Source organism: Amblyomma americanum, chromosome 9, assembly GCF_052857255.1.
Source record: "Amblyomma americanum isolate KBUSLIRL-KWMA chromosome 9, ASM5285725v1, whole genome shotgun sequence".
Classification (NCBI taxonomy): Eukaryota; Metazoa; Arthropoda; class Arachnida; order Ixodida; family Ixodidae; genus Amblyomma; species Amblyomma americanum.
The window spans coordinates 83,812,737-83,956,915 of NC_135505.1; the positions used below are offsets into that span (position 1 = coordinate 83,812,737).

The window sequence follows — 144,179 nt, forward strand, 5'->3', positions numbered from 1 at the left end:
TTCAATGTGAAACAGAAGTGTCTTAAGCATAAGATAGGAGCACCGTTTAGCGAGAAACTACTGCGAGGGCCTTTAATTGGGCTAGTTGGTTTGGGAGTCAACGCAGAGCTAGGAACAGAACAGGAGGGAAACAACAAGGCACACGCTACTGCCCATGGCCGTGTCCGACCAAAGGCGCCAGTTCGCGAGGTTTGAATATCATTCATGAGCTATGCCGTTCTGCCGCCCCCCCCCCCGCCCCTGGTCACGCGGTGTGCGTTGCCTTCGCAGGCCCGCGTAGGCAGCAGAGCGTCTGCGTCAGTCTTATGCAAATGGCTTGAGCACTGTGTGCCAACCTATGAAAACAGAAATCGGACAGCTGCCTCCGGTTTCTGGGTAAAGTGATAGCTCCGATTTTATTTTATGTCTGCGCGGCTGTTTTTCCGCTCACATGTTAGTGAAACTAGCAGCTGCGGCTAGGTGACACTTTATTTCGAGCACGATGCGCTTGCTCGAGCGCTTTACACAATTGTGACGATGACTGTGTGGTCTTTACTTAGCTTAGTTGCTGAATGCTTGCAACATTATCGACGATCGAGGACGAAAATGCCTGCTTACAACCAGCGTTCATGAACGCCTTAATCGCTGTTTGTATTAATGCATCCCTAAAGCGGCTATTCCGCAGAAAGGGTCTCGGCCAGAAGCACATGATTACTGTGGAGAGCTCAGAAAGCGGTTTGAGAGGTTCTGCTTTAAAGGTGCAGACATGCAGAACGGAATGTTTGGAGAAATAAACGCCACTTTTGTCTGGCTTTGGTTTGGCTGTAAAATGGCAAGTACACTTGCAGTAAAGCTCGGATACAACGAACGCAATAAACACGACTCTCGTGTTCGTTATAACGGGGCTTGAGTGTATCGTTGCTGGTGGGGAATTCGCAAAAAAAGTAATGCGCTATTATAAATTGAGAGCTCAAACATTTATTTCAATGTGCAGTGTTCGTTTATTAATTTGTATTCACAAAATCTCAGCTCAGGAAAGCACAACTGATAAAGAGGCCGCGCGCATATATTTGTGAACCGTAGCTTAGACAACATTGAGATTGAAGAACTCCCGCGCCTCACACTGCACGGAAAAGCCACGAGAAAGCATCACAAAAATTGGCAGTGCCTTAGCTCGGCTATGCCAGAATATACATAGCGAAACCTGAAGCATAGCTTGGTTAGCCTTGGTTAATCTTTTATACAGCGCCGCAAAAGCTGCTATCTGCCCGGCTGCCCACACCGACCCTGCGGCGCGCGGCTTTTCCTCTGACGTAACGCCAGATGGAGAGGAGCTGGCGCCGTGGCTGGTGATGTGGTTCGTCACGCGGTTGGCCACGTGACAAGTCACGTGATTGGTCACGTGGTACGGTTCGAGCACGGGGGGACTGCGAGCACCACCAAGCAGCGAGTTCGTGGCCAGTGTAGCTTTCGCTACAAAAAAAAAAAAAATCGTAAGACCCCCGACGGATCCTACAAGTTCAAGATTGCACACAGATCATAGCGAAATGCTGTTCGGAGCTAGGGGATATCACAAGCACAATAGCATATACCTTGGCTACGTGACATCCAACGAAGAAGTTGTTGACGACCCTCACCTGTACACTAAATCCATCTTTGCAAAATTAACGGATTCTTTTGAAAGCAACAGTGATGCTACGTTTGCGTATTTTCCAATTATGGGAGAAACAGTAGTGGAGCCTGAGAAGTCCTAATCTTTCGTCTTTACCCCAATTTAATTTGTCTGAGAGGGCTGTACTTAGAAGGAGACTGCTGACCAGTGAAAATATGCTTGCATTGTAATGTGATCCTGACCGTATTGGATACGTTGACTATGTGGGCTAGTCAATGGGACTTCTTGTAGCGCAAGCGGGCACTAGAGCGTCGTGGCGGTTATATCCTCTGGCGGCAAGTCAGCTGATTCAGCTGACCTGTCAGCTGAGCTACCATTCCCACAATTAGTCATACTTATTAGAGCAATGGTGTAATGAAACAGCTCTTTACACGCCAGATGAGGTAACAAATCATTGGATGCGCCCGCGGAGCCTGCTCCGTGGTGGCGAGCGATATGTGTCGTCTGCTCCAGCACGCGAAGTATTCACCTACGGTCGAAAAAAAAAAAGAAATTTGTACAATAAACGCTTTGAAAGGTTCTGACTGCTCCGAGCAATGTGCTTAATACCGGGAAACGGTATATTCACAATTGACGCCATTACATTTAATTGAGGTCGCAAATATTTAAGGCCATGCGAAGCTGCTTCTAAGGAACGCCAGAGAAATTGTTGGAGAGTAAATCCCGCTGAACATATGCTGCCCCTAGTGGCGGCACTGTCTCTCTGTCACACTAAGTGGACACCCTCTCGCCACAGCGAGGGTGCACGGTTGGAGCCTCTATGCACTTACACAGCGTCTATCAACGGGGTGCTCTATATAACCAGAAGGCCCCGAGAAAGTAAATAATTTTTATCGTACAATCATCCTAATTTCTCTGCAGAAATATTCAGAAAATGTGAGACGATCAATTGTAGGATGGTGGCTGGTAGGTGCGTATAGGCGCCCCCTTTTTTATCACATAGCTTATTGATAACTATGCTGCACATTCAGGTTTGAAAGTACTGCCTAGTAAGATAAACATGTCTTCAAAGTTTGTGCGCAAACTTCATATAGTATATACTTCGTAGCGGACTAAAACAAGAACAGCAGACGTCAAGGCAAGACTAGCGCTAACTTAGAAAAACTACGGATTAAGTACACGTTGAAAATGATGAAAATCGACCATGCTCACAAAATGCTGTCTAATAGCGGAATTTTACTGTCCTGTAGTGTGATAGAAGGCGTACTAACGCAAGTAGCGCCAGCCTTTTTTTATGACATACTTTTACTATCTGTCTAAGAGTTTGACTAGTTTCTCTGTTGCTGACCCGAAGGATGAGTGCCCGATCCCGGCCGCGGAGGTCTCATTTCGATGGAGGCAAAATGCCACAGGCCCGTTTACTGTGTGTTGTCCATGTACGTTATAAATGCCCAGGTGATTGAAATTATCCCTAGCTCTACACTTCGGCGCCCCTGATAGCCTGAGTTGCTTTGGGACGTTAAACCACATAAACTAGCAAACGAGTTTGATTAATTTGTAGGAAGATAGCTTGACTATCTTCGGTTATGGGTTCGGATTTGTGTTCTTAACAATGTAAGTCAAGGTTGGAAGACAGCACTACAAGGTTCAGACTTCTGTTGCGCTCGCTGATGCGTAGATTTAGAAAACGCCCTGATTGTAATAACTGCTGCGGCAGGAGAGCAGAATCTTATACGCTGTTTTTTTTAACATGCCGCAAAGAGAGATGGATAGTTTATAGTGCAGGCGTCATTATGTGGTTTGCTTCTTTCTCTCGTGGCATCTAAAAAGTAATTTATAAGATTTTTCTCAAGTGAAGTCAAATTCAGAAAGATTCGAGCAATTTTACATCAGTCGACGTGAGGTCGCGAAGGGCCTGGAACTTCCGGTCACTTCCGGCTCGGACTGTTGCACTTCATGCGGGCTACTACAAGCCAATTCCCTCCGATATCAGCCTCCTACGTCATCCTCGCCGAAAGAAGCGCCTATAGTTACCCTTGCCTAGTGCACCAAATGCCTCTTAAGGGTGTCTAAAACAATTGCCCAGAATGGAAAGCATTGCCTTCCTTTGAAGAGCGCTGATAAGGTTACGTTTTTATCATTCATATATTCAGTTAGATCGCTTGAGTGCAAATGGTTGGTCGAAAATGAATACTGCGCTACTTTCACTCAAAGCAGTTTTGTAAACTGGTGTGAAATAACTTATGTGCAGTAATTGTTGGCCCCTTGTCGGTGGTTTCCTCAACCGATTTCGTTATTAGTATTTATTTTAGGAGCCCCAAAATATTTAAAATAAACTGATGTTTATTTGAAAGCCGGGAATATCATGCTCGCCCATTCTTGGAATTCTTTCCTGGACAAATGAGCACACTATGTTGGGCATACTAGAGCCTGAATTGCCGCTGCGCCGTTAACCACAATTACTACGACTGGTACTACTACTACTACTATTACTACTACTAATACTACTACGTCTACAATTACTGTGAGCACCACTACTACTACTGTTACAACAAATACTACTAGTCCTCGTCCTCCTCCTACGGCGACTACCACTGCTACTACTACTACTACTACTAGTTTTACTATTACTACTACTACTACTACTACTACTACCACTACTGCTACGTGTTACTTTGTGTTAATGTTTTTTTTTCTGCACCGGTTTGGTATATAAATGGGGTTTATGAATGCAGAAATACGTTTTTTTTTACTTGAACAATGAGACGCTTAGCATAGTTCACAAAAGAAAATGGACATGTAGGAAAATATTAGTTGACGACGCGTCGATTATTTCTCTTACAAACCTGCAATGCGACTCGAAATCTGATAGTAAATTATTCCCTCACAGTAATCCCCTTGGTGGTTTCTCTGAAGTCTGTGTACCTAAGGCAGCGCTTACGCACTGAAGCTGTCGCTTACAGAGCCGTCATAATTGCCGCACATAACAAATATTAGACGAACAATCACAATGCGAACCCTTGTCGGCCGTTGGCAGCTGTCTTCCTTATAAAAACAATGAACGGCAGTGACTGTTTTCAGCACTCCATTGTCACAATGTTTATAAAAACTGGTATCAAAAATACTTGCTGAAAAGCGTAGAATGAGCAGGTCTCTATACTGCTATGGTCTCCAGAGGACCCAGAGTTGCCCTATGGCCCCCAGGCCTCCGCTATTCGTTGGCGACTTTGTTGAAAGCACCTTTCTACATGAGCCACATTTGAAGCGTGAAGCCACTGTTAGTCTCTTTACGCGCTCTTCTGACGTTTTCAGCTTAATGTTTTGCTTTATAACTAGCATTTAATAAACCGTCTTTGAAGTATTGTAAATAATATTTTGAGATCACGTCTACTGTATGCGCCGCTTTTGTTGCTTGTTGTTTCGTTGTAATCAGTGAACTTTATGTCACTGTTTCTCATTTGGCAAATATAATAAAAATATAATAAAATGCATCGCCGTGTCATTTACCGGTTTTTTCGCGCCATCATGAAAGCGGATTTCAAGGGCTCGGCTAAGCCGGCTGTGACTTCGATGTGGTTGTCAGCGAGTCGTTTTCAGAGTAACCGTGATATTTGGAAACGAGTGCGCATTGAAAAGCTGTTGCAATTTTCAATCAGAATGTTTGAGCAAGAACGAATAAATTGCTGGAAAAGAAACATTAAGATACCCACGAACAGCTAAACAATGGGTTTTTGGTAACACCATGTTTTACATGGAGTTGTCAGTGTCAGTTTGAAAAGGCAGGAAACGCACGGCTGCTTTCTGCATACCATGAAAATCACTCTGCATGTGAACCACACAGAATAGCAAAGAATAATTTTGTGGTATGACTGTGTAATAGTTTCGCTGAGATATTGTCATGCACTTAAGCGTCCGCAAGTCTATTATTGTGTAAATAAAAATTACATTTTTTAGCTTGAGGTGTAGTGTGCGCTATTTTCTCTTTCGGCAACGGCAGAGCCCGCCGCGAGACACCGAGCACCAGTGGATGCCCCAAAAGCATGGTATCCTCTCCTGTAGACGCATGTAGGACTGGCGACAAGGGAAACCAAAACCCACTGAAGAGACGGCTATGGTCAACTAGCGATGGCATCCTTTCAAGCCTCCATCGAGCCTGTCTAGGGGAGTCCATGGCCGTCATGAAAGTGACACCTGGGTTCTTCTTCGTGGCAAATTCCATCACAGCCCACTAGTAGCAGCGAGCACTGCTCCTGGCTCTGCGCAGGCCGGAGACAATATGACACTGTCCAAGCACTGTTTGCACCAAAGGGCACAGAATTGCCATTACAGGAGGTCGTTTATGACACATTAAGTTCCGCACCCACCCGAACTCTACTCTCGCTGCAAATTCAGGAGACCGGACTAACAACCAGCGAGTCCATTGCTGCTGACGTTGCTTCTAGCGAAAGCTCGCCGCGTTGTGTCACTTGGTCGTCGGGGCGCCGCCCCTAGCGAAGGCGACGTCTGCCTCCCGAAACCCCGCGCCCCTCCTGGATATCATTTTAAGAGACTATCAAACTAGCGGAATCCGTAACTGGCTAATTCAAGAGTGCCAAGCATCTGTTGGCCGTAAGAGAGCTTACGGTACGGAAGACGTTCGACTTCACTAAAAGGGATGAAAGCGCTGTCCTGCATAAACAGAGCATCAAGCAAAAAATGGGAAATGTAGAATTGCCCAAGACAAGCCACAGGAAGGCGGTACAAAGGGAGAGCTACACATTACGCATAAAGCACACTGCTACAGATGCGACGGCGTTGAGTGCAAGCTCTGGGTGAATGCAAGCTCTGGAATTCTCCATGTAACTTTTTCAACATGATCATATCTAATGGGAGACCGAACTTAATGAGATAAAGAAAAAAAACGGACAACTGCGATGAACCGAATCGAGCCATAATACAAGCATGGCACAGTCGCCAAAAAGGTCCGCACGAGACCTGGACCCGATAAAAGCCCTGCAAGCATGCGCAAACTTTATCGTGCCACTACACATAAATAACAAGATCCTGGAGTTTGCGGGTCACGCCAGAGCATCACGTTAGCTAATCAGGAGAGGAGAACAAGAAGCGGAGTCGACCTACAAAACCTTCACCGCAAGCACTATCGCCTTAGGACTGTACTGTTCCACTGCATATTATTATTATTATTTCAAAATACTTCAGGCCAATATATTGGCCCATGCAGGAGTGGGTATACAATGCATTTAACATGGCAAATACCAAAGGGATGCAGGAGCTTACAGTCAATAAGCATAACAACAAAATACAAGGCTCATTCACTCATGACTATGCTTCTCGAGAGCTTTGCTGAAATTGGAGGACTGGAAAATGGCCTTGGGAAGAGAGTTTCAGTCGGAAACAGTCCAAGGAAAAAAAGCTCTGCTTGCAAGAGTCAGTGCATGACCCCGTGCGACTGGGGGCCGATTCACACGACGGTCCGTTCGCCCGCGGCCCGCGCATCACGTGTTCATGCACCACTAAAAAGTGGCCTGCGATCCGTTGACGTCACGCGGATGCGACGGACCAAAAGAGGAGACGACGCGCTGGGTGTAGCACTGTTGCCAAATTACTATTATGTATTTGGCAACGCTGGTCAAACTGGTTTTTGCTCCCGCCCCATGACTGCGATTGAATGGTGCAGGTGCGGCCCTTTGTCCAATTACTCAGTGGCCTGGGCCGTCTTGCTAGCCCAGTCGATCGCTTTGTCATTGTAGCGAACGCAGTGCAGCTTGTCAAAACAGCGCGCCAGGTCAACGCCACTCAGCGAAATGCGGCAGCCGAAATATTGGTAAGAGCAATGGTTTCGAGAGCTAGCACGCGCATCTTAGCGGGCCGCCGCTAATTCCAGCGAGGGTAGAGGCACTCGAATGTCGTTGGTGGCCCAGTACGCGGGCCGACAGCACGGCTCTCAATTTGGCGACGCGAACACGTGATCTACGGGCTGCGGGCGAATGGTCCATCGTGTGAACCACAGGTTGCGACTCCCCAAAGTGGCTACACATGTTCACGCGTGAGCCGCCAAAACCAGATCAAGTTCCCATACGAGGACCACAGGGAAAGGCTCATTTACAGGAATGCAAAAAACATAATGCACAGAGAAAATTGCATAGCAATGGCTGAGAGAATGAAAAAAGGAAAAACAGGAGACACGAATACGAAGGATACACGCGCAAATATGTCGCTGTTGTAGCATCTTTGAGCAGAAGATATGCGGGAAAGCATTGAAGCCCACAAAAGTACAGCACCAGAGTGTTCTAAATTCTCCCAAGAAAGGAATACCATTCCTGCAAACAGTGCTTACCAACGACGTAGCAATAATAGGATAAATACAAAAATACAAGCGAAATCCTATAAGGGCACAAATAAGTGCAAGTACAACACGAGTTTGAATAAAAAGGGTAAAAACAAGTTTTAGCTGAGCTGCAGCGATCAGCAAAGACAGAACAATAATAATAGGATGAATACACATGAGAAACGAGCGTCAATGAGGTAGACGGCGTTTAACAAGAAGAATTTCAGTACCTCAACACGAGATAAACTATTAGCATAGAAAAATGGGTTATAAAACAATCACCATAGTAGATTTAAGAAACAACCGTTTGGTTGCAAAATAGTTCCCGAGCAAAAAAATCAATAAAAAGCAAACACAGAATAAAAACATCGTGAGAAGAGTTAGCCGGAAAGGCAGGACCAGCTTGCGAGCGCTCTCATTAATGCCAGTAAACAAAGTATTAGGTATGATTCACAGGCTTCCCTGTCGTATTGTGTCTGGAAGCCAGATTGCTATGGCGGCCTTGCAGCTTCCAAATGGACGAGCTTTTGTGGTTATGCGTCTTTAAAGAGGCAGATCTGGCAGTGATTGTATGTATGCTCTGGTTTATTTATTTTCAATCCCAAAGGAGCTTTAGTTTGCCCGATACACCGCACGGTACACACCGCACTCGAGAAGGTAGACAACGTTGGTGGCGTCACAGTCTATGTTTTCTAGAATTTTTAATGAGAAAGACGACACTGCGCTACGAACTTGTGTGACCGCTCTGATCATTGGACAGAGCTTACAACGCGGTTTATTACAAGGGTTGCACTCTGAGACTTCAGCGTTGTCTAGTTTTGAGGAGGTTACAGTATCCTTTATGCTTACAGCATCTCTGATACTGTAGTGGCACTTTGTCAATAAAAATCTTAATAATTTCCCTGTGTCAAGATCAAAAGATGTCGTCATGCCAAAATTGCTGTATAAAACCTATGGTCTCTTTGTTTAGACATCGGCAATATAAACTGCAAACGGGCACATTGCGAGTATTGTGTAAACCAGTTCAACTAACAATAGTTTTTAAATTTATTTCGTGGTTTGAAAGGCTACTGTTTCTCAGTATCATTTTGAAATGCCTAGAAAAATTATAGCTGGCGCCGCTTTATTAAAAAAGAGAATAACAAAACAATTTTATGCAAAACACTGCGCTCCTTTATGTTACTTGAACACCATGATCGACAAGTTTCCATCAAGACTAGCTGTTTTAAACAGAGAGTAAGGTGTTTTTTTGTGTGCAGTCGAGGAACTCTAAGCACCCCACAACCTTCAAACGAAAAGTATGCAATTGATGAAACACACCATAAGATGGAGCATAAGCGCATTGTGCGTACATGTATATAGCTTCTAAGCATTCTGGTATATTACTGCTCCTGACATATTGACTGAGCACGGACAAAATACAATCGCAATGTCTGTCTTTTGCAAACTGAGTCATGCAACTGCAGCGCATGAGCCCCTGCACATTATTAATATTAAGAAGTAATTTTTTAAAAAACTTTTTAAGAGTTTGGAGTACTATCATCCTTTTTCAAATATCGTATCCTGCTGTATAGCCCACATTTTGACACATGCGTTCTCAAAACAGGGAGTCAATAGAGCACCACGAAGAAAATTATAAAAAATATGCATTCTATCTCGTGGTCGAGAGCCGGGTAAGGACGAAGACCTTTGTAGCGTCGACGCAACACATTTTGCACACCGAAAAAATATGCACTCCCTCTTGTGGTCCAGAGTCCGGTAAGCATCAAGTGCTTTGTAGTGCCGGCGTAAAAAACATTTTGTAGACGGAACCTTTTGCAAGGCAAGGTCCTTCCACGGCCAGACACAACCGAGCGTCCGCTGGGCCGCTTAGGCGGGACAGTGAAACGACTTTGCGGTGCCATGGCGCCTTCTTTCGGCGCGGCGCGGATCCCGCTGTCAATTTTCACCGCGGTAGAAGGTATTTCCCGCGGGCGCGTGGTTTGCACAAGCGGCGCGGCGCTCTCGCAACGATCGCTAGTCCGCGGGGTATGCGCTTGCGCTGCTCAGACGCCTGGAGCGCAGGCAAGGACGACAAAACTTCCATTTTACATACCATTCTAATAGCTTCAGACGCTTTAGGGAATCAACGAAAACACGTCTATTACGTGCGCAGAATACTGGGAATAGGCACTGAGTATAATGTGCTTCATTTTGTGTAGGCCACAGCGTAAAGTCCACGTTCTCCGCAAAAGCCGGCCTATGCATTGTGTCCGATCGTCGGCGTTCCTCATCATCATCACCATCATCAAAACTTTTATTTACACCGAAATGAAACTCCTTTTTGGACCGCCCGGCACGCAGGCCTAACGGTGCCCTAATCAGGAGCGGTACATAGTTGACATCGCGTAGAATCGGCGCATCTAGCCAATTGGCCCTGCTTTCTACGGCCTGCTCAATAGTTTATTTTAAATAATTTTGCCCAAAAGTGTGTTTGGTGACCATTCGTTATAATTATAACCACACAATTTGTTTCTGGCAATAGATGGCGACGACCGCTGATGGCTGCCTAAAGCATCGCTCGGCAGTCCGGGTTACATCAGCGCTTCCCGTTCATTGCATGCTCGTCCTGCGGCGGAATAAACAGTCAATGTCAAGTGCACTCCTTGGTCATTTTCATTGACTAAAACCAGTGAATTCGCTCTCCACCATCGCTTAAATTGAACTCGCGAACCCTGGGGACATGCTGGGCTTACACTTTGCGGAAGGTGGTCGTCACCGATTAAATGATAAGAATATAGCAAGCGTTTGCTGCTCGCGACTGTTCAAGGATGCGCATGTGAAATGCAGCCGCTAGCTTCTCTTATTTTTAACGCTAAGAACGCGCAGAGAAGGGCAGATATATTCACGACCTCGCCTAATATGCATGAAGTTTTCGCTAAGCCTCCGACCGGCCGACGACATAAAAGGCGACTGTCCGCCTGCCTGATTTGTGGGTGTCGTTTGCATGAAAAACATTTCACACTATAATGATATACAACTTTTGGTCGCTCTGTTGCTCTTGTCGGTCTAGTGCGACCGCTTTCACCACCGACGTTTTCGTCGCTTTGTTGTACATGCTTAAAGTGAGCAAACGGGCAAAAGTGATACTCGATTGCGGCAAAGCTCTAGAATGCGTTTAGAAATTGTCGTGTAACACTGCGCATGTCGATTGTATTGCAAAACATTTATTTCGTCAGAAGGCAAAATGCACATGATACGTGCTTGGTGGCTATCAGCTCATGGGTGACAGCGGCCTCAGAAGCCAATTCAATGGCTAGGTTTGAACGCCCAGGTGTCAGCTGACCAACACGGCTTACCATTGCTGGGCAGTAGGAACTTGTATTAGAGATTCCGGTGGCGGCTCCTCTTTACAGTTCTACATTATGTGATCGTAAGCACCTATTTCGCCACATAGTGTACATTACGAGTCGTAATCAGCGGGATAGACTTTTATAGCAAGTAAGGAGTCATTAAGCACAGCGTCTGGAGTCACCATCAGGTGGTCTCCTCCTCCTTATCTAAGGTTTCGTCTGAAGAAGGGAAGTCCTAGTTTTTAGTTTAAAATGATTACTTATGTTGTCATATGATGCTAGGCCGTCCTTTGAGGAAATCTAACTAGCGCGTCCCCTTGCTGGGCTGACGAATACTCGAGCTTTGAAGTCTGCCACTTCGTTACCAGTATTCCCCTAGTGAGCAGGGGCCCATATCAACTAAATGATTCTAATTGTATTGTTTGACCCAATATGCTCATTGCTGCTTGACAAATTGTGCCCCTCACATAATTGAGTATGTCGAACTTAGAGTCGCCTAGTATTGCCACAACTCATTGTAGCGTTTGTTTGTTCCATCTTGAAAGCTTCCGCCACGCTGATTTATCACATTGTCTGTGGACGCAAGACGCGACCATATTTATCTCGATTTATCACATCCAGGCGGAGTCCATTCTACCTTCTTCTCAGCTGTTCTAGTAGCTTTGCACGCTTTACCGTGAAAGTTCGCTATTAGCTTTAAATTGAGCATGGCTGAGAGCGGCGGGCATTTTACGTTCGACGAATGCCGAGCACGCTTGTTGCTACGCCTCCGCCGAATGATGATTCAGTCCATGTTGGTGCAAGTCAGCCCAATAAAGAGTTTTGTTTAGAAGCCATGTTCCTGTCTTTCTGCCCTCCGGATTGCAGTCGCCACTTCATGACACTTTAATATCAGCGTTGGTGTTAATGATGGCAAGGGCGACAGCCTCCTGCTTTGCTGTTTCTGAGCATCTCGTTTTAGTAGTGCCGGAGACTATCAGTCTGGGAGGGGGGGGGGGGGGGGAGGGGGCTTGCGTGTCCACCGCTGCTAGTGCGTGCGTTTGTTTTTGTTAGTATTCTGCGGCATGTACATATACCGCTTGTTCTTGTTGGCTGTACATTCTGTGTAGAGCTTTTGCCCTAGCTCTCCTTCTCTCCTCGTGGTGAGCCGGATGCACATCCTTAGCATTGCCTGAGCGATGCGTTTAGGTATTTGTGTCTCGGCATCTAGTGGTGGCAGCTTGCTGCCTAGTCCTAGGCGATCCAGTATGGCCCTTCCTGCTTTGGTGCAGGAAAGCCGGCCTCGTTGCAATTGTAAGTGTGCTTCCTTAAGGTAGCCTAGGGTGTTGTTTACCCCTAGGCCCAGCAGTCTTTTGTGGAGGTACAGTTCAGTAGCTATAATGCAACCTTGTATTAGTGTATAATTATAGCCTCTACTTTCGCTTTTACAGTGCTGTCTAATTTTAGCTGTAGGAGCGTGTAGACAAGCCTGCTCAATAGAAATGCTTGTACTATTCTGCACAGTTCTTTCTCCTTCACTCTCGTCTTTTTGTTGGCAATTCGTCTGATTAGTCTTACTGTAACTTTGATCCTTGTAATGAGTCTTTCTAATGTATACATGTTCTTCCTGTTTGACTGAAGTTAGAATGCCAGGATTCTTATATTTTTGACTTCCTTTACAGGGAGCCCTTCTAGCCAGTTTCTCAGCGGAGACGGAGGTTTATAATATTTAGCTCGACGGCCTCATGGTGTGTTTCTGATTACGAATAACTGGGACTTGGAGGGCGAGCAGGTTAGCCCTGCTTTACTGGCCAAATCTTCAATTATTCCTACAACTTGTTGCAGGGTATCCTCTATCTGGCCATGGCTGCCAGTTGCGCTCCATAAAGTGATAACACCTGCGTAGAATGTGTGTTGCAGCCCCCGGAGGGCTGCTAATTTAGGAGAAAATTTGGAGAAGTTAAAAATGAAAGGTGGCAGTACTGAACCCTGAGGCGTTCCTTTACCACCTAGCATGTGATTTGATCTCTCCCGCAGCAAGATCTGACGTAGTGTTGCTCAAAAATGACTCGATATAATGTACAAATATCCGATAGGCTCCTTAATTAAGATAACATCGTGCGTGACGTTACCCAAAGCCTTGTTTAAATCGAGGCCTAATATGACTTTAGTTCCTCGGCATTGTTCCAGGTCTATTATGTCTGCCTTGACTTGGAGCATAAAATAGTGGGTGTTAAGATTAGCCCTGAAGGCTAGCATGGAGTTTGAAAGTAAATTATTGTCCTCAGCGTATTCTTGTAGGCGTTGAGAACTACTTTCTTCAATAATTTAATAAGCAGGATGTCAAAGAAACTGGGTGTATATTCTCTATACACAACTTCTTGCCTGGGTTTGGAATGAATACAATCTTTGTATGCTTCCATTCTTGTGTAATGGTTCCTTCTGTCCAGTACTAGTTAATGAGATGAGTGAGAGCTCTCACTGGCCCTGCGTCCAAGTGTCTGGGAGCTTTGTTAGTAACAACATAGGGCCCGGCTGCCGTCGTGGGCCGTAGTTGCCCCACGGCAAACCACACCTCCGCCTCTGATTTTGGCGTCTAATCCCTCGTTTTTTGTCCCAGGACAGTCTGGTAGCGGCCTTTCTTGGGCTGTGTTTAAGGATCGATCTCGTTGTTCCGTCCACAATTCCTCTGTGCTGCCTTCAAGCTGATGCACTACTCTAATCAGTTGCTCCGTTGAGTTTGTTTGTTCTGTGTGGAGTCCAGAAGGTGCTCCAGCAGATGCTAAATCTCCTTGTACCAATGCTGACCATTCATGCAGTCATCAATCTGCCAGCATTGCCTCTGCTGAAGCTCTACAGTACAGGTTTCAATTTGTCTCTGTAATGGCGCTAATCCCTTTTTTAAGAGTTCTGTTGTGTTTGTTCCGCTTCCTGTAGTTTTGCAAGCTGAGATGTGCCTCTCACATCCGCTATAGCCCAGAGTCAGAGACTTGCCCCTCTTCTGCTGTCATTTCAGTGGTGGTAGCTTTAATATCGTTTTTTTTAATGACTCCATTCAGTTCACGAGGTTTTCAATCTCTGTGTCTGTCTTGTTAACATCTTAAGTCTCTGAACTTGTTCCAGTCCGTAATTTTTACTTCGCTCAAGACCTATTTATGCTTTGTTCTCTCAAAGCAGGTAGATATATTGTAATGGTCCCTACTTAGCGTGTGCCCTGTGTTATTCTACTTTCCAATTCGTGTTTTTCCGACCAGGGTGAGTTCTGGAGAGGTGTCTGTACCTACGCTGTGGCCCAGTCTCGTGTTGTCTTTCTGGTTGTTCAGGACAGTTAGGCCCAAGTTTTCGACTGCCTGCCATACACTGTGGCCTCTGGGGCTAGCTTTAGAAGTATCCCCATTCTAAGTGTGGCGCGTTGAATTCCCCTGCTATTACGAGCTGAGCTTTCGTCGCTAGTTTCAATGTATTGATAAGTAACTCCGGTATACCGGTGTTCTTATCTTTGAGAGGGCTGTATACATTAGGTAGAAGCAAATTTGTATCCCCTTGTTTTTTGGGACAATCTCAATTAGGTTTTAGCCTAACTTTGAAGTTTATATGTTGTTTTTATTGCCGTAATGTTGCATTGTATTAATACGGCGGTGGACACGTCCGTCGCTATGTCGGCATCGTAATCTCGCGGTAGATGCGCCTTGTAGCCTGGTAAATTGACCTCCCCACTTGCTTCTTGCTTTGCAATTATGTCGGGTGGACGCCGTTGTGCTTTAATGAGAAATTATCGATACCCCCGTTTGCGTCGGAAGCCTCAGCAATTCCACTGTCATACTTCAAATTGTTGCTAGGCTGCCATATTTTTTATCCACATTTTTTTCATAACTATTGTAAGCCTGTCTCCAAAGCTGTCAGCATCGACATCACTTGTTGGAATATAGCCATTACTTGTGTTTGGAAAGTTGTAATTTGCACTGTTAAGGCATCTACTTTAACCTCTAAGATTCCCACTGTAGCATTTAGGTTGCCTACTTTGATCTCTATGTTATCGACCCTTTTGGTGAGTGCCTTAAGGTCGGCCCTAACGGTTCATGTGGCCTTTGCTGGCTGCCGTACATCGCCTTCAGAGGCTTTGGCAGCTCGTTGGTCTTCCGCACACTGGAGAGGCAGCGCGCCCTCCCTACCACCCTGGGAGGTGGCATGCAGCGCTAATGCATTCTGGCCACATCTCGCTCTCTCACCACCGCCATATGCACCAAAACACGAATGAGGCGTCGGCATATCTAGGGAGCCAGTTATGTGCCTTTCCTTTCCTCAAAGCCATCGCTGTCTAGAACATTGTCAACGCCAACGCCAATGAACACAGTGAACGCCGACATCTTTCGCTTTATATATCCTGGATTAGCTGAGCTAATCTACATTATTTTTGGCAGTGTCTGCTACTCCTGTTCCTTGCGCTTGAGATTGTGCTCTTCTTTCCATCGCCCGCCCGGTCAGGAGCAGGAAGGAGCTGGATCTGTCTCTAGTGTGCTTCCTTGCTTTGTCCCTCAACCGGCTTGAAGATCGCTGCCTGGATCTCGGCTAATGTTCCACGAGATGTAGCGGCACACCCTCGTTCGGCCTAGGTGATTGTCTTTTCGAAACCACATGGCTGTTCGCAGTTTCGGCTCACAGTGTGGTGTGCCCCGTGGCACACGATGCTGTCTGGTGTGCATGAGACTGGTTCCCTATTAGAAGGTACAGGATGGTCCTTCCTGCATTGGTGGCATAGATTAGCCTTAGGACCGGTAGCATATGTCGACTCGATGTCCGAATCTTCTAGAGTAGTAGCAGGATTCTGCTTGTTCACAGTAATGGTGAACACGAAAGACGAATCCCCAGTAGCACATCTGGCGCGGAATTTTCTTCCCTTGGAATGTGATTTAGGTTGTTTTTGAGCCACCCATTTCACGAGTGACGACGATCATGACAGCCGGGTTGTGGTTCATAAAGCCTTGTCGGTGGACTTCCGGGGAGCTAGCCTGATATGCGTGGCAGATTACGCCTGGGACCGAGTCATCTGGCGCTGCTACATACGTCGCCATGTCATAATGCTGGCCTTCCAGCTGTGAAGTCATGACTCCGTGTCACATTTAGTAGGGAGTCTAAAACAAAATTATGAACGAAAGAGGTTTGAAGAAGACGGCGAGGTTGGCCATAGGGATGACGTGGATTAATCAAAAACTAAAGAATATGAAGAAGAAGAATTCGGTGAGGAAGAAAGAGATGATTGGTGTAGAGGATAAGAAGAAGAGGACGACGACAAGGATTACGTGGACTAACGCGAAGGCTATAAAAGCGCGAGGGACAGCGGGGCACGGAGGGGGGGGGGGGGGAGACAGAGAAGCGGAAGCTCCGGCTGGTCAGGGACGCTTCGGCTGGAAGAGAGCGATGCCGGCTACTGCTCCGGTCAGCTCTTCTACGGCTTCGCACCGCAGACTTCGTGCTGTTCCTCAGCCCGTTCCGGGGAGTCAATGGAGGACGCTACCGCTTGCTATGGCCAGTGTCTCCAGCGCTGTTGCCCCCATCCGGGTGGTGCCCCCAACGCCAACAACTCCGGCATCACCTCCGTGGGCGCTTGGACCGGGAGCTTGTACTACGCAGCCAGCGACGCCGCCAGCGACGCCAGCTGCAGCATGTCGAACGCCACCTCGACGCCGGCTGCTGGACCCATACAACGCCGCATCCGCACCAAACCAACCGTGAGCACGAACGCCGACCACTAACAGTAGAACGCTAGTAGCAGACGCTAGTAGCAGTGTTCCTAATTCGTGTGTATCTATAGTCTGTATTTTGGGGTAGTTTTGTTAGTTTTGTGTGCTTGTGTCTGTCTGTGCGGGTACACCTGTCGCCTAGTCCATTATTTTGGTCCGAGTGTTATCCGGGAGATCCCTGACACTCCAATGTAAGCTGCAGCTCGCTGGTATGCCGTGGTGCTCACGGTGAGTGTGTTCTTGACGAAGTTAACACGAATGGTATTTGTCCAGTTGAATGCCACTCCAAGTTTCGAATTTAATTCCACTAAAATGTACTCGAGCGCACTCGTGTAGAACAGATATTCGGCATTCTCCAGGCTTAAAACAAGACGTAGCCGAAAAGAATTAAGAGGAATGCAAGAAATAAGGACGACCGCATCCTTTGGCTTTTGTTATTGACAACTGATGGCGTGGCATTTAAGAAGCTGCAATGAAGACTTCTTTGTTTGTTCCTACAAGACTAATAAAATAGAGGGTACTGAGTTCACTTGATTTTCATTTTATTTCAGTATGCTAACACTCAATGTAATAAAACCAAATATATTGTATTCTCTTCTAGCGACAGACCAGTTCACCTCGCGAATCCGATAATTTTTCAGTCTCTACCTTTAGAGCGCTTTACAGGAGTAAAATTCTTACGCGTACTATTTCACAAAAATCTCCTCTTGACAGCACATAGTCAGCACATTAAGCGTACCATAGCACAATGCATTGGAATCCTGAACAGGCTTCGCCCATTTCTACCGCTCCGGCTAAGGCGCCCGCTTTATTTCACTGCAGTTCATTCCAGGTTGCACTATTGTTTGCTTATCTGGGGACTCAGTGGGAAAACTAATCTTGAAAGACTTTTTATTGCAAAAGAAATCTATTTGCTTTATTTTAAATTTATCAAAATAAGACTTACATATTTGTATTCAGCAATAACCGAATGCTACCTATACAAAAAATACATAATGAGCCACTGTATCAAGTGGAATCCTTGGAATTCATAGCCTATGGGCAACAATTTTTGTTCTAAACGCACGACCGATCAAACAGGATATAAGTTTAGACGCACAAATATAGAGAAACCGAGAAACAGAACAAACTATGGTATGCAGCCTTTGAACACTCAAGTCTTTGTCCTTTTGATCTCCCATACCGAGTCATTTCACATTATGGAGAAATCTTCCTCTCTCTTTGCTTTTCGTAACCGGGCGAAAAGTTACTTTCTGGAACATGCACTATAATTATTTTTTTTCTGCTTACAACTTTCTATTGATCGCACATTTGTTTTATTTTTTAGGTACGCAGTTAGTTTCTATACATATGTTGGATCTGTGTCTGCTGTTGCACTGCCCGGTTCTGTGATTTTTTCTTTAGTTTTTTCAAGGTATACGATTAGTGTCTATAGATATTTTTGATCTGTCTTCTCTTGCACTGTCCTTTACTGGGATTTTTTACACGTGTTTTCTGATTAATAAGAATAGAATGAATAATTTGTATTGGAATGTTGTGTTGTAGAAACATTTACATTGTGATCATTATATTGTTTACGTATGTGTACATAAGTGCTCCTTGCTGTTGTGTTCGAGTAGTACTTAGGGCCCAGTCAGGCGGATTGATTTCCGCCTTTTGCCCTCTGCGCCAAGGCACTGTGTTGTCTGAATTTCTTGAATAATAAAAAAACACAAATAGGTTTCTTTTGAGCAATGAATAGGAATTTCTTGAATAATAAAAAACACAAATGTTTCGCATACCCCATTATACGCATTCTTTACTTTTCCTTCTTTCATAGTCATCTCTCTTACAGCATTGGGTCTTGGGGTGCCACTTTCACAACTTATCTCGAACCTGTAATCCGTCTACAAAGACGTGCATTACGAATTGTTATATTTTCAAGTCGTGGTCAATCCAGTAGATCTTTGTATAATTTTGTCCATGTGCTGCCATTCAATGCACTGTACGAATTAAAATTGCACAAACTATACACAAAATCTTAGAGACTAATGATCCTCTCCCCATAACTTTGTTTAAACTCCCATTACGAAATACAAGAGCTGCAACTAATCATAACTTTAACCTTCCCCCATCTCATAATGTGCACGGGAAAAGGCTCATAGAATTTAACGGGGCCTTGATCTGGAATTCTTTGCCAGTACACACACAAGCAAGCCAATAACTTCAGAACTGTTAGAAAGAAACACCTTTTTGAAACCTATTGTAATGTTTAAATCAAATTGTGACACAATATTATTGCTTTGCCTATGATGTGTGCGTCAAGAATAAATTTTGTATATTACATTCTTCCCCTGCTGTGTTAGTATTTGTATCGCATTTCATCACCGGGCCCTTTACTAGCCAATGGCTAGGGGTGCAGCAACTGTTTTGCATTTTGAAACATAAATAAAATCCTTGAATCCTTGAATCCTTTGCAAGACGTGGGCACAACTGACTAAAGAACACTAAATTCAAGAAAAAAAATATTTATGCAATCTAAAGGAAATGCCACTGACGCTTCAATACAGTTCCCAACAGTTTGATATCAATAACACCACCTCGAGCAAGATCAAAAAAGTTGACGACATTTAGCTGCATGTCAGTATAGGCGTCTACAGCATCTGAATCCAGTTCTGCTTGCGGAAAAAAGAAAAAGTGAAATAATTGTTGTTACGGAAAACGAAGTACTCAAGAGAGAGAGTATTTTTGTCTAGTCGTTCTGCACCTATCTATCTTGAGAAGACTTCGGGGCTAACATTAAATGAATTTTTCATAATATGATGGCAATTTCAGCTCCACAGCTTACGCCAGCTAGATAGGGTATGAAGACCTGCACTATGCAGAAGTCCAGTAGGTCATTCGTTGGGTGTATAAATGCTATTGATAAATCATAGAGCTGTTCGCTGCATACTGATGCGGGTGGCTCGCTGGTAGATGTCACATGGGAGCCGTGATAGACTACAGTGTTTGTTGTCGTACGCATAAACAAAATATATGCCAGAAGTTTAAATCTGTTAGACTGCTTATTCTAACTGCGCTACTTCAGCGCTTACTTAGCTATATAATGGGTGGGCATTCTCCAGTTAATATGATGTGAATGTTTGCCAAGCTATCGGCATTCCTAAGGAGCTTGGAGTAAAGTACTACCAGAGCTTTAGGTGGAATGAAGTGGTAGTTCCTTCGTAAACGACATAATTACTGTGTTTTCTTTGTTTAATAAATGTAGCTGTATTGTGCCAAGATTGGAAGACATTATTTTTCTAATGTAATGCTCGAATTTTTTTCACTGTGCTGTTGTTGCTGTCCTAGATACTGCAAATTCAAAAGAGCTTTTTCTCTATTGTTGCTTTTCTTGAGATGCACACGTAATATACTTTGCCTTTATGTAAAGGTGCCATACTACTGTGATGCTGCCACAGTAGGGGCCCATGGTCCGGCCAAGCTGTCAAAGAGTAGCTTTTACTTTGGGCCCCCGCCACCATTCGTACCATGATGGCACACACCACGCAATATGGTGCTTCTGTGTTATTCGCCTCCAGTCTCGATTCTTCTTCCCCTCTTGAGCCCTCTTCGGCCTCCACATGGACCATCCTCGGCCCACCCTGCCAAATGGACGCTCGAAGAGCACCACCCACCACAAGCGCTTCATCCTCTACAGAGCCTTCACCCACCAGGAGGCCACAGAGCAGAGGAGAAAATACTGGAGGTACACTTAAGAACTTTAAAAGAAATAGATGTTTGGCTAGTTGAATTTGTGACAAATTATACATATTTTTAGCGCAACCAGGACAGGAACGCTAAGAACAAAGATATACACGAGCGCTATGTACATCACTGTGATTTTGAAAGAAACTAACAATATTATTTGTATTCTTTACCAGGAAGTAAAGTTTTGAAGGTATTGAATGTCCTCTCTGTAAGGGACCCCTTCCTGGTAAAGAGTTCAACTGACATTGTTCGTTCCTTTCACGATCACAGTGACGTAGACAGCGCTCGTGTATGTGTTTTTTCTTTGTGTTCATATCCTGGTTGCGCTAAAAATATGCATATTTTATACACTTAAAATCGCCTTAATGTATATTTCTATAACGTAAATGGGTTAACGTTCGTATATGACGGGATTAGCCACTCTATAATTTACTTTCATCGAACGCAGGAAATCATGAAGGTGCAGTGGAGCGGAGGTAAAGCAATGCTTCACTGCCCTATGATGACAGATTCTCTTACCAGTGATTCTTCTGAGAGCAAGGTTGCTCTAGCAACCTCTCGCGACCAATCATTAATTTCTCTCTCACCTGCCACGGTGATCAGTCTGCTCAGATTGCGGTGGGAGGGTTGTGATATCGCCACAAGGTCACGTCACCTGGGTGCTAACCTCACCTAGTTCGCCGGAGCGGCGATTGCTGCGTCCGCCCCGGCGGCGAGGCTTCAAACGGTAACAAGAGTTCAGGACGACTCCGGAGAATTTAAGTGCGAAAGCACTTTTAGCCGCACTCCCCCTCCTTCAGCGGTGGGTCTGTATTGAGCTTCTGATCAGCAAATGCAACTGCCTCACTGCAACTGGACACCTCACTCGCGTTGTGAGCTAGGTAGATATAAAACTTCTATTTTACTGAAAATAGGCTATCTGTTCTGCTGAGCCTGCACTGGTGCACTAGGTGGTCCGATTTATGAGACGACCTCAGCGGCCCATTCTACCATGTCTGACTTTGCTTCTTTGCCTTAGAGTACGCCTTCCCAGAAACCCGGGTCCAGGGCTGGCATGGGCTTTATTTTTTTTTTGGCGGGGGGGGGGGGGGAGGGGGGATTTGTTTGACATCTCCACATAATGTGATTTTTGTGTACCACACTCGCTACAATTTGGACATAGCGGACTGAAGTCCCCTCTAGTCATTAGTGAAAGCCTGTGAGGGCTCAAGATTGGCGAGGTTTGAAGCTTTCTCACCATTGTGGCCTGTGTTCTACTTAGCTCTTTAATTGGGGAAAGTAGATTCTTGTGTTTTCCTTGTACAGCTTCGTGATTTCATGGTATGAGCTTGCAGCCCCTTCAAATTTCGAGAATTTCTGCTGCCGGTGCAGCCGGTTGATTATACCTGGAGCCACCATGCCTGTTCCTTCATTTTCTTTGTTTCCGGCATGTGCCAGAACCCAAAGGTTCTTGATCCGTTTTAATATTTTCCCTGTGGTTAACTTTCTAGCCGCTCTTTTCCTGATAGGCTTTTTACAATAGTTTGATACGGCTCTTTTAGAGTCGCTCACTTTGATCCTAATGGACGGGTTACCAATCGCCAGATCTATGGCTGCTTCTTCGACCTCTACGAGAGAGAGAGACTTTATGGCACTTACGTTTATAATTATACTGTTACCAGTAAATAAAGTTCCTATATTATTGATCATGAATTTTCCTGGCAGCATCTACATAGAACTGCATGGGTTCCACCTAAAATCGTCTCAATCGCGGATGCTGTGGTTTGGCGTATGCCATAATGCCTCCACGGAGCATGTTTTTGGGAATTGGCTTGCTGTCCAGGTTAGTTCTAAATCTGACCTTCCGAGCTATGAACCGGGTTAATCCCTGGCTTCTCTAAAATATGTCTGCCCCTGGCTGATGTCGAGAGTCTCTGTCTTCTAGGTGTTTTTTGTGCATTTACCAGTTCTTCAGTGGTGTTTCAGATCCTTAGTTTCAGTAGTTTTCCATTGCTAGCATAATGTGGGATAACCACGGCCAACTTGTAGGCTCTCCGAATGGCACCGTTCAATGGAAATCTTGTCGCTTTGCCACAGATAGTAGTATCGGGAGCCATACGTTATTGTACTTTTGAGAAAGGCTAGGGTTGTACTAGTTTGCACCTCTCATCTTATTTGATGTCTGCATGAAAATTGCCTCTCCCTCTAAACATACCTCCAATTTGTTTGACCGTTATATATAATTAAGCCGATTTGAAGCTTCCTGATTTTCGGTTTTTACTAATTGTCTAAGCATACCTAGCATCCTTATAGTTTCAATCATGTTGACCTCTTCCCCATTTACAAGAATGCTAATTTTAGAACCCTCGTCAAGTGCTTACTCTTACTGCTCGAACTTTTCCTGATCACTAGTAGTTCCGATACACTGAATGAACAGGTTAGACCTTTCCCATGTTCTACCTCTTATCTAGCGGGATGACCACTTACCTACTGTTACTTTCCACTAGACTCCTGCCATCTTAACCCCCCAAGAGAATTCTACCACCTGTGTGAAGACTCGGCTTACAGTATCAGCATCAAAGTGAACATCAAGGAAATCCCCCGCTTTTGCAGAATTGTCGCAGCAAATGTCTGGGCGTGCCGTATGTTTTCTGCATTCTTTGCGTTTTTACTCTGTTGCTGTTTTCTTTGCTCGTATCGTTATATGATGAACCACACTCTTGTTATTACACTTACCCGCGCTCCAATACGATGCTGTTCTCGGCTGTGGTAGTGTGTACTTGACTGGAAAGCCGGCGAAACTGCTAGGAATGGGCGTAGTACAAAGGGTAACGCGTGTTGCGGTTCGTTCACTCCAACAACGAAGGTGAACTAAAATTTCAATCCAGAAAACAATAAAAATAATTTCTTTTCACACCACAACTAACGCTGGAACATTCGCATTACATACTCGTAATCATCCTGTCAGATTCTGTTTTATTCCTTTCTAGCTCTGGTATAAACCCCTTTCGTCTCTACGTGCGTTGGGGCCTTAATATAGTGAAAGACATGAAGTGCAACAATGGTGACCTTTGTTGTGTGTCTATGTTTTAATTTCGACACCATCGAGACCAACCCAACCTCTGTAAAGTTGCAACGATGCTTCTTTAACGTTTGTTACGCCGAAGTTGACGATGCTCACTCATTTTCCGCATCTTTAGCCGCCTACAAAAGCTTTCTGCCAACCTCGGCTGTAGGCGTTTTTCTAGGTACCAGCAAGGAAATCACGCACAATGAAAGGCGCCGCAAAAAAACGGCGCTGGAGAGCGAGAAAAACATCAGTTCCAGAAGGGAACAGCTGCTAGCCAATAATTTACTTACTCGCAGTTCCCGAGAAAAGCCTCCGCGACCACATGCCGTTTAGACCTGCCGATGCTGTGATGCCTAACGAAGTTCGCGATGTAGCGCTTGAGTTGAAAAGGCGCTGGCCATTTCTCCTTGCTACTAGTCTTGCCTAAGTAAGCCTGTTCCGGCTGAAATGGGCAAGCGGCAGATAACAGTATTTCTAGCTGTTTTACAGGTAATTTCCTGGATTGATGCAGAACGTAAGTGACCGTTTCTTATTCCGCTCAAACCACGAGTATAATTTATGCTGCAAACTTGTCTATACCATGTAGATGCAATACATGGAGCGCAATATCACTCGGGACCTTTTTTTGGCTCTAGTGGGCTTACTACTTTAGTTAAGAAAGAGCCTTTTTCAAAGTGGATACATTTTTTGGGACTGCATGAGGATACTTTATGCCATCTTTTTGCCTATTATTTCAAATAATTTTAAACCCAGTTCGCTGCGTTCATGTTGACACAGTTCTGCTCCTGCAGGTTTCGCAAATTCTCCCCCTTGCGTAACTTTTTTGAAACGAATGACAGCCTTGCCTAACGGTCACTGAAAATAATATTGTTGACTTGAGCGATGGCATAAAACAAATGCTCGCACTCTGTTCTCAGAAGCTGGCCAACGCATTCGCTCAGCTATGCTGGCAAATTGTTCGCCCAGCTTTTGCCTCAAGAGGTTTACTGAAAATCGCCGATATTCGTAGAAAACTGTCAGTGCATGAAAAAAAACTACACTTGCTTTTTTGTGAAACAAAAATATTTCACCATTTATTGCGCTTGTTGCTTGTTGTGCAAGAATCATTTGTTTAATTTTCATCTTTAACAAAAGTGTCTATTTTTCAGCCGACTATGAACACCAGATTAGCAGAATGTTTAGTTCCAACAATTTTCATTTCAGCATTCTCAAACAAATAAAAGTCTTAATTCATATTGATATGTACAAGGTATGCGTTTTTCGAAATGTGTCACTAGCTTCCTGCTAAATAATGGCCTTTTAAACTTTCACACGAATGAGTAGCTACTGCATTCACAAAGAAGAAAAGTTTTGTGGTCACATCTGACGTTTTCAAAATATACTCGAATGCCAATTTATACTTACGCAGGCAAATATTATAAAGAAGTTCAATGATTTGAACGCGAAGTTGCTTATGAATGCAGATGTTTCGTATATCGTAAGATTTCGCCCTAAATATAAAGATGCACGCTTCCTACGAATTTTAGTAGTATTTTACTTTTACTTTTCAAAAAGCACCTAATTGATTTCCTATGGTAATCTTTAAAAATTTATTCCGAGGAAAGGAAAACCCTTAAAAGCGAGATTTTGTTACGCATTGGTGCAATAGGCCGTTTTCATCAAAATCTTCATGACAGTGACTTACAATATAGTAAACTTCCCTCACAGATTTTCTCACAAACGCCTTCCGTTGGTTGTCTCTGGAACACTTAACTACTTGTTGCTAACATAGGAAGGTTCTGCTATGGCTAGGAAGGTTAGACCACTGGCATAAATTTTGTATAATAATATGTTACGATATCAAAGTGTGGCTTCGCAATTAAAACGTGATGTTCAGGAATCCTGAAATTGCTTCCATAAGTGCAATACAATTTTAGGCGTAGAAATAGCACTGTGCTAGTGTAGTACATGACTGATTAAGCGCACACTTTTCATCTCCATTCTTAAAATGGCTTTCATGTTCCCTGCAGGAGCAGTGGGGCTGTTACTGACGCAGTTCATGAATGTTGAGTGCATTGCAGGGGTGTGCCTATTTATTTGGTGACATTTCACCTTTGCTTACCAGTCTGCTTTAAACAAACATCCACTTAGGGCAGCAGGAGAGAAACCAGCGCTGTCTCAAGCCTCCCAAACTGGAAGGATGTTCAACCGTTGTATTGAAATGGAGCTACATTGAAGGAGAAAATAAGTGTGAACAAAACTTCGTCTGCTCCGGACATCCCAACAGCTTTACTAAGGAACATGATTGCACGAAGGCTTGCCCACCAAGTAAGTGAGACCCGCTTAAAAATGACCCGCTACAGAAAGACTAAGTGTGAAATAAATGAAAAGAGAATTGCTCCACTGAAGTACTCAGTAGCTTTCATAGACGCGTAGATAGAAATATGAACGCGTTTCATAACGACCTACATAATGTTGTCCTGAAGCCTTGCTATTTTTGCCAACACTGAAAAAATTACGTACCTGTTCGTTTTCTTCACGCAATAATGACACTGCATACGTAGTACCTAACGCCCACCCATTGGTCTTAAACGTTTTGAGTACTTTTGCTGTATATTTCATTATAACCACCTACACTTAGGGTGCCATGAATAAATGAAAACTTAGATGCATGCACACATGTAATGAAACGCCCCGTGCATGATGCTATTTCCGCTCAAAGCCTGACCGCTGTAGTGCCTGCCGTCCATGTCGGAGATAATTTGGTTACTGCAAAGCATATGACATCTGGAGTAGGCAAAAAATGGCTGCGCATTATGTGTATAATGTAGTTTCTTACCCCAGAATAATACCCACAGCTCACAAAAGCAAACCTGAATTCCGTTAAACGAGGAGTGCAAAGACGCACTCACGCACGCTTCCTGTGGTATTTTTGGCATGCTTATCAAGTTGCACAAATTCACAGCAGAGCCTTCTACTACACCGACTCTTTCTCGGTCCAGGCGTGTACTCTTACATGATACATTCCCTCGTAGCGCAGTTCACGCGTCCAGCCTGAGCGAGGCACTTACTACGCATCTATCAGACGCACGTGCGCTCTGGATTGCTTTTCGATTGCAATCCAATCGTATGCGCTTTTGAAAACCAAGCAGATGAAGTTAAGGAAGTTTTATTGCATGGCACCAATAGAACATGATGCGTAAGCGGGGGCGGTGCTTTTCGCGTATAAAGTAACTCATGCTTAGGCAGACTTGATAAAATTAATCAGCGTTTTCGCTTCCACCGTCCTGTGTCTGCTTGTGTCTGTGCTTGCGCGCGCGTATTAGCATGTGCTGGGACTGTTTTGCGGGGAAAATGCAGTTGTTTGACAATGTAAATAATTTCCGAACATTAGGAATTATATTCTTATTGCCTATTTTGGGGGACTCACAGTTTGACTCCGTAACAGCCAAATAAGCTTGCAGGGCAGGTTTCCTTTGTCGCCACCGCGATATACTGCCGTTTAATATAAGACATTGGCTTTATCGAAAACTTTTTTGCCTACTGTGCGATATTGTTTTCTCTCGTCGGGAAACAGCGCATGCACTAATACTGCAAAAATTAGTCGTGTTCAAAGTAAGATTATGAAAATTCTCTCAAACTCTCCCCCACACTGTCCAACCAGTACACTGTTTAAACAACTGAACTTAGCGACTTAGCGAATATGTAACACTATTACGATTTCTGTCTCTGTAATGCCCTAATAAAAGATAAAAAGCAATACAACTTCCTATCAGAGTTGCCTAACATACGCAAGAACTATCAACCATATCAAACACAGCACAAGGAACTCTGGGAGGTTTCTTCATCAAGAACAAATTATGGAATGCAAGTGCTGTCTAAAATGGTCCCGACACTATTAAACAACCATCCTACTAATGATACGATGCATGACTATATTGGAAACGTAGCGAATTTTTCGGTCTGTAAAATTTCTACAATAATGCTGTATTTATGGAATTGTGTCATGTCTTTCAAAATCAAACGATTTTCTCTTTGGCAGTTACTTTTTTTTCTAACGATGTATTAGGGGGTGTGAGCTAGTCTGCCCACAAGGTAAACTTTTTCTCTCGCCCTCTCATGCACTTCAGTGCGTGGAATAAGTGAAAGTCAATGGTACCGCAAATTTCGAAGTTTTGTTGAACACCTGAACTGCGCAGTGGGGGAAGAGGTGAATAATAAGAAAAAATGGCCCGACAGAGAGAGGAGCCGTTGCGGAGGCGGGGGGCGGCAGAATAATTCCAGCCATCTCGGTTTGCTTGACATGCACTCACATTTCACGGCATGCATGCGCGTTTGTAATTCGCTTTGGCCAGATGCGACCAGAGCAACTGGGACACCCTTTTCCGACAGTGTGCTGGCCAGGAGAACACCATGCAAGTGTGGATGTAGGGCTGGTGTATGTGTTAGAGGTGGAAAACCTGCATAGTGGGACATGGTGTGTGGAAACAGCGCACGAGACAGAACCGAAGTCAAAGATGAGGCACACCATGACCGTGACTTTCACCAGATTACACTAAGATCCTAAAACTGAGCGAGCCCCTGAATGCCAGTTTCAAAAGAGGGGAAGAAATAAGAAAAAAGATCAAGAGAAGACATGCGATGGCTGTGACTTTCGGCGCTTGAAAGCAAGCGCCAGCAGGTTTCTTTAAAAAAACAGCACAAGAAGCAAGAACGAACAAGGAAACAAGAAACACTACGTCGCGTATACCATGTTGTATGTGTAGATGTCTTTATCTTTGATTTTGGTATTTGCAAACTATCTGTTCATGAAGACCAAGTTGTAAAGCGTGTGGGTTGTTTCTGCACTTCATCTGGTGTAGCAAAAGTGATTTTAAGCGGCACCACTCCTTAACATCACAGGCCCTAATTGACTTAAACAGTTTATCGAACAGCGCTTCTTACGTTTTGAACACGTTTCGAGGCAAGATCGCATGTTTTAAAAAGAAAGTGAAAGGGCTGTAATCGGTAGCTTATATCGATATCTGCTTCTTCACGATACAGTAAAGCTTGTTTTGAAGAACTGCGAGTCGAAATATTCGAGTAACATTATATTGTGCTAACATCAACACATGCTTCCTCAGAGCACGTTAAATCTCTCCATCTGTGCAGCTAGCATATCAACCGACTGTGAAATAGACCTAAGAATAGCAACGTGTGAATATACAGCAAACATATTTTAGCTGAATACAATGCCAAAGCTGTATTGGTTGGAGCAGTGATCTTTTGAAGTCGCACTTACGGTCTACTTTGGATTCTTTTTTCATTTGCGCCTGAAGCATAATCCGGTACAAATTGGTTCAAACATAGTTATGAATGCTTGCATACAAATATAATCTGTCACTAGCAGCAGTTTCCTTAATCGTTTCCCTCTTCGAACAGTTGTGCGCGTGGGCACAAAATGTCTATTCTTTCGCAGTACAATTTTGATAAATGTCTCCAGTTTTCTTAGTGTTTTTTAATGCGAGCCTTCCGGTCCTTTCTTCTTGCCTCTCTCCACATACTGGGCTGAAAAGCATCTTTATTTGCACTATAGTATTAAGAGTCATGACTTTCGGAAACAAGCACGCATCTCGCCGGTAAATGAGGTCAGCACAACACTGCGCTAAGGAATATTTGCATCCATGGTACAGGGTTTTTATGGTGTGGTGTGGTGTGGTGTGGTACATATCAATGCGCGGAATGGGGACTCTTACATGACATACGAAATCTGGCCATAGATTAAGATTGACGCCTAAAGAGATGGCTGCGGTCCAATTTGCACACATTTGGGTTTCATAAATGCCGTCTGCAGCCGACTCTACACAATATTTGTTCACAGAAAGATTGGTTGTCTGTATCCTTCTAGGGTGATGTTTTTGCGGCAGGAAATTACTCATTACTCACAGCGAAAATTGGATTAAAAAGAGACATATTTCTATACCACTGGCATAGAATAAGTGGGGCCAAGACGGTATTGAACAACACCATCCACGCTAAGAAGGGAACGTTGGTGTAGCATCGCCTCGGACATACACTGCGATTTTTCTCGTTGTCATCACCGCTTGCTCATGAAGGTTTCCGGTGGTACCGATTCACGTAGTGCGTTTTAGAGAGGAAGCTGTACTGCACGACTAAAGCTGAAAAACCCGTTTTATTACTGAAGTCTGAACTTAATAAACAAGGAAATAATTGTTGCCGAGACTGGGTTTCGAACCCACGACGCCGTGAACAAATTAGCTTGCCTGGCCTGCTCAAGAGAGCACTATGCTACCATTTTATTCTTTATTGACCATTATGCGAATGCAGCTGCCGACCACGCCTCGTGTTAAGCACTAACACACTCTAGTGCTTGGCATTGCAAGTCGTCGTATTCATAAAATGTTACTACTACTATTAATACTAAAATCATGTGCCAACCAGGTAAAACACATGCATTCGTTCGTCTATTCGGTGTAAGTTTCTTAAAAGCTTGCCACTTTTTTCACCATTTTATAGGTATCAAAATCCATTTTTTATGAAGAAAGCCAATTTTTCACTAGAACATTGAAGTCGGTCTATATATGCAGGTCAAGTTATACTTGACCTCTGGGTCCCTTTAACATGAAACCTAAACCGGGCATGACAGTCGGCTTTGCATTTCACTTATATCCCAATGACGCCGTCGCGGACGACATCCGATTCTTGACTAACGCATCAGCCACTACCCTGCAGTTTCAGTAACCACAGCAGCTTGTAAATTGCTGGAGCAAAGTCTGCAAGTGTACCATCGTGAGTAAAAGTAAGAGACCCTCCTAGCTCACAGCGCTCCGAGCCAAGGCACTGTGCATAAGTGCGCCACCAGACGAAGTACCTCTGGTGTGGAGACCGCTTAAATGCAGTGCTTCGTCAGGTGGCACCTCCTTGCAGAGAGTAACGGTTCCGGAAGTGGAAGAGGCGGTCTCTTACTTTTGTAACGATTTTGTATTAAAGAAACGGGGTAGGGAATAATGACCTTAAGACATACAACGATCGTCAGCGCCGATAAAAAAACAGTACAGGATAGCAATATAAACATATGTGCAGTTAGTCTATATTTGTAAGCTTCCCGCGGAACCTATGTGAAGTGGAGAGTCCGCTCTTATGAGGCTTATCTGCAATTTGTAACCGGAAGCTATATTTCATTACGTTGCGACGATTAGAAATATTCCAATAAGAGGTGAAGTGTTTCTGCTCTTTTTCATGCAGTTCATGGAAAGATGCCGAAGCCCCGAAAAGTAGACTGCATGGACTGGCTCTTACGTGGTGATAGATGCTACCGATATCGCTTTGGGTGGCACCCAAACAGTAAAGGCGTAAGACGCTGGGGCATGATCTACACCGGCTGCGGGCAATGGTCCAACCGGCTATACTTCTACGACATGAAGAAAAGAGATTGCCGTGGTGAGATGACAAAAATTCATCCTTCTTCGTTGTGAGGTTTTCGAACTATACGGAAACATAGAGAAAAGTGTTCGAGGGGCATACAGTGTTTTGAAGGCATACAGGATTATTGTATATGCCTGTACGATTCTTTTCTGGTCTTTCTAGTCCAATTTTTTTAAACGTTGTGCATCAGCTTCGTTCGGCGCTAGCTTCTAGCTTAGAAAAAAAATGTGACTTGGCAATTCAAGTACAATGAATTACGCCCCATTAGAAATAATCACATAAGCATACTTAGAAAAGCTCATGCTGACCACGTAACCGTGAAGATATGCTATCAAACAAATGTTTGGCCAACAAAAACGAAAGACATCTACGGGCAATAAAACAACTTTCTGGGATGATGTCAACATAATACCGCTAAACGTCAATTAGTTCTAGAAAAGAAAAAATGCTGAAGCTGCTGCGAGTAGAATTCACACAAAAGAAATTACGGTGAAGCAAAAATAACAGGCGCACCTGCTGTTATTCTTCGTCACAAGCAATCCCACCGCGCTCGATATTACGTATCACTATTCTTTGTGGCACTACACCTATATTCATTTTCCTAAACGTGGTATTTTATTGAAAACCTCTTCTCCTACCACCGCTTTTACCTTGAACTAGATTCAAGTAAGCGCGGGGCGGTATTTTCAGTTAAACGAAATGTCACCACCACCGGAAATGTCACATCAAAAATCACTAACGGCACTCAACTCGTCTTTCAAAAGCATGGTAGAACGTTTGCAAGTTTTATTTCATCCAGTTGGTTTTCTGCATGACTCATGACTTCAAGAAGGTTTTATGAATGTGGTCCTGACGAGATTTCAACATTTCAGTTCAACAAACAAAACCGCACGCTCAAGCTTCCCTGACAGCATTCACCTCTTCTCTGCTGAAACAGACAGAAAAACCCGTTGCTACAGAAAAACACCACAAATATCTATATTATTTTAGCTTGAGGTGCATACAATTTTTATGTTTTCGTTAGTGCACTGCGCAGCTTTGTGGGATACCCGCGTGATTCCTTGGGTTTTTTACGCGAAGAAACTTATCTGCGAATTTTTGTTCTTAGCATTGTGCAGTTCTTTCACCATGTTTCTTTTTGTTTACTTTAATATTACAGCTTCATCGCTCTACCTCAGGCACAGTTTGCTATAGTGACCTGGAGCCTTCAGGCGAAAGATGGAGACGCGCGTATGGCGCTACGCACGCAGAGTCTGGCGGAAGCTCCTGGTGCAGTTTTTTCCTAGTTTAAGAGAAAGGCAAAGCGCAGTCACGCGACATAATCATAGTTAATCCTCAGCGCAGCTGCGGATAAGCGAGAATAGGCTGTTTATGGTATTTGCCGGTTATTTACACTGTATTTGTTTACAAATTTTATGCCTCATGCTTTTACCGTGGCATTTAACCACCATATTTTAATAATAATACTGACAACTATATGAGCGACTCTCCAAGATATTCATGTTTTCCGGGTTACTAATTGACAGGGACAGCTCATGATAGGTGTTCTATTCGTGGTAGAAAAGTTCAATCTTACGGACTTACTGTGTGGTCGCTTTAAGACTTTATGTAAAGTACCAAGTGCAGTGTTTTTGACAACCCATGGCATTTAAACCACTCTTTTTAGAGCCAGCTTTCAACACGTTTTGAAGGTGATCCTTTTTTTCTGTAAACACAATTAAATTTTTTTTGACCTAGAAGAGAATTAAAAGTATACAGCCTTATTTATATCTTAAAACCGAGAACCAAGCACATCAAGAGAAGGCGCGTAATCAGGTGCTACACTTAGGATTAGCCAAATTTATTTCTTGCGCATGTTCTGAGCAATGCCTTTGAACGGCCTTTATCATTCATCCACAAATAATGAATAGTAAGAGTTGTCATTAATCTTTCTTGTTCGAAAACTGAGCTCTCTTAAGATGCATTCAAGAACGTGCCCACTCATTAGGCGCCGCACTGCTCACACTACAAGAAAGTTGCTCAAACTTTATCATAAACTTATTAGTTTTGCGGTTAAAAAGTGCAGGTCATTTGAAATGTGCCGTATACATAGTGGTGTTTATAATTTCACCTCACATCTAGTAGCCACATGGCCCTAATGTGCATAATGTTTGTAGTCTTCTACAGATGAGCATAGCTTAGTAACGGGACCCCTTTAACGCTATTTGGTGCTGTTAGTGTACCGTGTCTCATTCTCCTGGCAGCATTCCGATCCGGAATATAAAACTGACGTCCCCGGCTATCCCCTTCTTTACCTGCCTAAGATATAAACTATTGCCTACTTCAAACACTGAAAGCAATCATTTGTGGCTAATAGGTTATGACCTGATTGAGGTAAACCAAGCGATGTGAAAAATTGGAAGATGTCAAAGTTGTGTTGGGCATTCATTTTGCTTCGTATTCATATCAAACACCAAGCACCATAAACTGAAAATAGGACAAAGCAAAATTTTCGCAAAGGTGTAGGACTGGCCAAAAATGTGGTTAGTTGGGTCAATGATGTTGTATCTGCGATAGAAAGCGCAATATTGTATTCCAGTCGTGCACTACTCCAAGACAATTAAAATGCTATCACCCAGACTGGTTTTTTCATTAGTTTCGCCAGGAAAGCTTAAAAAAATGGAAGAATGTTGTTCTCAGAAGAGAGCAACGCGGGTGGTCGAATTTTATTTTTTTGCACATATCCTAGTTTCTGCAGGAGGCTCTTAAAATTTTAATCACCTTTGATGATTATTATCGATGAAATACGTGAAATGGGACTAATGCCTGCTTTGTTTTTGTTTCAGAAATTAAAAGGCCGAATCCTAAAGCCGAGTGACGACAATGGTGTGATGTCTCTGCGATGGTGGGTTCAAAATAAAGAGTTAAAATTTATGGTACAGAAATGTGTCAGTCAAAAAGCAAATTGAGAAGAGTTTCACGCTTTAGTTAGGCGCCATTTTGGCACAAAAAGCTGGATTGTCTTGAAAGCGCAATAAGCAGGATTTGACAAAAACAAGATAGCCTGTCGGTACTTACACCACATTCCCAAATACACACACGTTATTTTTGCAGGACGTAGAGAGTGTCTCGTCAGTTTAGAATATGTCGTATAGAGCCCAGCTAAGCTGCTGAGGAGTGGGAGTAGAACGGTGGCTGGCAGGAGGCTAGTAGAGAATATTCTTGCAAATACATTCGCCATACATAAAAATACTGTACGGCACTCAGCAGACTAAATATGCAAAAATTTTGTTCAAAAAGTGTTCAGGAGTATTATTAACCAGTATAGCCATAACATAGCTTTTAGGGCACGTAATTCAAAGATCTTTTGCAATGGCAGCCTTGAAAGAGCGCTTTTTTCTCCAGCTTGCTTTCATTTTATCACAAACCAATAACCGAGCACTTCCTATAGCAGCGCGCATGTTTCTGAAAACCGCCGGAGCACAGCGAACGCTGATCTTTTACCTCATCTGCCTTACAGACCGTGCATTCCGCCATTATACTTGCTGCTGGTTTCTGCGATATACTACTGGAGAAATAAGCATTTTACACTTCATCAAAGAAGTTTCTAGTGGAGTAAGGCGTTGGTGTCTGTCAGTGCTGCCGTCTTTCGTTTGTCAATGCGTCAATGTTAAGGCCTGAATGAAAGGCGAACACTCATATGCGGTACTTTTCCACTTTGCAGTGAGAGATTGCTTTAGAACTGGCTTATTAATGTGTAATTTGGTAGATTTCACGCACAAAAATAAGTATCGGGCAAGTCACACGTTGCAGCTAAATATTTTAACCGTCAGAATAATTCCTCGTAAACGCACCAAACTAGTAAAATGTTTTACGTGGTCATAAAATTTTTAATATCATTCTGATTATTCAAATATATTTCTTTGTTGGTTTCCGGTTAAAATTAAAAGAAACATTTAATTCAAAAAACCGCTCTTGAGGGTGCCTGTCCCTGTGTGCATGTCATAGAAATGGCTCACTGCGTACTGAAATACGCCGCATTTAATTGATCTGATGCGTTGTAACACGCCACAAAGCCCGCTGACTTTGCTTCGTCCTATCATCAACCAAGGTTTCATTATAAGTAGTCATTGTGCAGTACCTAGCGCGTCACCTCGTCGTCACCATTTGAAGACGTCTCCAGCTAGCACACGAAGCCTAAGTCACTGTCGGAAACAAATTTTAAATTGTCAGCAAGGCTGCTGCTAGAACTGCTAAAAGAAGCAGCTATTCTTCTCGGGAAATCCCACCACCGGTATTCGTCAAGAGTGACGCCATTAAGAATTCACTCTTTTCAGGCTGAAAAACATGCCCTAAAAGTGCGAGACACGTTTTTTTTGTGGACAACTAGCACTCTCTAGTGTTGAAAATTTGAAGTCATGCAATAGCCTTAACTCGTGTCTCGCGGAGGGAGAAGCGCAACATCGGGCCGGACGAGTGTGACTCGTCATTGCCGGTACTCGTACAATCTCCCATGACGAGTACAGTTTAGGATTGCCCGTTAAAATACTCAAATAAGACATTTTGTTCTGTTCAAAGGCGACGCTCGCCTTTCATTCCGACCTTACTGTACAAACTTTTGCACTGCCGAAGAATATTGATTCCAGGAGAACTACATTTAAATTGCATTGTACGGAGGTCATCTAATGATGGCGAAAATTTTGAACTTTAAATTTATGATCGGTATAAACAACACTCGCCTATGTACAGAGTGTTTCAACAAAGATTTTCCTCAATTTTCTTAAGTTCGACTTGCTTAGTTAGAACAGCCCTTATAGGCGCAGCATTATCAGCTGTGTAGCGTATCAGAATGAAGCTAGTACCGGGAACCTAGTAAGCTGTTAAATGTTATTGAATATTTAAGTTTAAACTCCCTCTCTCAATAATTAATGGGGCCAAGTGTAATATTGCTAGACCCCTTAAGTATTGAGAGGCGTGTAGTAATATTAATAATATCCATAACACTTTTCAGAATTTCAAAAGCGTAGTTATCCTCGGCGCTATGGCCCAAGAAATTTTGCCTTCATCGCTCCAAGATACATGCGCTTTCCAAAAGATTGCGGGCAATGCAATCCAGTGCGTGTAACTAGTCGAAATAGCCAAATGTTTTTTTGCCAGAGAGCCTAGAAAAACTGCATTTGCTGAGTCCTAAATACTGATATGGATATTAGTTACGGTACGGCACTACGGCCATTCTTTCTTCCTTTCTTCTCTCAGTCTCCTCTTTATCCCTTCCCTTACGGTGGAATTCAGGCGTCCGCCGACGTGTGAAACAGATACTGCGTCATTTCCTGCGCCATTACTTAGGGTGGGCTACACACCTCTTAATAAATAAGGAGGCTACTTATAATAGTTAAAGTGATGTTAGATTTGTTCACAAGTCTATAGGTTAGCAGGTCCTAGCGGTATTCTTATGCGCTACACAGCTGACAATTGTACGCCAGAAAAAACGACCTTCTAACTAAAAAGTGCATTTGAAAATTGCACGCATTACCTCAAACACCTGTAGAGTGATTAAAAAATGCAAACTTAAATGTAAGAAAACAGCTCTAGAACGTAAAAAGCAGCTCAGAAAAAGCTCAATCCATGTGCTACATATTCAAAATTTTTTCTGTTCTAGTCATTTGGTCGTGATGTCAACTGTGAACAAATCACCAGGACGTGAAAGGCAAACAAAAAGAACAGGAACAGCCCATCTGGACCCGGCAATAGCATGAGGCACGCTTACAAAACGCGCATAGCCGTTTTTTTCCCGCCAATAGCCAGTCGTCAACCCCCAGGATCTACATCACCGTGCCTAGGGGACAACGGCAGAGGATCGAGACAAAACAAACTTAAACTTTTGCAAAACACTGTTCCAGCAAGGGTTTCCTAGGGGCAGTAATTAAGAAAAATGATTTACCTGGAGAACTGGCCGAATAACTAAATTTGTGAAAATTTTCCTTAGAATGAGAACTACTTTATTTTGCAACACTGTAAAGGCGAGACACATTAGCATATAGAGCATTCGGTGGAAAGGCGGAATAAAGGTTGACAGAATCTGTCTGTCATACTCAATCTTCTAAATTTCAAAGCTTAAAATACTCTTTTAGGAAAGTCGCAGAATTTACCATTGGTCCTGTTTAAGCCTGCCTGCGTACCCAGTGTGCGTGATGTTAAAATTTTCTAAAATTTCGAGAATATAAAGTAGAAAGAAACACTCTTGGAGTCTTCTTAAATATACATTATGAATCAGATATGATAGACATACAGCAAGACCAACTACAAATGCACAAACGGCATTTTGAGAAATTAGGCAACAGCTGTGCATCAGTATCACAAGCCCACCCTGCAAACAAGCTGTCTTGCAGCGCACATCTCTTTCTCTAATAGAAGACAGGCGCTTCTTTCCGCCTTAACGTCGCGCAAACCCAGTGATTCGCTTTTCAATCGCACCATGATTTTGTAACCTGGCAGCACCGTTAGGCTGTCAGCACAAATTTGCATAGCTGCTATCTGTGACTCTTATTTTTCGACACTCACAGTTGCTTGGGTCGGCGGTAACGGGACACGCGATCCAAGGAAAACTATACTGCTCTATTCGCACACCAAAATGATAGCAGAGCGTGACTGCTCGAGAACAGTGAGGGGGGAGAAAAATGTCATCAACGTTGACGAATACATCATTCCAACCCTCGAGGACCAGAAAGCACCTAATTACCCATGCTGGGAGTTCCCAGCATGAGTAATTAAGTGCTTTCTGGTCGTGCGAATTGCAGGCACACTTTCCTTGCCTAAAAATTAATCTCCTTTTGCATTGCACTGATAATGAGTGAACAGCCCGCAGCAGTATCAAGTAGCACGGGAACTGCAAATTTGTCCATAGAGACGGGTCCGTCAAAGCTGGGTATTCATGTCTATGATTGCGTGATAGGCTTCTTCTGGTCCGAGGCACGGTGGAGGATGTTCGGCTGTTTCATAGTCACGGGCCTCACCTGCGCAGACCTTTGATATAAGTTATCCCGATAGAGGTTCGGTGAGTAGTCACAAACGGTTGTCGTGGGACAGCTGCTCAATGAACAATGGCGGAAAAGGTATGAGTGTGGCTCGTGATGAGGAAAATCATTTCAGCTCGAACGTGTTGACAGGTAATCCTCCATTGTGCGCGGGTGTTCACCATTTCGAGGCTTTGGAGCACTCGGATAGAAACCACATTGTCCGCTCTGCGATGACACATCCTCAGCACGTGGCTATACTCTTCGCAGTGCTTTCAGCGGGGCTGGTGGCAGACTGCTCGCCTCACGTCAGTCTTCCAGGGGACTGCTTCGACCAGAACAGAGGGCGATGGAGGCTCGGCTTGAACAAGGTTGATTTGATACTGAAATAGCTCTAACCGCTGTTCATTCGGAGCACCGGCTCAAACGTAGGCGGTATGCACATTGGGGACGGGACTGCAGGCGCAACTGGTTCAGGGACCACCTGCTTCACTCCCCGAATACCTTGCGCTAGCGACAAATACATTGACGTGGGTATCATTTAGCAGAGGTTGGTTTTGCGCGGTTCTGTTGGGGTTGATTGTTGTTGAGTTTACAGAGCTTCATTCGTGTTGTTTGGACAGTGTAAGCTTTTGGCGGTCTGTTAGACCCGAATGTGTAGCTGATGTAAAGAATATGCTCCAATCATCAGCATAAATAACAAATCTAGTTTAACCATCGATGCTGAATATGCCAATAATATTTATATTAAGCAGCAATGAGCCGAAGATCTTCCCATGAGGCACCCCGCAATTTTCATAATTCCTGAAATGCTAGTATTTAGAAGTAATCTTTGTTGCGGATGCTGTAGACAACTTTTCACTAAACTAAAGAATACTCCTAGAAATTCGTAAATGTCAAGTTTCTTTGATAACTTAATGTGAGACAGATTCCTTTGAAAAGTAAATAAATACTAATGGTGTTTGTAATTTCTTTTCGATCGCACACAAGATAAACTGTTTTTGAGTGAGAAGTGCTATTTAATTTGATAAACACGTTCTAAACCTGAACTTAGATTTTTTTAGTATGTTATGCTTTTCACAAAAATCAGTGATTCAGTTGTTGATTATCCTTCTCGACCCTTTAAAATAATTAGAATAGAAATTAGTCTCTAATTGAATAGGCTATGTTTGTCGCCACCATTAAAAAGAATGCTTACTTTTGCGATCTGCATAGCTTCGTGGAATAAACCATGTGTAAAGGACTAATTGTACACGTGCTCTAAGATGGGTCTGATAATGTCTTTGACGAATTTTACGAGGCGCATCTGCAAATAGAGTTACATAATTTGCTCTCGGTGATTAGTCTTGTGAGTGGTTGGTTTTAAAAACGTGCTGTCATAGGAGGAATATTTCACGTATTTTATGCGTGGTAATTGTGGGCACTGGTCAGCAGGGCGGCGAAGAAATCATGGCAATAGTAAGCGAGTAATGATCCCGATGTCAGTGTGTCATTTAATAATGTTGCGGGAAAGAATATATTTACAATTATTTACAAAAACGAATGAACAGCTACGGGTGCACTCAGAACACAGCCAGAGATGAGGTCTCGTCTTCTTCCTCGTCCACTCGTTCACTCGCTCAATGTCGTCGTCGTCGTCGTCTACCCGCTGCAGGACCCCCGGCTGATGAAACCCCGTCTCGGCGTTAGAGTGGTGGCGTAGGAGCGTCGTGATAAGGTTCGAGGCGGCATACATGGACGACGTCGGTAGAGGGGCCAGAGGACGATGGCGAGGACGCAAGGGGAGCAATTTCATAGTTCACGTCGGTGACTCTCGGCGCACCACACGGTAAGGGCCACGGTAGTGAGAAAGGAGCTTCTCGGAGAGACCGACGCTGCGCGACGGCGTCCAGAGAAGGACGAGTGATCCGGGGTGATATTCGACGGCTCGGTGCCGACAGTCGTAGGCGGACTTCTGGGAAGCTTGAGAGGCACGGAGCCGACTACGGGCTATTTGGCGAGCCAGCGTGGCCTGGGCGATGGCGTCCTGAGCGTAAGCAGTGGTGGGGACTGAAGAAGGCGGCATGAGTGTGTCCAAAGGCAATAGGGGGTGCCTACCAAACAAAAGGTAGAAAGGGAAATAGCCTGTTGTGTCATGCCGTGAATAGTTGTACGCAAATGTCACATAAGGCAAGGCTGCGTCCCAATCGCGGTGGTCCGGTGAGACGTACATTGATAACATATCGGTGAGCGTGCGGTTGAACCGTTCCGTAAGCCCGTTGGTTTGTGGATGGTCAGCTGACGCGAGCTGGTGCTGCGTGGCACACGAACGAAGAATGTCATCAATCACTCTGACAGAAAATAACGACCGCGGTCGGTGAGTAGTTGACGACCGGCGCCATGGTGAAGAATTACGTCTTGGAGAAGAAAATCTGCGACATCGGTAGCGCAGCTGGTGGGCAAAGCACGCGTGATGGCGTACCGAGTCGTATAATCAGTTGCGACAGCGATCCACTTGTTACCGGAGAGGGACGTGGTAAAAGGGCCAAGAAGGTCGAGGCCAACACGGTGAAAAGGTTCCGGAGGTACGTCGATGGGTTGTAGACGACCGGCAGGCAAAGTGGAGGGCCTTTTCCGGCGTTGACACAGGTCGCAAGCGGCAACGTAACACTTGACGGAACGATACAGACCAGGCCAAAAGAAGCGGTGCCGCACTCGAGCGTACGTGCAGGACACGCCAAGGTGGCCGGCTGTCGGCAGATCGTGCAATTCCTCAAGGACAGAAGAACGTAGATGTTGGGGTATGACGAGGAGCAGCGGAGGACCGTCGGAGCGTAGGTTGCGGCGATACAAAATGCCATTCTGGAGCACATAAAGGTGCAGAGACGGAGATCGGTTTGCAGAGCGGAGGCCATCAAAGATAGGTTGTAAAGATGAGTCGTTGCGCTGTTCGTTGGCGATATCGGTGAGAGCAGTGATAGCTAAGAGGCAGGGTAGGGTCTCAGCGTCTTCGAGGTCAGGTGGCTCCACAGGGTATCGGGATAAACAGTCAGCATCCTGGTGGTGACGACCGGACTTGTACACGACAGAGTATGAATACTCTTAAGGCCCAAAGCCCAGCGACCAAGGCGACCTGTGGGATCTTTTAGTGAAGACAGCCAACAGAGAGCGTGGTGATCAGTGACGACAGTGAATGAGCGGCCGAACAGGTACGGGCAGAATTTAGCGACAGCCCAGACAAGGGCGAGACACTCGCGCTCAGTAATGGAGTAATTTTGCTCTGCGGCGGAAAGTAGGCGGCTGGCATAAGCGATGACGCGATCTTGGCCCTGTTGACGTTGGGCTAGCACGGCACCGATCCCATATCCGGAGGCGTCGGTGCGAATCTCTGTGTGAGACGACGGGTCAAAATGGGCTAAGATGGGCGGAGAGGTTAGCAAATGAACGAGGGAGGAAAATGAGTTTTCTTGAGCAGGGCCCCAGATAAAGGGGGTGTCGTTCTTAAGAAGGTCGCTGAGGGGGCGAGCGATGCCTGCGAAATCTTTGATAAAACGTTGAAAATACGAGCACAAGCCGACAAAGCTGCGCACATCTTTCGACGACCTAGGAAGAGAAAACTCCTTCACGGCTTGAATTTTGACTGGATCTGGGCGTACACCAGAAGCATCAACCAGGTGTCCGAGAATAGTGAGTTGGCGGCGACCGAATTTGCATTTCGATGAGTTGAGCTGGAGTCCGGCGTTACGAAACACTGTCAAAATACTGGAGAGGCGTTCGAGGTGCATGGCAAAAGTAGGCGAGAAAACCACAACATCGTCTAGTTAGCAGAGGCAGGTAGACCACTTAAAGTCGCGAAGAAGGGAGTCCATCATTCGTTCAAAAGTAGCCGGCGCGTTACAGAGTCCGAATGGCATGACTTTAAATTGGTATAAGCCATCAAACTTTCTATGATCAAACCAATTAACCCTCGGCCCTCAGTCCCCAGCGGCTGCAGAGCAACTGACCACGGCGGCGGTCAGACCTGTGACGCAGCGGAGGGTGCTAAGAATCTCTGGCTCCGGACAGGCCGCCATTGGAATCTGAACCTGGCAACATTTAACGCTAGAACTTTAGCTAGTGAGGCTAGCCTAGCAGTGCTGTTTGAGGAACTAGCGGGAATTAAATGGGATGTGATAGGGCTTAGCGAAGTTAGGAGGACAGGTGAGGCGTATACAGTACTAAAGGACGGACACATACTGTGCTATCGCGGGTTAGAGTATAGACGAGAACTTGGTGTGGGATTCCTCATTAATAAGGATATAGCTGGCAACGTAGAGGAGCTCTACAGTATTACCGAGAGGGTAGCAGCTATAGTAATTAGGCTGAATAGGAGGTACAAGCTGAAAGTGGTGCAGGCCTACGCACCCACATCCAGCCATGATGACCAGACCGTTGAAAGTTTCTATGAGGACGTAGAATCGGCAATGAAAAAAGTAAAATCGCAGTACACTGTACTGATGGGCGACTTCAATGCGAAGGTGGGCAAGATGCAGGCTGGCGACCACGCGGTAGGTGACTATGGGATAGGCTCTAGAAATAGCAGGGGAGAGTTATTAGTCGAATTCGTGGATAGAAATAATTTACGGATCATGAATACCTTCTTCCGCAAACGAGAAAACAGGAAGTGGACCTGGAAGAGCCCCAATGGTGAGATTAAAAATAAAATCGACTTCATACTATGCGCTAAACCTGGCATCATTCAGGATGTGGCCGTCCTCGGAAAGGTGCGTTGTAGCGACCACAGAATAGTAAGGTCTAGAATTAGCTTAGAGTTGAAGAGGGATCGGAAGAAGCTAGTGAAGAAGAAGACCATTAATGAGTTAGCCGTAAGAGGGAAAGCACAGGAGTTTAGGATAGCGCTGAAAAACAGATATTCGGCTTTAACTGAGGAAGATGATCTTGATGTTGATTCAATGCATGATAATCTGACATCAATAATTACGGAGTGCGCAGTAGAAGTAGGCGGTAGGACAGTTCGAAAGGATACCGGGAAGCTATCTCAGATGACGAAAGATCTGATTAAGAAGCGCCAAAACATGAGGGCATCTAACCCTACCGATAGAATAGAACTAACAGAGCTATCAAAGTTAATAAATAAGCGCAAGGTAGCCGACATAAGGAAGTTTAATATGGAGAAAATCGAGCATGCTCTAAAGAACGGAGGTAGCCTAAAAACAGTGAAGAGGAAACTATTCATAGGTAAAAACCAGATGTATGCATTAGGAGACAAGCAGGACAATGTCATTAGCAATATGGATAAGATAGTTAACGTAGCCGAAGAGTTCTACACAGACCTGTACAGTAGCCAATGTAATCAGAGCGTTAATGTGAAAGACAGCAGTACACGGCAATGCGTCATCCCGCCAGTAACGAAAGATGAAGTACAGAAAGCCTTAGAAGCAATGAAAAGGGGAAAAGCAGCTGGGGAGGATCAGGTAACAGCAGATCTGTTGAAGGATGGAGGGGACATCGTGCTAGAAAAACTAGCCACCATGTATACGCAATGCCTTATGACCTCGACTGTACCAGAAGCTTGGAAGAATGCAAACATTATCTTAATTCATAAGAAGGGAGACGCCAAGGACTTGAAAAATTACAGGCCGATCAGCTTACTATCCCTTGCCTACAAAGTATTTACTAAGGTAATCGCTAATAGAGTGAGGGCCACGTCAGACTTTAATCAACCAAATGATCAGGCAGGCTTTCGTATAGGATATTACACAATAGATCATATTCACACTATCAATCAGGTGATAGAGAAATGCGCAGAATATAATCAACCTCTATGTATAGCTTTCATTGATTACGAGAAAGCATTCGACTCAGTGGAAACCTCAGCAGTCATACAGGCATTACGTAATCAGGGGGTAGAAGAGCCTTATGTAAAAATACTGGAAGATATATACAGCAACTGCACAGCTGCTATAGTCCTCCATAAAGTCAGCAATAAAATTCCAATAAGGAAGGGCGTCAGGCAAGAAGACACGATCTCGCTAATGCTGTTCACCTCATGTTTACAGGTGGTATTTCGAGGCCTCAATTGGGAACAGTTGGGAATAAGAATAAATGGAGAATACCTAAATATTCGGCGATTTGCTGATGACATTGCCTTGCTGAGTCACTCAGGAGGTGAACTGCAAATCATGATCAATGAGTTAGACAGGCAGAGCAGACCGATGGGTCTAAAAGTCTAAAAATTAACATGCAGAAAACCAAGGTAATGTTCAACAGCCTAGCAAGGGAACAATAGTTCACAATCGGCAGCGAGAGCCTAGAAATTGTGACGGAATACGTCTACTTAGGGCAGGTAGTGACAGCTTATCCGGATCATGAGAGGGAGATAACTAGAAGGATAAGAATGGGGTGGAGCGCATATGGCAAATTCTCGCAGATCATGAGTGGCAGTTTACCAATTTCCCTCAAGAGGAAAGTGTACAACAGCATAATCTTACCGGTACTCACCTACGGGGCAGAAACGTGGAGGCTAACAAAAAGAGTTCAGCTTAAGTAAGGACAACGCGCCATGGAAAGAAAAATTATAGGTGTAACGTTAAGAGATCGGAAACGGGCAGAGTGGGTGAGGGAACAAACACGGGTTAATGACATCCTAATCGAAATCAGGAGAAAGAAATGGGCTTGGGCAGGGCATGTAATGCGAAGGCAAGACAACCGCTGGTCCTTAAGGGGAACGGATTGGATTCCAAGAGAAAGTAAGCGGAGCAGGGGGCGCAGAAGGTTAGGTGGGCGGATGAGATTAAGAAGTTTGCAGGCGAAGGGTGGATGCAGCTGGCAAAGGAGAGGGTTAATTGGCGAGACATGGGAGAGGCCTTTGCCCTGCAGTGGGTGTAGTAAGGCTGATGATGATGATGATGAAGCCATCAGGCGTCACGAAGGCGGTCTTTTCACGGTCCTTTTCATATACGGCAATTTGGGAGTACCCCGACCGAAGATCAATTGAAGAGAAATATTGGGCGCCGTGGAGGCAATCTAATGCATCATCGATCCTCGGGTGAGGATATACGTCTTTTTTTGTGATGCAGTTTAGGTGCCGGTAATCAACGCAGAAGCGCCAGCTGCCGTCCTTCTTTTTTACCAGGACAACTGGAGAAGCCCAAAGGCTTGACGAGGGCTCGATGATGTCTTTTGCGAGCATCTTATCGACCTCTTGATTGATGACTGCGTTCAGCGCTGGACACGCGGTACGGACGTCTGTGGAGAGGAGCGGCATCACCGGTGTTTATCCGATGCGTCACCACAGAGGTATGAGTCAAAACACGGGCATCAAAGTCGAAGATGTCGCGAAAAGATGATAAGAGGCACTTAACATCGTGAGCTTGCATCGCTGGTAGGTCAGAACAGATCATGTCGGCGTAGTCATCCGTTGGTTTCTCTGGTGATGTTGCCGCAGGCAACAGGCATTGATGAGTGGAAGGTAAGCACCTGTCCACCACTGATATGACACATTCGGCAGCAGGGCACAGCGTGGCGAGTGAGATGCCTTGCGGGAGCGGTTGGATAAACGAGCCAAAGCTCACAACCGGAAGGTACGCTCGGTTGGCCGACATTGTACAGACAGTGTGCGCATGCTCAATACTTCGCGAGAGGGCGACGTCAAGGTCCGGAGTGACTGCGTAGGGACCATCAGGGACAGGAGGAACAGATGAGAAAGAAATGTAAGTGGCGGCTTTAGGAGTTAGACGGACAAAGTCTCCAGCACAAAGGCGAGGTACAACTTGGGACGGTGACTCAGCAGAAAGGGGAAGGTCAAGCGGGACAACACTGGTGGCGCAGTTGATGAGAGCTGAATGCTCAGACAGGAAGTCGAGGCCAAGAATGACGTCATGATGGCACTGGTCCAGAACAGAGAACAGAACGGATGTATGGCGGCCGGAAATGATCACACCGGCGGTGCATAGTCCAACCACAGGAGGCGTTCCGCAGCCGGCGGCGCGGAGAACGGCTGTGGCTGCAGGGGTCAGTACTTTTCTGAGGCGGCGTCGGAGGGTTGAACTTATGACGGACACGTGCGCACCCGTATCGACCAGGGCTCTCACAGGGACTCCATCGACATGAATAGCGAGCAAATTTTGTGTGCGCGAAGCGATAAGCGAGGATTTTAGGACTGAGGCTGTACTGCAGCATCACCTCCAGACACTGCAGCGTCTAGTTTTCCGCCTGCGAGCGTCCGTAGGGGCGAGGAGAGGAGCGACCGCGTAGGGTCGAAGGAGACTGCCGACGCAGGGGGGACGAGGAGCGGCTGGAGCGGTAAAATCGGCCGTCAACGGTAGCACTCTGCTGGGCTGGAGGGGGCGTGATGTGGCGGGGCTATTCATCGTTGCGATGAGAGCTTGGATGACTGTATGTGCTACGACGAGACCAATAATTGCGACAGTGACGGGAGATGTGGCCAATGCGGTGGCAGAGGAAACAAATGGGTCTGTCGTCGGGTGTCCGCCAGTCGTTAGGGTTACGGCGACGTGGAGCGAAGTAGGAAGGTCGTTCAGAAGCAATCGCAGTGATGTCGGGTGGTGATGAAGGACGCACAGGGCTGACGGGCTGGAGACCAAGGTTTGTAAGCTCTTGACGGACGACGGCTTGTACCATCGAGATGGTGGGCAAGTGGTTGTCACCATCACGTAGAGGCAGGGAGGCAGGGGACATAGCTTCGAGTTCGCGTCGAATGATGCGGGTCACATTTTCTGGAGGCGCAGGAGTTTGCCGGTGCAGCAGGTCTTCACATGAGGAAGTCACAGCCTTGTTGGGGAGGCGTGTGTACGGCTGACTAATACGTCTGCTTTTAGCTTCCTCGAAGCGGCGACATTCCTTAATAATGCCGTCGACTGTAGTGCAGTTCTTGCAGACGAGCAGGTTGAAGGCGTCGTCGGCGATCCCCTTCAACACATGACCCACTTTGTCAGATTCGGGCATGTTATAGCCAACTTTGTGGCAGAGGGCCAACACGTCCTGAATGTAGGAAACATAGGATTCCGTAGACGTTTGAGCTCTGGACGCAAGCTCCCTCTTAGCGGCGAGTGTTCGGCCGAGCGGCCGTCCAAACAGCTCGCGAAGTTTCTGCTTGCAGACGTCCCAGCTGGTCAAATCATCGTCGTGAGTCTCGTACCAGAATCGGGCGGTGTCTTTTAGATAGAAGATGACATTCGCGAGCATAAGAGTCGGATCCCAGTGGTTGTACGTAGACACGCGTTCATACATGTTGATCCAGTCGTCCACGTCAACGTTGTCGGTGCCAGAAAATGTCCCTGGGTCACGAGGGGAAGAAAGAACGAGCGACGGCATTGCCGATTGTGATGTTTGCTGGGAGGCGTCTTGGGTCATGGTGAGCGAAGTCAGCTGGCGGCCGCTGCGGAGCTCCGTCGTCGGTAGGCGTAGAGGAAAGCCGCACCTCCACCAAATATGTTGCGGGAAAGAATATATTTACAGTTATTTACAAAAACGAATGAACAGCTACGGGCGGCACTCAGAACACAGCCAGAGAAGAGTTCTCGTCTTCTTCCTCGTCCACTCGTTCACTCGCTCAATGTCGTCGTCGTCGTCTACCCGCTGCAATAAGAAGCCTTCTAGGTTATGCTGGTTGCGCCAGTCGTGTCAAAGAACAAATTTAAATCTATGGCATGCAACGCCGCTACGTTACATTACTTAAATAGATAGATAAAGAGGAGGAGGGAAAGGCAGGGATATTAACCAGGAAGGCGTTCTGGTTGGCTACCCTGCACTGGGGAAGAGGGATTAGGGGACTAAAAGGAGGAAGAGAAGGGGAAAAAAGGCATAACACACACACGCGCACAACGCTGTCACACTTTGTCGCTCAACCCAGTCGCTTTCAAGTAGGCAAAGAGTGCCTTGTATGCCTTGAGGGCAGTCGACTGCTGTGGCCACGTACCGAGGATCATTTGCTCTGTTAATGGGTGAGGATCGAGGCGGTCCAGTGCACAACAAAGTGTACGTCTTGCACTCGCAAATGCAGGGCACTCACAGAGAAGATGAGCGATGGTCTGCTCACAACCACAGCTCTCACAGGCAGGGCTGTCGGCCATCCCCATCTGGAAAGCATAGTAATTGGTAAATGCAACACCGATCCATAAATGGCATAACAGTGTTGCGTCGCGACGTTCTAAGTTACGTGGAAGACGAAGGCGCAGTTCAGGGTCCAGTGCCTTTAGGCGGAGGTTGCAAAACTCTCCCGTGTTCCACGCTGAAAGTGTGACCTCCAGCGCCAAAGGGCGAAGCCCACACGCAGCGTCAGGTCTCGATATTGGGATCCTCACTGGAAGTCCGTCGTTGTGAGCAGAACGCGCAGCCGCATCGGCCTGGTGATTACCGTTAATACCACAGTGTCCTGGCAGCCATTGAAAAATGATGTCATCACCTTTGGAAACGGTGCCGTGGTACAGTAGACGGATCTCAGCAACACGTTGCTCCTGCGACGCGCGGCGTAGCGCAGCTTGCAGGGCTTGAAGAGCTGCTTTAGAGTCGGTTAAAACCGTCCAGTCATGTGGAGGTTCTTGACTGATGAACTCTACCGCAGCCCGTAAGGCTGCGAGTTCCGCACCAGTTGAAGATGTTGGATAGGTCGTCTTCACTTTCATGAAGATGGATCTGGCCGGTATCACCACCGACCCCGCAGAACTGGTCGAGTGAACTGATCCATCTGTGTAAATATATATGCGGTGACTGTGGTAAGAATGCAGCTGATTCAATGTCAGTTGTTTGAGAAGGGGCAGTGATACACCAGCTTTCTTTGTAATGCCAGGAATATAGAGGTGAACCCGAGGTTCATGAAGACTCCATAAGGATGAGCATGGTCTTGACGCAGGGGTGAACTGCGATGGAAGATATGCGCGATGGGCTTCAATTACTTTGGCGAATGCAGTACGCGGCCTAATTATTGGGAGTGTTGAGAGGTGATGACAGGGAACCCGTGTGAGGTGCCGAATATGTGTTCTCATGGTGTCAACAGCAATGTATGTAGTAACAGGATGTTCCCGGGCAACAAGAACAGTTGCTGCTGTTGATGCACATTTAGGCAGTCCAAGGCAGATACGGAGAGCTTGCGCTTGCACACTTTAAAGAGTCTTGATATTTGTTTTTCTAATGGAACTTAATATCGGAAGACTGCACCGCATGTAGCCCAGAAAAAGGGAACGGTACAGTTGTAGCATCGAGCGCACTGATGCGCCCCAGGACTTTCCCCCGAAGAAGGAGAGGACGTGGATAATCGAAATTAGTCTCTTTCTCATGTCGTAAATATGTGGACTCCAGGAGAGGTTCCTGTCGATGACAACACCAAGGAATCTGTGGCTTCTCTCATAGAGAATGGCTTCGCCATTGATGCGAATGGTGTAACGTGACATTATTTTGCGTGTGAACGCCACAAGTGCACACTTTTCGGTCGAAATGTGCAGGCCCTGCAAGCGAAGATAAGATGTCAATATCGATGCCGCTTTTTGAAGTCTTGCACGAACTTAAGGACGGGTCACCCCTGATGCCCAAATACAGATGTCGTCTGCATATACCGAGATCTGAGCAGATTGTGGCAATACGTCGACCAGGCCGATAAGAGCAAGGTTGAAGAGAACGGGGCTCAGCACTCCACCCTGAGGGACTCCGCGCAAATTTCGGTATAAGGACATTGGTCCGTCCGCAGTCAGGACAAAAAACGACCTCTCTGATAAATAGCTGCGTATCCAGCTGAACGTGCGGCATCCGATCTCAGCAGCTTCCATTGCGTCCAAAATGGCCTGATGCGTTAAGTTGTCGTACGCGCCCTTGATATCCAAAAACAATGCCACGGTCAATCTTTTCAAACTTTTGCTGTGGTGCACCGACGTTACAAGGCCAACCACGTTGTCGATAGAAGAGCGGCCCCGTCGGAACCCAGACATGAAGGTTGGATAAATCTGATATTGCTCCAAGTACAATTCCACGCGTGTGGGCAGCATTCTTTCCATGACTTTGCCGAAGCAGCTGGCGAGTGGATTTGGACCGTATGATGAAAGGTCGAGCGGTGATTTCCCCGGCTTAAGAAGTGGAACCAGACGACTGGTCTTCCAATCATGAGGAACTGTGCCAGCAGTCCATGACTTGTTATAAGTGTCCAAAAGAGCCCGTCGAGCTTCTTGGCAAAGGTTGGCAAGTGCGGAGTACGTCACACCATCGGGCCCTGGTGATGATTACCTGCTACAACAAGCCAGCGCAGCATCAAGTTCTTCCATGGAGAATAGTGCATCCATCCGAGAATCCAGTGAGGGTAGAACATTGTTGCAGTGCAGCGTTGCGCCTGGATTCGGAGGGCCTGTTATTCTTGCGCAGAAATCTTCGGCAACCTCAACCACACTGCGCCTTTGCTGGAGCGCTACGGATTTGAACGGGTAGCGCAGTTGAGGGTACGTGCGAAGACCCCGAATTACACTCCAAACGCGTGACAAAGGCTTCCGTGGGTCAAGTGTTTGGCAAAATGTCCTCCACCGTTGTGTTTGCAGTGCCTGAATTCTGCGCTGAATCTTCTTCTGTATGCGCCTAGCATCTCTTAGGTCTAGGCGCGACTTTGTGCGTCGGTATCTGCGCTCTGCCCTGCGCCGTTGTGATCGCAGTCGCTGCAATTCGAAGTCAAAATCGGTGTAATTAGCGACAGGGTTAAAGGGGCAGGTGGCTTGTTCCATGGCCTCCTTAATTTTTTGTTCAAGACCGGTAGAGAAGGCCTCTGCGCAAGCAGCCTTCATAAGTAATTTAAAAACTGTCCAGTCAATGCGCTGCCTACACGTGGCTAGGGAAAATGTGGAATGACCGGTAATAATCAGATAGGTTGGGATATGGTCGCTGCCATAAGTTTCTATATCCAAAAACCACCGGACGCTGTTGTTAAGGCACTGTGAAACGAAAGTCAAGTCCAAGCAGCTGCTATAAGTCACCCCTCGAATATAGGTCGGGCTTCCGTCATTCAGGCACTGGAGGTCATGGTCAGAGGCGAAGGACACAAGCTGTCTTTCCCTGACGTCCATCTTAACGCCTCCCCACATGGTGTGATGAGCATTGAAGTCACCCATAATAACCCACGGAGCAGGTGTAGCTACCATCAAACCACTCAACCTTCTGGTTTCGAAACGACTTGATTGCGCCAAGTACACCGCCAGTAGCGTAAACGTCAGGTCTCGGCTCTTCACTGTCAAGCAAACATACTGATTGTCTTCGTTCGGAGGAACTGAATATTCCACATATGTAAGTTCACGTCGAATGTAGACGATGACGTTGCTGGATCTGTTGCACGTGGGTGATGAAAATGCCTCGTAACCGGATATTCGCAAAATTGCCGGGGTCTTCGGTTCACAAATCACAAGAATGAGGAAGTGATTTTCGTAGGCGTAGTGCCGTAAATTGGAAATCCGGGACTGGAGCCCACGAGCATTCCATTGGAAACTTTAGTGTTGAAAAGGATGTGGAGTTAATTTCTCTAGCTTTGTCTAAAAAAACTAGCAACTTTGTACCTGAAAGCTTTAAAAACGCGAAAGTCAACAGGATTCTTTGTTGCGATAACGTTTTGAATAGAGTACCCTATTGTTTAATTAGTTTTATATATTGATTTTTAATCCATATTTTACGGGCCTTTTTATTGTTCATTGTTTTGCGGCAAAATATTTTGTTGTAAGTGAACTTAAATACAAATTAAAGCTTCGTAATCAGCGTCAAGGTGAGATTTGTTGGTCTTGTTTGCACCAAATTTGTCATATTTCAGTGCAAAACTATTCAAAAGCAAATACATTAATGACCTGATATGCTAAGGCATGCGTTGCCTTGTGCGATTTTTATATTTTTGCTCGCTAATGGGAAATATTGGCCAATGATCTTTGCTGCTGACGCCGATAACGCCTGAATGACAATTCTCAGTGTCCACATTTGTAAGAGACGTCAGCTATTGTTTCACAATTGTTATGAATTCAGGTGAACATAATTATGTTGCTCATGCAGGTGTTGGCTTCAAGTATAGTGATGATGTTGGCTTGGGCTCTTGAATTATGTAAAGATATTAGTATTAATACGACCACCTAAATCATGATTCTAATAACTATGGTTCACCCACTCCAAGAAGTTGTACAAAAACGAAAGAAAGTGTTGTATACTGCCACTTTGTGGGCGGTATAGGACGAAAAATATCTTTGTGTTGCAACTTCACGTGTGTTGTCGAAGTGCGCGCACCTTTATCGCCTTATCTGGCAATCCTTCTGAGTTTCGAACTATCACTACTAACACGTGCTCCTTCCTATATATCTGCCACTAGGCCACTTATAAATATGCTCTACACCTGTGAATAAACATTCATTTTTGTTTCTACTGACTACGCTGCTGCTTCCCTGGTCTGGCGTTACTGCGAGCACGCCATGGCTATGCTGCAGTTTGTGTGAGAAATTACCGTCAGAATTTTGAATTCAGGAGTGGTTTTTTTGTGTATTTTTAACTGTATCTGTCGATGAAGCCTTTTGTATGAGTAGCAGTAAACCACCACCTCTGTTAGAACAATGGTCTCGATATTGGCGGTCATATGCAGACACAATCTTAAAACATCGTGCGTGTTCATAATGGTACCATATTTTAGAAAGCATGACAACATCAAAAGAAAAAGTTAGTAACGAAAACAAAGCATACCAATAGTTCTACCTATTTTGAGCAGATTGAATGTTAAGGTGAAATAATGATATGCTAATATTGGAATTCTTCTCTCAATACAGGATTGTTGTTTCACATGGTGTCAGGAAATAATTAAACATGGCTGTTTTAAAAATAAAATGCATAAAGGAGGCCTTTCAATGTTATTGCGTATTTTATAAATTGTAGGCACAAGCTACACGAAGTACGAGCGACGTATTTGTCTTTATAGAAGTATTTTGCCTTCATTAGTCCAGGCATGTTTCCACTCTTTCTCGATCTTTTGAGCGACAATCTTGCTCAGAAGCTCTTTTAGCGCCCTGCATACCTGCTCATTGACAAAGACAAGTGACTTACCGGAGAACAAAAGATCTGAGTGGGTGGCTTGCTTCTGGCCTGGCTTTTCGGAAAAAGCGCTACGCTTGCAATGTGTTAGAAATGGTGAAACAACTTCAGGACATCCGCCATACTACTTGGAGACGCAGTGAAATGTCTTTCATCACCAATTATATCTTTTATGACGTCGCCTAACTCATTTAACACAGCTGGGAGACATTCGCTTTGAACCAGTGGGTTATCATTCATGTCAATGTTGACGTTCCTCGAGTATTTTTATAAATTCGCAAGCCAGTGTTCTGAATCTCTCACCATCTTTTTGAGCTTATGGTACTCGGAGGATAACTCGGCGTTTTCTTTTTTTAGTCTCACATTTTCCTCAATATTTGAACAGCGCGTGGTCATTGCTTCAAACTGCTGAGTGAAAAAATTGGCAGTGGCTTAGCTCTGCTATGCCAGGATATACGTAGCGAAAGCTAAGGCATAGCTTGGTTAGCCTTAGTTAATCTTGATTGCAAGTCCAGGTTAGTCTGGCTAGTTGTTGTCACGTGGTTCGTTACGCGGTTGGTCACGTGCCTAGTCACGTGGTTGGTCACGGGGTGAGGTGCGACCACGGTGGGAATGCGAGTACCGCGAAACTGCGAGTTCATGGCCAATGTAGCTTTCGCTACAAAAGTCGATGGACGACTCCAGTTCAGTAAAATATTTTAGTGCTTATTTCTAGTGGCATTGCGGCAAAGCACACGCGTTCTTGGCAGAGCAGTAGTAGTTACATTACAATTGAGCGGAGGAGCAAAAAGCGCATTCATTACCAAGCATTTTAAAGTGAAAGACGTCGCAGCTGTGTCAATTGCCACTGCCGCTGCCTAAATGACATTGGATGTAGGCTGGGACGGCGTTTTACATTTGACGGACCCAGAGAGCAGCCAATCGCAGTTCGATGCCACAGATGTCAGCCAAGGTTCACGTCAGCAACCAAGTGGAAGGCGCATGAGCGGCTGCACGGTGATACAGTAGTGTTCTGGCGCAGTAGCGGCCGTGCGACCAGCTGTCAGGATGTAGACAAGGCGAATTCAGATTTATGTAGAGATCTGGTTTTTAAAGTGAAGACAGCAACAGCTGTGTCGATTTCCACTGCTGCTGCCAAACTGACTGCGTCCACAGCAGGATGACGGCCTCTTTCACATCCCTCCAATTAACACTGTCCCGTGCCAGCTGCGGCCACTCTATCTCCTAAAAATTTTATTCTCATCCGCCCACGTAGCTTTTTGCCACGCCGTGCTTCGCTTCCCTTGGAATCCATTCTGTTACCCTTAAACACCATTGGTAATCATACCTTCGCATTGTATGCCCTGCCCAATCATATTTTTTCCTCTTTATTGCGAATATAAGGATGTAATTAACCCATGTTTGACGCTTGACCGACTCTGCCCTCTTCCTGTCTCCTAACGTTGCACCTGTATTTCGTTCTTTCCATAGCTCTCTGCACTGTCCTTATATTAATTTGACTTCCTTTTGTTAGCTTACACGTTTCTGCCCCGTAGGTGAGTATCGGTGAGATACATCTTCTACATACTTTTATTTTCAGACATATTAGTAAACTGCCAATGATGAAACTCATTGTATAATGCCATCGTCAACCTTCATTCGATATTTCTTTTTCTTCCCCTTCCCCTTTCCCCAGGGTCGAGTACTGGGCTAGGGTGATGTTACCACCAGTCGACCTCTGCTCCTTTCCTCTCATTAAAATTCACTTCTATCTCTCTCTCTCTCTCTACGATCTGAGAGAACCTTCCAAATGCACTCCACCCCATTATTTTTCTTGTATTTATTTACCGCTTGTGATCCGGACCGGAAGTGACTACCTGCCCTAAGTAGTCGTATCGCTTTACCAATTCCAGCACCTGGCTACCAATTGTGAACTGCTGCTTCCTTCCGAGTCTGTTGACATTGTTTTGGTTTTTTTTTATATTAACGTTTAGACCTACAGTGCTAGCGTCCTTGTCTAGCTTGCAAACCATGTTTTGTATTTCATATCCTGAGTCGCAAAAAAATTCAATTTCATCATCGAATCCCACTTTACTAATATATTCACCAGGCACAAACAAACGTGCACACAATCACAAAAACACACATTTTGTCCTTGTAGCCAGCTCGCCTATGAGCAGGCTGCAATATTCTGTTGGATAGGTTGTGTTAACTGCAGGGATATGTAAGATTTGAAATACTCCGGCATTTTTGTGTCAACCTTACCGCTCGCATTTTTAGGCGGGGCCGTAATAATGAACTGTTGTAGACATTCATTGCATACTGAACACACCATCATAAATTCGGAACCAGTGTTGCACATCCGCATACCATAAATTACCTCGGAAGTTGCAGTTCGCAATGAACCAAAGAGAACTGAGGAATTGAACTTGAGACGGCATACATTAGTTGCCGTGTATAAGCGACATGATTGAATGAAGATAAGAAGTCGGCGTGGTAACTGTGTTTTTATCTTTAAGTGCATGCCTGTATCCCGCTGAGAGGAAAAAAATGAAGAGGTCAACATCGGGGGAAAATCAATGATACAAACAGCGAAATTTCTTCCTGTATTCATTTCTTGCCCTTACCTCAAATCGCATCGTCGCAATAGGTTCTTCCCGGCCAGAAAATTCTGAAACATATATCTAGAAACAATGCCAGCCTTTTTCTTGTCCCCTTTGTTTTTTCTTTCTGTCAAGTAGTGTGCCTCCACCGACAGCATCCATGCTTAAGCCGCATAGCTCCCGTGTTACACGCCTCACAACAACACGCGCACAGTGCTCACACGCTGGCCGTGCATACTGCAGTCTACAATGCCTTTATATAACTCGAGAGTGTTGGATGCTACCCGAGAGACATTTCATCCAGCTGCCGCCAAGGACATCGAAGACAATGCAGCGTGGCGAAGAAACTCGGCACTGGAGAGAGGGGAATGAATCTGTCTGTGGAAGCAGCAGCTGGTAGCCAACGATTCCGGCAAATTTTGCATTGTTGATAGAGGCTTTCATGGGTGAACGTCGCTTAAGCCGTCTGATCTCGTGGCTCCGAATACGCTCACAGTTTAGTACTTAAGTCCCGCACGATATTCGACATTTCTCTTTCTTACTAGTCTCGCCTAGGTAGGCCTCTTTACAGCTGCAATGGGCACGTGGCAACGTTTACAGCTTCTAGCTCTTTTCCAGGTCATTTCATGGGTTCATGCAAAAGGCAAGTGGATCGTTTCGTTTCCCTTTACAGATGTTGTCAAACAATGCAAATAAAATCTGTCGAGTGTTTACAGATGAAACGAATATTGCAGAATGTATTATGCTGCTTTAGACATCATTTCATTGAATGGCTCGAACTGCGAGTTTTTTTGGTCAGTGCAGCAATCTTTCCATACATCCTAAATATACGCTTTTCAGGGCTATGCCATTGCTCTTGTATGTTGTGTAATGCTGTCTTGTGGCTATTTGATGAGTACGTTTGCTACCCTGTTGCGCACTTGCGTTGGAGAAGAATTAGGTTTTGTTCAAAGTTCAAAAAGTGGTTATACGCTTGGCAACAAATGTGCCGTAACATAAGTCCCAAGAGTCTGTTTATACAGGCAGGCGAACGTATTTGGATAGCTGTTCATGAAAGGATGATAACGTAACTTTGGAAAGTACTGGAAGCCTGCGATAGTCGCTTTATATATTCACTGTGCATGAAAATTTTCTGTGTGCTGTGTTTTGAGATGAAATATTGGTCATTTATTTTATATTTCAAATGCAGCCTTATTTCTAAGTGTAGCCTTTTTATTTCGACCGCCTACAAGAAGAGTCATTTTTGAAACTAATCCGAATACAGCGTTTGTTGGACATTCACTCGAACTAGGACTTCTTTTATTTTATTTTAGGTTTTATAATTTTCCTAAAATACCTTCGCTTCAAAATGCCTTCAGTTATTCTTCTCGACGTTCTCGTATTTTGTTTTTGCTCGGGAATGATAACCGACAGTTCATGACTTGTGAACTGTTATCGGGTGGCTATTGACGTTTGTTTACTCGTCCGTACAAAACAATTATCTCCCCAGGCCCAGAGGAAAGAAACAGGCGCTGCCTACAGCCTCCTAAAATGGAAGGTTGTTCAATCATCCTGCTCAAGTGGAGCTTCAAAGAAGGGTCAAATAAGTGCGAAAAAAACTTCGTCTGCGGTGACCACCCGAACAGCTTTGGTAGCAAACAAGAATGTATGAAAGTTTGCCCGCCAAGTAAGTAAAACAAAAAATAAAATGACCGAGTGCGAAAAGTTAAACGTAAACAGAATCACAATTTCCTTAGTTAAGAAGTCCCGTCTTATGGAGTTTTTAGAGACCAGTACTTAGATATTGACATGCTTACTGCCCTGCGGGGCTAGGACTTAAAGATTTGCTATGTTAAGACTACGTTAAACCAAAATAAATTTTCTATTCTTTTTTATTCTAGCCAGTAGAGTGCAATAAATAAAGTGGCTAATTCGCGTCTATTCGTAAAAGTATTACGTGAACACTATTACGCGAGACACACACATGCAGACACACACACAACGAAAGGCATGCACAAACATTTGCGTAACGTTTATATATATCTTGTATATTCCTTAAAAGCATATATATTACTTCGCTTTCCTTGAAAAACAAGTGATAAGTATTTCAACTAGACCATTGGACTAATACTTAGCGCAGGCTATGTATACAAACACCATACGGCCACAGACCTAGGCAAAGTTTCGTATTATAGTAAATGAAGGATTATTGCCATAGCCATGAAAATTATGCCGAGCGTTCCAGAAATCAACACCAGTTTTCATGGCAATGCAGTGCGAAAACCCGTGTGTTCTGCTGTAATTCAAGGTATGTTAGCAACGCTGTAGAAATCCTGACCGGGTCAACAGGCCGGGAACTGTAGCTGGGATCGCCCTCTGCACGTCGTAACTGCAATAAGCCCTGTGCACATTGAACATTGCTCATGAAAAGGAGAAAAGCACAAAACAGAGCCCACTAAAAAAACGTCAAAAAGCATACTGGGGTGCCAGTTGCGTGCCGCCCGACCTGTCCTCGTCTTCACTGTGGGTTCTTTCAACGCTACATCCTTCGTTCAAGCTCTATGCCGAACCACCGGATCCCATATTATGATTTGTTTTACGCATACAGAACAACCGAGTAGCAGCCATCATATCTGATGAATTAAATGATATAAGACCGCAAAATAATCTTTAGTTTGTTTACTCTACAACCGTAAGTATTATTGAGGCTTGTCGCGAAGAATGGCAATGTTCTAAAGAGAGTCTCAAAAGAGCCTGTGCTCTCTTTCACGCAGTTCGTGGGAAGAAGCCGAAACCAGAAAAAGTGGACTGCATGTCATGGCTCCTACGTGGCAATGTATGCTACCGATATCGCTTTACGTGGTACCCAAACCGTAACGGTGTACCACGCTGGGGCATGCTCTACACCGGTTGTGGGAAATGGTCGAACCGACTGTACTTCTACGACTGGAAGAAAAGAAACTGCCGGGGTAAGTTGACAATAAAATTCGACTTTTTTTCTCCAAGAGACTGATGAAGCGGACACAATTATGAAGAGAACAAGGCTGGTGGAGGAGGGGGCGAAACAGGGCACAAATGTTGTGTGCGACTGTTTGTTTAAAATTTTTCCTTCCTTATCTAGTCTACCCAGATATGGTTCGTCAGCTTGGTTCCGTGCTAGCTCTCAAGCTATCTAATTAAAATGAGACCATGCTACTTAGCTGCATCAAACTTCGCTCCATATTATAATACTGCATACGCATACTGCACAGAGTTAGTCGATTAACATATAATTTTGAATATCTAAATTCTTCGCGGGTTAAACGTGCAGACATGTATGCAAATAAAACAGCCTTGTTCATGGATGAGAGCATAATATGCATAAAGTTTCTATTAGGTCTGGAACTGGGAATATTTGAATAAGATACATGTCCCAGCGAATACTAAATTACATTCAACATTCGCTGCTTCACCATGCTCATATTCATTTTCCTTGACATTTTATTTTATTGAAAAATACTTTTTTTTCGTTCCTGCTTCTATAAGTACTATTTTTCGATTCAGCTTAACGTGAAGCAGTAAAGAAACAGAAACCAATTTCGCTCCTTTTTGTTAACCTCGATAGCCAGCAGAGGAATAGTATCGCCCGAGACATGTAAAGGCACTCACTTCATGTTTCCGAAATTCACTTGTAGGACGCTCAAAGTTTTTGGATTCCGTTCGCATTGCTTATCTTACTTTCAAAAGATGGCAGGCAAGAAGCAGTTAACGGTTTATTTCTTATTAATGTTCCCACACAGTTGACGTGTTTTTCATAATTCGGTGTGTGCCCTAAGCGGCTTATTCTCCTGGTTTGTTTTGTTTTACGCGGTCAAAAAAAGTATTTTACCTGTAGTTTCCTGTCCTCTTGCACTGCCTCGGGAACTGAGAATTTTGCAGTTCTTCAGCGGCAGAGTTTTTCTTCCTGTGTCACAGCTGCATAGTGCGACACCAACACAATGACCTATTGTTAACAGCAGCCTCTAGGCGGACTGCGAAAATGCGCTTCTGGCACTACGCACGCAAGGACTGCTGTGTAAGCGCCTGACGTAGTTATTACACTCCTCGAGGTAAAGGGAAATAGAAGTGACGCTTTCCTGCGTTATACTGGGCGCCGCTGCGAAAAGCATAGCGCCTTCTTGATGACGACATTGTAAAATGGTTATCCATGAGCCTTTGAAAATATTCTTGACAAGGTCTGCCTTGTACGATGGCTGGTAACCAGAGCATGTAAGCGAAAATCTTCGATAAGAAGGATATCTGTGGAACTTTAATGAACTCATGCTATCGGGCTGACTCGCTGGTAAGAGTAGAAAATTGTTGTTGTGTTCTTAATTGTAGGAAAGCACACTTTTAAGTATGTTTGTTTTTCTGGCATGGCTTGAAGACACAAAGTAATATGTAAAAAAATATCGACCTGACAACGCAAAATAGATGAAATTTTCTTGCTTTGCAAGCTGCCACACCACATTACTATCCTGATTGAAACTTTTCAGCCACCTCGAATTTTCGTTTTCAAAATCAAAAAATAACTAGCACGAAAGAGCATTCGAAGGAGTCTGTCTTATTCATGATATTAGAGAGCAACTAGAGGAAGGATCATAAAACGCGAGGTCTCATTCGGTACTTGGGCGTGGTCAATGTCTTTTTTGTGCCCATGTATTCAGCAAAGTTACCGAATTCAATCCATTTTCATAACGCAAATGTTGAATGGAGATATTTATGATTGAACTTCAAATTAGAAAACTGTGCTCTCCTAACATGCAGTGTTATCCTAGATGTGTAGCTTATTTTAACGCACAGTTGCTTTTAGTCACGGATTTATCAAGAGTACTGGGTGCAAATAATCCAAGGATAATGTTTTCGAAGTAGCCAGTATTCTTGCTTCTCCATTCAGAAAATAATGCAAGAGTTAAGAAGTGTTGTAGACATAAGCTGTTAACAGTGCTTCTGCAGGACGGATTCTCCCCGCATCCAATGAATACGGTCCCGTGATGCATTGAGTGTTATCTTTCTCTTCACCTAAACGCTGCTTGGTGGCTTACAGACTTTCAAAAAACTTTTTTTTTGTTAGCGTTCTGTGTTTTATGATATTGGAACCTTTCCATTGAAGAACAAATTCCATGCCCCAGGAGACGTTTTTTTTTGTAAAGTCCTCTCTCAACTGCGAAGTAATCTCCGCGTTCGAATACGGAGCACCCTCGCTTCCGATTAATACAGAAATGCTGGTTCAGGTTAGGCATACAAGGTGACATCAAGAGAGAAAAATCGTTCAAAGAAAAGTAGATATTTTAGCTGCCGTGTAAAAATTTCCGACATGTGGCTATGCCTGGGGGTAGTGAATTTGGTTAAGAGACAGAAGTTGACGGCTCCAAAAATGATTCAGTAAAAGAAATAAAAATAGACCAATACAAATAATAAAAGGCATTTGAATTGGGCTCATGTTCATCAGCGAGTAATATAAGAAGGTAAAATGATGAATTTCAATTTCTTACCAAGAGCCAGACAAAATTCACTCCATGAAAAGTGCACAATGGTATGAGTCAAGGACGAATTAGAATTTGTCTGGAGCGTAAAGTCGTCTAAATAGGTGAAATATATGAAGGAGGTGGACATTATAGTATACACCATTATACGAAGAGCGGGCAGGAGAGGGAGAAATACTCTCAAACACGTGCACTGCACGACACCCCACTGTCGCTATCCTCCCCTGGGCTGAAAATCCAGCGCGCAGAGCAACGTTCGGCTGGTTAGCCATCGGTCAAGCGCGTGTTTGCGTCTGTACAGCAAAAGCTGAAATGTTGTGCGGAAAGCCAACATCCTCTAGACATCAATGTTTTATTGCCGATTGTGGCAATAGTCGATGGAAGTAAAAAAAACAAAACAAAAAATCCGCAAGTATGTACGCGCATCATGTTATGCGGAGGTCTCAGCGCGTGTGCGATGTCTGTTTCTTCACCGCTTTCCAGCCGACCCCGCGTTGCACTGGTAGTGGACGTAGTTGGCGAACAGACAATATTTGCGCCAACAAGCTTAGGCATCAGCGCATTTTGTGAATGAAACGCAGACAAAAGCAAACCCATCGCCCGTGCTTAATGTCGGGCGCGGAACGAAGCACAGCGCCTGGTTTGCCTAACTATACCCTTTACATAATATCAAGAGATCAAGCTTTTCGATGTTCTTGGCAAAGCTGTTTTAATTCAGCAGTACACGATGTAAGGACTTTACAAATGTGGCCACAACTTCGTTTCGCCACCCCACATGTTCACGAATATCGGGAGCGTGTGGGCATCGCCACCTGAAAAAGAAAACATGCTATTAGTACAAAAATACTTATTTAATTTGCACAATGTCCTGAATGATAGCGGCGACACAAACTTTTACCCAACTGCAAAGTGAGAATTCAAAAATGTAGCCCCGGCAACGTAAGAAGAAATAACATACAGCATGCGCAGGACGGTAAACTCTGCATGCATTGTAATGAATCATTCTACTGAAATCACATCGAATGCACTGTAAGAAGATCCACTATGCATGACCATGCCAGAGATAAGACAAACGCAATGACTTGAGTAGTGCCCCTACCCGACCTATATTGGAATTCCCAACACTGGTTGGGCTATTCGGCCTGTCAGTATAGCGGTAATAGCGTTCCATTAGCGTACCAACCTTTCTGTCCCCGTAATTATACACTTTCTGGTATTTATGAGCCAGTGAGTACTGGTGGGAGCAGAGTATAGGCATGAATGCGCGTTGCTTTCAGTGAACTGGCTTGTAACGCTCGCAGCATGAACAGCCCTACGTGAGCGGCAGGAGGAAGTGAATTTCAATTTCATTGCGCGTATCGCCGCAAAGAAACACTGCAATGATATGAGGTGGGTTCGTTGTGGTCACAGAGCTCGCTGTTGTCTCCCGAATGTTCACTTTGTGAACGGAGTACTCTGCCGTAAGCTCTGCATTTAAATTGTCACACTCACCTTGTCCAAGCAGGCAGCGCAAGCGCTAGTTAGAAACTGTGCTCCACGAAAAACGAGATATTTGATTGATGTATACGATCTTGAGTTTCAGGACATTTCGCTTTCGTGTTTCGAACATGCAGTGCTGTGCAACGTTTGGCTTGCAGGCAACCGGCGTCAAAAATTACACACATGAACGGCGAGCATGGCACTCACCGATGCTGATCGTTCGCTCCGTCGAAGCATGGTCGCTTGCTCCAGCTGGTTGTTGCAGGCGTTAATGGCACAGCACACACAAGGATCAACAGGAGGTTAACCCCCACGCACCATTTCTAGGCTTGGCAGGAATAAAAAGGGCGGATGACACTGCCAGAAATCACAAGCTGCTTCGTCTGCAGCCCACGGGCGGCAGATTATCAGCCCATGATGGCGTCGGCGGCAGGCGGCGCTCGGGTTAAAACAAACATGGCGGCGCCCAGGTATCGAAACTAAAATCGTGTATAGAAGAGAGAAGCTTCTGCCCGAGAGCATTCTTTGTTTTTGCACAGGCCACGACTTCAATATACCGTTTCGCTTTCTTTTTGCAATTTGTTTTTCACCGAGTTGACTGACAACTACTTTGGCCAATCACAACACCAGTGTGAAAAATTGCCTTTCTCCTATGTCTACTATTTGTTCAAGCGCATTTGTTGAAACGGGTACAATAAAAAATGACGCGGATTCGTGCCATTTCACAATTTTTCACACTGGCAATTTTTCACACTGGTGTTGTGATTGGCCGAAGTAGTTGTCAGTCGACTCGGGGAAATACAAAATGCAAAAAGAAAGAGAAACGGTATATTGAAGTCGTGGCCTGTTCAAAAAAACAGAATGCTCTCGGGCGGACAGGTTTTCTCTTCACTTTTTTATGAGCAGCATATAAAATGGAGGAATATATTACAAAGGCGTGAGCACTGCTGAATGTCGAATTCTGGTGCTCTTGCATATTTTTTATTGTGCGCTGAAGTGTTATCAAATCTTAGTTTCTTTTAGATGCTCTTTGCATAAAATGCAACAGATGGCTTTAATGTTTCTATCTTTTCTTTTTCAGAAATCAAAAGGCCAAGACATACAGCTGAATAACGCGGATATTGAGTAATTAGTTTCGTTCGCAATAAAGAAGGAACCTTCGAGGGCACAACAATGTATTAATAAAAGTGCAATCCAGGCACAAAGATTGAGGCGTTCACTATAGTTCCTTGTGACCCACAAAGGAAGTGCTTTTTAAGAAAAGGTGTTCAACGCAATTTTACACAAAGAGCAAAACAGCATGCAGGTATATAAGGATACCAGCTACAACTGCCTTTTTATATGCAGGACGCGTAAGAGTCACTGGAGTGAGTGCGAAATGCGTCGAGTCGGTGCCGGGGAGGAGTCTGATGCGTATTTTTCTAAAAATCAAGACAACATAAACAAACCTACTCTAGCCTGCATGCCTACAAAAGTATAAAACGTGCACAGATAATATTTAAAAAATATTTTCCAGCAGTGCCGTTACTTAGATGTCAAGAAACGTAACTAAATTGTGCTTCTTTAGAATGGCGGCCTCGGAAAAGTTATTTCTCATGAGCAAAGCCTTTTTCGCTATCCTCATTATACCAGTCGAAATATCAAGCGCTTCATACAACCGTGAAGGCGCTAGATGCCGCCGTAGTAGAATGAGCACTCGTCTTCTAACCTGTCCTGCTTACAGGCCGTGGCTCCAGTCATTATGGCTGCCGCTGGTTTCTCTAAGTAAGCAGCAGTACAGAAATTATCGAATTGTGTACGATGGAGGAGTGCTTAACGTAGTGCGCTGCAGCTGGCATCCAGTGTTGCGCTCTTTTCTTCTGTCCCTGCATACATATTGAGTTTCCTTGATGCAGTACAGCACTCCCGGATGAAAAACGTTGAAACTGCATTTGAAAGAGGATATTTTGTAAAAGGGCATACTACAATCTTTGCTCTTTGTACGCCAGCAGCCATTTGTGTTGAACTTACCAGTCAACATATCAAGCCCTTCCTACAACAGTGGATGGGCTAGACTCTGCATGCCGCGCCGTAGTAGAATGAGCACTCGTCTTCTAACCTATCCACTTTACAGGCCGTGGCTCCAGTCATTATGGCTGCCGCTGGTTTCTTTAATTAAGAAAAGGCATTCAACGCAACTTGACACAAAGAGCAAAACAGCATGGAGGTATATAAGGATAACAGCTTCAACTCTTCTTTATGCAGGACCGCCGAACAGAGAAAGCCTGCTAAAAAGCATTTATTTATTGGGTGAGCTAATTAGGGCTCACATTCATAGCAGTGCCTAATTAGCCGGAAAGGTGAGGGCTGAAACCGCTTTAAAATTGAAGCTTGTATGAAAGAAGCGCTATTTCACGGTGCATTGCAAGTTGTTAGGATGGTCCTCCTCATTGAATAATCTCGTTAGACTCGCTTCCATGATCGTTGTCACTTTTGAAACATTGTTTCTGTTGCTCCCATTGTTGCGAAGCACATAAGTGAACAATAAATCGCGCGTTTTTTTTTTTTGTGGTCACAGCTATTAGAAGTTCAATATCCTCGTCCTCGGTCGACCTTCAACTATGCTACTACATTGAACTACTACCTGCAATTTAGCCACTGCTGCGCCTGCTGTGTTCTCATTACCCTGCAAATGTTTGGACTCTCGTCCTCCCATCTGCCTTTCTGCCGCCTCTTGTTAGGATGGCCTTCTCATTTTATTGTTCAGTTATCCGTAATCAGCGGCGATAAATTAGGCGCTCGCCACGATGAGGTACTGGCGCCGGAGGTGCTGGCATCGTCTGGTTTATGGCGGCGAACCTAGTCTAGCCACTCGCCGTGATGAACCGCTCCCATCGCAGACAACTCGTTTCAAGCAGAGAGTTTGAAATGCGCGCGATCCACCAGCACGGGCCGATTAGCCTGCAGTCAAACCCTCTCCGGTCCTCCTCACATTTCTCCCGCAAGATGTGCTAGTAGCCTTGATTGTGCTTGAACGGCTGCTTTTGAGCCTATGGCCAGGCATGGTAGATATAGGAGGCTGTGGCCCAAAAATTACCTCCTTCCCTGCATGGGCCACAAATGTTTGCCTCCAATATTTTGAAATAAAAATAGATACATAAATAAACAAAACGTATGGTGTGAAAACCAGGGTACAGAGATAATACTTACAAACTAAGCAAGCAATACCAGTACGGCGACGAACGGAAAGCTTAACAAATGGGGTCAGCTTTCGAAGATAAACCATTCATACCGTAGTATTATTGAAGGGACCCTCAAAAATTGCTAGGGGCCTATTGTAGTGCGACGAATGTGCAGAAGTGGCTTTTGCGGGTACGGTGTGAAATTTCAAAGCTCTGCATGGACCCTATAATTAAGAAGAATTTTTTTTAACGCGTGCCCACTGAATTCACGGGGGGAGGGGGGTGGAGGAGAGACGCGGCGGTTAAGTGTCGCCCTAGTCGGTTGGGAGCTATTGAGAGCAGAAATTTGAAAATATAATTTATAAATTATGGGGCACGCGCAGGGCTTTCAAATTGGATTCGAATACCCGCAAAGACTACCTCTACAGGACTTTTGCATTAGAGTATGCCCATCAAAATCAGTTTAAGATGCCTTTAAACAAGAAAAGTTAGGTCACTGTACTTTAAATGACGAGATTTCGTAGGTAAGGTGCACATAAGGGATTCCCGAATGGAGGACGGTAATGCTTTTTCTGAAAAAGATCTACAGGCAAATCGGCTGACAAACAGAGAGGCGTGGTTAACATGTGAAATAAGCATCTCTGTTTTATTAACATAGAGTCATCTTCGAGGCAATGAACAAAGAGGAAGTGTACCGAAAAAAATACGACCAAGCCGAAGTACATTATCTCAAGTTGCACATAAAGGATGCAAACTTCTAATGAAGTTTTGTTCAATCACTTCTTCAACTGCCTTGAAGGCGGCGCCTCAAAGGGGGTAGATTTAAGTGACTCAACCCAAGACGACAAGTAGAAGCATGTTCGTAAAGAAATAAACATCACACCGCTGCCCGGAAAAATTAAACAAGATACGAAATCTGCTTGAAACTGCTGTCGAACCTTTTAAGAGAGCAGGCTCGTGGGCAGACATTTAAGACATATGCACTAGCATAAACAGGAAGTAGACACAATGGAGGACGACCGTGCAAATTCCATAGTCCTTCGTTGGAATAAAGGACAGTTTTGTAGCGTAAGCTACACTGGCCGAGGTTTAGCAGCTTCGCGTGGCTCCTGGAGAGCCATGCTGCGCATGCGCAAGGAGCAGTGACGTCACACGGCACACAGCTGGCGCGCCGGAGCAGCCGCCGCCGTGCGCGCCTCGCCAGTCTGTGCATTCCAGAGGAGTGACTTCATAGCCGCGGAACGACGCACTGGCATTGGCGCGTGCCCAGCTGTGCGCCTCCGTTGCGCAGTTGACGCCGCGCCAGAGCCGCTTGATAGCGCCTCTCATTTTGTGAGCATGCGCATTGGTATCAGTGCGGGTATACATATAGCGGAGCGTTGGCCTGTGCGGTATAGCCATGGAGAAGGAGAGCGAAAATGCTGCTCAGCGGCAATATATGTTCAGCGGCTCAGCGTAGCTCACGCTACGTATATCCTGGCACAGACGAGCTAATCCACTGCTAATTTTTTGCTGTGGTTAACATGCCCCAATTTCGGAAAACGCGAAAAATTATGGAGACTCGTACGAACTGCGCAAAACACGCTTTTCTGTCAAACTTTCTCCTCGTTTACACTCAATCTCTTGCGCGTCACCAATATGCACCGTAAGTGGTGCTGTCGACGCCACTGGAAGAGCGCGAGCACCGGCCGTTGAAGATCGCACTGCGCGCCGCTCGTGACTGCCTGCAAGCGCCGTTGACAGCAGCCGCGTCTCTCCAGCTTCGTGCTTCTTCTTGCCTCCGAGTCTCTGTCTAAGCTACGCAGCCATGGGTGAGTTGTCACTGCTACTCAGCCTTCCTATAGCGCGTTTGTGCGTGGTACACCTCAATGCAATCGCTTGCATGCCGGTCGTAGTTTCTCAACGCTGTGCATAGCGTTGAAGCCGCAGGCCTAACTCGCATTGGCTCTGCTCTGGCTCTTTAGTGGTGGTAGTCGAGTACAGCGTTCAATAGCGCTAAAGGACCACGACCCCGATTTGAGATTTGCCCAGGTTTCTTAGCTATAGCTTATCCGGAATACATTGGTTTCTCGCTTCACGAGAACGAGCTACGAGAACCTCACTCAATCTGTCGGCACGCTCAAGCCGCTAGCCTCCCTCTGCTGTCTGTAAAAAAAGTGCGTCTTTATTCTTTTTTCACACTTTACTTCGCAACTCGCATCTAAACAGCGCTGGAAGATGAACTCGGCGCTTTTCAATGCTTGCTCATTAAAATGTTCGATCTACAAGCCAGTAATGTTGAGGTGCAGTGTTACGTATAATCGCTCAACTGAACGTGGTCCTGGCTGTTCTCGGGTACCGCTCCTACTGTGCGCTGCGCAATGCATTTCATGACCGAGGAACGGCCAGATACTAGCTCTTCGAGCCATGAGAGCGCCGCTCGCTTAGAGTTCGTTTACTAGTGGAGGAAAATTGAACCCCAGCTTGTCCGGTCGGTATTGTCGAAAATAAGTGCGGAATGCTTGGACAAACATGTATATAACAATCGGCATCCACCAAATAGCGCACAGCAGCGGTCATCGAAGTTAGAATACTTGTGGCGCAGTGCTGATTGTCCTCGGCCAAAATAAATAAATTTATGTGCGAGCCTAAAACCATTTTAAAACATAGGTTTTCCGTCCAGCACAGATATGAGGTCATGACTATCAATATGGTAGCGCAAATTCACCCTGCCCTTTGAAGGCGATGATATCCGCACTGAGCTGTGCGGTGTTTCCTATTTGCAGTCGACATAATTGCTTTATTCGAGGGAAGTGAACAATTGACAACACTGAAACAACGGCGTATGCGTATCCCGGGGCAATATTCCACGCTGCATTCCCTTGCCTCGGTAAGCAGTACAAGACAAGCGGTATAGAGAATCGAAGGTTTCGAGGAACGTTTAAAACAAAATACACGCCTGCCCGCCATCTCTGCCATTATCACCTACGGAGTTCACCTATCGTCTGGTTCCGTCGGGATTTGCATAGCAGGATGAAGACGTGGTTGATGGTGACGGACTATCCTTCAACCATGGCTTGGTCGCTTGTTTTCCTTGATGCAAAACAGTATCGCACCTTATTTTTTCGGGACGTGCAAAATGAAATCGATATCACATTTCTCTAGTTGGCGACCATGTAGGCAGTAGTAATGTTCTCATGTATATTTCGCAGCTGATGCGACCTCCACAATCTCGGAAATGACGGCGGAGAGTAAGTTGGCTCACTTTTACTTCTTTTCTTCTTGTAATCGTGTGCCACCATCGAGGCACAGCGCTGGAAGCCAAAAGAGGCATCTTGAGAATATTCAACTTTAAGCGCAAAGAAAGATTCCTGTTTTCCTAGAGATAACCTTACGGTTACCCTTTACTTGGCGTGTTTTTACCACACTTCCTTTACAATGTAGGTACCATCCAAGAGGCGGGACAGGATGATCAAAGTAGGTCTTCTTCTGCTTAAGCACGTAGTCCTCTTCATTACTGTCAATAACAACCTTTTTCCTTCACTCATTCACCTTCTTCATTAAACAAATAGAGTAAGTATACGTTTTTCTTCTTCAGGAAAAAGTTTATTTCATGCATAGATTATGCAGCGCAGTTTTCAACCAGGGGCTCGACACGAAATCATTAAGCCCCAGCGGTAGCATGCTAATTTGAGCACCCCCCTCGTACGCGGCAAATACTGAGTTTGATACTCTGTGCGCTGGGCACCCACCTTGAGAAGTGTGAAATACATAGAGTGTTATAGAGCGCCGTCGGGAAGAAGGACCTGATAGAATCGTTTGCAGCCAGAAGAATGGGCATTTTTCTTTAATTCTCCGTCATCACCCAAGTACTAACTAGGCGCCCTTGTAGCACGTGGTTCGTGTCCCTTCGTATTTTTGCGCACATGAAATCGTCCAGAGGGGCGCTGCTGCGGTGTCATGGTGCCCGTAAATCGACCTGCCTTAGCGCCACAAACATTCATTGTCATCATTATACGAGCGAAATCACTATGCCTTATTTTATTCCTGTTACTTTCGAACACTTTCCTGAAAATAATATTGACGTCATACTATTTAGCAAGTTGCGAGATTGGATGAAATTCTTCCTCTGGCCAGCAATTTTAAATATTGCGCATAACATCATGTTTTCTGTTTGTGTTTGCCGCCCAAGTTGGCAGCATCAATTCTGTGACCATCTCCTTCAAGGAACCCACCCTGCAGCTTTGGCCTCTCCTTATGATTTCCTAATGAGACTTCTGCACTAGCGCACACCAAAGGAACATGCAAAAACGGAAATTTTACGTGAGCGTAATATGACTGTCAAAAGTTCACGCACGTTTTCTAATGCGATAGCAATAGGAAGGCCATTAGGCGAAAATTCCGTCGTTGTCGATAGCATCGGCGTCTTTGAGAACGCTCCACCAGCCAAACCATGGCAGGTGGTGGTTAGGCGATTTCTCTTTCTCCCCCTTCCATCTGCCAACCGCTCTCCACTCCCGCCCTCCGCTTGTTAAAGAGAGGATGTGAACGCCGGATGAAGAATTGATGAGAAATATAAAATGAGTGAGAAGAAAATGACTGGGGCAAAAAAGGCCGACCTTTATAATGGCCTCCCGAAGGACAATCTGTGCAAAAGTAAGGCCTGCGTGAATTATTGAAGCGAAAGTTTTACTTGGCTATGTGGGCGGGGATCGTGTCCGCAAAATGTGTCGGCAGCACTTGTGGGCAACTCAGAAGAGGTAGCGTCAAACGAGTGGCTGTGATAGAAAGAAGATGATGTGAGAATGCTGCCCGAAAAAAAATTCGAAATCGAATGAATATTTAATTAATAAGCGCCAAAAATGTCCAAAAAGTGGGAGAGGCCAGAGCAAAAGTGCCGCGAAATTTGAAAAAGCTGAAAGTAGGCGGAGCTGCAGAGTAGCGCCAAATTTCAAAAAGCAGAAGTGTGAACGGAGCCAAAACGTGGAGCCAACTTCCAGAAAATTGAATTGGGCAATCACTTGTAGAGTGATAAGTGATTCTTACGTAAGCAGGAAAAGAAAAAAATGATAAATTAGAGGCCATTAGGCAATTAATGAGAAGTAAAAAAGAATGGACGGTAAATAGATTTGACTGATAATAGTGAGTGCGCGGCAACGAAGCGTGGTGAAAATTTTGAGAACTCGAAATAGTTGCCGGTATGAAACGAGAGTATAATCAGAGCTAATAGATAACCAATCAATGAAGTGAACGAGAAAACATCCATGGCGTCAAATCTGAAAGGCTATCGGTGTCTAGGAGGCGTCAACGATTTCGCATTCTTGCAATTCGGGTAGCCGCAGTAATCTATAAATTTTGCTTACCGCATTTGATCGAGAAGAACAACCTGGGCCTCACATGTCCCATCAGTGGATGTGTTAGAAGTAGCCACCTGCTACTTAAATGGCGCCTCGCTTGAAAAGATCACATCCTTCCGCAAAATATTATTGAAGAGGCTGTGGAAATTTTCAAGACCTATTTTAGTAACGTTGGGCCGTCTATAGCCGCAGAGCTCCCAAGCACGAAGAGTACACCTTATTTATCTAAAGTTACCGAGTTTGTATTTGTGCGACACTGAAATTAGTGACCTGCATTCTCTTGTTTCTAATGTCTCAGTTAACATATCTCCCGGTCTTGATAGAATGGTATTGCGACTAATCAAGGAAACTTGATATATTAGCTCCAATCCTTTGCAAACTTTTTAATAATTCTTTAGATTCTTTAGTCTGCTCCGTTGACTTGAATATGGCCAAAGTTTTTTCATTATTTAAAAGTTCTGACCGATCTGATCCATATAATTATTGACGAATTTGGTATTAAGTGCAAAAAATAACCCCGAAAAAATGTCTTATAGGTATAGAAGTTATCTTAATGAACATGACGCGCACTGTGCCCAGCAACATGGATTTGGAGTAAAAACTTCTACATCGGCGGCTTTATTATCACCTTTACAGATAGTTTTAACTATGCCTTACATAACCATACGCTTGCGTGTGCAGTTTTTCAGACTTAACGAAGGTGTTTGATGCTGCGGATCATCCAATACTGCTTAGGAAATTTAAGGCATATGGCTTTCGTGGTAACGATTTCAAGCTCATCTCAAGTTACTTAAAGGCACGCGAACAAGTAGTATTAGTGGACCAATTCACGTCTGCTAAAAATCCATTACTAACGAGTTCCTCAGGGATATCTGTTGGGCTCCTTATTGTTTTCTTTATATGTGAATAATCCGCCAGTGAATAAGCTCTGGGAAAATTAGATCGTATGCTGATGCTACTTGGATTTAAGTAACATCTGGAAACCTCACCGCATTGGAAGCAAAGGCTAACATCAAGCTCGATAAAATCTCAAGGTGGTTTTGGTCGAAAAAATTACCGTTAGTGCTCGGAAAACTAAGCAGGTTATTTTTCATTCTCTGCAAAAAAATCTGTACAGGCAGATTTCAAGTAATTATTAAACACAGCCTTCCGGAACAAACTCATTAAATACCTTACAGTAATTTTTCATAACAATTTGAATTGGCAGGAACAAATGACTGCTGATGCCTTCTCGCAAACACGGAATTATTTTGAAATTGATTTATTCCGCATTTTTTATCCGGCTTTATTTGGCAATTGTCGAAACTTGGGGATGTAGATACAAAACCTATATAAATCTCATAAGATAATTACAAAAACACGCCTTTGGAATACAAACTTCTTACAGTGTCCCAAACAAGACGTTGTCGTCTCAGCAAAAATTTTACCTCTCGATCAGTTGCACGACCTCAGGATAGAAGAGAGTGCGTATAATGCCTTGGTGATTAATCATTCATTTCCACCTACACTGTTTCACGCTTCAGCTCGCCACAACTGAAATGCCAAATTATGTAACACAAATCCGCCTCTTAAGAACAACATTTAAGGTAAACAGGTATTATAGTTAATGCACTTGTGCTAAAATATCGAACAATATTCTGGTCACTAAAAAATGCTCTTCAACTTCTACAAAGATCTCAATGAATTCTGTCTGCATAAACTTCCTTTGCATGATTTCCTTCATTCAACTACATATTTAAGAATACATGCATTTTTTATTTTTCCGTTTTGTTTTTTTTTGTTGCTATTTCATGGAGATCAACCTTTTTCTTACGCAATTGCAGGCTGCTGTTAGCAGTTTCCCACCGTTTATAAATTGACCCCTTAGTTTGCACCTTTTTTGCTCTATACGAAAGGACATGCTTGTTTTCCTCTCACGTGCTAACGAGAATTTTACTCGAAGATTACTGCTTAATCTAGCTTGTTTGGAAACAAACTATTGCTGCTTTTTTTTGCTTTCTAGTGTAGCGTATATAGCCTTTCTTTTTGTTCTTTGTGTGCGAAGTATGCACAGAAAGAAGGAAAAACAACATGCCGCTAGTCGAATCCGGACTCACGACCTGCGAATCAAGCGATAAAATATTTACGGTGATATTTTGAAATTTATCAACAGCATCAATTTAAAAACACTCCACTGTACTTTATATGGTTCTGATGACCATTGGCTTCCTGCGCATCATTGTCAAAACATAACCATCAGCCTGGCTTCGCCCACTGCAGCTCAAGAACTTCCCTCGTATTTCTTCAATGAACCACGTGCCGCGACAGTCATGGCCACCATTCCTTCCACCTTATTTCGACCAACATATCAGAAGCCTTCGTTTGCTTCCTCACCCACTCTGCCTTCTTCCTGACTCGCTACACTCATTACTTCCCGTTCCATATCTCGCTGCATTGTCCTCAATTTAGACTGTATAATTTCCGTTATCCTCCTCGTTTCTACCCCTTACACGAGTACTGTTAAGGTACACCTGTTAAATACTTTTCTTTTGAAGTATATTCATTAACTAACGATATTCCTAAGGACATTCGTAAAAAAGTTGTGCGGCAGTGGGAAATGACCGTAACGCATGAATGAGTAGATATGAACCGACAACTTTATTGCAGCTACTTCATTATCGTTCTTGTTACATGGTTCCTCGAATTCTCCAACGGCGTTTAACCTGCACTGTCCTCTGCCTACTTTCATAACGGTATGGTCAACTTGCGCTTTAAGGTAACTAAGCGTCTGCAGCTAGGACGTGCTTCATTTATGATAAGATTTGAAGCGTCAGGCGCGACGAACCACACGCCTGCTTTGCGTTACCTTCTGTTTTGTTTCAGCCGCAGAAAGTTCATGATGGGTCTGGGTCTTCTGCTCTTCTTGTTCGGGACAGTCGGCGCCGTGACGATCGTCCATTTTACAACAGAAAGTGAGCGACATGATTCGTTCTCTTGTTAGCTAAGCATGCACTGTTTGCTTCTAACAACCACCCTAGATATGCAAAAGAAACTCTATAAGAAACTAAAGTAGATTGTCTTAGTAATAACATGTGTTATATGGAGAGTCTCTATCCGCGTTTTGATATGGTCCAGAATATGGCCTCAGTGCTTGCGTAAGGGACTGCGGTGGCAATAGTCTGGAGCGGGTATGGTTTTTCTAGGTTTCGTATTGCCCGTCTAACTTCTTTATTCATTCCCTGATATAGACTATTTCGCTGTTTTTTATATTTTAGACGCACCGGCCAAATTGAAAACTCTTGATGTTTCAGCACTTTGCACTTTGTGTCGCGAAGGATAAAGACACCACATGCAGATTGCACGACCCTCAAGATGTTCGATACTTACAGTACATTGATAATATTCCCTATACATTTCAAGCTTTCGTGCAATGCAATGTAGCTCAAGCCGTTGCGTGAGCTTTAACGTGCATATGTATTTTAAACTGGTCAAGGCAAGTCGTGAATCGTTAGCTGTGAACCACACTAAATTTCGGCGGGCCTGTACTTCCCGTACATGTTCCCAGCGCAAAAAGAGAAGAGCGCTGCAAGGAGCACCAGTGGCTTTTATGCCCTATCTCCTCCTGTTGTTTGCTCAAAATGTGCACAGTTGTAAACAAATAATGTAAGTCTTACAAATTCAGGTTTACATTACACGTCATCGATTAATTCTATAGCCTGTTAAATAATTCTACGAGTGCTGCACTTGATCTCCTCACGTGGTAGCGAAATCATGAGATCCTAACTGCGCAATTTCCAAACAAGGCTTTCAGAAAGCTGATTTGGTCAATGGTGCTCAGATAGGACGATGGATTGCGACTGGAGCAGTACACTAATTCTTAGCATTAAAAATCTGAAACGTGTGCGGTTTTTTGCGGCCTTTGCGCAGTCGAAGTATCGACAATGGATGACAGAATGGTTCCTGATGTTCCGTCTGGGCCCTCCGGGTCAGTAAACCCCCAGCAGACGGATGCCACACCACCGCCCATAACAACGTCACCGACCCCTGACGATTTCCAGGGTGAGGAATGCAAGAGGTTGTGGAATATTCTACATATTATTATTTTGTTTCTGCTGTTGAAGTGCCCCAAATATATTTAGGCAGAATGACAGACAAGATTAGAGCCTATAGATAGATCGATAAATGAGCGAATAAATCGATGCATTGATAGATAGATTGATAGATTTATTGATAGATAGATAGATAGATAGATAGATAGATAGATAGATAGATAGATAGATAGATAGATAGATAGATAGATAGATAGATATAGATAGATAGATAGATATAGATAGATAGATAGATAGATAGATAGATAGATAGATAGATAGATAGATAGATAGATAGATAGATAGATAGATAGATAGATAGATAGATAGATAGATAGATAGATAGATAGATAGATAGATAGATAGATAGATAGATAGATAGATAGATATAGATAGATAGATAGATAGATAGATAGATAGATAGATAGATAGATATAGATAGATAGATAGATAGATAGATATAGATAGATAGATAGATAGATAGATAGATAGATAGATAGATAGATAGATAGATAGATAGATAGATAGATAGATAGATAGATAGATAGATAGATAGATAGATAGATAGATAGATAGATAGATAGATATATATAGATAGATAGATAGAGATAGATAGATAGATAGATAGATAGATAGATAGATAGATAGATAGATAGATAGATAGATAGATAGATAGATAGATATAGATAGATAGATAGATAGATAGATAGATAGATAGATAGATAGATAGATAGATAGATAGATAGATAGATAGATAGATAGATAGATAGATAGATAGATAGATAGATAGATAGATAGATAGATAGATAGATAGATAGATAGATAGATAGATAGATAGATAGATAGATAGATAGATAGATAGATAGATAGATAGATAGATAGATAGATAGATAGATAGATAGATAGATAGATAGATAGATAGATAGATAGATAGATAGATAGATAGATAGATAGATAGATAGATAGATAGATAGATAGATAGATAGATAGATAGATAGATAGATAGATAGATAGATAGATAGATAGATAGATAGATAGATAGATAGATAGATAGATAGATAGATAGATAGATAGATAGATAGATAGATAGATAGATAGATAGATAGATAGATAGATAGATAGATAGATAGATAGATAGATAGATAGATAGATAAAGTGTAGGTAAGGTAGGGGTAGGTAGGGTAAGGTAAGGGTAGGTTAGGTTAGGTTAGATTAGGTTAGGTTAGGTTAGGTAAGGATAGGTAAGGTAAGGTAAGGGTAGGTTAGGTTAGCTGAGATTAGGTTAGGATAGGTTAGTATAGGATAGGTAAGTATAGGTTCGGATAGGATAGGATAGGTAGCCTGATTGACTGATTGATAGATTGACAGATTGGTAGATTGATAGATAGATTGATTGATTAATAGATAGATAGATTGACGGATTGATAGATTTATTGATTGATTGACTGATAGACTGATAAATAGATAGATAGATAAAATTAATTGATAGACTGATAGACAGGTTGTTAGATAGCTACGTAGATAGAGTGACTGACTGATGGAAGGATAAATAGATATAATGAATTACATGGTACTTTTCTCACAATAGCGATAATTTCGAACTAACTAATCTAACAATATACATCAATACATGTAGATTGAAATTTCTTGTTCACTTTCTGACCTTATTCTAATTTCTAACTTGGCTTTGTCTGTCAGTCCTCTGATCATCACTTACCTCCCTCTACTTTCTGAAAGTTGAGCCAGCCCTGGCCCTTCCCAGGCATTAGTGCCTGTCGAGTCTCCGTGGTGGCCTCGCGAACTGAGCGCATGAGGGCCTATCACCGTATCTCAGGACCCTTTCTAACAGAGCCCCAGCGGGGTGCGAATTTGCTCCTGTTTTTCGCCTAAATTCACCTGAGAAGTCTGTCCAATATTTTTGGATAAATCTTTTTAGAAAGGAAAACTTCAAGGCTTAAGCACCCTCAAGGTTGATTTTTTTTAAATTTCATTTTACTGTCCTCTTTTAAGCCACCAATCTTCCAATCGACTTTTACTCACGCCTTGCACAAATTCGCTCATTATCTCGAAACCATGGGCCATAAGTGTGAGTTAGTGTTCCTATCGTCAGCTAGGTGGACACTGCCAGATTTTGAATAAATACGTTCAATGCTTATATAGCGGTATCTCTTCGCCCTTCCTTTCTGGGGCTCTGTGCTTTTTCACATACATTATTTTCGTGCTCGCATACCCAGATATACGACTATTTTTTCCGCTTGCGTATCTGATGGTCTTAAAGAATATTCTTTCGATCAGTGGAATTGTTGCCTGTCGTCAAGCCTGACTTATTCGCGATAAAAGTAAAACCTACAGCATCTCGACCATGCTCTGCAAATATTAACAAAACGTTTTAAATACCACTGGCTCTCAGATTGAACACAAATATCCGCATGCATTGCACCCATGTGCCTCTACTCAACAATCAGCCAACGAATTTTTCATGGCAGGTGCAGCCTAGGCGACTTGATATTGCCTACCTTGTTCATTGCCATGCAAGTACACCTTAGAAGAAAATATTTTTTTTGGTAATTCAGTTACCTTGTGTGCTCCCCTCAGAAGATCGCTATTTAAACGGTCATACGTACCGCTGATGCCTAAGAAGGTTAAAACGCACGCACAGCATTCGAGAAACCTTAGAGTCCAGGAGATTTCATTCTACTGCCTGTAGTCGGCTCCTGTTGCTTCCATGAAAATCGTACCTATTGGAGGAAGCGGGACCGGAAATCTTTCTCAAAGCAGATTTGTAATACTCCGGAGCTATTACCAGCCACACGATGTGAACGAATACCAAATACTCTGGGCTCCAAACTTTTGACAAAAGTTGTATGTTCCTCGTCCTCTCTATTTTATGGATTGATCGCGAAAGCACTAAACTAAACCGGACGGTCAGAGGCTAGTAGAATCATATCTTACATGCACACCTAGTGACCATAGAAAAAAATACAAGCGGAAACCACATCAATCTCCGCGACTGGGGCTTGAACCCACGGCTTTCGCACAGCATGGTTCGATTGTAGTGAACATTCTCTCTAGTTTTTCACCACGAATGGACTATCATATAAGCGCCTACCATTACTAAACCAATTATAAAGTTCTATCGTCCTATTATCAACGCAACAGTGTTAAGGCTCCCGTTCTGCACAAAATCCGGCGTCGTTGTCGTCGGCGTTGTGAGCTAAAATCCCCGGCGAAGAAACCCGGTTGGCCTCGTACGTGTCCTGACCTTGTTGCGTCATCACACCCCTCCCACCGGATTGTGAGGAACCTCACCACCGTGGAAGGTGACAGTTTATTGACTGATTTGTGTTACATGGAAGACGACGAGGCACGAGGTGCTACGTGGCATGTGATCCTTTGTTCTACTTTCGCAAGGTTGTATTTGTAGCGATAGCTGCATTACGGTAGCATTTAGAGTTTTAGCGTGGTGGCGCCGCCATCACGTGGCTGCGCCGCTACGCTGTCACGTGGTTGGTCACATGGTGCGGAGCAGCTGCCGGCGGCACGCCTCCGTAGCTCGTCACGTGATTGGTCAGGAGACCAGCCATGTGGCTGGTCACGTGGTGCGGAGCAGCTGCTGCTACCGGCGACGCGGCGCCAGCGAAACCGAGCTGCTAAAGCTGTGCGCATGTGCCGTGTCAAGTGATGAAGGAACGTACCGGGAAACGGAGCGGTGAAAGACTGACTTCGCAATCAACTGTGCAAGTTCCACCCTGCCAGCTGTAGCTATCGCGTCACACCAGGTTTACCCAAAGCTAAACCACCGCCAATTTTAATTGCCGATGAGCTGCACTTCATCTAACACGCCAACCATCTTTGCGCATTCTTTTGCTCTCTTTTTTCATTCGGGGGCGCTTGTTGTTGCTGGTGGTTCTGAATATTTTGCAATAGACATTTTATCTTCCAATAATGAACTCTGCATGCGACGTTTGGAAACAAGCACTTAAAAGTCCAGTCAAATTTTCAGCATGATTAAAAAATTCCTTTACTCTTATTATTTGTTATCTCAAATCAAATCAGAGCAAGTGCATATTGTGTTCTAGAGTTGTTCCTTTCCATGCAGAAAAAAATGGTGAACGTTCTGTCTTTCTGTTACTTTTGCCGCCCAGGTAGCCGAGGTTCCACTGTTTTTCGCGAACATGTTTTTCGCAAAGCATCCGCAGCCCGACGCTCCCTGCGGCCGGACCTTGCCACCTTGCAGCTAACCACCGTTTCTCCACAGTTGCTTGAACTTTTTTTATTTTTGTTGATGGTCGCTGTTTCTCGTCTTATTGTTTTGTGTAGCGTTCTTTCTCGTAGCATTTATGTATAGTGATCGCCCTGAGGTTTCATTCTTTTTGTGTTAATCCTAGTGTTCTCCTACTCATTTGCTACTTGTTTTTTTGTGTCGCGCTTTTCTACGGAAGCTACTTTGTTGGGTTTGGTTCTGTAATATTTTGTTATTGTTCCTTGCATAAGTACAGGGGTTTCTTATGGAACTGGTATGTGTCTCATGCCTCCTGTCAACGGCTTATCAGGCGTTACCACTATCGCCGGTCATGAGTGGAATCTCATCTTTGGCACAGGGAATGGAGAAGTTTGTCACTCCTCCCCCTCCAAATTTATGGACAGTGGCGGGGAAGGCAGGTTGTTCCGAATAATTATAACTTCGGTGCCAACCAACGATCAGAGCCGTCCACAATATTCCGAAGCGCCTCATCTAGTCGACGCTGCTGAACCCATTAAAAACATTAAGCCGTAAAATAGGTGGAAGCATAGCAAACGTGGGACTCCTGCGTCCAACTGCCTTCAGCCTGAAGAATAAAGTGGGACGTATGTGTCTCATTATCTCACATAGGGTAAATATATTAACGCGATCAAGTCATACACTTTAGAGGGTGCATAAGTGTTCCCTTCAGTTTTTATCTGTATCCATCTGAATTTCCTTTGTTTGGCTGCTTTCAATGCCAGCCGATAAGTATCCGAAGTTATTATACTCGGTCGCACAGATTTTACGTTGGAATGATTTTTTTCCCGTCATAGCCGTCAGTTCCATCCTGCAGCGAGATGTCCGAAATTTTTTTAGATGATACCACTGTTTCCATTGCATTCAACAGCGCTTTCAACATGTTTGAGGAAAGTTCATTAATTAGTTTTTTGAAGTTATGTTTGAAGTTTTTGAAATTATAAATATGTTGGCCTCCGCGTTTTATCAGTTCGGAATGTTATGATGAGATACCTTCACTTATTTTGTCTTCTGCTTAGGCACACAAATATTTAACTCCTAAATTACTCAGTAACTAAAAGTCTGCTGTATCACAAAGTCCTCTATCCCCAGACTGTTCCTGTCAGCATTTTGAATTTGTTGATTCCATCACTGATTCTTCTTACCAAGAACGCCAATTTAGTTTAAGAAAATTTTTGGTCAACTTTTACTGGTATCGCAACATGAGCCATACAGCGGTCACTTGACTGTTCTATTTCTCCTTGACCGAGGATATTTAGTTCTTTATTTTTTGAGACGTGCTTCCATTTTTTGTCTCTTTCATCGTGAGAAAGCTGAGCCTTCGTCGCCTATCAGTGCTATCAGGACAGAATTTGCTTTCTTTCGCTGGCCTTTTTATTTCCCTATTTAACCTGCGTCGTGTCTTGCTCTTTCCTCTGCAGTCGCTTGGCTTTTTTGCCTACTTTTGTTTCCTTTGAACAGCAATGTAATTCACTGCAGTTCCGAATTCGTAGAAAAGATTTGACGTAGCAGGTGGAGATGCCGATTGGGAACGTGATTAAACTTTACATAAATTGATATTATATGTTCGCAACATTAGCTAAACCTCAAAGAGGCATGCAAGTACAAAAAGTAGCTAAACTACGCTAAATAAAAAATTACGAAAACTAGTCAAGAATAGAGCCGCTGGCCTATGGATTGCAAGTTTCACACGCAATCCCTAGACCACGCAGGTGGGTTTGTTTGACATGCTGAAAAGGAGGCCTTATGTGCCGTATGGAAAACAAAAAAATGTGTATGAAGTAGACTGAGAAATTAAATGTATTAAAACTGTAAACGGAATAAAAACATAATAATTGGACGCAATTATTAGCTCAATTTGCTTTGCAGATTGGTGAACGAAGATGCCCCTAAACCAGCGCGTTGCAGTAAGAAGCATGAACAAATGTTCACCACCTGTGACACGGAGGTAATTTACGAGATCCCGCTGTCATGTGGTGCATCGTATGTGGGCCAAAGTGGACGTTGCATAAACGACCGTTTACGAGAGCACGCCGCTAACATCCGCACGGGATACGGCAGCACGCTGGCAAAACACGTGTATGGCTGTCACTGCACACCTAACTTTGGACGAAGCCAGATTTTGAGGCGATATAATCGCCAGCACAAGCGCGAGCTGTATGAAGCTTTCATCATAGATAGGAAAGCCGCGTCATGCGTTAGCACACCATCGATGGCATTGACAAGAAAAGAGATTCAATGTCTTGAATCTCAATGACGATATAATGCGACAGAAGGAATTGTTCCTCGCTTTTCCACTGTGTTTTTTCCTTTCTAGTATTTATTGTGAGCAATGCAATAAAACCTGCACTTGTAAGTCAGCGCTGTGTGTGTGCGTGTCTCCTTTCTCGTCTCCCGCGTAAGCGCGCTGTTTTTCGGTGAGAATAAAAATCAGTAAATTTAGGAGATAATCCAACCTTTCATCCTTGGGTCGCGAGTCAGACAAGCACCCGTAGGACATCAACGCACGTCCGTTCGACATGATTAAATTTAGGCCGTGTATGTCTTGTGGTAAACAAAAATCAACACAAACCAAATGAAAACAAAATAGAACTACATAGATTACAATAAAAAATAAAAATATTGCAGATACACTTGATTGCTTACGTGAGAAAATGCGGAAATGTTACTGTCGCTTGGTGCACGGAACCGATCCACACACACATGTGCGCGCATTACATCAGCGGCAATGCTGTGTGACGAACGGTTGCATAGCAATTATGCAAAAAAATATTTTTGACGCAAGGAAATGGTGATCTAACTTGCCTCACACTTCAGTGGACAACACAATCGCGCCTTAAGGGAAGGGGTATATAGTCTAGGAAGCGATAAATTGAAGCACATATGTTGTCGGTTCGAATGCCTATCGCAATCTAGCCTTCAACTTGAGTAGCACAGGAACGCTATATGCAACGAGAAATCGTATGACGCCATCCGGCATGCTGTACGACAAATGGTTGCGTCAGAACTTTAGTAAGAATGTTGCTGGGAAAACTGGCTCTACCTTGACGTCGGCCAGTGAGGAGTATATATAGACGAACAACATGCAAACTAATCTCTGAAATGGCAGTGCTCGACTTCCTCTGCGCGTCTGAAGACGCGATGAAGATGTGTCCTTCAGTCGTGGCCTTTTTGTCTTCTTTCACGAAGCAGATTTCAAAAGCGTAAGGTTCTGGTCTTGATTCAGTTTTGATTCTTGAATCAAATATTCGCTGGCTTTTTAAACAGGTTCATCACGCAACTGACACCCGCAGCATTTTATTCCTTTAGACGTTATTCAATAGAATGAAGTTCCAAGACTTCGAACATCGATGCACCAGTTGCCGCTAGTGAGTTGGTTCGCTGCGCCCTCGTCGAAGCACCGCCGCAAGCGATAACAGGGTGTTTTAAGTAAAGGACCGCAACTGAAATTTTCCACACCTTCTGATCAGCTACGTTCAAGTTACTTCGTTTCCATTCCTTTAAAGGTATATCGCTGTCTGCAGGGTAAGCTTCAATACCTAGATCTGTTGCTGTAATGCAAACTCAGGTTTCACGCGTAGTTTACGATGCATATCAACGAATTATTATGTATGTTTGTTCAACGCACAAGTATTCATCTTTATGTGCATACAGGCATAATCACTTAACTTGGCCCTGGTGTTCCAGTTATAAGGAAGGCGAGGCGTGAGGCGACTGCATGCTCAGTAGGCAGTATGGAAGTGTTGCAAGAGATGTCACTTTCAAGTAGGTTGGCTACATAAATATAGGTCTGTAACAATTGCCATGAAAGAACCTACTCGGTGTGGTGGTACCCGCAGCCACTAATTCATAATGGAGGCTCGTAACATCTACTCACATTATATTCTAGGTCATGTTTCAGATCTTTGTTCTCTGCACTTGCGTTAGAGACTCGCTCAAGCCCTATCCAGCCTCTACTTGTGATCCTGCACCATTCACGTTTATGAGCGTCGTGGCAGTCGCGCGTCGTCTGCAGAGCCGCCGGGAACGCCCCGCATACAGCCTAAACCTCTGGAGACCAAACCGCACGAAGACATGCTGCTGTGCACGGTCACTTCGAGGGCGTACTCCGCTCTCTTCGATCTGGAGGACGGCATCTGCACGCTGCTCTTCTACACGGCTGCCCACTACGACAGGGGAGCGAAGGACTTCCGCGGCGCCTACGACGAGTACAGCTTCGGCACTTTCCGAGCCTGGGCCAAGTCTAAGGGTGCCCACAGCAAGACCGGATACGGCGTCTCCTTTGACTACGTGTGAGTGGCAGAGTCACTGGCGCGTGCCGCATTGCACTGCAGTTTTGAACTTTAACCCGTTGCAGAGGTCAGGCAGTTAAATGCATATCGTTTGCTTACCCAATGGTAGGAACCCGCCAGAACGCCCAGGGCACAGCCGACAGGCACAGACTACATGTAGTGCGTTTCGTTCTCGTCGTTGCTGTATACATTACCACTTGCAAAATATTCGGGCTGGCTGGTGAGGGGAGCATGTGATGTAAAATAATTCGTATCTTGTTTCCGAGAATAGGCACACGGGTAAGCGTAGACACTCTGAAAGATGTTAGAGGGCACTGGCCTTGTTAAACAGTATTACAATAACCATAATTCCAATCAGTGGCTATTTTCGGCTGGCCACTGTAAAGCTGGTCCCTTCTGTGCAATAACACCTCCACTACCACCGGCTCAAACTTGGAGTAAGCAAGAGCTTAATCGCAGAAAAGGCGAAGAACATTCAAGGAGGCCTCATAAAGCGGGTTAGCACAGCGGTGGTATAGGAGATGTGCCCTATTTGCGTCCAGCTTTTAAAAAATTTCCCTGTGCAAAGTGCTGGCCTATTTGGGCTGAAGCACTGAACGATGAATAGACTAGTCTGCGTTTTCCAGTTAATAATTTAACATTGGCGCTTCCCAGAATTGCATGGAATCCGCGAAAACGACTGAAGCATCTGTGCAGGGAAGTTATTCGCAATTCTGGCAATCAAAGCAACATGCAATCTGATATTACGAGAGTGGTTCAAATAAAAAGTTCTAAAAGTGCAATATTTTTTCATTGTAACAATGAAGAAAAGTCATAAATGAAATTAGCAGTCGTAGTCACTTTGACGTTGAACAAACGTATTCCATCGTCTCGGAAGTGCATAGATGCCAGGATGGAAGAATTCTTTTGGCAGGTGTGTAGCCGGTCGTGCACCGTGGTTTTGACTTCTTCGTCGCATCTGAATTGCCTGCCTCCCGTTGCTTCTTTGATTGCACCGAAGAGATAAAAGTCACTAGGAGCCATGTCTGCTGAATAATGAGGAAGTACCAGACATTGAAATTCAATTTCCTGAATAGGCTCAGCTGTCCCACGGGCTCTATGCGGTCGGGCGTTGCCAAGCGGTAGCAATACTCCAAAAGGTAGACGTCCGCGCCGATTGCAGGCACTCTACTGAACTGCAGTACTTTGTGAACAATATTCTGTGCTGAACTAGTACTAATCTTCAAAATTATGGTTATTTCCTTCAGAGATACGCGTTTGTGTTCCTTTACTAGCTACTCTACTAATGCAATGCTTTCGTGCGTCACTACGCGGTGAGCCTGCCCTAATTGTGGGGCATCCTCCACGTAAGTTACAGCGCTTTTAAACTTCCTACAGCACTCGTACACTTGCTGAAACGACAAACACGAATCACCGTGCTGCGCCGTCACTCTGCGATAAATCCCGATTGGTCCGACATCTTCACTAGACAAAACAACGCATGACCGACCACTGCTCAATCATGGTGCATGCTCACAGTAGGGCGGCCACCTTGTTGTGGACACTGCTACACCCTCCAGCGTTTTCGCATCACTCCGCCATTGGTTGGTCACGTTACGAACCTCAAGGAACACTACTGCCACCTGCAAACTCCATCGCACAACTTTTCGAAATTTTATGCAACTTTCCCGTTTTCATTTGAAACACCCTCGTACTTTTAAAGAAACACAGACTATCATAACCTACATTTTGGAAGGTGGTTGAGCGCAAATAGGCCAGTAGTTTGCGCAAGAGAATTTTTTACAACAAAGAGAAACAAGCAGGAAACATGCGGTAGTATCGTTACAGCAAGATGCCATGGGGACCGTCATATTTTCTCACGTGATGCCACAGCCATGCGGGCATACATAGAGGTCTTCTACTTTCGACGGCTGCTTGTGCGCTGCAGCCGAGCAGCAGGATGTTGGTCCTTCTCTTAAAAAACTGGCGGGCGCCTTCAAAGCGTCATGGGACTGCTCAATGTGCGTTATACATTTCTCTTAACATTTGGGTTGATCCTGTCATTTACTCGTCTTCTTCTAGCTGCCTGGATCATCCATATATTACGACCACCTGGAGGGCGGGGCGGGAATTTTTCTCTGTTTCGCTCAGCATTGACGATGCAAAGTTACCCTCCATGACCAAGCATAAAACTAGGTGGGCTGCATATTTTAGACAAAGTCCTTACGTTCTGATGTAAGAATCGCCAGAGAAGACAAAGCGGTCATGCCGGCTCACTTTATGACATCGTCTTTTTGGCGGTTGCTGACCAAGCAGTGGGTTCCAATTTTCCTCTATGTTGATTCATTTGGTCTCTCGAAATTATCTGCTATGTCAGCTCTTTTACACTTTGTTCGAAGAGGCCCTTTAACAAGAGCCAATTATCCCAAACATGGAATTGAGCGTCTCCACTAACACCGGCGCTATCTGCAGAGTCGGCTAGCTGGTGCAGAGAATGGGCAAGTTGGAGAATGCTTGGCGGTTTAAAGACCATAAAGTGTTCGTGCTGTTGTGAGCGAAGGAGTGCACTAGTGCACGTTGTGGTTAATGTGTGTGGTTAGTCATCTTGTTTGACATCTGATCATCGGAGCGAAATGTATTGCTCCTCCACACGTTCAGAAGACAGAGTAGCTGTCATCAGTCGTCAGTAGCCGGCTAGTGCTTGCAACCGTACTGGGCACTCCGACAAATGTTTCCACGCACCTGCTTCATGAGTTGACCACAGCCTGTAGAAATTGTGACTTAGAACACTTAGTTCATTATTATCATCGGTGCTGGGCTGCTCACTTGGATTAATTAGGCGCGCTTCCAGTATTTCCTCGACAATTATTTTGAATACGGTCGTTGTGAAACGTAAGTGTATATGGTTCCGTTACTCATGTTCGGCAAGAAACTGCTCCTGTATGCTTCTATCATAAAACCCACTACGATAGAACCTCTCCGTCATGCTGGCAGCTCAGCCTTGTCCAGCCGGCGCCCCACAGCATGGCAGTTCGTAGGCCTCGGTGACAGGAGTCATTTGGTGCTCGGTCGGCTCATTCTGTCGAAATGTGGCTGGGCGACCACAGTATAGATGATTTCGCCGCTAGGGACAGTAATTCAGGACCGAGGACTCGTAATCCCCCTATGATGCAAGTTTACCAAGGCGCGCTGCTGAAATACATTGGCTCACAGTTGAAGCAATGGATGCTGGACCACGAAAGTGAATTTAGAGGTCGCAAACCCGATCAGTTCTATATTGCCTTCTTCAGAGGACAGGTTTAAACTGAGTGCTACTGTCCACTTGTTGCTAGCGGGTGGTACATTAGAGAGCGCACATTTGTTGTTAATGCCCTTTACTTGTTAATGTATGTTTTAGTGAAAGCCTTATGCTTACATAATTTATTTGGTCGGTTTTGCATCTTGAGTTTTTATCTTTGACATTAACGAGCAAATGAAAGGCACCTCGTCGTTATATAGCTAAATAATAAAGTACTCTGCATGGTTTCCTAAATTTGAGAACAGTTTAAGAATATAACTAGTTCCCACAATTTCGAATTATTCAGGAAACTTGAAATTAAAGCATTAAATGACTCCAGAGTGTATATTACGGCTGAGTTTTCGAATGTTTTAATTATAGTCCCCACTAAAATTTATTCGACTCTAATTAAACGAACAAATTTTTCGATCATATCTTTTTCAGCTAAGCGAAATTCATGGCAACATAATCCACACATAGCGATGTAAGGGTATAGCGTGGAGCCGCTGAACCTAGCATTTCAAGGTATTCGATGATTGTGAGAATTTCATTTCGTTTATTAATAACCTCAGGGCTGTTCTGCATTACAGAGAGGAAAGCCTTAAAGCGCACGGTTTTAAGATTACTCAAAATAATAAATTGCCAACAAAACAAATTTACTACTATTATTCATTTTACAACATGGAACACTGCCCTAATTTCGTGTTCTCGGCGGTGTACATTCCCTGCAGCACAGTAAGACCAATCTTAGTGTGATAACATGGTGTTCAAATCAGGCTATTCCCTAATGCAGTAGCAACCTCTTGTTGCGAGGTACGGGCTGCAGACTCTGTGAAGGTTAGCAATTGGATCTTTACCGGAGCCCTCCACTACGGACCTATTTGTTCCTCTCTTCTTTCACTCCCTCCTTTATCCCTTCCCTTACGGCACGGTTCAGGTGTCCAACGATATATGAGACAGATACTGCGCCATTTTCTTTCCACCAAAAACCAATTATTATTATTATTATTATTATTATTATTATTATTTAGAGGAGTCAACCCAATAGAAGAAAAGAGGGCCTCAGGCCCTTGGAATGTACAGACTGACTCCCCGAGCAGCTGCTCTCTTCCGCTTCCGGAGGAAGATTGCCGTTTTCCGTTAATAATAATAATAATAATATTTGGGTTTAGGGGAAGGAAATGGTGCAGTATCTGTCTCATATATCATTGGACACCAGAACCGCGCCGTAAGGGAAGGGATAAAGGAAGGAGTGAAAGAAGAAAGGAAGGAAGAGGTGCCGTAGTGGAGGGCTCCGGAATAATTTCGACGAACTGGGGATCTTTAACGTGCACTGACATCGCAAAGCACACGGGCGCCTTAGCGTTTGCCTCCAGAAAAACGCAGCCGCCGCGATGGGGTTCGAACCCGGGAACTCCGGATCAGTAGTCGAGCGCCCTAACCACTGAGCCACCGCGGCGGGTCCGTTGTCAGTTGACGGTCACGTTTTCGAACGCTGTAGTCACGCATTCGAACGCCGGGGTCACGTGACCAAGCTGCGGGAATCCAGGCCCACCCGCGTTCCGATGCGAGAGGAGAGGGGAACAGCCGCGTTTCGCGACCCTCGTAAACATGGCAAGTCCAAAAGGGATGCGTCTTAAGCTGAACATTAGAGGCCAGCAGTGTCTTGCAATGCAACACTCTCCAAATGACCAAATATGTCTAGAATTATTGACGGCGGTCACTAACCATGCAGAAGGGAAGAGGAGCACATATAGCCAGAAGACGAACGCCTGTGTCCTGTTTTTATGTATTTCTTTTTCTGTGTAACTGCTTCCCTGAATTGAAACGATGAGCACACGAAGACGTTTGACAGCAAAACTGAGCTCAGTACTGATGCACAAAATGCAGGCTAGAGAACTATTATTAGTTTGTACAGATTGCGCCCCCAAACAGTCCGCTTGCTTTTGGTAACAACCCATGTTTCACGCAATACATAAAAGTTTAGGGATATACCGAAGCGCCACACATTTGTTGATTGTACTGAGACATACAAGACTTCTGTTGCTTCACTTTTGGATGAGCTATTTGGAACGAGAAAATTTGGCGAAAAGTTAAGCCACTTTAATGTTTTTGTCCTATATTCATAACTCTAAGTGCGTAGGCTACGAACTTGAGCTCCTTTTTTGAATTCGAAACATCAAGCAAATAATGAGCTCTAACTTCTTTCTCTACGCACCTATAGCTATGGATGATAATTAAAAAATGCCATAGTCGGCTAACCTTAGAAACAGAGATTTATTATCCATAGCGATCAGTGCACAGGCTACGAAATTCGAGCTCTTATACTGTTTAATAGCAATCGAAAATTTGAGGAATATGTCTGCTTTCGACCGTAAAAACGCTGTTAAGTGTGACTTCACGTATTCTTAAGATTCACTTCTTCCTCTAAATAAACAGCAATTAATGAGGTGCCTAAACTGGATTATCTACTTATATGCTAACCCAATTATTTTAGCGCTTTTTTCTTGCTCAGACTAACACTTTTATTGTTCATTTTACCCCAATCGGCAAGCCTAAGGCTTCGCTTATTACGGAGACTGGATTGTAACCACAGGTTTTGCGTGAAGAACCAAGTGGGGTTATCCAATGTCCAATGTCTGACTACCGTGGTTCTGTGACACCGTATTGAGAAAGGAGAATTTAGACGGATTGTGAAGTGCGCGCTACGGATGAACAACCAGGCGTAAGAAATTATTGATCGACAGACTCCTATACAAATATCTTTTTGCAGAAGTATTCATTCAAACTTCGGCTTCATTGCACAGCATGGACACTACATACACACATGAACAGTGTGATTCCGCGCTGTCCAGCTCAACCATAGACACCACAGACGGCTGGTTCAAAGGGCGAGAAAAGTAGCTAAGGCTGTAGGAGCCCTTAGTCACAGGCCCCTCGCTCTACGGCGGGCGCAAAGCTCTTTATTGAATAAAATGTTTGCCTTTACCAACCTTTTCGTGTTTGCCTTTTAGTGTAATATAGGCATAGTCTTATTTTTGAGGACTTTTGCTATTGAAAGCGTACTCTTTCTAACTCTTACAACAGCAGCCAGACAATTTACAAGCAATCTGTAGACCTTTTCATTCTCCAACGTTCGTTTCAACCAAAAAAGTTGATACGAATCGAATCATCACGGCGCATTTTGCTTCAGCAGTTCCAATATCTCCCCTGCTATATATAGGAAGAGGCCGAGGGCCGACAATGATCGCATTATCTGAGATGGGAAGCTGAACGCTAGCTTTAGCGCCCGTCCTTTACTGTAATATATGGTTTACATCACACATAAAAAGAAATGGAGAAAAGTGTTTGTGCCTGTTCAACTAAATAGCTGGTTTTCAGTGCTTGCGCGGTGACAACGGAAAGGTTTAAGACAGCATCAGTACTTTTAAAATTGCCTTAGAGAAGGCTCTTCTAACGAAGGGGGAATTTATCAGAGGATGGCACTTGAAAACGCCCACTGAATGTAGGGTGCAAAGTTTTACAAGCGAGTATGCTGGGGAGCATTATGTTCAAGCAATAAAGCGACAGCCTTAGGTTTGGCGGCAAAAAACGACTACTGGATCTTGACCGAGCAACGCTTGCCACCGTTCAAAGGGCTAGCATGTCAAAGATTAAAACAATCCGTTCTCAGTGGCGCATTAGAGTTTCACTACCCTGAGCCTTAGTGCTTTGAACAGAATCGCTTAGGGAGAATGACGTCGTATGTACCGGCTGTTTCAGCGAACCCTTTAAAAAATTTTTATTAATAGGCTTTCTGGAGTAAAAATATGACTTTTTTGGCATAGCACTACCAGTGTTGGCGGACACAGGAAAACCGGTGAATCGTCTTAAGTAGTAGGTTGGTAAGGCGCGTAGTTGCAATCAGATTGGTACCCGATCGTCAGTAATAGCCATATTTATTTTTAGTATTTATAAAACGCGATCACCCTTGGCACTGTGGCTCGACAAAATCTGGCTGCACCGTTTGAAAATGCATGCTCTTTTGAAAACATGGAGGCGAAGCAACCCCTCCAGTGCACGTGACTAGTCGGAAAAGCAAAATTTTGTCAGGCCACAGCGTCAAGGGTAATCGCGCTTTCAAATTCCAAAAACTGATATAACTATTACTAACAACCAGCTACGAATCTCTTATTTGAAGTAGCTGCCTAACTATACAAGTTAAAAGGTTAATTATAAAAAAAATATTTAACCAGCTTACTAGTAAAGACGATAAACCGGTTTTCGGGTGTCCACCAACAGTGGTAATACTATGCCGAAAAAGCCATATTTTTACCCCAAAAAGCCAATCAATGAAAATATTTGAAAGTGTTCGCTGAAACACAATATCAGTATTCTGAGCGATGCGTTCATCAACTGCCGTCATACGGCTCCCACCGCGCTTATAGTTCGTGCTTTTATTCTTGTGAATTATCTCTAAATCGCCCCAAAAGGAGGGACTGTAGTAACGGTCAACAACGAATACAATATGACGTACAGTTCTTTTGCTATCAACAGCACTTCAGAACAAACCCGTAAGCATCTTGATACTCTTTGCTAAATTATCGCTCAGACCTTGCGGAAATGGGTCGAAAAGATTTGGAGGATGCTTTGAGACTAGCGTGGCTTTGGCAACAGGTTCTTAGTGTTCAAACAAATTGATTGGACAAAACACGCGATAGTCTATCTTATTGGTTTTGCCTAATTGCTGTTTCCTTATGTCACGCAGCGACGCGGAGGCAGCCTACAACGCCCTGAGAGCAGCCGACGGGCAGCAAAAGTTTGCAAAGCTGTGGAACGACATGATATACCACTACGGCCTCTTGCACGTTTGGGAAACCGCTGACGCGCTGAAGGCGAACAACGCCAGGCTCAAGCTCCTCTCTGTGAGTTTTCGCTCATACTACTTGTAGTATCATAGCGGGAAAGCCTCAGTAAGCACGCTCATCTTCTTTCAGAAGTGTACACACATATTATACTGCCTGTCTTCTGGGTTAAATCATTCGGACCGCATTAGTAAACATGATTCGCTACCTTTAATCGGGATACGCCTTGGAAGATTTATTCTTGTATTTATTCTGCCGTTTTATGTCAAGTTTCGTTTCCGCAGATGAGCCGTGGGTATTTCCTCTAATGGAACTCTAGGCGGCTTGAAGCAGCCAAAGCAAGCGATGTTATAACGTCCTCTTCATATTGCTGACAAGCTGGTTCTTGTAACAGGGTGACATAACAGTCGCAGTCACTTAAATATGCAGGAGAAACTTTATCGCAGCTTGCATCACGTGGCCGAAAAATAGCTGACTTCATTCCACACAGTTACCATCGAAACAGTTTACCCAAAGTAAAGCAACTGTAAATTACGTTTCTAGTCGGAAGAATATCGCATGAATATATATGTATAATGGCTAATTACCCACCTTTCACGAGGAAGAAACGTAACGCAAAAAAAGAGCTGTGGCTTAACTGTTGGCAAGCATTGATATACAAGCGAATGCTTCACGCGCTTGGCACTCCGGACCCTCTGCAGTGAAGCAGCTCGCTGGGCGACACCTGAGGAGTGGTCAAACGCCGCTTTCCGACGACAGCTCAAAGCCTCCCGCTCCCACGCAACGCTCAGAGAAGACAGCCCGGCCTCGTTCTCACATTGGCCAAACTCGCACTGACTAGGCCAGCACGGGGCTCCTCTTAGCTAGCAGCGCGACGAGTCACCTGATCGGGTGGTGGCTCAGCTGCGGAGAGCGCATGCGCCAAGCTGGCGGCGGCGGAACAGCTCTGGTCAAATGAATGTCAAACTGCAGCCCGTGGTGAAATTGGCGCCGCTAGGCCAGGAGCTGTTCATGAGCTTGAGGTGTGACGAAACTCGCTATCCCACTAAAAGCGCTTTTCACCTGTAACACTTAAGAAGCGCTCCTTCCAGTAAAAACTGTCGTGAGGTCTCTTCAAGCATATGTGTCGGTCACTTGGTTAAACGACACATCGTCTATTAAATAAAATGGTTCAGCTGCACCCGGACACAAAAGCGAGAGAAAGAAAAACCAGCAAGCATTGCACAAAATTTTTTAGAATCTGCCCGTAACTTTTCATGGACAGAGGCAGAATGACTGTACTGAAATATGTACACGGTCGGTCAATTGTTCATAGGCTGAAGAGCCTAGTTCTGAGTATTTTTTTCCGAAGATATAAAGCGTATATGAAGCACCTGAAGCGTTCGGGGGGGGGGGGGGGGGGGGGTAGAGCAGGGGACTTCTTCGCCCCATCCAGAGATTTCAAGCTTTGCAGGTGTGGTAAACGCCTCAGTCCAAGTCTCAAAAGGAGACTCTGTGGCCTGGGTACCTTCGACCTACCCTGTACTTTGCGCAGTACCGAAAAAGGCAGTTGTAAATGAGACGCTATTAAAGAGCCTTGACGAACAGTAATATGATGGTTGCTTTTCCTGGTCACAAAATAATTATGGCCAATTTATACCCACTTGTCTGCACCGAACTCTACTACGAAAAGTACGGCGTGTTATTTCCCACAACCACATTTTAAATCTTGAACGCGAAACATGGCTGTCAATAAGGAGGATAAAGGACGTAAGTGCTCTGTTAACAAAGTGTAGTTTATCAACATTAAATGAACCATCACCAAAATAAGTAGAAATACATTGTAGCCAAATTGTTACGTAAATAATTTGTGCACAAGCATACTTCTACAGGATATCAACCCGTAGTGAAAGTAAGCAGCATGTGCCAGCAGTAAGGAGAACTATCGTAGCTCCTGCACTTCGAGAACATGCGGATTAACGCGGACATCATTTTCATGAGAGGTGCCTGTGAATTAACCCCTTCAAGCGCTAATGCATTTGACTATGTGTGTGGCATACCCTATATATTCGAAGGAATGCTTTGCTTTCTACAAAAGGGATACGCTTCTTCTCGACGCTAAAAGCAGCCTTCCCTTTTCTTCGTTAGTTGGTTGTGTTAATTTTTTTTTTCTGTTTGGAGAAGGCGTGCTGCTCACGTGGAAATTCTGCAATCTTTTTCAAGGAGCTGAAGACCCGCCAGGATGCCCTGGGTTCGAAAAAAAACGGGCAGCGAGTTCTCGGATTCCAATTTCAAGCGCCCCGCGACCTCGACAAATTCAACGACGTAGTTACACACCTTCAAAAGTAGGTGGCCCTTCCAGAAGTTAATCGGAGGCGATCGATGGCGGCTGCTGCGACAACTTGATGGGAAGTAAACTGCACATCATTCAACACTATCCGGTCAATCGTGGCTGCATCTGCTCACGCTTATCATGTTTGTTCAATATTTGCAATTTTACTTGTTGTCCTCTGCTCACTTTCTTTGTTTAGTCCTCAGATACACGTGTGTAGGGGTTTCTCATGAGTGGCAGGCAGCTTCACAGGGGGTTTTCAATGGTGGTCCAGAAATTCGTCACACTGGAGTGGTGTACCCTTCTTCAGGCAAATCATTCCAGCCTTCTGACGTCTGCAGAAAATAAAGTAGTTAAGGTGCGATTACGTGCGCACGTGCGGAGGGTATACAGACTTGGAATGACTGGTCCGGGATGAATGGCGGTGAGCGGGAGATATGATATGTTATCAACTCGAGAAAGGTAGAAGTTTTGATACAGAAGTAGCCTGGCCATGTTACACTGTGTTTCAAGATTGGCAAGATTTGCAATAGTTATTAATGTTGTGACACTATATTGGAAGAGTAGTCATAAAAGGTAAATCAACCTGCGCAGTTTTGCATAATTTTGACGGACTTAGAAAGGTTAAATCTGTCTGGTGAGGGTCCTAAACTGAGAACCTATATTCTATCTTGGGCTATACATGAAATTTGTAAGCAAGGGTTTCGACGAAAGAGAAGGCAAATTTCTGATTTCGCCGGTGAAAGCCATGTGCGATTAGCCTTGTTTGATATTTTCGCCATGCGAGAGTGCCACGAAAGATTTGTGTTAAAATAACATCTACATATATATATATATATATATATATATATATATATATATATATATATATATATATATATATATATATATATATATATATATATATATATATATATATATATAAGACGTTACAGAGGATATTACTGAGCTACCTAAAAAATACGTGAGTACTATGTAAGAACTGCGGCAGTGGAGAGAGATTATTGCTGTTCTGACGATATTTAAAGGCATTTACCATGTTTCACACCGGTTTTCTACTCTAAATCGCATTGAAGAATGAGGGCATCTGAGCTATCGTTAATGGGCCGGTATATAACCCAGCCATCAGCAAATAGGCGTATGTTAGAAGCTATATCATTAGAGAAATCACTGATGTAATTAAGAAGAGAAGTGGGCCCAGAAGGGAACCCGGAGGTACACTAAAAACCACAGGAGACAGCGGAGAAGAGGGATTGTTTGCGGAAACAAACTGATGATGGAAGATCAAAACTCTACGCAACCAGTTACAGAATAGGGCATGAAGATTTAGGCTTTAAAGTTGCGAGAAAAGGCTATTACGGGGAAACTTTTCAGATGATTTCTCCAAGTCTAAAAACAATAATTCTCCACTTAATAACAACCCACTTAAGCTACACTGTGCTGTTTCTATTACAGCAGTAATGTAATACAGTACGTATGCGGGGTGTAAAGCTCCGACCCTTCACATTGGCTCTGAGGGACGGCTACTAGAAAGGTTCTAAATTTAACTTTTTATCAATCATTTATAAACAAAAATACCCAGAAATCACAGTGCAACTTCACTGGTAAGAGTTCTCGAGTACAATTAACGCTGAGTTATTTCATGTCATTACGCTCAAAATTAGATTATTGTTTAGTCTTATAATATTAACTTGGGCACATTACAAGTCAAATTATGCGTATACGCTAATAAGAGGCTTTATTCTTTTTTTAGCAAAACTTGTAATGAAGCCGGTGTAGTTGTAAAAAAGGATATAATATACCGACTCCATTGCATTATATTTCCCTAATTGTTTTAGTAAAAAAAGGGTGCTTTTCTTTTGTTCTGTACCCGGCATAGAGATTCAGCCAGCCTTCCTGTACATCTGAGTTTATATATTCTTAACTTGGTCCAGAGTGAATTTGGTATGAACAATGGGTGGTACAGCATGGAAATTCCTGGGCATTATTATTAGTGCCACGCATCCCCGCAAACTACATATAGAGGTAGGCTCAAAATAATCGCGTTTTGGTCTATAAGCAGCTGTACGCGTTCATCGGTTGATTCAAGAGTTTATGAAATATAAGAAGAAAAAAACTATAACATCTTATTTTCTCCGCCTCTCTCTTTGTCTTTCTACACCTAAGTCCATCACCGATGCATATTACAATGGCAGCGAATTTTTTATGCCTGCTTAAGTCTGATTTTCATTTAAGGGTTTTCTTTCTCTCCCCATCAGTCTTTTTCTCCAATTCATATGTATATCAATATTTCAAATGCGAAGAGGAAGCTCTTTTACGGTATGCACATACCGTTGTTGGTTTCGCTTCATCTTATAAGTTGACCATCATAACCGATTATAGCTAAAAATCGAAACTTAAAGTGCGCACGACACAAAGAGCATAGTGAACAAGTTCATCCATGACGAACAGACTTCATATGGCTGCCACTTCTTGCAGAATGCTGGTTTAATGTAGCAGTAAGAAATGCTTTTATAAGTATATAGAGCAGCGATTCTCACCCAATTTGTTTGGTCAGAGAATTGGTTGCCCCTGTATTTATAACACATTTGCAAGAACAAGCGGATGCTTATATAATCGTTTATGTTTTAATACAGATAACTTTGCGGTGAAGTTAATATAATTAATTTAACAAAAATCTTCTGTGACTTTTAGTGTAGACAAATGTCCTATAGGAAAACAGGAAATAGTCTCCCGGTCATGTTCTGACATTTCAAGGCTTCTCAACGCAGTCAAACTGCGTGCTGAAGGTGTTTTTACTTTGCAGGGATACTGGTTCTTTGTATGAAATCATATGCCCTCTATATGTTGCACCCTACAAATGCTGTTGATGGTTTTGTTTTAGAAAATGTAGTACTTCCATTGAGTTTTTTTGTTTCTTTTATAGAGTTTTTCTTATTTCTAAGTCGTTGTTTTCGCTTGACTACCCAGTTCCACCCACAAGCTATGGCAGCTAAGCTAAAGTGGTCAGAAACACGATACAAATAAGTCATAAGTATTATTATTTTCGAATCACTGCGGATAACTTAACCATCAATAGCGTCGTATTGCACACAAGCGTCAGCAGTCGATCGCCGAAGCGATTAAGCCCGCATAGCATCTCCGGTTATGGAAGAGAAGATAAGGCTACAATTATCAGAAATCACTGTTCAACGTATATGGATTGTTATAACTTCTTTCTCAAAGGTGGGATATCTGCCAACCAGTGCATCATTATGGCCTATGATGCTTGAATGGGAAAACTCGCACTCTTTCCAAAAATTTATAGAACGGACAATGAACTGCATTTTCATACGTTTGCGGTGCACCCTCTCTATATTACATCAGGGGTACAGCTGAGTGATTAGCCGAACAAAAGTTACAGAAGCATTTTAAGTTTTTAATAATTGGATCTTAGGAAGATAGTTAAAATTCAGTGCGCTTTTCCGCTTTGCAATTGATATTTTCAGCGCTTAGAAATCGAACACGGACACATCTATCTGATTATTGAAGCCCTATTCTTCAATATCAAAGAGGAAAGCGCCGAAACTGAACACATGGCCGCGTCATATGGTACTCAAACGTTACAGCCCCGTGCATCTACAGGTTCAAGATTTTTCTCTCGGTGGGTTGGTCGAACGCTGCACCACGCACAATAAAAAGACGGCATTTCAAAGTGCTTGATGTTGGTGGGCTTTGTTACTGCATAGGCTTACGAGGTAATGGGCGAGCAAGTAAGCAATCTTCGCCGCCTTCCGGAACTCCTGGTAATGCATTGCAAGTTGCTTTTTTGATGCAGGCTGAGAGATGGTGGCCATTTTCGGGACAAGTGCAGTCAAGCTTAGTATACCTTAATGTGCATTCAAACCAGTCACATAGTATAAATGTTAGCGATGCGGCTAGCAGAATTATGCAAAGGACAGAATGTTGGCCACTACCATTAGAACTCCCTCCAAAGGCTTTACGAAACACGGCAGAGAAGACGCGATGGCATAAAACGCAGGCTTCTCCTGGCAAAGATAATTGCCGTGTTTATATAGAAAAGCTCCCATTTCATTAAAGCATGTCGCTGAGCGAATGGTTTTGATGAATGCTTAAGATTAACTTAGCGCATAAAATGTGCAAAGAACACCGACGGACATTAACCATTGAAACATGGTGCTGCCAAAAGTTTTATTGAGGCCAAGAACAGTAGATATGTGCACCAAAATGTCATCCTTCAGCAGTTAAAGGTAAACAAACAAGGACGGAAACACGCTAGTAGGCCTATTATTAGTGAAAATATTGAAGAAGGACCGTACACTGTCCAGTGTATCAATTTAACGCAGCTTTGTTCCAGAACTGAACAGATGACTTTTTTCACGTTATGGGTCACCCGTAAAAGCCTAGCTTTCTGTTTCCACTCTTGCCTAACGCCTGTGAGTGCTCTTGCGCCTCAGTCTTTGTCGGGTCTCTTGATTGCGCTAAGATTTTTTCAGAGCGTTAGGTCTTACTCATCACGTTTCGAGATTTCGTGAAGTCTCCTACCACCCTGAGATCAAAGCGCCATCGGTGGCTGCAACTAGAAAAAAGCGTATCTAGCATTGAGACTTGTAGCGCCATCCAGAATAGCATTTTAGAAACCGCATTCCGCGTGCCTATGATGACATCACGGTCCAATATGGTGGATAGAGTTGAAAATATGTGATTATGACGTCAAGGGAGGAAACGTCGGCATAGTTTCAGTTTCTCAGATCCTATATAGCGCCCATTAAAACTGGTTATGCCCTCTCATCACTTTCCCCTGCACTCACCAAAAATTATCCTAAAACAGATAGGAAAAGTGCCCCGTTATGGGACCACTATACATGTATACATTCGTTCCACTACGTACTACTCCGACAACAACGGGCACCCATCCGGGGACAGTTGTATACCGAATTTGCTAGGCAAATATAATCCCATGGGTTGAGGTGTGGAAATAAAACCACAATTAAATAATAGGTGACCATGGTATAAATGCTATTACTAATTTAAGCGTTACCATATAGCGCCACAAGCTGAATTCTAAGCCCAGCTTGACCCCCAAATGAAGCAAATTTCGCTTGGGACGTATCTTGAGGGGGTGCAACTGGACAATGGGCAGACGTGCATCGTAATTACTCTGATAGATGGCGCTAGGCGGTGATCGGTTCTCTAGGCGGCGTGAGTGCACGTGTAGCCGAGCATGGTGGCAATCCACCCGTTTCAAAGGGTATTACGTTCCGTTTCTCGAGATGAGCGGCGCTTTCTTCTTCGCTTTCTTTATCTAGTAAACCAAACACCTAACGCTCGATAATTCAACGTCTTACAGACGATGGCGGACTTTGTTTAATCATGTGGTTTTTTCAGTGATTCTCTTGAGAAGTTAATACCGTCCGAACTGAATTATTTGTTTGTACCTTCATATGAAACATTTCCTTTCTTTTCAGACAATATCCGATAACTATTATAATTGCAGTCACGCATTTGTTCAAAATACCACCAAATTCTTTCTCAATGGGGCCCTCCGAGTGGGAAAGCAACCATGCCCATTCGCTGGTGAGTTCTGTGCGAGCCATTTTTGCGAAACCGGCAACGTCGTTAGCGTCTGAAGTCAGACCCACAATGTTTGGTACTCAATAGGTTCTTGAGCTGAACTTTGTGCACAAAATCTTCTGTGCAGCTTGTGCACTTGTGCTGATAAGACATTGTTCTTTTATCTTGGAATGGAAAAGTTGGAACTAAAACGCAAAGCCGATTTGCCCTTTAGAAATACCCCAGAAGAGCAAAGTAAAGAAAACAGCTTTTCGGTGAGCACGGCTGTGGCGCTCAGGGGATGACAGCAAAGCGGGACGGAGGGCTCGAACAGTTAAGGAATATCTGTCGGCCTGAAAGTTATTTTGCACAATAACAAAATTACAGTTGAGCAGCCTGGAAGGGTGCAATTTATGACGTAGGCAGTGAATCACGATGTGGTTAGGAATTAAACCTGCATGCATGAAGACCGCCGACTGTATCTTGAGAAATAACCAAGCCAAAGGCTAGGAGTGCGTATATTGCGATCTCACTCTCACATTATTAATAGCTGCTTACCGGTATCCCTCTAGGTAAAAATAACGAACATTCTTGTCAATACTCGCCTTCGGAGCAGAATCTCAGGAGCTAACGAAACGCTTGCACTGAAAATAAAAATAGCGCCGCGATTATGAAATCTTAAATAAGTGCACTATTAAGAAACCGAGAGAAAACTTCGCCAGAGAACAAACCCTATTTCGAAAAGTCCTGTTTGAAGTGAGGAAAAAATGACCTTGCGCAGAAAAACCTCGTTAAATCATTAAGTTGGGCTAATTGGCATTTGCCCGCTGGAATGATTTTCTTAACGGTTTAAAAAGATAGACACTACATCTACGACAAACGAACACAAGGGACCCTAGCAGGTGTTGTTGTGTATTTGCCTTAGGTCTAGTGTCTGTTTTGAAACTGAAGATTCCAGAAAATAGCAAACAAAGCACTGTCCTACAGATTTTGATGTGGCAGGATGATATTAGAAAGTTTGCACGAAGAAGGTGGCGTAGGAGCGACCAGTGAATGATTGTGTTACATTGCGCGTAGATGTTCGGATGATGACTGAGGTGAATACCACTGAGATGAGTCGAGTCTACAACTTAGCTTTAAGACACGAGTGCGGAACGAAGGTAGATGTTCTGGTCAGGTAAAGAGGTGAATTCGAAGGAAAATTAAGTTGCTATGCTGCTAAAGAGCGGCGTTTCGCTGTGGGTTTGGGCCACGATTTCAGGGTATTAAGAGCATTCACCATAGTTTTCTCTCTCAGATTCCTATATCGAAATGCACTAAGTGGCAAGTGTCACAGTTGGCAGCTGTGCAAGAGAGCATGGACCATGCATTTGAAAGGCAATACAGTTGTGGCTCTCTCCTATGTACGTCGGTTCCTTTCGTTTAGCGCTTTTTTCACTGCACCAATCGGCAGTCTCTTCGCAGCGATTAAAAAGGATGCGCACTACTTTGTAAAAATCTTTTCGTACTTCAGGAATTGAAAAATGGTTCTACCACTGTTTCAGTGCACTGACAATGCACCATCTTCCCCAAGTATTAAGAAGCCTATCACCGCATACCAAAAATTCTGATTCTAGAGCTTTTTGTGCTGATTGTTAAGAACTTCTAAGAGCTTCAATTCTTTAGGTCTGCTTGTATTCATGACATTATAGCAAATATCGCTCTCAACTCTTACCGTCATGCAGCTCACGCAGGTTGTATTCCATGCATACAATTTGAATTTATTTATACTTTCAAAAAATTGCTGGTGGTTTCGCTTTGGGTAACCATAGTCGAAAGCGAAAAGTTGCATCTCCCTGGCTACGTTTGTGCTTGAGCGACTGGCGGTTTCCATAGATAGTCATACTGTCACCAACACAGCAGTAGGCATTTTTTATTTGGTAAACATCTTGCGTTCTTCGAAACTACGTTAAATGCGCTCATACAAGACTCTAAATGATAATTGGTTTCTGAGGAAAGGAAATGGCGCAGCATCTGTCTCGGATCTCGGCGGACACCTGAACCGCGCCGTAGAGGAAGAGGTAAAGGAGGGAGTGAAAGAAGAAAGAAATAGAGGCTCCGTAGTGGAGCACTCCGTAATAATTTCGACCACTTGTGAGAAAGGCGTCCTTTCCTTTCCTTGAAACAAAGTTTATTTCACTTTCCTTCCCTTAAGGTGCGATTCGGTCGTCCACCGAGATATGTGAGACAGGCTTTATCTCCTTCCCTTAAAATCAATATTCATTTCTGTTACCTTTCCTTACGGGCGCGGTTTGGGTGTCCACCGAGATATGGAGACAGGCGCCATTGCTCATGGTTTGACGTCTACCTACATTCAATGTGAAGCTTCCCAAGCAGCACAGAGATAACTGACCCAACATTGGAACCGCATTGGCAAATGCCGGCCCTAAAAAGGACGAGGATGGAACCATCCTGTGGCAATATTGTGCCAGTTAACTGTGCTGCTTGGGTTGCTGCCACACAGACCTCCAGCTACATTCAAGGTCAAACTTGCGGCCCCGCGGACGGCTCTAAAAGCTGGCGTAGGGAAGCTTTTCGCTTTAAAAGACAACTGATTTCTATGAAGTGCCATGTTAGTAGTTAAGGAGCGCACCGAAATTACACAGAAACTCAGACATCTGCCCATTAGGAATGGCCTTAAAAGCTGGAACATGCCGTGTAATCGTCTGTCACGATGATTTTATCCCTGATTCCTGTGTAAGTACCTCAGTTTTCGTAAATGTGTGAAGAAATTATCTTAAGATTACCTAAAGAGTGCTACTTTTTTCTGGGCTTCGTAGACCAAAAAGAACCAGTCTTCTACGTAGCCACGCTACCCATGCGCAACGAAGGACCTAGTGAATATGTCGTTGTGTTTGACTTAGTGAAGTGTCTTAGAGATATGTAGTGATGCTGGCTTGTGTAATTATGGGTATGCGAATTAAGAACTAAGTTACTATGCCATGCAAAAGGGACTGTAAAACCTACCGCGGTCTACTCTTAGAGGCGAAGATAAACATCTGCAAGGTTCGGCTGACTAGCTGCTTACCAGAAAAAACAAGTAACATTAGATTCCTGGGTATTCAGCGCATTGAAAATAGTTTGCACTGCAGGTCACAGTTTGCAGCGTATGCAAGAGAGTGCGGACCACAGAAACAAACCATGCATTAGAAAGGCACAAGTGTTGTGCCTATCTCTTCTTACTACATCAGCTTCTCTTGTTGCGCGTTTTTTCTTTAATTTAATTAACCTGACATTCTAATATGTACTTAACACAAATGTTTCTGACAGCTTTACTGGCGGCGTGAATACGGTTGAGGTAATTGTGCAAAAGATGTGGCAGTGAACAAACAAGTCTGTGGCGACAGCAGTGGTTTGCACCTGAGCCTCTTCACTGCTCTTCGTCATATCATGATAATACAGTCACCACCGCAACCACTTTAAGGCATTGCACAGCTTTTCATCAAGCGTGACAATATCGCGCTCTGTTCCTGCATCACACTCGTATACTGCAACGCTGCTCGTGCTCATCTTAGAGCGCGTGCACTGAAAACTTCTTGTACAACCAAAACGTTGCTCTATGTCAGGGACAATAAAGTTAGCGTGTTTTTTCTGCGTTATTTCGCAAATGACCAGGATATACACAAAATTATTTCTTCGTCAGCACTTGTCAGATCGATAATACGACTGCCTGGTCGCTCTTAACGCTTGGCAGATAAACGTCTATTGTATGCCTACAAGGTTTTTTATGCATCTTGTATTTTCCACGCTCTTTTCAAGCTCGCGTTTCGTATTAAAAGCAATTCGCGCATTTATGCTTTCTGCTCTGGCGCTCAAAAATTTAAGCGTTCAATATTATCTGGTAATGTGTTTCTATTCATTGGCTTTTCCTTCCGTTGCAGAATGAAGCGTTGAAGAAGATGAAGGCAACAACCATAAGTGCCACGGTGACCGCCATGCCGTCCTTCACCATGGCGGCTATCTCGTGGAAGACCGCGGGGACTTGGGACGCGAAGAGGCCAAACTGGCAAACCACCTACTCGACCCCTGTGATTTATAGCCAGGTACTGATACACACCTCTTTACCGATGTGGAGAGGGCGAGTGCCTTTGAAAGTAGCTAGGCGCCTGAATTGCGAGAAAAACATTTTTCATGTTTTCGTGCTAGTGGCGAAACTTAACTCAACTCAACTTAACTTAACTTAACTTAAAAATAGTCTCCCGAGTAGATTATAGTGGGTGGACAGGCCTTTTCAGGTCACCACGAGACGTTAGGCTCTGGCGACCTCGCTGGTAGTCTCTCTACCCAAAGCTGTCTCTTCGAGTCGCAGCTGAGCAACGCGGCCACCCATTGTTCGGATTTCGAGAGCTGAAAGTCCTCCAGGACTATGTAAAGTGGGCGTTGATATCCCACATTAGCACATGTAACCATATGAGGTAGGGTGGCTTTTTCGTAGAGACGCACTTTGCCTTTGGGAGAGCTTTGTCCTGGGAAAATAATGGAGTTAATGCAGGGCTTGAGGAAGGTGTTGGAGTAGTCTCCAGACAACTATTGGGATTTGGTGTTAAATGTGTCAGGTTCTGGTAGTGACTACTGCTGTTGCGATAGTACGTGGTAATTTCGGGATGTTAGCACACATTCCCTTGCTTCTCTATGGCACGGGCAGCCGACCGCCCAGTCAATAAATTTTCGGGCGTACCTGTGGGCTGCTTCTCTCTCTGTGGATGAGGAGTATGCTAGGACGCAGATAATTTGGATCTGGCGATTGTTTAAATTAGTGTGCTTTCAAAGATTGAGATGGCGGCAGAATGCGTTCTATATTTTGGAGAATTTCGAACGGCTGTTTTCAAATCTTTGAGTAAGTACACTGCGGTACAGGGATGTACATTGCAAAGGTAATGCATAATAAGGCACCAAATAAAGTCAAATGACTAGATCGAGGCATAATAGACCATATCTGAAACATTGCCTCTGTTTTAAACCTTGATTATTAGCCTAAAAACATATAAGCCTAACACTAGAAATTCTGCGATGCCCTACCGACGTGCTAATCACCGCCGTGACGTAAAGTTGTCGATCAGTGGAACAGGACAAGGTATTCACCTGCGCGCGATATTCTGTGCCGCGCATACGCAAGAATTCTAGGCTATTTGTGAGAACGGGTAAGAGCACAGCTAAAATCTCTCATTTCCGGCAGGCAAAACTGCAAGTTCTTCCTCTGTAACATTACAAATGCTCAAAACACAAGTACGTTCATTAGCGACTGTCAGCTATAGGCCATGTCAGCGAAAAAAATGGTAGAGCAGGGCGACAGTATGATATAACTAGTCCTGATATTGGTAGTTTTATTGGTCTCAATCAGGAGAGCATGAAGTTCTGGCAAAGACTTAAAGGTCGTCCTACATCTGGCATGTGCTTGCGCCGGCGAAGAACGGAGTGAAACAGCTGAATGCCCCAAGTCATGTTAACGCTCTGTAAATTATGCTGAAAGAAAGCCAGTGATTCTGTGATTATTGAACGTTTGTGGTGCTGGAACAAGACATTTATCTCACCAAGCGCATTTTTTTCTAGCGATAGCTACATTACGGTAGCATTTCGAGCCTTCAGCGTGGCGGTAACACGTGACGGTGGTGGCGCAGCCACGGCGTGGCGGTGCCTCCACGGCCATGTGGTTGGTCACGTGACAAGACACGTTGGGCCGAGTGCCGCCGCGCCGGCGAAACCGAGCTGCAACAGCTGTGCACATGCACCGTGTCAAGTAGGACGAAGATGAAGAAGGAGCGCCCAGCGAAACGCAGCGGCGAAAGAGTGACTTTGCAATTCAATTGAGCAAGTTCCACTCGTCCAGCTGTAGCTATCGCGCCACTCAAGGGTTAACCAGAGCTAAAGCACCGCCAATATTTTGTAGCGATAGCTACATTACGGCAGCATTTCGAGCCTTCAGCGGGGCGGCGCCGTGGCGGTGGCAGCGCCGCCACCCTGTGGCTGCGCCGCCACGCTGTCACGTGGTTGGTCACGTGGCGCAGAGCAGCTGCCTGCGGCGCGGCGCCATGGCTGATCACGTGGTAAGTCACGTGACCAAGTTCCACTCGGCTAGCTGTAGCTGTCGCGTCACTCCAGGTTTAACCAGAGCTAAACCACCGCCAATTTTTTTTTTCATTTAATAACAAGCAGCAAAGCTACGCAACGAACAGGAACGAGAAGTAACAGCGCTTAGAAAAAAGCAGTGCGTCTTTTCTCAGCATTTCGTGCAGTCCTTGTGCGTAGCACTGCACTGCCTCTTGCACATGCTAAGAAATTCTGTGCGCGTCAGGACGGGCCCACTTTTTCAATCATCACTGTTAATATAAACAAAAATTTATTGGATGGTGCGTCTGTGATAACGGCTACGAGCCTCAGCAAATAGAATTGCATGTATTGCCTGTTGTGGCTGCATCCAATACTAAAGGGAGCACGGGCCACCATCCTGCCATGCTGGCTTGGCATTTAAATATATATATATATATATATATATATATATATATATATATATATATATATATATATATATATATATATATATATATATATATATATATATATATATATATATATATATATATATATATACGCTTATAAATTGCAGGAAGCGGAGAAATATTAGGCAGAAACCCACGCGCTATTTGGTGCTTTGATCCGCGATTGAACACCACAGCACTGCGAGCTATAAAATGATGCCAATATTTACTTTCCGCAATGAATGCTCCAATATAAAGCTTTTAAACATTTCTGAGACTCACAGCAGTACCCATAAATGAGGAAAGACTCATTGTCACTGGCCCAAGTGCTATCCCTTGGAAGCCACAGAAGGCAGCAAAGAGTCGTTTTGCAAGCCATCGTTTGTCACAAAAGCAACGAATGTGCGCAGTCCGACGATTTTAAGCATGGATGAAGCAACACCTTTATATATATATATATATATATATATATATATATATATATATATATATATATATATATATATAGCAAACAACGTTAAGGAAATGAGGGACTCGTTTTTGACAAACATATGAAGGGAGCCAACAGTCACCGAAACGAAGGTGCATAGGGGAATGTTTTTTTTTAATTTTTGTTAATGTGTAGTGCTGATCAGTGGGATAATAATACTTAGATTAATCTATCGCTTAAAGAAATTACTTATAAAGCAGCAGAAAAAACAACCATGCCGCCGGTGGGGTCCGAACCCACGACCTCCGAATATCGCGTCCGGTGCTCTTACCAACTGAGCTACGGCGACGGCTGTCCAATCTGCTGCTCTCGTGGGTATTTATGTTTATTGGGTGTAAGCGAACCTTGAGAGTGTTCACCAGCGCCACCCTCGTCCATAGCAGCGGACGTAGCACGTTCTGTATTATCGCGAGACTGACGTGGACCGTCATCAATCGGCGAGGGCGGAAACTGCGAGAGCCCTCTTATGCTTCCTATGGCATCAAGACTGCCCGAACCGAGACATAAATACCCACGAGAGCAGCAGATTGGACAGCCGTCGCCGTAGCTCAGTTGGTAAGAGCACCGGACGCGATATTCAGAGGTCGTGGGTTCGCACCCCACCGGCGGCATGGTTGTTTTTTCTGCTGCTTTATAAATAATTTTCATTAAGCGATAGATTAATTTAAGTATTATTATCCCACTGATCAGCACTACACATTAACAAAAAATAAAAAAAACATTCCCCTATGCATCTTCGTTTCGGTGACTGTTGGCTCCCTTCATATGTTTGTCAAACGAGTCCCTCATTTCCTTAACGTTGTCTGCTAATTGCTTAACGAGGGTCCCGGTTCTGGCAGTCTTGATGCCATAGGTAGCATAAGAGGGCTCTCGCACAGTTTCCGCCCTCGCCGTTAGATGACATTCCAAGTCACAATCGCGGTAACACAGGACGTGCTACGTCCGCCGCTATGGACGAGGGTGGCGCTGGTGACCACTCTCAAGGTTCGCTTACACCCAATAAACATAAATACCCACGAGAGCAGCAGATTGGACTGCCGTCGCCGTAGCTCAGTTGGTAAGAGCACCAGACGCGATATTCAAAGGTCGTGGGTTCGGACTCCACCGGCGGCATGGTTGTTTTTTCTGCTGCTTTATAAGTAATTTTCTTTAAGCGATAGATTAATCTAAGTATTATTATCCCACTGGTCAGCACTACACATTAACAAAAATTAAAAAAAAATTCCCCTATGCACCTATATATATATATATATATATATATATATATATATATATATATATATATATATATATATATATATATATATATATATATATATATATATATATATATTAAGGAAGCCAACAGTCACCGAAACCAAGGTGCATAGGGGAATGTTTTCTATTTTTTTAAATTTATAATGCCAAGCAATTGGTTTTAAAGAAAATTACTTATAAACCAGCAGAAAAAACAACCATGCCGCCGGTGGGTTCCGAACCCACGACCTCCGAATATCGCGTCCGGTGCTCTTACCAACTCAGTTACGGCGACGGCTGTCCAATGTTTTGCTTTCGTGGGTATTCGCTGGTGAACACTCTTAAGGTTCGCTTACACGCAAAACAAAAATACCCATGAAAGCAGCAGATTGGACAGCCGTCGCCGTCGCTCAGTTGGTAAGAGCACCGGACGCGATATTCGGAGGTCGTGGGTTCGGATCCCACCGGCGGCATGGTTGTTTTTTCTGCTGGTTTATAAGTAATTTTCTTTAAAACCAATTGATTGGCCTTAAAAAATAATAAAAATAGAAAACATTCCCCTATGCACCTCGGTTTCGGTGACTGTTGGCTTCCTTAATATGTTTGTCAAACGAGCCCCTCATTTCATTTGCCTCGTCTGCTAATATATATATATATATATATATATATATATATATATATATATATATATATATATATATATATATATATATATATATATATAATAACGACTCTTTGCTGCCTTCTGTGGTTTCTTCCAAGGGATAGCACTTGGGCCAGTGACAATGAGTCTTTCCTCCTTTCTGGGTACTGCTGTGAGTCTCAGAAATGTTTAAAAGCTTTATATTGCAGCATTCATTGCGGAAAGTAAATATTGGCATCATCTTATAGCTCGGAGTGCTGTGGTGTACATTCGCGGATCAAAGCACCAAATAGCGCGTGGGTTTCTGCCTAATATTTCTCGGCTTCCTGCAATTTATAAGCGTTTATACAGGGCAGCAGGTTGGCGTGAAACCGTTGACGTTAGGTTTACTCTTGCGTTTTGAACTGCTTGGTTAGTATTCACCACTGTCGAGTATTCTTTATCTGCGCACGCTGTTTTCAGTTGCGATAAGGAAATATCGTCCATCAGTCCTCATACTTTCTATTTAAGGCATAATATTTCTGCCAGTTTTCTTTGTCTAGTTCTTTTAACTCCCCTGAAGAATAAAGACGATTGGGGAAGGATAAAATTGGGAGGACATCTATGCTGCGCCTGAAGTGTATGACGCGACACATCAGACGGGTATTTGCAACCTAATATTATGTATTTGCCCTTTCTAGTTGCACATATTCATTAGCAGACAGCAGTAGGCATGCTCGACCACGTGATACGTCAGAATACACGCAAGGTCTCCCTTTAGCAAAGCCGAACGAACGTGCCTGAATTGCTTAGAGGTAGGGTGCCTCACTCGCAGCTCTACGGTAATGCCTTTAATTTCCACCCATTTACCCAATTTTTAGCATAATAATTTACTGTGCACCCTTATATGTCATAATGGCATTTCACCAATGTTTCCGAACACCCGCCGTAACGCTGTAGCGACCAAAATGCCATACCCAAACTTCAATATAATTTGTGCTTTCACGCAGGTTTGCGACAAATTGATTACCCAGAAGCCCGTGTTTAGTCCATCCACGATCCACATGTACGCGGGGTGGCCGAAAAACAAGGATCTCATCACGTTCGACACAACAGACACAATGTTGACTAAGGTATGTACGCCTTTGACGATGCCTTACATTATTTATTTCTCTTCAAAATAAGCAGAAATTTTGAGCAGAAAACAGAAAAATACTTGCACAGTGCACAGGTATTGCTTGCATAATGTTAAGGCTCATCAAAGAGAAATGTGGAACACTCCTACACAAAGTTTAAAGGAAGCGAAAAAAACGAAATTCGTGACAAACTCCGCTTACCTGAGCTATATCCTTTTCCGTACTTCAGAATTCACGTGTCCTTACCCTGTTTGGTCGTTAGCACTTGTCACTTTGCACAGCTTAAACCTCGTGTTCGACGCTTGATTGGCCTTAGTTGCATCCGTGCCAGAAAACCCAACACAACGCGACTTTAAACAGGGTCAGCGACCAAAAATACATGTTCCTTGTATTTTTTCCGTAGTTAAACTAGCTCCGTTGCAACTTTGCCCTACACGTGATGAGCTCGGCGGTGCGTGAAAAGTTTTTCGAAAATCGTCTGTAATATGCGCACAGTCAGAGGAATCTGCGAACTGCTTTCTTATTGGCCGGCGGTGGGAACTGTTCAATAGAAGCTGTTTTCTACGGGTCCGGGCGTACTCCAACCTTGCTATTGACGTGGCCTAAAAATAGAAGCTCTTCATAGGCAAAGTGTCACTTCTCTGATCTCAAAGCTCTCTTCAAAGTCACGGGCGAAGAAAACAACATCATCTAAATATAGCAGACAAATTTCCCACTTCAGGCCCGCCAGCACTCTATCCATTATTCGCTGAATTGTCGCTGGAGCAGAACAGACACGAAATGGCATCACCTTGAACTCAAACAGACCATCCGAAGTGATGAATGTGATTTTCTCGCGACTCTTTCAAAGAACACAATGAGCCAGTAGCCGCTCTCAAGGTCCATCGATGAGAAATCTTGGCGTATCAGAGCGTATCCAGTGTGTCGTCAATGCGGGGGGAGCGAGTAAACGTCCTTCTTCGTGATGTTTAAGCGGCGGTAATCAACGCAGAATCAGAGTGCCCTGTCTTTCTATCTCACTGCAACAACCGGTGCCGCCCATGGGCTCTCTTAAGACTGAATGGCGACGTCGTGAAGCATTTCTTCCACTTGGTCTCGGATGACTTGTCGTCCTCGCGGCGACACACGGTAGGGGCTTTGACGGAGAGGTCGGACCTGTTGGTCGGTTATAATGCGATGCTTGGCAATTGGCGTTTGTCGGACCTTCGGCGATGGTGAAAAACACTCGCTATAGCTTCGAAGCAGATTGCGGATCTGGTCTTGTCTGTTCCGGGGCAGTGCTGGGTTGATGTCGAAAGTGGGCGAGTTTTTTTTTGGTCAGGCGAATCTTCTGCGGATGGGTCGGAGAGGGCGAAGGAGTCTCGTACGTCAATATTTCGTCGTAGAAAGCAATCGTCGTTCTTCTGTTAAAGTGCCGGTAGTCTTCGCTGAAATCAGCAGTACTTCGGCTTGCCCGTTGCAGAAATGTACGATGCCACTTTTGATGCCGGTTCCTCTCTCTAGAAGCATTGCTGTGTTGTCCTCAATGAGATCTTCCATGTTCTTAGCATCCCTGGAACCTACAGTTACCATGACGCTTGAGCGGGGTGGCACGCTTACTTATTCATCGAGGACACTCAGCGCAACACGCTGCTCCATGGTCGTCATTGAAGGTATCTCTTCGTCCATCGAAATCATAATGAGCTTGGGACATCGGTCGATTATCGCCTGATGCCCATTAAACAAATCAATTTCGAGTATCTCTCGCGGAAGTCTTTCTACAGTACTACGAAGGTCGCAGGATTGGTATGTCTTTTGACACTCACTCGCACTGTGCATAATCCTGATGTCGTAATGAGGTGGTGGCCCCCTGCGGTGCGAATTTCTGGACCGTCCCAGGCGTTTGTGACATTCCGCAGTTGCGCAGCGTATGTTGCATTCATCACTGAATTATCGGCTGCCGTGTCGACTGGGGCGGTAACTTTCAGGCCGTCGATGGTCACTTCTAAGTCGCATGTCTTGGCGGAGGCATTGCACTTCGCCCTTGGAGTCGGGTGACAGGTTCGTAACGTATGTGAATCGTGGGTACGGCGTGCCATCGAAGCTTTTCTTGGTGGCGACGTCGTTTTAAAGGCGGTTCGCGTTGTTTTCGAGGTTGCCATTTTGTGCGGTGTCGGTGTAACAGGTGCAGCACCTTCATGGAGCGTGGTAGGTGGAGGATCGTCGGAATTTCACTGGTAACCTCCAGAAGTTGCTGCCTTTAGTTTCTTCTACGGGGCTAGCAGATCTTCCTCGTTCCCCGGCTGCGTAGCTGCGTCGTGGTGACGCAACGCGCGACGCTGACGACGATGTGAGCGCGAAAGGCCGTTCGGCGTGTACTCGTCGATTTCTTGCGGACGTTGACCGAAGCGTGGTCGTGATGTGTGTGTAAAAGGCAAATCCTCGAAGACGGACACGTCGGTATGGGCAGTGGTGAAGAATATGGCCCGCCTCACCCGAATGAAAGCACAACGGCCGGTTATCGGGTCCTCCAGGCGTTGCATTTCCAGGGGCTTGAGCATCGCTCGTAGGTTGGGTGGGCGAGGGCGGCGTTTTGGAAGACATGGTGCACATCTGAGAACATGTAGAGGCTGTCGTTGGGGCTGAGGTGTGTGTACTGCAGCGGCGCAGGTCACGGCCTAGGATTTTATGGCCGTCGGAGTGCCACGTGCCTGTTGCAATTCTTCCCGTACAGCATCCATGAGCGCCGCTGCTTGCGTCTGTGCGGAGGATGGCAGCATTTACCGTAGCTCCTCGCAGATGATTTAGTGGGTAAGTTCCCGAAAGCTGTAACTTGTGGTGGTCATCATATGTGGACAAATTGCAGAGACATAAGCAGGGCGGTTTTACTGCTGAGTCTGGACATTGAGGGTCTTCGTAATGGTCCAGGGTTCTTGCATGAATTCCTGGATGGCTTTGGCCGACTGGCGGACGAGGCTATGGAAGAGTCGTTCTTTGACCCAGAGCATTAAAAACTGAACTTTTATTCCTCAGTCATATCGTGATCAGCGCGGCGAAACAGGCGCTTCATTTCATCCACGTAACAGTGCATGAGCTTGATCGCAAGCTGGATCCTGGACTCGAGGAGTCATTCGCCACTTTATTTCCTGACCACACTGGTGAATGTCCTCAACAGTTCTGTCTTCAATAGCAGCCATGTTCCAACTGTTGAAAGATACAACGCTCTGAAACTGGTCCAACCATTCCCGAGGGTCTTCGCCTGGGGAGCCATTGAATTTTGGCGGCGTCCGCGGAGGCTGCAGGACTATTGGGATCGACGTCTCTGACGAGGGCATGGTAGACGTTGCGGCGTCTATCCTTTGTCGCGTGCAGTCCGGGAGGGTCCCGAACTGGCTCCTCTCCTTGGCGATGTTTTGTTTGGTGAGCCTGGTGGTCCGTCCTCCGGTGCGACGCGCAGAGGTTAGGTGTCACGACTTCAAGGGGGTGTCCGGATATGCACGGTTTCCGAGCACCTGCACCAGATGTCACAAAGTGGTGACTGTAATCCGGAGAGTGAAAATACAGCAAACATGACGTCTAAACAAAACTCTTATTTGGCTGACTTGCGCCCACAATGGACTGAATCACTCGGCGGCGGTGCAGAAGCAAGCGTGATCGGCGGTAGCGCAACAGGATCCCCGCCACTTCCTGCCGTGGTCAATCGTTAGCTGATCGAGAATTTTCTAGATTCTGGAACAACGTGGAATCGGCTCCACCTGGATGCGATCGATTGAGGTAAATCTGGCCGCGTCTTGCATCGCGAACGAAGCGATAAAGCGGCGTGTAGGCAGCTGTGAAGAATGAACGAACAAACACTACAAAGATGTCTGCGACGTAGTGTTCGCAGCCTACGTCCAACAGTCCTCCCAGATTTAATCCTCAAAGCAAGGCATGTGAGCCTCGCTGTAGCCTGAATTTGTGAATTCAATGTTGTCGCACCGCACACATAAGAGGAAATGCTTACGTTGGATGTGAAACCTAGCTTTCGCTTTTCCACCATATGAAACCAAAGATGATTGTACACGGCTGTGCAGGCTGCTTTATTCTCATGAATTTGTAGCACCCCACACGCCGCGCTCGGCTCGCAGGCCATTGCACGCGGCGCCGGATAAGAAAGAGGAAGTTGGGCTAGGCCGCCGCAGTGCGAGCAGCGCAAATAAATAGTTTGAACCTCAACGCTGTCGGAGCTGGTTCTTCCTCACCTTAGCTCCGACAGATTCGGCGAGCCGCCTTCGAACACGCAACCCCATCCTCCTGCTTGGATTCCGCTGGCTCTTCCACCCTGTCTACCGGCGGCGACACGCCCCCGAAAGCTCAGCCTCTCGGTGCCTCGGTGGCCGTGTTCGAGCCGTTCAGCTTGCCGCCATTTTGGCCCAATAGCCCCCGCACCTGGCTCGTTCATTTCCAGCTGCGACGTATGAGCAGCCAGGAGACCAAGTTCCTCCACCTCGTGTCGTCGTTGCCTCCTGACGTCGCTGAGGACTTAGTGGACGTCATCAGCTCGCCGGGCTAGGGTCAACCCTTCGACACGTTCAATGCGGCTATCATAAGCCGCGAGTGAGCGTCCGAGGGCATCTAAGTCCAGCAGCTGCTCATCGCTACAAGGCTTGGTGACAGCCGCCCTTCGCAGTTCTTCCCTCGCATGCGCCAGCTTCTGGGAGACTAGGCTGCTCAGCACGACCCACTTCTGCGTGACTTGTTTCTACAGCGCCTTCCCCAACACACGGTCCCTATCCTCGCAGCTGCGGGTGATGTTACATTAGACAAGCTCGCTGAACTCGCTGACCGTGTTGCGGACTCCTCACGGCTCCCCAACGTCAGGTCTGTGGCCAGTCCGCCTCCAACAAATGCCGCAGACTCCCAGCTTGCCAGCATCGAATGCTGACTTGACGCTCTTGCCAGGCGGCTCGATGTCCTCGCGCCTTTGCCGCGCCGTTCTCCGCCGGGGTTTAGGCCATGCCATTGCTCCCCGGAATCCCAACCATTCGACGCGCGGCCAACCACCTTTCCCTCAGCTCTCTGCTGGAACCACCGCATTTTCGGCAGCTCTGCGCGCAAGTGCACACACCCGTGGTCCAGGTCGGGAAACGCCGCGACCGGCCACTGGCGGTGGCAAGTGCTGCGGGTGGACGGACATGACGCCTCTTTTACCTCTCGGACAAGATTACTGGCACTGCTTTCCTGGTCGACACGGGAGCACGAGCCAGCTTCATAGCGGCCTCTTGGGCAGATCGCCGTAGCAACGAACAGACCTCCCCGCTCCAATCGATCGACACCTCCCTCATAAGCACGTATGGCCCTACGGTCCCTGACGCTTAACCTCGGATTGCGCCGCACGTTTCGCTTGATCTTCATTATCGCTGACGTTTCGCAAGCTGTTATCGGCGCGGACTTCCTCAGTTTCTTCAACCTAGCCGTCGACATGCAAGCCCATCGCTTCATAGACCTCAGCCGCACCTCTTCGTCAACGGCGTACTCTCCACCACTGCGACGACGGGGCTTCGCGCTCTCGTCCCTGTTTGGCCGTATGCGAATGTTCTGGCTGATTTTCTCAACCTCACAAAGCCACATACCAGAGAGTCACCGGTGAAGAACTTGGTCACTTAACCACATCGTGACATCGGGAACTCCGGTGTTTGCTCGCCCTCACCGTTTGTCGAGAGGACGCCTCGCTATCGCTCGACATGAGTTAGAACACATGCTGGAACACGGCATAGTACGCCCTTCCTCCAGAAACTGGGCATCGCCACTTCATGAGGCCAAAGGAAGATCCGGGTGACTGGAGACCATGTGGAGATTACCGCACCCTCAGCGCTCACACTTTACAAGACCGCTATCTACTTCCTCACATAATGGACTTCACATCAAATCTGACTGGGTGCACGATCTTATATAAAAGTGACTTAGTGAACGCTTATCTAATTCCTGTGGAGCCCGTTGATATTCCGAAGACGGCCATCACCACACCGTGCGGCCTCTTTGAGTATGTGCGGATCCCTTTTGGCTTGCGCAACTCCGCTCAGACTTTTCAGCGAGCTATGAATGAGGTTACGCGAGGCCTCCACTTCGTGTTCGCTTAGATCGATGATCTCCTCGTGGCAAGTTCATCGGGTACTTAGCATGAAGGTCATTTGCGCGCCCCCTTCCACCGACTGGATGAATATGGGCTCCTCATCAACCCGAACAAGAGCCTCTTTGGCGTAGCTACTATAGAGTTCCTCGGACACCTTCTCACTCCATAGGGCATTCTTCCTCTCGACAGCAAAGTCAAAGCCATTCGAGATCCCCCCCCCCCCCCGCCGTCACTCAAAAAGTTGAGAGAATTCTTGGGCCTGCTGAACTTTCACAACCGCTTTCTCCCGAAGCGCGCCTCTTTCCTGAAGCCTCTGACATATATTTTGGCTAAGAAAAAAGATTCTGCTGCGCCACTTGAGTGGACTGAGGACGCTGCCGCTGCATTTGCTGCTGCCAAGAAGGCGTTCGCAGACGTACTTTGCTCATACATTCAGTTTCTGATGCTCCACTGCGCCTAGTCACCGACGCCTCGAGCATTGCCGTCGGCGCAGTTCTCCAGCAATACGTCTCTACTTGGCAGCCCCTAGGTTTTTCGCCCAACAGCTGAAGCCACCTGAGACTAAATACATCGCCGTCGGTCGAGAATTGCTCGCTGTGTACCTCGCCATCCAGCACTTTAGCCACTTCCTGGAAGGCCGGGACTTTCACGCCATCACGCACCACAAGCTCTTGACGTTTGCCTTCCAAAGGAATCACAACACCTACACTGCACGCCAGATCAGCCAACTGTGTTTTATGTCGGAGTTGATCTCCGTCACGTCCATGGCACGGAGAATTCTGCTGCTGATGCGCTTTCCCGTGTTAGTGCCATGGCGTCCGAATGACCAGTGGACATGGAGGGGCTAGAGGCTGCACAGCGCAATGATCCAGAGCTGCAACATGTTCGCTCCTCAGCCACGTCCGTCCTTCGCCGACTGTCCACTGCCGTTCCACTGGCGTCTTGCGCCCCTACATACCATTGGCTTTCGGTCGCACCATTTTTGAAACACTGCACCGCCTGAGCCACTCTGGTATTCGTGCTACGCAGAAGCTGATCACATCTCGTTTCCTTCGGCCAAGCATCAACGCCGACGTCCGCCACTGGGCCCGAACTTGCCTTCACTGCCAGCGCGTCAAAGTTAACCGGCATGCCGTCAAGCCTGCCTCTCCTTTTCGGCCGCCTGACGCACGGTTTTCCCACGTTTCTAAAGACAGTGTTGAACCACTCCCGTTATCAGGTGGGGCCTCTTATCCGCTCACTTGTGTGGACAGTTTCATCCGCAGGCCCTACAGCCGAGACCGTTGCTTTGGCCTTCATGCCCGGCTGGGTCTCTAGTTTCGGCTGCCCGTATGTAGTCACCACCGACCGTGGTCGCCAGTTTCAGTCGGCCCTATTTACTGCTCTTGCCAATATTCTGAGCGTTCGCCACATCCATACGACCCTCTACCATCCTTCGGCCAATGACATGGTGGAACGTCTGCATCGACAACTGAAGGCTGCCCTTACCACTTATCAGCCAAGGGAACGCTGGTCCGACCACCTTCCTCTCGTCCCATTGGGTATTCGCTCGGCACTGAAGGCTGACCTCGGCTGCTCTTCTGCTCAGCTAGTCTACAGCGTTCCCCTGCGTTTCCCTGGGGAATTCTTCTCTCCTTCCTCCCCTTCGTTAATCTATGACGCTTCCACGTACATCCTGGACTTACGCAACACATTTCGCCACATTACTCCTGTCAGCCCTGCAGCCCGTCACCCTCATTCCGTGTTCGTCAGCCAGGACCTGACCTCCTGCACCTATGTCTTCATACGCCGTGACTACGTCTATCCACCCCCACGCCGGCCTACGATAGACCGTTCCGCGTCCTCCATTGTGCGCAGAAGGCCTTCACGTTAGACATCAATGGCCGTGAAGACGTCGCGGCTGCTGGCCGCCTCAAACCAGCCTACGTTGTCACTCCTCTGCCTGTCGGCCCTACACTCGCTCTCGCTTCGAGTGCGCCACCATTGTGCGCAGCTTCCTCCAAACACATCCGTTTCGCGAATGCTGTGGTTTCGCTCTACAGGGGGGAGCCCTGTAGCGCCCCTCGCGCCGCGCTCGGCTCGCAGGCCTTGGCACGCGGCGCCCGACAAGAAAGAGGAATTTGGGCTCGGCTGCCGCAGAGCGAGCAGCGCATATAAACAGTTCGAACCTCAACGCTGCTGGAGCTGGTTCTTCCTCGCCTTTGCTCCGACAGATTCTTTTTAGGGCTGTTGCCTCTAGACTGGAATCGCACCGAATGCAAATTTCCGCAATAATAGCCGTGTATTGGTTGTCCAGTTGACTCCTTTATAAACAAAGAATGAGGAAGGTAACGAAAAGGCTTGAAATCTTATTTAACAAGTCTTGCGCTTTACTGAAAGGAGAACGAATTCGGTAACTTATAGCACAAAAGCAGAGGTAACTGGGGTAGGAAGAAGAGACAGTTCATTATATCTTAGGTGATATCAGGAAGAAAGACACGAGTGGAGATGCAATAATGGATAGCACTTAAGTGACGGTCGCTTAGAGTAAACGATTTCATTTTAGAGGAGGAAAATGTAGCGGATTTGAGACTCAGGTAAGCGGATGAGGTTCAATGCTTTTTGTGGTAATGTGTTCGAGGCTTGGTCAGATCCAGGTTAGAGATCGGTGACCTGTGAGCTCAGACTGTAGTGGTGATAATGTTGACAAACAGTTGGCGAAGGCATTATTTTCTGTTTTGATCAGCTCTATTGTCTAATTTAACTCAGATGCAGATGTATTTCGCCGCCTTTGATCCACTTCCGAAAAAGCACGGCTGGGCGCTGTACGACGTGGACTACGACGATTACATCAACAACTGCTCCCTGGCATCCGCATACGCCCGCTTGAAGGTCATCAAGCAGTACCTGATGTTTTGACGCAACGGCCGGCGCGCAGCAGAGAAAAAAAAAACCACGATGCTGGCTTGTATTTTTATTTTCCGATGTAATATTTCTTCTTTTATATATACGTGAACAGAGTTGCAATATGATGTTTGCTCTTACTTGCATATCATGAAGGCCCAAGCGAAATGTAAATGAGGTGTTGTGCACCACCTTAATATTCTAGAATATTCGAATATGCTAGAAAAAGAAAATATTATTAGCCAGCGGCCAACAACACGAAATGTTCTGTTGTAATATTTTAATGGAATCACGTCTAATAAGTTTTCTGAACAGTTATCTTCTGTGGTGAGCCCTCTTAGCAGGACACATCTTAAGTCGGCCTTAAATAAATGTGGTTTTCATATGACTTTGATCCTTCCAAAAGCCTATTTTCTTTAGTATGTATTAGAAACGAAGACCATAAAGGCAACCGGGGGTGAGTATCGTTAGTTTTCTTTAAGATGCCGTGTCAGTCAGATATCAGCGCATCCGGATGCTGCCGGGTGATAATTAACAACAGCTTTTGTGTTCCAATAGCTGTAACACAAGAACGAAGTTCCCAGCACCTGAAAATAGACTGCACTGGTAGGGACAGTATAAAACCAAAAGAATCTAAGAACAGCGTTTTTACAAAGGCTTCAATCTTCCCGACTGACTATGGCCAAAGAAAATATGTGGAGGTATTGAAGAGGAACTAGCAATGTTATACCGTAACACTCGCATTCTATACACAGTGCTTTCTGCCACCGATATTCATCTTTACACAAAACATGAACACACGGTCAAATATGCCACTTATTAAGATGACCAATGAGGAGAGCTGATGCCTGCTACTCTTCCTACACTTGTTTACACCATTCATGCCATCCCAGCGAGTGTTGGTTCTGCTTGATTCACATTATAAAAAATCTCATTTACCGAATTTTGATAATATCCATTCCTCTCCTCCTGTGTGTGCTTCATGAATCTTGAACGCGTAATTTTGGTGCTCAACTGTTGACACAGAGACATCGATTGCAAGTTTCAGATGGTACCGCAAAGAATGTTTATGATTGGACGACAACCTACACAGTGGGTTAATTAGAATAACAATATTCATCGCTGATTTTCTGGCGCAGCAATTTTTTTTGCAATGAAACCAAATGTGATCGTGAGACGTGGGGACAGAAAACAACTCTACACCAAACACCTCTAGGAAAGGAAGCATCACCCTCTTTCATATGATCGGTGTGATATCGGCACCTACTCAAATTCGCTGTCAAAATTCAGCAGAAGTAGTTCACACACAATTTCACAAGGAAATGGAAAGTGTGCCCTTCATGACATGCAAGATGGAAGCCAGCCGTCACTGAAAACAAGCCGCGCAATGGAGGCTTTTTAATTAATCTCCTACCGATGGAAACTACAAATCAGAAGCAAAAATTGCCACAAGCCGCCGGCGGGATATGAAGCCACGACCTCCGAATTTCGCGTCCAGTGCTCTACCAGCAGAACTACGGCGACGCCTGTGCTATCTTCTGCTTTGGGGGTATTTTACGGGCAGTGTAACCAAACCTCGAGAGTTCTTCAGTGCAGCCCTCCTCTATAGCGGTAGACGTAGTATGTCCTGTATTACCGCGGGTGTAAAAACCAAGCTATACTGCGAATTGATTACCCAACAGCTGAGTACTGGGAGGCGGCGCTGTACAGCTCAATTCGGAAGACCAGCATTCACTGGTAAACCAGGCAAGAGTGGCGGCAAACTCCAATAGGCTCCTCAAATGATGGCCGACCCAACCATTCGTTGCAGTAAACGTTTTTTTCTCTGCCACGTAACAAGCGATTGATCGACGAGAGCGGGAGCTGTGCGGTAGTCTTCTCATGCTGCCTAAGGCATCAGCACTGCCAGATTAGAGACCTCTCTTAAACTATTGAGCAGACAAGGAAATTGAAGGGTTGCTCGTTATGACATTCATGACAGAAGCCAACAGTCGCCAAAACCAAGAAGCATAGAAGATTACCTTTCTGTTTGTCTTATTCATCAGTCAAAGATTAATAAAAACAGAAAAAAAACATGCCACCTTTGAAATCTCCATCAACGACCTCCGAATCACGCGTCCGGCGCTCTACCAACTGAGCTACGGCGACGGCTCTCCAGTCTTCTGCATTCGGGGGTCCTTATGGTTCATCAGCGCTATCCTTGTCAATAGCGGCGGACGTAGTAAGTCCTGCAATAGCGTAAGCACCATTTAGGAACCTGTTCGACAAGCGAGGATGGAAGCTGTGCAAGAACCCTCTTATGCTGCCTATGGGATCAGGACCGCCAGATTCGAGGCTCTCGTTATAATATTCAACAGACAAGGAAATAATTTTAATAATCTTCCATTGTCGAAAACGACAAGCAATAAAGAAGACATCCCCTATGCTCATTGATTTCGGTGGTTGTTGGCTTCCGTCATGTACGTCATAAAGACCACCTCTTTCAATTCCCTTGTCTGTTCAACGAGGGCCTCGAATCTGGCAGTTCTGATTTCATGGTCAGCGTTAAGAGGCTCTTCGCACACCTTCCTCCCTCACCGATCGATAACTTTCCTACGTGGCACTCACGGTAACACAGAACCCGCCGCTACAGAGGAGTGTGGCGGTGGTGAGCACTCGCAGGGTGCGGTTACACTTCAGATAAAATACCCCCGAAATAAGAAATCTGCACAGCCGTCGGAGTAGCGCAGTTGATGGAGCACCGGACGCGAGACTCGGAGGTCGTCGAGTCGTATACCACCGGGGGTATGTTGTTTTTCATGCTGAATTTCTTTACCGGTCGCTAATGAAAACCACAAATAATAAAAGAAGGCATCTTCTGTGCTCTTGGTTTCGCTGAATGTTGCCTTCCGTCAAGAATTTCCCTTTCTAGTTGTGCAAATCCCCGACGATTTCCTAGGCTGCCTTGGAATTTGTCTTTGAGGGCGCTAGGTATGCTTTTTCTCTTCTGCATATCGGGTATTTAGTTTGCGATGTAACCTCATATTTCGCTACTGCATGTACACTTCTTTATCATAAAAGCTTTTGGCGAGCAATTGAATAGCTATCAGCACGCGCTCCGTCTTTCTGTGTTATTCCTAGCTATGCGTGTTCAATCGGTAGTAACCGGTCTCGAGACAGTTTCCTGTACAATGAACCACCACCTATCTTCCGTTCTAGCCTTTTCCAATCAAAAAGATAGGTAAAGATATGAACAATAGGGCAGAGATCAGAGACGAGAGCAACAAATGTACCGAAGGACTAGGCAAATTTCGAGAGACTGGACTTTCAAAACATGGCCAGCATAGGTTGGGGAGTTTTCCAGAGAGAGGTGTATTGGACATGAACTGTTCACGATACAAGCCGAGCATACGCTGAGTAAAAGGCTTCCAACTTCGTTTCCAGTAAAAACCGCGCATGCGTGACTTTAAGTCTCATTCTATACGAATCGATACGAAACTTGGTAACAGTCGTTTCTTTACCTTATTTGCAGGAAAGCGTTTTCTATTCTGTATATGATCTTATATACGAAGAATAGTTGCCGGCACCTGGAGTACTGCTATTCCAAAAAATGAGAGGCTCTTGTGAGTTTCGTTTAATAGCGAAAAAGACGGTGGAGAGAGACAAATTGACAACGAGCGTTTTATGGTTACATACATAAAATAGTCCAGAGCCTGTGCGTTCGATTCTCAAGGACGAGTAGCTGGGTAAGCTTGTCGGAACTCAACAGTGTTACGCAACACAAAAACTACGGAGAATTGAAAGGAAAGACAAAACAGCAAAGTTCCAACCAGGTCCTACGTCCTCTCACTGCTGTCAGTGCTTCAGTAGTGGTTTCATTTTCACCCGTACAGCTGAGTGAGTTAGCGCAATTGTAATTTTAAATAATAAAATAAAGACACTTTCACGGAACGTGACAGGAGATTCAGGTCGGTTGTTTAGCACTGAAGATTGTGTGGTGAGGCACAGGGAACAAGAATGTATCATTGTGAGCATGGCTATATGGGATATGTTTATTCGCTCATGGGATCCCTGAAATGAAATGAGTCGAATGACCCGTCATTTTCAAATGAAATTCATGAAAATTTACGATTCACGCTGCTTTTTGTCATTCAAATTTGGGACACGCAGCCTTTCTCTATGGCGACGTTCACTACAACGACAATCCTGTAATCTCGGGTATGCTGGCAATGACCGAGTACGCCTTATTAAATGGCTCTAAAAGTGTAAAGTTGCGTGTTAACTCTGTCTTGTTTTCAACGACTGATCAAGCTTTTCTATCGCTGCACTACAAAAGAAATCTTATGAAACGCTTGCGTTTTGTGGGAGCGTCCACCCCAGTGAAGAGTGTTACACATGTTAACTTCTATTGGACTATTAAAGAGGAATTGGCTGAAGTTCCTTCATTTACTTTTCAGGGTAAGCTTTCATGTCAGGCTCATCGTGACTGGTTCAGATTTCAAAGAATTAGTAGCAAATGAAGCATGTACAAATTCGAGGGTTAGACGGAATCCTGTCTTGCGAAGTGGATGCATAGCGATTCAAGAGAATATCCGCTCGCCAAAAAACTAAAAAGAAATGTGCGAACACATTGACGTTTTGACACAGATAGAAGAAGGCCGCAATTTACACGTGTTAGTGGCGGCGTAGTATGCGTGAAGGCTGCAACATCGGTGTTTGTGAAAAGTTGTAGGTTGGCGCATATATTTCTGGTAGAATGTCAACGCTCTTTCACGCATGGTATAAATTCTGGACATCTCTCTTTACTCTTAGTCCTCGAAATATGTAAACAATCAAGTATTTGCTAGGCCTAACTCTTTGTTCGGAGATATGATCCCCAGGTGGTAAGATTATTCAGGAGCCCTCCACTGCATCGTCCTTCATAATTTGTCTAGCTCTAGGACGCAGAGCCTCACAAAGCGTAATATACCTCGCTATTAACAATAAAAGCGATGTATGAAAAACGTAACCGTCGCAGCATATCACCTTCGTTTTTGGAGTTTTTAACAAGTGCCATCTCCCGCCATGAAACACGGCGGCTCACATACGCGCGATAAGTAGTTTCCAGTCACCAATCGCCACCGCAGCTCATCTAAATATTTGGGCACAGCTACACATAAATCAGCTCTTCCTACAAAACGAATGAAGATTCTCTTTTGGGCATTACGTCCGCTTAGAGATCTTCTACTAACGCAGTTCCTACAGCAGAATAAGTGCTCTTCGCCAGAGCGCGGTCGATGTTTCAATTCAGGTAACCAAGTGAGAAACCTTCATCCAAAAGAGCGCCTTTTTAACTGACCGTCATCAGTTTATCCAAACTGTCACTCATTACCCCTACTAGGCGTGAAATCTGGCATCCCCCAGGGCATTGTACTAATCCCCTTCTTTTTCTAATATATCTAATGATTTACCAATTAGTATTTCTTCAAAAAATCGCCTAATAAATGATGATTCTCTCATATTTCGCACTACACTCTCAACGGAAAGAAGTGAAAAGAGAGTAAATTGTTTCCCAGTGCGCATCCTTTAAATTTAGGATGTGCGCTAGAGGTCAACTTACTAAATTTTACTCCAATATAGGCGTATTTGTGTTTAGAGGGTACGACAAATCCATCCGACATCATCGCTCTTCAGAATGACTTCTCTCAAGTGTAGGGTTCGACTGATAAATGGCTCATGTCTCTGAATATGTCTCATTGATTTCTCTTCACAGTCGCCGTAATTTTTCCTCTCATTTATACACTTTCGATAACTCCGCAATTTCTCCCTTACCAGACGTTGGTTAGACGAAAACTCTAATATGCTTTATGTGTTCGCTATCCCCTTGAAGCTGTTCAGAACCCTAACGATAATTTAGCTCATCTAACTCCTTAAGGTATGAGAATCTCAGGACTAAGATGAAGACCACCGTTACCTACACTAGTCATCCGTCGTAACGCAGCACGTCTAGGTTTCCGTCATAAATTCTCTCACATTATTCCAGCAGCCAATCAAACCATCCCCTGCGCACGTCAAATTTCCCTCAAAGCCACCCGAACGTTGTATACTATGCATAGGCCGGTACCTCAACATTCCAGCAACAGTTTTTCGTAAATACTGCCGGTGCCCGGAATGACCTCCCGACTGAAGTGGCCGCCATCATCAACCATCCACCATTCAACTCCGCCATATAGGAAGCTGATTCTTCAATGTAGACCATTCTCGATCATTGGAAATAATTTATAAAAATATTTTGCCATGTTATCGCCACGCCTCATGTAATAACCTGATAGGTAACCATCAGGAATAATAATAATAGCTCTTTCGGAAATGGCGCAAAGTGAAGCCGACTACCATCACGGATCTCCTATGCTACTTCTCCCGCTGCACACGAGGTAACTGTAGGTAACCAATAGAACGTGAAAACCCCTTTCAAGAGAATCACTGTTGCTGCGATTGATTTCACCTCAAAAACACGCGAAATTAGGTTTCCAGGTGTATTCGGTGGCGCCTCACTGTTTTATTGCCTGTCGACATTTATTACAATCCAGGTCCATGATTTAGTTAAATTGGGAAGAAAGTTTGGACATGAATAAAAAAAACTCACACTTAGAGCGTGGTAAGTAAGACTGAAAAAAAAGCTTGAATGATTTACGGAACACTGCGCCAAATTGCTTCACCATCAAGCTGCTGTTGTGAGCCGAAGCATATCATCTAACATCCTCAACTAACCGCACTACGCAATTCCAAGTGGGAGTGTCCAAATCCTTCCCCCTAGACCACCAATACTAAACCCCACGGCGTACTCATGAAACGCGACTATGTCCGGTTCTACCGTGCGCAGTCAGTAACAGCTGGGCGCATGGAACAGCAGGTTTGCCCGAGCTTTCGTAGTTTTCGACTGAGTGATTTACAAAGCAACCATCCTTAGAATCAGCCAGCGAAAAAGAGGCAACTTTCCTGCAATTGACAAGAAACTATGCGATTGCATTGAAAAAGGGTCATCCTTAAATAAATCGCCAAAATGTAGAAATAAAAAAAGCACATGTGATAAGTACCCGCTATAAATATTTGACAATAACTTGCGCAGTCCGCACTGGTGATAATGGTTTTGGAACAAACGATAAACTTCTCTTCGACGTGACAATAAAGGACGTGACGTACAGCTGAAGTCACGAAACTAAACGTCGCGTGCAGTTGCAGAATATTCAACGAGCGTCAACCTGAAATCGCTACGAACAAATGCCGAATTAGAAGTTCATGGGGAAAAAAAAAAACAATCCAAGAGGCACCGTTATTTACCTCAAGGTACAGAATTCCGACCGCTTTTATTGCAACGTTACCTAATTTCTCTCTTCAAAACTTGTCTGCGCATAGACATGTTGGACGATGAAGTAGTTTATGCCTATAAGTAGGCTGTGCCATCGCGAATAGAATTGTGGTGGTCTTGAGGACTATGCGAATGCCCTGCCTCTAGCCACCGCTGCACCTACGAAAATAGTAAACAAAATAGTAATAGAGCATACTGTCGGTGACAAAACCGGTAGCAAGTCTCGCCTAAGGATTTTTTAGATCTTTATCGCTGCATTCGGTAACAATTTTCGCCGAGCCAGCTGAAAGCTTTTTGTAAATTAGGGGCCGGTTAAGGCCGGCAAAACTGATAATCGGAGCCTATTGAACGATGCTCAAAAACTGGCGTTGGACGTGTATGGCGGAGAAAAGAGCAAAGCTTTGCCCCTGGGCGAGATGATCGACTCCGCACAGGTAACTGCGATGCGGTTTTGAGAGACATGTTTGCTCTTGTAAATCGGCACCGGCACTGGGCCACGAGAGCTTCCTGGTCATGCGCTTGGTTTGCACTTTGCTCTGTTTTGAGCTCGGGTCAAATCTTTTTAGTGCTCGCAATTGGTTTTATGTCTATCTTACGTCTGTAATTTTTTTGTAATTGATGTTGGTTACGCTAAATGTTGGCGTTGCTTAGAGACGTATTTTATTCAATAAACTACAGTTAATAGTCCAGTCGTATTTGTGTCATTTCTTGCTTGTGCTCCTAGTGTATTTAAGAGCATTCCACTTAAGCATGCACCAAGTAGCCCGATTTCGGCTCTCCTATTTGTGGGAGATGTATTCTAATAAGTGTATGCGAAATTTTTCTAGTATTAGCAGTTATATGTTTGAAACTCCTGGTAAAGAGCATAACATTCAGGCAAGCCTGTGGGATAACCATCCTGCGCGCAAATGTGTGGACCCTTATCTTAATGAGCATTTTGTGGGCATGTGATTGCGTCGGATCTCTGGGGAACGTCAACACGTTCCCATTGGTTCTTCGTTTCGCTCAGGCCCGACAGCATAAGCTTTTAAGCTTATGCTGTCGGGCCTTTTAGACTTTTAAGGAAGACAATACTTTAAAGGCGACGACTGTTGGTCGCTCTACAACTTTAGAGATGCCGCACAGACGCACTCTTTTCCTGCGCGAACACGCCCGCAACCACTTTCTGCTTCATTATTCCTTAGTTTCATCTTGTCTGTAAGGAATACCGTTGATAACCAAACTATAAATGCGGCTATGATTTTCTATGTGTTCAAGCTTCTTTACATTCCGCCGACTCTGGAAATCTGATTTGCTAATTCGCATTCAGCCTCCTAAATCAATCTACCCTGTGAACCTGTGTGAACAGAAGAGGGTTGGTCGTCGCCATACAATCATTATCGCCAAGCCAGCTGAAGATGCAACGGAAGCTTCAAACAAAGCAAGCGCCTCATTCTTATATTTCCGTATTTCTTGCGGTGTCCAAGTGAGCACGTCGACTTCAGGAAACACTGCGGGAAAACGCCTTAACGCTGACATCAAGAAAATGTTTACTCATCTATCAAGCTGGAACATTAAAATTGAAAACTGTTGCAGGTTTCGAAATCAAGACAAATATGTGCTGAAGCAATATTATTCTGCGCGCTGAGGTATACACACAACAACAAAATCAAGATGCGGACTGAATGAATGAATGAAAAACTTTATTGGGAGATTTCAAAGGCTCACGTCTCGGTGGGATCCACAGTCTCGAACTCCGGTGCCTACACACTGCTCTCACTACTACTGCTGCCTGCGACATACTTCAAATTCCCTTCTGCTTCAACTTCTTTTAACATAATTTTATAAACTCAGGTACGGGAAAGAAAACGTGCATCCAATATTTTAAAACAAATGCAGGTGTTTCTATTCCTTTTCGGGTTCTTAATAAACAAAACTTTATGGACAATAAAAACAAACTCTGTACAGATAAAAATCTTACTAACTGCCGCAAATTAAGGTTAAACAAAGTGAGAAACTCTAAATAGCTGGAACACAGGACGCAATGCTTTTAGCGACATTTTAAGTGGGCAGGGTGCGAAAGGCAGTTTCTAGTCTGCGGACGTGGTGGTTCCGCTGCATTCTCAAGTTGTAGTCGGCTACAGATTGCGCTAGAACATTATGCAGTGAGGCCAGTAAAACAGTGGTGTTCGAAGAACTAGCGCGCATGAAATGAGATCATGGGGATTAGTGAGATGAGGAGGATGTATAAGGCGTAAACTGCTCTGAATGGCGGGAACATACTATCATATCACTGATTAGCGGTTGAACTAGAACTAGGTGTGGGATTCCTCATCAATCAGGCTATAGCTGGCAACATAAAATAATTCTATAGTATTAATCAGAGGCTGGCAGTTATAATTAGGCTGAATAAGAGACAGAAACTGAGAGTGGTACAGGCCTAAGCGCATATATCCAGTCATGATACTAGATCGGTGGAATGGCTACGCAGACATAGAATCGGCTATCTGCGAAGTGAACCACATCACACTATACTGATGAGCGACTTCAATGCCAAGTAGGCAAGAAGCTGGATGGAGACCAGGCAGTAGGCGGCTAATGTACGTCCTCTGTAAAAAGCAGGGGGCAGTTGTGAGTAGAGGACGCAGGGAGAAATTATTTACGGATCATGAATACCCTCTTTCGAGAACGAGAGAACAGGAACTAGACATGGATGAGCCCTATTGCTGAGACTAAAATTAAGAGACACTTTACAATATTGGCTCACCCTTACATCGTACAGTGTGTGGAGGTACTGAGAAAGGTGCATTGCAGTGACCACAGAATGGTAAGGTCTAGAATACGCGTAGATATGAAGAGGGAATGAAAGAAACTAGTTAAGCGGAAGCCGGTATGCGAGTTAACGGAAACAGTGAAAGTAGAAGATTTCAGGATCTCGATGCAGAACAGATATTCGTTTTTCAATGAACACGATGACCTTAATTCTCCAGCAATTAAAGTTAACAACACAGCTATCATTACTGAGTGCATATAGAAATAAGTGGTAGGATGATACTATAAAATAGGCAAGCGCTGTCAGGAATAGACAGACGTAATTATAAACGCCAAAGGATGAGGAAATCTAACCCCATAGAATACTGGCAGAGCTATCAAAACTAATCAATAAGGGCAAAACAACCAACATAAGGAAATATATGGAGAGAATCGAGCATGCTATAAACAACAAAGATAACGTAAAAGTGGTGAAGGGAAAGCTAGGCACAGGCGAAAATTGATAATGGTAAGGTTAGGTATTTAAAATAGTCCATGGGCACTGAAAAGTTAACAGAAATTTTTAAACTACAAATATCTTTCTCACATTTAACAGTAACGCATCGAACATAAATATAATTCTTAGTAAGCACTTTGATATCCTCCAGCAATTTCAACGACTATCTAATATATTTACATGCGCACCCCGCGTGATATACAGGTCTGCCAAAAATATTCAGAGCTATTTAGTCCACTGCAAGGAACGCAAAACCTCAAAATATGGATGTCACCCCTGTGGTAAAAGTCGCTGCAAATGTTGCAATGACATGCAGACTACGTGTCGCGCAACGAGTACAAGGTCAGGATTCCGGCATTCAATAAACGGCAACTTTACTGCGACTCATCAAACATTATTTATCTCCTTGAATGCACTCTGTGTAACAAGCAATACAAAGGGCGCACAGACACTGCATTCCGCATTCGATTTAACAATCACCGCGCACACACCAAGTCACTCCGGAATCTTTCCTTATGGAAGAATGTAAACTGAGAAGGAAGCTAATTTGATCAACTAAAAGTAACAATTCTTCGAGGGGGCTTCAAAAACACGCGAGAATGTGAACAACGTGAGTCCTATTTTATCCACAAGTTTGTTACTACTCAAGAAGGTCTTAACAAAAAGCCCGGTATAGTTTTCAATATCCAAACCTCCAAACAAAATATAGCTACACTTATAGTTAAATTTGAGGTACCTTTTATGACTCCTATTATACATCCCAGGCATTCATATCATCCCTACTCGCACTATCCTGCCTCGAGCAGTGTTGATTAGCTTTGACCGTCCTTCGTTGATGTTTTTTTTGTTGGGAGAACCTGAAAGCTTTGTACACAGCCCGGCCCTCCGCCACTACAGACTGGTATTCCCTTCGAAGTCGTTTCGACGACCCGCCCAGGGAGGAACAGCCTGAGCCGCGGAGATGATGCTGTTGTGCAATAGAGGTGTCCCGTAGCGCTCGCCGCCTGTTTTGTGACAGAGCGCTGCCAGCTCTCTTGGCGGTAGCGAAGACTCCGAGCCATGCGTCGGTGAGAATAACAAAAGGGATTTTATACACTATGTACCGGGCGTTATACAGCAAAGTGCTAACCGCAAACGCGACTGTTCTCGCACAGCGAAGTCTGGCGAGACTCCAACGCGTCACACATCTCACTCCACTCGTTAGAGGCCCTCGACTCACAGTGGGTCGGACACACGGTGGATCGGTCTCTCCCTCCAAGCGGCAGCGCTGGGGCTTTTATATCCCTTGAAACGGTTGTCAATCAAACGGCCCAATACAAAGCCAACACTTGACGGCCGGCCTAGAGGTCGAACCAGCGACCGCGCTTGCCACCCGCTTCACGTTCTTGCCGCGCGCGGTGACTTCCAGGGCTGAAGGGAAACCGGCTCCTCGCTGTCTAGAAGCTTGCTGCACATTTGGGCATGTCGTTCGATGATGCTTCTTGATAGGGCAACGCTGTTTTGCGCCGCAGCATTTTGGCTTGTCAAGAGAGCGTTAGGGCGCTGTCAACTTGCAGCGCAGCACCGGACTTGTCAAAATGGGAGTTCGCAGAAGAAATTTTGCATCCTGTAGTATTGTAATCCGGGCTCGTTGCCCGGGCATAAGAATGAATTGTTCACTGAAACCCAGACCCCTCGTGTGCGTTCTTAGACACGTCCTCGTGACAATGTAGCCAATTTCTTCTCTAACATTCCAACTCTCGGCTCACGGGAAATTAGTGAAAACCCCCGAAAGGCGCTTGCTTTGGCCTGTTCGTCGCCGCCAGTGTCATTTGTGCAGCGGCGCCTCTTTGGCCACGCATGTACGGCGACGCCCATCTTTGTATTTTGTTTCTGTATTTTGTTTGTTTGCTTTGTTTTCGTGTGCCTGTCGTTGCCACGCTGTCCGTGTCCTCCACAACGTCTTCCTATCTCTTTCTCTAGTTTCGTCATGTCTTTTTATTCCCGTCCTCCCTTCCTAGCTTTCCCTTTTTTTCCCTCTTTTTTTCTTTTTTTTCTGTCTATTTTTTTGTCTTCTTCCTCCCCCAATCTTTTCTCTGTATGCTGCCCTCAGCCCCCTTTGTATTTAATGTTTTCAACTGCTGCTGCTATTGGCGTGTTACATTCCTTTTCTCTCTCCTCTGCAGCCCTCAAACTTTTTTATTTTTTATAATTGGTTTTTGGGGAATGAAAATGGCGCAATATCTGTCTCATATATCGTTGGACACCTGAACTTCGCCGCAAGGAAACGGGGAAAGGAGGGAGTGAAAGAAGAAAGGAAGAAAGAGGTGCCCTAGTTGAGGGCTCCGGGATAATTTCGACCACCTGGGGATCTTTAACGTGCACTGACATCGCACAGCACACGGGCGCCTTAGCATTTTTCCTCCATAAAAACGCAGCAGCCGCGGTCAGGTTCGAACCCGGGAGCTTTGGATCAGCCCTCAAACTTAAAGCATCAATGTGATGTGACACCACTGCTTTCCTGAAGAAGACCGCACATCGGTGAAAACGTTGACAATAAATATTTCTCTGCAGAAGTGCCTAATTCTCTTGAGCTTTTCCCTGCGGAAGCGAACTCAACTACTTTCGTAACCGACACAAAAAGATATATATGTATATATATATATATATATATATATATATATATATATATATATATATATATATATATATATATATATATATATATATATATATATATATATATATTGTAGAGCGGTTTATTGGCACGATGGAAGCGCCGGCTACGAAGACCTTGGCACAGGCAATCTACGAGGCAGAGAGCCGAGAGACCAGACACAAGCGGCAGTCTTCCATCCAGCACGAGCATCCAACCGGCGGCGCGAGCGCTTCGTCGTCGTTGGCTTCCAACGCTTCAACCGTACTCTTGGGGACATGATCGCCATGTACATTCACTCCGACAGCTCCAATTGGGATCAGGTTCCTCCGTTCGTCACCTATGCATATAACACCGCCTCTCAAGCAACCACCGGCCCATTCTTTCTTTTATTCGGACGCGAACCTCCTTGTATGTTGAATACAATCCTTCCCTACAACCCCGACAGCTCGGAATATGCTTCCCTCTCTGACATCACCCGCCATGCTGAGCAGTGCCGCCAGTTGGCTCGCTCCTTCACCGCCGAACGTCAAGGACTCCGTACCCATGCTTCCGATCAAGACACGACCGCGGTTCACTTCTACACTGGCTCACTGGTCTGGCTCTCTGTTCCGAATACGTCCAAATTTTCGGCCAAGCACATCGGCCCTTACCGCATCTTGGAGCGTACGTCACCGGTCAACTACATTATCGAACCGGTGACACCTTCTTCGGACCATCGCCGCCGTGGCCGCGACGTCGTTCACGTCCGCCGCTTGAAGCCGTATTATAGCCCCCTCGTAGTCTCCTCTCCTTGAGTCGCCAGGATGGCTCCCTCTTTCCGCTGGGGCACTTGGAATGAAGAAGATGAACCAGCCCCGAAGCCAACGACGACAAAGCGCTCGCGCCGCCGGTTGAATGCTCGGGCTGGATGGAACACGGCCGCTTGTGTCTGGTCTCTCGGCTCTGTGCCTCGTAGATTGTCTGTGCCAAGTTCTTCGTAGCCGGCGCTTCCATCGTGCCGAAAAGACGCGGGTGCGATCCCGGCCGCGGCGGTCGAATTTCGATGTAGGCGAAATTCTAGAGGACCTTGCACTGTGCGATGTTAGTGCACGTTAAAGAGCCCCATGGGGTCAAAATTTCCGGAGCCCTTCACTATAGCTTCTCTCGTAGCCTGAGTCGCTTTGGGATATTAAACCCCAATAAACAAAAAAATAAACAGCAACAATATATATATATATATATATATATATATATATATATATATATATATATATATATATATATATATATATATACGCATACACATCATGAAATCATGAATACACACGGATCATGAATACCGTCTTTTGAGCAGAGAGAACAGAAACTAGACATGAATGAGCCGTATTGCTGAGAATAACGTTGAGAGACACGTCACACTATGGGCTCACTCCTGCATCGTTCAATAAACAAGTATATATATATATATATATATATATATATATATATATATATATATATATATATATATATATATATATATATATATATATATATATATATATATTATACACTACGAGAAAAGATGAGTCATGCTGTCATTGCGGAATCGTGGTGGAGAACAGCCTTAAGTAGCAATACTGAAGGATATCTATAGCGTGTGCGCAGGCACGATAGTCCTTATTAAAGTCAATACAATTCCAGTGATAATAATATTAATAATAATAATAATTGGTTTTGGGGGAAAATAAATGGCGCAGTATGTCTCACATATCGTCGGACACCTGAACCGCGCCGTTTCAATGGAGGTGCCCGTGTGCTGTGCGATGTCAGTGCACGTTAATTAAAGTTCCCCAGGTGGTCGAAATAATTCCGGAGCCCTGCACTGCGGCAAATCTTTCTTCCTTTCTTCTTTCACTCCATCCTTTATTCATTCCCTTACAGCGCGGTTCAGCAGCCCGCCGATATATGAGATAGATACTGCGCCATTTCCTTTCCACAAAAATCAATTTTCCAGTTTTCTCCCCTATGCTCCTTTTTAATGTAAGTGTTGGCTTTTTGTATTTATACCGCTCACTTTAGTGCGATTGCGTCTAGAGCTGGGTTATTCAAGTAGAAAACAAACTAAGAACTTTCGTGATGCTATTGATTATATTGACTCTTGCATGTGAGCTTTGTGTTGACGCAAAACAGCATCTTTTCATGTAGATTAACTCTCATAACTAACCTGTTCACTACAGCGCGCACAAGAGCAGGGCACCCAGGCGCCGGACTAGAATAATTGTCTACTTTTAGCAATTCAACGATGGCGGCTGGGTTTACATTAGAGAACTTAAGTTTCACGTACGCAAACGTCAGAAGTCTACGTAGCATGCGCGCATGTCGTTTCAAACCCTTTTAGTTGCACGTACGCGACAGACGCCGCGCGTTCTTCCTAGCGCCATCTACTGACATACGAAGACACTGTTGTAGCCACTCTAAGACGAGTCAAAGCCAAGCCAGTCGAACTGCGTCGGAGCGCCGCTTCGTTAGGCTTAACAGCTGGGAAATCGCCCTTATATCTGAAAAACCAAAGCTGTTTGCCGCTTGAAACTTTATGCGGGGCTAAGAATGGACAAACCGATGGCGAATACAACACTTGAGAACACGATATCATGTCGAGGGATTAGCGACGAACCAGTTATCGCTGCGAAGTGGCGGAAAGGGCGCCGCCATATTTGTCAACGCTACGTACGCAAGCAACGCTAAGACTGCAACGCAAAAATCCGAATCTCACATACGTACGTGACGCTCGCGCATACTCTTTGCGTTCTGCGCTTGCGCACTGGTCACCCGTAAGAGCTCTACGTACGTGAAACTAAAAGCTCTCTATTATGGGCTCGCTGTTGTGCCGGCGGCTTGCCGCTCACCGATGCGCCGCGTTCAAAGGGCGCGCATAGCGTCGACGCCTCTCCCAGACCATCTACGCGACTTTGTTTGGAAACTTGGTGGGGCAGTGCTGCCTACTTTTGATCGGTTAGAACGGTGGTAGGCTTTACGTTCTAGTACCTGCCCGAATCGCCCGCTTCCGGAATCAAATCGCCACGCTACAGTCACCTGTTGTGGTAGCGCATGTCTTTTGGCGTGCGGTTCATGCGGGATTCCGCGGGCAGGGCATTTCGAGCGTTATGTACCGCGGCCGCTTCGCCGGCGCCCCTTTTGCTCGCCTGTTAATTGTTGCGGGTCTTTTTAGTTTATGGCGCAATCGATGCACTGCGGTCGCTGGTGGCTTTCGATGCCGCGCTGTGTGGCCGACACTTGGCCGTGTTCGAAGGAAGCTGATTAGTTTCTTGTCAGAGATATTTTTCTTGGGAGAAGAAGGGTACCTCCGACAGTGGGCGTGCCCATTCATTTCTGCTAACAATGTTCTGGTCTTTAGACTAAACTGGCGCTAAGGTCTCTTTTTTTCAATGTCTGATTATCACTGTTTCACTCTTCTGTGAATAGCTATGCCATCCCGCTTTAAATCCCTCACAAGCTATTCCTATCAGTTGCTCAAAGCAGCTTATGCGGCCTCTTTAATTGGGTCGCCTTACATGCTTAGCGTCATGTCTACTTGTGAATGCCAATGTATCCGGTAGCCTTGGCATGTGTACATATGTATATTTTTTTTCTAATCAGGCTGGCTGCGCAGTCCAAATATTTTTGTTTTAATAACTCTGTGTCGATGTTGAAAGTGAAAAAAAATATTTTGGATTTGCAAAGCTATTTTAGGATATACAAAAGCGAAAGCGAGATTATGGTCTCTACTGGCCCACGGAGCCGGTTGTGTGCATTTCCCTTCGTGAAAATGAACGGTGTTTGCAAAGTTGCCAACGCCAAACGCCATCGGCTGACTTGTTTTGTTTGGTTTTTTAGGAAATTAATTGGCACAGTAGGCGCCTCACTTATCTCCTTGGACACCAAAACCGTGCCGCAAAGGAAGAGATAAAGGATGGAGAGAAAGAGGAATAATAATTAATAATTGGTTTTTGCGGAAAGGAAATGGCACAGTATCTGTAGTTTATATTGTTGGACACCTGAACTGCGCCGTAAGGGAAGAGATAAAAGAGGGAGTGAAAGAAGAAAGGAAACAAGAGGTGCCGTAGAGAAGGGCTCCGGAATAATTTCGACCACCTGGGGATCTTTAACGTGCACTGATATCGCACAGCACACGGGCGCTTTAGCGTTTTTCCTTCATAAAAACGCAGCCGCCGTGGTCGAGCTCGAACCCGGGAACTGAGGATCAGTAGTCGAGCGCCCTAACCACTGAGCCACCGCGGCGGGTGAAAGAGTAAAGAGGAAACTGAAAATTGAAAGTTGTATTTTGAGGAAAGCGCGGCGCTGCGCAGCGGCGGAACACCTGTGGCTCGGTGCTACTACTGGCGCATGCGCACTAGTGACTAGGGAGCGATACAAATGCGCCGTGTGTCGTCACTGCTCCTCGCGCATGCGCAGTACGGCTCTCTAGGAATTGCGCAAAAATGCTCAACCTGCGGCCAGTAGAGTTTTCGCATTAAAAGAATCACCAGCGCTATTCGCTGATTGCAGGTATGAGTGTGGTCAGCGCGCACCTCAAGTCTTAGCGGTGCTTTTTGGGTAAGTTTCGAAATCATGATGACCCTCTCATTGTCGCCTCTTTCCACCGAACGCATTTCAAGAAGATATAAATGTTCAGTTAGTGTTGTCTGTGGCGACGTTCCGCTATTTGCATGGATCTGCTTTCAATAGACATGAATTCCAAGTTCTGCGCTTTGAGAATTTCAGCGCATACGTGGAATAATTAGAGAAAAGTGATGGCATCGCCATCTACACCCGTTACGCTGTTCACTGTGCCATTGCCGCATGGTTACGACTGGCCGTCGACACCTACAGAAAGCGTATAATTTGCCACACCATCACCAACTGCGCGTAAGCACTTCCTGCGATCACCTGTGCTCACATTTTCGGTCTCTCATCCTGCATCTAGAGCGCAGGCCGGATGAAGACCGCTCCCAGGGGTCTTGAAGAACTCTATAGCAAGGTGTGTTTTACTGTACTTAGAAATCTTGCAGCCGTTTCAGCGTCGTGCCCCTTTCCTTCATCCTCCTGGTGCGAGCAGGGAACTTTGATGGCAGAAGGGCGGTGGTGCGACATGCTCTTTCCTTTTTTCTTTGCAGCTTTGCTGCTCGTCGGTTAACCGGGGACGCTCCGGTGGACGCATGGAGCAGAATAACGTTGCAGACAGCAAGAGTTCCGCTCTCTTCCTGAAGGTGGCAAAGTTCAACGGCTTCAGGTGGTCTTCCTTCAAGGCATCCCACATAGTCAGAGACGCCTTTTTGTTCTCTTACTCCCTACGTGCTAAGCCTCATAGAGAAGAAGAATCTTGTCCCAGGAATTCAGTTTCCCTTCTCAGTGTACCAAGCCGAGCCATTCCTCCTGTTCTTTGTGCGGTAATAAATGCAATCTAAATTGCTCTTCGTCGAAGACCTCACCGACCCACATCGGGTATGGAGACAAAGGCACTACTCGTTCAAGAGTAGCGAGGTGGAGGAGATGTGGAAATGGAGACAAAGGGCATGGAGCTCCTAACGGACCCCCTTGCCCCAACGAGGACGGGGAAGAGTGTAGCAGCCGAATTGAGAAAAGAACTTAGCGACGTGGATGTCACAAACTGGAACGTATTCACAATGCTCTAGGCGGAGTTTCTTTTTTAATACTTTGAAGAAAGCAGCGAGCTTATCAGAAAAATCAAAAATAGAGTTACCAAGCTGGTGAAGCGCACGTTGGAAATACAGCAAATTGACGCTCATTTTCAGAACCTTTTAGAGGCTCGCAGGATCCTGACGAAAAGTTGATAGAGACAAGTGCTGAATCGAACACTCCGAATCAGGAAAACCTAGCAAGGCTTAAAATTATGGAAATACGCCGATTGCTTAGCTAGCCAAAACTTTGATATATTTAGTGGCACCCTCTATAGGACGCTTAGTATACCTGTAGATCTCGTGCACGGCCATCTCATGCACCTATTCGACCAAACTGAGCAGAGATCCGAAAATAACTGAACTCTAAACCAAATTTTCCACACCTTCGAAGCCAGTTAACCAGACCTAACACAAAAAAATCCCAGAGGCATACACTGACATACAGCATGGGCTGAGCTATAGGGAGCAGTACAATCGCGGCATGCCAACGCAGATCCTTACGCCCCGACTAAGGCGTAAGAGATCTACGCTGCGGCGAGACCTACATGGAAGAGCATCGCCGCTGTGGCAAATAAAATCAGAACAGCCTAGCTTGTGAGTCCCAGCAACAGAGGAATCGAGAAGATAGAAAAGTACAAAAACGAAAACCACTGGAGTATGGGAAAGGTACCCTCCGCGTATTGACCCGCGCAAATCATCCTCATCGACAAATCAGTTAACAATCCTTGCATTGAGGCTCTTCGACCGGTTTCACTCATATCTTGCACAGATAAGCTTTTGGAGCGAGTCATACAAAGGAGGCGGCAAAATTACCCTGAGTAACAAAAATTCAGGAGAGCACTAATGTGCACCAAGACGAAAGCTTTTCATCGCCCTGTTGAGCTCTCTAGCTCCGCACGATCACCTCACGCTTCTGAAATTAGTTTCGGTTACAAGTTACGACATACTACACATTTGTTATATCCGGTATGTTCATTATATCTAGTTTAAACATACGACATGCAATATCTTCGTTATAATTGATGTGCTCGCTATATCCGGTTTCAAGTTGCGACATATGCTACGACACCTTCGTTTCGTGAGACTAGGTAACCCAGTGAAGAAGGAAGGAAGGAAGGAAGGAAGGAAGGAAGGAAGGAAGGAAGGAAGGAAGGAAGGAAGGAAGGAAGGAAGGAAGGAAGGAAGGAAGGAAGGAAGGAAGGAAGGAGTGGAGAATAGGAAAAGACGCCGCTCTGAACGGCTGTGTGTTGTAATGCTTCTAGCTGGAAACAGCGCATCGGTCGTTGGCCGAGGTCTCCCAACACCTGAAGATGCCACGGGCTCGTACAAAGTTGTCCTCCCTCGAATACTTACCGGCAATGCTCTCCTCAACACCGTCTTTCTGCATGCTGACCTCAAGGGTCGCCCGTACCGTGCTCCCGATTTCTGAGACGTGCTTGCGCAGATTGTGGACCTCCGTGAGGTTCTGTTTATTGGCCAGCACCAAATAGGCGACGTTTGGATGGTTACTTGAGAGAGCAGTTCTCCAAAACAGAAGCTTATTGACAAAGCCGAGTTCTACGTCAAAGCTCTAAAGTGTATCGTGGCGGGAATATGTGAGGTGCACAAATGATCCACGGAGTATTTCTGAATGCGGTGCATCGACAGTGGTGTGTCGGAAAGCGGAGCGCTGCGCGTGCCAGCCCAGCACATGTGTGCGTGCGAAGGGTGTGTGCGAGGCGGCGGCGACAAAGAGCGCGGCGAGCACAAGGAGCGGAGAACTGACGTGTCAGAAAACCGAGGTGCACAAGAAGGCAGCACCGTGGAGATCGGAGCATTCACGCGTGGAGGTGGCAGCCGTTGGACGTTGGGTCCTTGCTGCCATGACCTCCCTTGGATCACCGACGTAAGCCTCCTGCGTCCCTCTCAAGCTTGGAGGTGGCAGCCGAAGGACTGAGGGTTCGTACTGTTTAAAGGCACCCTTGGACAGCCTGTTTTAGGCCTCTGGCGTTTCGTGACGCCGTCCACGGGAACTGGCTACGTAATTTCCTGCGGCTACCAAGTTCTTCAGGCTGTTGAAGGGAGACCAACGGCGTCTCCATGTGTTCCTACCCGCTCCTACTGCCATCTGGCTCCCTTCCGTCGCTTCCTTCGACGCATTGCCAGCGACGCGTCGCACTACATCGACCTGCGTTCGCCCTGTCTGCAAGGCTTCCCCGCTTCACCTGGGACGCTCAGTACCTGGTGAACGCTTTCGTTTTATTCTGTAGAATCGTACGCGTGTTAGGTCTGTGTTTTTCCTGTTTTCGTGTTCGCTTGTTATTGGCCCCTTTTCCTATAAATTATAAATACGGCTTCGTTTTGTGTTCTTTGATTTCTTTGGTCTTTTCTTCTGTTGTTCGAGCATGCACGCGACAGCGTTCCCTGTCGTAAAGTCGCGGACGCGCTACCAATTTGCGGCAGTTGGCGTCCGCGCGACAGGACGAAGCCGTTTATCTTCTACTGAGGGATTTTTTTAAGAATAAGGAAAGGGCGAGCACGCTAAAGAAGTTAATTTAATTACGGAAAGAATACGGGTTGAAAGACGCCGAGCTCCGTTCGTGAGTCGCTGCTGACCAGAAAAAGGAACGCACCGCACGTGCAGCCGAACGCGAGCATTCAAGGCCCAACGCTACAATGAAAATACTCCAGCAGAGAATGAAGAGCGTAGATTTCAGCTCCAATTAAGGCTCACAGAAGCTGGTGGAGGTAATCGAGAATCCACACCGGGTCCCTCATCAGCAGCGGTAAGCGCACACAAATTGATCCCGCCTTTCGACGATCGCAGAGATGACTTAGATGCATACCCCAAACGTTTTGATCGTACCGCAGAAGGGCACAGTTGGCCGAAAGGAAAAATTAATGTGGATTAGCTCAACTAATCCAGGATATACGAAGCGAACGCGAGATTGAGGCTTCCACGGACCCACGGAGCCGATTGTGCGCCTTTCCTTTCGTGAAAATGAACGCCCTTTCCTAAGTTGTCAACGTCAATGAACTGTATGAACGAAGTCAGCTCACTTTTTGTTTCGTTTTTGAGGATAGTAAATGGCTCAGTAACCGTCTTACATATCTCGGCAGACACCCGAACCACGCCGTAAAGGTTGGGTTTTAAAGAACGTCTTGCTGGGCAAGTTGGTAACTATATATCTTTGGCCACAGGCGCGAAAAACAGACACAACACAAGGTAGAAAGACGGGACGGAGCGCCACTCAAAACTGATTTATTTCAAGGCAACAAGGACAAATATATACCATCGTACACGCAAGGAATGCTATCATCTCCAAAGCTGATGTGATAGCCAACGAGTGAAAAAATTGTTCTCTGCCTTATACAAAGATATTAACGTGTGGCTGATGCACATGCTCCTTTCTGTGCAAAAAAAAAAAAGCTTCGATTAATTCTCTGGTTTTGTGTCTGATTTTTTATAGAATTCGCGCACCAGAAAAACATGACTCACAAGAGCGTGACGGGCAGGACCTTATATGCTTAGGCATATTTCGGCCTTCTTTCCATTGCTCTAAGTTTCTTTCATATTCCCCGACTCGGTCGTTAACGCAGCGCCCAGTTTGCCCTATATAAGAGCGGCCGCATGAGAGGGGAATTTCGTAGACAACACCTTCGGCGCACTTCATGAGCGATCGCCCATGTTTGGCGCCATACCCTCTCTCTTCTTTTAGTTTTCTTTCAATACGAGAGCAAAGGCTTCCGAGCTTTTCTGGCGCTTATAAAACAAGCGGCACACCATGCCTGCACGCGACATTCTTCAAGTTGTGGGCTAGCTTGTGCACATAGGGCAACACCACAGGTCGCACCACCTTTTCTCGAGGGACCTCTTCCCCAGTTCTAAAAAGCCTTTCTCTTCATCTTTTATAACAGGCTTTCAGCGATCGCCGTTACGAGCGAAACGGGAACCCTGTTGAAGACAGCCTGGCCAATTGGTTTTCTAAACTTAGTTGCATCTTGTGAGAGCATGATTTTCTGAGGGTGGATTCGAGGCAAAGTGAAGGGATCCCCCTTTTGATTAGATTAGACTGAGCAAAGTAATATGGCATAAGCCCCTTTTTTGCGTGCGAAGCATACGCCCAACAAACCTGCTCCTCACAAAACTCAATGCTAAGATCTAGACACTGTATAACTTTACCTACAAGTACTTCACAACTAAAACGTAAGCCATTACCATGCTGTCAAAATAAGGATAAAACATCGTGAATACTTCCTTGTTGAAACGTGATCCACTTGCGAAAGAAAAATATTACATATCACGTGCAACACAGGAGCCTATACATATGCCAGCTTTCTGCAGAAAGCACTGCTCGTCAAATGTTACAAAGTTAGATTGTAAGTAAAACTTTAAAAGGGTTAAAAAATCCTCGATGGATACACCCGAAAAATTTTGAAAAGAGATGGGGTCTTTACTTTAAATGCACTCTTTGACTGCACTGAACAAGGCTTCGTAGGGAACAGAATAAAATAAATTCTGAATAACTACCGAAAAGGCACGCCCAACATCAGGATGAGATTCTAAGAATTCAGAAACTTCATCAGATTTTTTGGTAAGAAAGGAGTGTTTTACATCAAGCTTACCCAAATTTTCTAACAAGAACCGGTTAAGCGGCCTCTGCCATGACCGCTTTTCCATGACGATAGTTCTAAAGGGCACTCCTTCCTTGTGCGTTTTTACTTAAAAGAACACTTCAAATCATTATTCTTCTAATTGGCAATATGTTTGCTAAGACGGACTAAACCTAGCCGCTGTCACATTGTAACAGCTCCGCTCTTAACTTTCGTAGCTTTCACTTTCACAGGCGAAAAATTGATTTCAGTTGCCTCAGCTGCTCTTTCCGAGAAATTAAATACGGATAAAACTACAAATCCGCCTTCCTTGTCTGCTTGTAAAAGCCTCTAGTTATTTTTCTTAAAAAATACACAATTGCTCGGGGTGAAGTTTCCTTATGACGAACAGGTACCCGGTGGCAGTATTTGAGAAGGCAGTCTACGCCCTCAAGTAGACACTTTTCATGCTTCTCTGAATTGGCCTTACTGGCGATTCGACGATTGATGGCTATCACTTCATCACGAGCCATTGTGTCTTTTTTAAGGAAAATAACCTCAGGCATTTACAAGCACATAAGGAAGGCGGATTTGTAGTTTTATCCGAGACCGAACGTCACGAAGCAGGCACCCACACAAGTCAGTGGGCACGATGTGCCCCGGGCTTCGTTGCCCCCTTTAGACCACCAGAGCGGGTTACCCGTAATGGGCCCCGCAAGTGGCACTGAACCATCACTCTGTGTTGAAATGCACAGAGCTGCGCTCTCGCAAGCGGTCCCGTGAAGGGCACGCAAGTGGCAGGACGGCAACATGCCTAACATCACAACCTGCTGCTCAAAACACTGCTGCCATTAGACAGTCAGATTACCACAGTCCCACCAAGGCAATGGTCAAGACCTTAGGGTCGTAGACTACCCCAAAACATAGCAGCAGACATGCGAGCTCGCACGAACAACTACCGATAAGTCGAGGGTGGTCGATAGTCACACCATATAGCGACCCAGGGTTATGGGCCTGCAAACCCAGCTCGGGCTGCAAGATCTTCAATTACCACGGACGACAAAATCAAGAAGACCAAACAATCTTGACAAGGGGCCAGCTTCAGTCAAGCATCAAACTACACCGTCTACCCCCTCCCCGAATGAAAGAGGGGAGGAAAGAGGGAGGGAGGGGAAGGACGATAAAAAAGAAAAACTAAAGCTAACAAATTAACTACACTCCAAAAACGAAACAGCCATAGATTACTCACTCCTTTCCACCCTCTTCACACAGTTTAACTCATACCACCAATTTTCCCGTCATTCATTCCCCGTCATTCATTTTCCCGTCATTCCCTCCCCTACCCAAACCTCATCAGATCCTTATTCCAAACCAAGAACCCTGAGGGTTGAACTTTAAAAATCTCTTACGAACAGTTACTGACAGACAACATCCTCAACCCAGACACTAGAAGCCAGTACAACGAGAACGTTAACCGTCACAAACACCACACACAACACTCACCACTAGGCACACCACTACTCGTCCACCTACTGACATCAGGAAACCTACCCCCAAGGATATTCCCATCCCACCCTAACCACAACCAACACCAAAGAATAACCTTTATCTCTCTTCCCTTTTTCTCTTTTTCCTTTTTTTACTCATTCTTTCCTTTTCTTTTCTCTTTATACATATACATATGTGTATAGGTGTGTAAATGTGTGTATGTGCATGTATGTGTGTGTATACATGTAAATATATATATATATATATATATATATATATATATATATATATATTACTATTATTATTATTGTAACGGGGGGTTTGTTACGAGGTACTGGGGCGACGGGAACGGCAACGGCAGCAGTCTGGGATCAGATCGGCAAAAGACACACAAGCGTAGCGCTGGCAAAAACTCTCGAGAACACTGTCACCTCGTCTTCGTCTTTTCAAATCATCCGACGCATCTTCTTCTTTAGCCTTACA

At 44.9% G+C, this 144,179-nt stretch overlaps 3 protein-coding genes and 1 long non-coding RNA gene across 4 annotated transcripts; 3 read left to right on the forward strand and 1 right to left on the reverse strand.

Moving 5' to 3' along the window:
* Nucleotides 1-24,058: 24,058 nt before the first annotated feature.
* LOC144104969 (papilin-like) lies at nucleotides 24,059-36,878 on the forward strand. Its single transcript, XM_077638195.1, has 5 exons — nucleotides 24,059-24,263; nucleotides 25,880-26,056; nucleotides 30,974-31,168; nucleotides 33,979-34,037; nucleotides 36,792-36,878. Exons 1-4 carry the CDS (start codon nucleotides 24,197-24,199, stop codon nucleotides 34,008-34,010), a joined length of 471 nt encoding a protein of 156 aa, XP_077494321.1. The 5' UTR covers nucleotides 24,059-24,196; the 3' UTR covers nucleotides 34,011-34,037; nucleotides 36,792-36,878.
* LOC144104979 (uncharacterized) lies at nucleotides 31,909-33,157 on the reverse strand. The gene is made up of 2 exons (XR_013308672.1): nucleotides 32,738-33,157; nucleotides 31,909-32,081 (listed from the first exon to the last, which is right to left on the reverse strand). It is a non-coding gene; the product is annotated as an uncharacterized LOC144104979 (long non-coding RNA).
* Nucleotides 36,879-56,035: 19,157 nt separating the features above from the next.
* Nucleotides 56,036-63,917, forward strand: LOC144105547 (uncharacterized). The gene is made up of 4 exons (XM_077638668.1): nucleotides 56,036-56,391; nucleotides 57,238-57,414; nucleotides 58,502-58,696; nucleotides 63,792-63,917. Exons 1-4 carry the CDS (start codon nucleotides 56,325-56,327, stop codon nucleotides 63,821-63,823), a joined length of 471 nt encoding a protein of 156 aa, XP_077494794.1. The 5' UTR covers nucleotides 56,036-56,324; the 3' UTR covers nucleotides 63,824-63,917.
* Nucleotides 63,918-67,588: 3,671 nt separating this feature from the next.
* Nucleotides 67,589-119,106, forward strand: LOC144104952 (uncharacterized). Its single transcript, XM_077638181.1, has 12 exons — nucleotides 67,589-67,682; nucleotides 69,063-69,101; nucleotides 69,295-69,327; nucleotides 74,070-74,158; nucleotides 75,114-75,245; nucleotides 83,551-83,827; nucleotides 91,831-91,987; nucleotides 94,130-94,251; nucleotides 99,707-99,815; nucleotides 103,712-103,873; nucleotides 109,665-109,787; nucleotides 118,630-119,106. Exons 4-12 carry the CDS (start codon nucleotides 74,083-74,085, stop codon nucleotides 118,777-118,779), a joined length of 1,308 nt encoding a protein of 435 aa, XP_077494307.1. The 5' UTR covers nucleotides 67,589-67,682; nucleotides 69,063-69,101; nucleotides 69,295-69,327; nucleotides 74,070-74,082; the 3' UTR covers nucleotides 118,780-119,106.
* The last annotated feature ends 25,073 nt before the right edge of the window (nucleotides 119,107-144,179 follow it).

Coding starts and splice junctions, on each gene's coding strand:
- LOC144104969 (XM_077638195.1), top strand. CDS start 24,197: ATGGGCAAGCGGCAGATAACAGTATTTCTAGCTGTTTTACAGGTAATT. Junction 24,264..25,879: donor TTCCTGGATTGATGCAGAAC/GTAAGTGACCGT, acceptor ACATCCACTTAG/GGCAGCAGGAGAGAAACCAG. Junction 31,169..33,978: donor GAAGAAAAGAGATTGCCGTG/GTGAGATGACAA, acceptor TTTTTGTTTCAG/AAATTAAAAGGCCGAATCCT.
- LOC144105547 (XM_077638668.1), top strand. CDS start 56,325: ATGGGCACGTGGCAACGTTTACAGCTTCTAGCTCTTTTCCAGGTCATT. Junction 56,392..57,237: donor TTCATGGGTTCATGCAAAAG/GCAAGTGGATCG, acceptor TTATCTCCCCAG/GCCCAGAGGAAAGAAACAGG. Junction 58,697..63,791: donor GAAGAAAAGAAACTGCCGGG/GTAAGTTGACAA, acceptor TTTCTTTTTCAG/AAATCAAAAGGCCAAGACAT.
- LOC144104952 (XM_077638181.1), top strand. CDS start 74,083: ATGATGGGTCTGGGTCTTCTGCTCTTCTTGTTCGGGACAGTCGGCGCC. Junction 103,874..109,664: donor CCCCTGTGATTTATAGCCAG/GTACTGATACAC, acceptor GCTTTCACGCAG/GTTTGCGACAAATTGATTAC. Junction 109,788..118,629: donor CAGACACAATGTTGACTAAG/GTATGTACGCCT, acceptor AATTTAACTCAG/ATGCAGATGTATTTCGCCGC.